A 144179-nucleotide genomic window follows, 5' to 3' on the forward strand; every position below is an offset into this window, starting at 1 on the left:
AGGACACCGGGTCTATCCTCAGCCCGCCACTCCAGGATGTCCCAGAGCATGTGATGAAGCAGTGAGCAGTGAAAGGGGGATTTTTCAATGAAAACAGAAGCTGGTGGGAAAAATTCCCAGATGAGGATTCCATTAGTATCTTAGTTGATTTGTCTGTGTGTCCATGGCAGGGGGGCATCCCCCTTACGGATATCGTGAATGCATTTACCAGAGATCTCAGGGTGCTGTAGCTCTCCTTTACACCCCTGACAGGCAGCATTTCCTCGCACCTCCCTCTGCATCGTGCTGGCAAAGCCGCCCAGCCATATCCCCTCTCACTGCAGAGCCGAGTTCCCCGAGACCCCAAGGCTGCCCCCATCCATCCCTTCCCGATTTCCCCGGTTCCTTCGCTGCCGGGCGCGGCTGGCCGGGAGGTGGCACTGTGTCCTCATGGCAGAGACAGCTGGCTGGCGCGGGGACCCCGGCTGTCCCCGCTGCCTTCCCTCCTCGGGAATACCGGCGGATCCGCTTCCCAGCCTGCGCAGGCATCACCCAAACCCTCTCCTATCCCTCCTGCCAGGCGATCACCGCTTCGGAGGAGCCGGGAGCAAACCACCCCCCACCCAAAAATTTCAGCTCTCCAAAAAGTGGCGCTGGGGGTATGCGGGAGGCCAGCCCGGTGTGATTTATCCCCCGGGGCTGTGACGGATGCACAACCCGTGGCCGCACAATGGGGCCACCGGCAGAGCCGGCAGCCAAGGGCTCCGCTCCGCGGGCGCGGAGGGAGCGGAGCAGCGCGGGCAGCGCCCGGCGGGAGCCGCGGAGGGCGGGCGGGACGCGGCCGAGCGGGGAAAGCCGCTTCGGCTGCTTTGGTTTGAGGTTTTTGGGTTTGGGTTTTTTTTTTCCTGTCTTGGTTTGTTTTTTTGTTTTTTGTTTTTTTCGGGTTTTTTTTTTTTTTTTTTTTTTTTTTTTTTTTTGGTTGGTTGGGGTTTTTTTGTTTTGTTTTTTTGTTTTGTTTTTTTTGTTTTGGTTTTGGTTTTTGGTTTTGTTTTTTTTTGTTGTTTTGGTTTGGGGTTTTTGTTTCGGGTTTTTTTTTTTTGCAGCCCTATATGCAAACTGTCACTTCAGGTTAGCACAAGACCTGATGTAGCTCATTAGCATGAGCTGTATCTAATATGCTTAAAGCCTCTAATTATTTATTATGCCCTAATTGGCAGCCCAAGAAATGTCTGCGAAGGGATGAGGGCTCATCCCGAGACGCCTTTCGAGGAGAATTCTGCAGCGTCCCTGGTCAAACGTCATTTTTAATTCTTCACTGGAGCACAGGCTTTATTCCTCTTGTAGACGATACAACACCAAGAAAACTCGAACTTACTACCCCAATAACCAGTCTTCTCCACCCTGGGCAGGATGGGCAGCAATTACTCAAGAATAAGGTTTCATGGTTAAGTTCTTATATCCATAAAGGAACGCTTAGGAAGAGGCATTAAACTCTACCAAGTATGCAAAAGTGCAAAAGCACGGTCCTTAAACATTACTGACTCAAAGGAACGTCTTGCTTTTCCAGGAGAAATTAATTTTCCTGACTTCTAAAAGCAGCAAATTTTGAAAATTATATTCACATAGAAACTGTTTCAAAATAAGTTTACCTCTCACGGATTGACCCCCCCACACACACTCCATTCTAAGTGCCTTTTTTTTTTTCCCTTCTAAGGCTGTATTATGTTTCTTCAGGCTGCACCAACTATTTATTTATCTTTATTCTTTCTCTCTTTCTTTTCATTCATTATTCTCTCTCCCTCTCTTTTTTCCCCCCTTCCTTGTGTGTGTGGCTTCTCAGTCTGATCTGTAGCTTGTTACCACCCACTGCACGCTCTCTCCTGCAGCCGAGGTGTTTCTATACAAACTTCAGCGTCCAGTTGTCATATTAATTATTACACTGAGTAATGACTGAAATAGTCAAAATAAGGGGAGACTCAAGAGAGCTTTTTCTTGCTGCTCAAAGATTCAGCAAAGAAGCCTTGCAACAAAGCACTAATTGGTCCCCAGAAATACTCTGACAAGGCATGGAAGATAGGTTTCATAAAGCCCAGCAATTGTGAAGGGGGAAAAGATCCTTGAATAGACCCCACGCTTCTTTTCTAAACTCTCTTGCTGAGCAAAAAATGGACTGCTTCTTGAATACTGGACTGATCTTGAATGCTATACCCAGCAGAGAAAAAAATGCACCATTTATTGTAAGTTTTTTTTTCCAGCTATTCATGTGTTCTATGTGGAGAATAAGCTGGTTTTGTTTACCATGAAAGACCTTTTACTTTATTTTCACTCTTGGGGGGGAAGCTGGAAAGGCGAGGGGGAGGGCGAGGGGAGGGAGAGAAACACATGTGCCCAAATCCAGACGAGCTGCCTACTGTAACAAAATGGAGTGTAACAAATCCTACAGAAGTCCCGAATGTATCGATTCTTTGAAGATCTATATAGATTAACGACTTTCGTTCTGCTTTTCCAAGACAGCATTTAATCATAACGTAAATGGCCTTTAAAAAAGAAAAGAAGTGGCAAGAAAAACAAAAACAACAAAAAAAAAAAAACAACAAAAAACAACAAAAAAAAGCATACTAGAGTTTTTTGGGGGGTTTTTTTGTTTGTTTTTTTTGTTTTTTTTTTTAAAGGGAAGGACTTCAAAAGACCTCATGAGTGTGGCTGCAATTTAGGCACACAAAAAAGTCACTAGAAAATAAAGTTCAAGATTTAAATAAATAAATAAATATATAAACTAAAGGAAAGTGCCAAATGAAAAGGGCAAGGGCTATTTATCATTATATTAGAATTAAGAATTTTAAGGCGCAGGTGCAGGATTGTGCATAGGAGTGGGTAGAGGCGGGGGGATCTTGGAACAATATTTATTATCTAGGAATCTGGTCTGCCCAGTGAGCAGAACCCCAGAGCCCTTACTCTGGACAGTGAGCACACAGAGGAGCTGGTGAGATTGGAATTACCTCAGATATGACAGATGGGTTCATTACCTGTGGCAGAGGGAGGAAAGAGGCAAGAGAGGAAAAGGCTTTGCCCCCCTTATCCATCCCCCACACAAACACACCACGACCCAGGGTAGCCAAATGGGTACAGGGCCACTGAGGCACAATTACATGAGTCACACTTGGTGACCTCTGGGACTCTCAGGTTGTGCCTTTTTAAGAGCCCTCTGAGACTGGAGAAGAAGGGAGCCAAAAACTTCAGACTCACTCTGCTGCCTCCAGGACAAAGGGCAGGAACATCCCTATATGGTGCTTCTACACCAGTTCTGGAAGTTGGCTGCTCCAGAAGAACTAGCATGTTTAAATTATATATATATATAGTTTACAGGGCTGCAATTACTTTGATATTTCTGTTAGGGCTTCCCAAAGTCACAATGCAGAGTTGGTGATGCAATAACTGCTTCCAGAGCAGTCTGTTCTAACATCCAACAAGGGACGTTGATCAAACCATCCAGAAGACCTGGAACAGAGGAAGGAGAGTTCCCCAAAGAGGAAATACAAGCAAACGTTTTATTCTGCTATGGTCTGGCTATTCTGCCCAAGAGTAGATAAAATAAGTTTAAAAATTTCCCACATGAGCTAGAAGTCAGACACTGGCCAATGATCAGTGAAGAGGCCACAAAATAAATATGACCACACAGAACTACTTCACATTTTTCATCACACGTGCGTTAAAAGCTGTCATGTTAAAAAATTATAGAAATACTAGTTAGCAGGTACACATTGAAGTTCTCCTGTGCTATGTTTCTGGTTAGCACTTTTTAAGCTCACACACACAGCCGGGGTCAGAGATCCAGTGGCAGATGAGAAGAAGTGATTTCTACAGCTCCAGGCTGCTGTAATTGAGGTCAACAACAGCACAGGGCTTACTTTTGCAGTAATTTCCAGTCCTTAACATGGACAGGGCAGGTCCACTCCTTCCATACTTTGGAGCTGGTGTGAGTCCCAGGGATTAAAGCCACCTGCCAGGGACTTCCTAGAGCCATAACATCACCGTGGCAAGGTTGTCATACCACGGCTCAACTTCTCAACGGGTTAGAGAGTGCACACGTCTGAGTTCACACAGTGGAAAGATGCAGAGAAAAGTGGAAATGAGACAAGAGTAGAAGGCAGAAAACATGTTAGAGATTTCAGAAATACATGGATATGTGAAAGGCAGGAAGGCAGGGAGAGAATGCCAAGACCAGCATTCTTCAGTGCAGAGCCTGGCCATGCCTCCCAGGCTGCCTACACCCCTGCAACCCCAAAGGTCAGTGTGACCCCCAAGGCACATCAGCCTCAAGCTCTCAGTACCTCAGTGCTGCTTTTCCTCATTTGGTCCTGAATCACAAGTGAGACTTCACCTGGGAGCAGTGATAAATTCCCCTGCATAGGCCAGGTCCATCCTGAGTCCCCAGCTACAGGCCAATGCCACCGCCTGCTCGGAAAGCTGGTGATCACTTTGCAGGGTGCCACGCGAGGAGCAGGGGCTCAGTGACTTCCCCGGCCTAGCAAGCAGACTGTGAGACCTGGGAAACGGGATCTGGCAGTGAAGGGTGCGCTCACTCCACACCTGCCAGCTCTGCCCAACACACCCTGAACTTTATGAGGCAAACCTCTTCCCTCCCCGTGCTGGACCGTCCGCGTGGGACGTGCCCAGGAGTGTTTTGTTCCCTCTGTCCCGACAGGCTCACCCCGTGGTGCTCAGCATTCCACAGGGGTAATTCGAGGTGACTTCTCCCAAGAAGTCTCTACCCTGCTCTGCTCCCAGCCGCCCTCCTCCTCTCACGCACCCGGCTCGCCCGCGGTTGTCGCTGGCTAATAGAGCCATCAGACCGTCCGCGGGGCCGGGCACACGCGGCTCCGGCCGCAGGCAGCGGCGGGGAGAGACAGCCACCGGCGGTGGGGCTCGGACACTCACGGAGCTCAGCCCGGCAGCGCTCGGCGAGCGATACCAGGCGGCCCGGTGCTCTCCAGGGACAAGGAGGAGCCGAGGTGCCGCACACCAAGTTTTCCCGACCGCGCCGCGTCCCGCGGCGGCAAGGGCGCTTCTCCCGCGGGCGCGCACCGCTCCGCCGGCCCAGGCCGCGGGACGCCTCCGAGCCTACACCGCGGCCCTCCCTGCCCTCCAAACCCCGGCAGGTGCCGCTGAGGTGGCCCCGGCACCGGGCCCCCCAGCACGGGGGATGCCCCGCCTCAGCCGGGTCCGCTCCCCGTCCCGGACACCCCTCGGCGAGCAGCGCTCCCCCCTTTCCCTCCCTCCCTCCCTCCCTCCCTCCCTCCCTCCCTCTCTCCCTCAGGCTTTCCCGCCCGCGCCCCCCCCGCGGCGCCCACGCGCGCGGCCCCGCCCCGCCCCCGGCCCGCGCGGCGCCCCGGCGCGGGTGTTTGCTCAGGGCCGGGAGCGCGGCACGCGCCGGGCGCACGCACTTGCGACAACAAACCCGCGAGCGGCGGGGGCGGCGCGCGGGGCGGGGGGGCGGGGGGAGGCGGGGCCGCGCGCCCGCCAGCGCGTGTGCGGCGGGGGGCGCGGGGGCTCGCGTGTGTCTGTCCGTCCGTCCGTCCGTCCGTCCGTCCGTCCGTGTGTCTCTGCGTGTGTGCGTGTGAGTGTGCGTCCCGCGCTGAAAAGGCGGCGGCGCTCCCCGCGTCGCGGCCGGCAAAGCCGGGGAGCGTGGAAGGCGCAAGGTGCAGGGTGTGCGTGTGTGTGAGCGCGGGGGGCGGCGGGGGAGGTTTGTCTGTCTGTGTGTCTGTGTGTGTGTGTGTGTGTGTGTGTGTGTGTGCGTGTGTGTAGGAGAAGAGGGGGGGGCGAGCCCCGTCCGCCCCTTATAAGAGACACAATCCTCAGCCACTTTTTTGCAAAAGGGGCTTTGCAAAGCAGCCTGCGCACACGCGAGCGCCACGAGCCTCCCCGCGGCCGCCGCACGGAGGGCAGAGGGAGGGGGGCGGGCAGAGCCGCCCGCCGGCTCCGCCGTCCGCTCCGTCGGTCGCCGCTCTCCCTTTCCCCTGCTGTCTGTCGCCCAGCTCTTTTTCTAATTTTTTTTTTAATTGAACATCGCAAGTATTTTTTTTCCCTTTTCTCTTTTTGATTTTTTTGGATTTTTTTCCTTTTTTTTTTTTTTTTTTTTTTTTTTTTTTTTGTGGTGGTGGTGAGGGGACGGGGACCGGCCGTCACTCGGGCGCCCCCGCCTCGCAGGACGCCCCCTCGTCCATGGCCAGCGGCAGCCCCGCCAGGATGTCCAGCGCCGCCGGGCAGCCGCCCTTCCTGCAGCCGGCGTGCTTCTTCGCCGCGGCGGTGGCCGCCGCTGCCGCCGCCGCCCCTCCGGGGCCGCCCCCGGGGGCGCCGCCGCCGCAGCTCAGCCCGGCGGGCGGGCAGCCCTCCCCGGGCGGCAAGCCCTCGGCGCCGCGGGCGGCCAAGCGGCAGCGCTCCGCCTCGCCGGAGTTGATGCGCTGCAAGAGGAGGCTCAACTTCAGCGGGTTCGGGTACAGCCTGCCGCAGCAGCAGCCGGCGGCCGTGGCGCGGCGCAACGAGCGGGAGCGCAACCGGGTGAAGCTGGTGAACCTGGGCTTCGCCACGCTGCGGGAGCACGTCCCCAACGGCGCTGCCAACAAGAAGATGAGCAAGGTGGAGACGCTCCGCTCCGCCGTCGAGTACATCCGCGCCCTGCAGCAGCTGCTCGACGAGCATGACGCCGTCAGCGCCGCCTTCCAGGCAGGCGTCCTCTCGCCCACCATCTCGCCCAGCTACTCCCACGACATGAACTCCATGGCGGGCTCCCCCGTCTCCTCCTACTCCTCCGACGAGGGCTCCTACGACCCGCTCAGCCCCGAGGAGCAGGAGCTTCTCGACTTCACAAGCTGGTTCTGAAGGCCGGCCGCCCTACCAGGTGGGTTGGTGCCCGCGGAGGGCCGGGGAGGCCGGGCGGAGAGCGGGAGACGGACGCGGGGCGGCGGGGCCGCAGCCCGGGGGAGGGAGCGCAGCCGGGGCTCCCCGCGGTACTTACGAGCGGCTCTGCGCCCCGGCGCTGCACTGGTCCCGGCGCGGCTCTGATCTCCTCTCTCTTTTATTGTTACAGGACAGTTGCAAAAGGGAAAAAAATCAACAAACAAAAGCCAAAAAAATAAAATCACCACACAAAAACAGATCACACACAGAGAGACAAAAATCCACGCGGAAAAAGAACCTGTTGCGTTTCCAGCTCCCCTGCCGTCGGAGGGCGGTGCGGGCACGTCTCTCGGCGGGCGGGCACAGCGCTGCGCGCCGTGGGGGCGGTCGGGGCGGCTCCGGAGACCGGCCGGCCTTTGCACTGCGCGGACCGCGCCCCGGCGGAGCGGGTCCGGCGGGGGAGCCCCGGGGAAGGCGCTGCGCTCCTCGGCCGGCGGAGGAGCTCTTCTTCCTCTGCCTCCTCCTCAGCAGAAAGGCGGCCCGTCTCCGCACCTCGCCGCCGCCGCGGCCCTTCAGAGACTGGCGTTCATCACCTGTGGACAAAGTTAGTTTCCCGATGTCTGTGGAGATGCTGAAGTTAAGCTATGCTGTACTCAAAGAAGTCCCTGGAGCCCCATCTACCCCGCATCTCCCCGTGCCTCTCACTCCCCTCGATCCAAGCTTTTCCTCTCGTTTCCATCATAGAATGCTTCCAATCTTTTTTTTTCTTTTTTTTTTTTTTCCGTGATTTTTTTTATGATAAGAAAATCTATTTGTATCTATCCTAACCCCGTTGGGGATATATTAAGCTATTTTTGTACATAAGAGAGAGAGAGATTTATAGAGGTTTTGTACAAATGGTTTAAATATGTATATCTTGATACTTTTTAAAATATGTAATGCTTATTACCTCTTCATGTTTAGACTCGTAGTCAACGTTACCTTACAACTGCCATTTTTGTATGTGGTTTTGTAAAGGACTTGGATTTCCTCCAGATGTACTTTAGCACCAATGTGTCTTACTTTATAGAAACTTTGTTAATGTATTAATAATGTCATTAAACAATGTTCAAAGTGAACAAAGTTTATGCAGCTATTGTCCAAATGCAAAACGGTAGCCATTTGTTTTCATATGCTGTTTTGGAAAAAAAAAAAAAAAAAAAGGGAAAAGAAAAAACTGACAAACAAACAACCCCACCACCACTGCCTTTTCTTACTGTTTTATTACAAACTTACAAAAGTCTTGTATAACCCTATTTTATACAAACTAGTTTCGTAATAAAACTTTTTTAAAATTAAAATTATCAACTGCCTACTGCATGCAATTTTTTTTCTTTCTGCCATTGACAACGATGAATGTAAGGACAGAATGCTAATCGATGTTATACCAGAGCTAAGTTGCATATGAAGTGTTCGTATCTGATGGATGTAACATATATATCTTTATCTATATAAATATGCAAAGATCTAGCGCTATCACCATTGTTTTCTTGCCCTTCTGTGTTGCAAATATGTATCCAAATCAAAAGGCGAGGGGATGATTAATGATTGCATTGTCCTTCCTGAAATCACTGCACATTACAGAATTCCCCCCAAACCCCAAGTCTTATAAAAAGAGGGCGCTCCATCCCGCGTTTCGGCGGTGTGACCCTGTCCTCCTCCGCGGCTCTGACCCAACGGGGCAGAAAAACTCGGGGGATGGCACAGCCGCCGCCACCCAAAACACGGGGCGCTGTGCAGCCTCTGCTAGACAGCGGCTGCGTAAATAAAACCTTCCCGGCGAAGACGGGAAGAGAGAGGAATAGGGAGATACAACTAAATAAATAAATAAAGCAGTAGAAATCGGTGGCATCGTAGAGATATTGGTCTTTCCAAACTTGCTATTCTGCCCAAATAGCGTGATCTGCCTGTAAAAGTACCCAATTACCAAGACTCAAAAAGAAATTGGACTCTTCCCCCCATTCCCCGCTTTCTTTTTTTTTTTTTTTTTTTTTTTTTTTTTGGCTAGCCTGCTTGTTGTCAGTTAGCAAGGACGTGACCAGAATTCGCCTTCTTTTCGCCTGGCTCCTGCATCACTTGCAAATTCAGTTTGCGTGCACCAAGCCAAGCGGAAAGCAAAGCTCAAAATGCATCTTACAAAAAAAAAAAAAAAAAAAAAAAAAAAAAAAAGGCCCCAAAACCCAACAAAATTGGAGAGAGTATGGAGCTATAAAAAAAGGCTAGCCCGCTCCGCTACAAAAGTGCCGTCGAGTTGCGAGGGATGCGCTATTTTTAAAAAACGAGAGGGGAAAGCTTTGGTGGAGGAGTGGAGGAGCCCGGAATTTTCCCTCTGTGAGTGTGCATGCAACTCTATATAAATATCTGTGTATATATATCTGTGTGTATATATATATACATACATATATATGTGCACGGACGCATATGCGCACATGGACGTTTATACGTGTGTATGTCAATGCACAGTCCTTCCTGCATTGCTGTAAAAGTATACACACGTTTGCCCCTTCGCCTCCTCCCCCCACGCCCTGAAATGATCAATACGTGATTTAATCGCGGGGGGGAGGGCGGAGGGAAGAGGAGGGGGAGGACGGGACGGGACACGGTGGGGTCACGAAATCCCTCATTACTTTAGCACAAACACTCATTGTTTTAGCCGCTCGTGGAACTAATGTTTAGTTATGAAAATAATAACCGTTATATGCCGCCATCCGCTCTCCCTTTACAGCATCTCCCTCTTTATTTACCCACTTTTGCAAGTGTACAGATAAGGTATGCAAAGAAAGTGTAGCGAGTAATTTATAGCTATGAATATAACATTAGGATAATGTTTCATTCTGTTACAAAGGCGAAATTTCTCTTCCTTGTGTAGACAGGTGTTCTTTTTTGCTCACTTCTGAATAGTAAATATCCAGACTCATTAAACTAAAGGCAAAGTTACGCTGTTGTTCGCTACAATGTATAAGACAGGCTCAGAAATTCACCACCTCCTCCCTCCCTTTTCCCCTCAGCCCCCTCCAGAAAGAAAGAAAGAAAGAAAGAAAACACACACACACAATTTTACTGAAGATAGGGAAAGGGCAAAGCAGGATTGGGGTAAATCTCATTACATCTGCTCTAATCGCTTAGCAACACAAAGCCTTTTCTTGTATTAGCGCGGAGAGCCTTTCAGCGCTGCCTGACAGACAGTATTCAGTTAGCATTAGTAAACTCCATAAATCAGGGACTTCTTTGGGCGCAGTATAAGTTTTAGAACTACTCAGGAATTGGTGGGGGTGGGGGGAAGAGGAGCGGAGAGGGGGATATGCGTGCAGATGAAGGTTGCTTAGCCACGGATTTATTAATTTATCTACCTGTGTGTTTATTTATCGTAATGCACAAAAGTGTCCCGCTAACAAATGCCTCTCGCAGAGCGTGTGCCCTCCCCCGAGCCCAGACCCTCGGGCAGCGGGCAGCACAGCGAGGCCCGTGGCGTGGGGACCCCCACGCCCGGCCTCGGGTCCCCGCGCCCCGGGGTGTACCCTCGCTCCCCATCCCTGCTCCGCCGCCGCCCCCTCCCCACGGCTCCCCCCGTGATTCCATCCTATGCACAAACTTTTTTCCGCACGCGGGAGCAGCGCCGGCCCCGCGGAGCCTCCGCGCCTCCACGGCTCCCGCACAGGTAAGAACGAAGGGGGAAGCCCCCAGGCCCTGTCCCCGGGAAGGGCTGTGGGCACCCCAGCCCTGCTCTCACCTTTCCCTCAGCGAGAGGCGCCGACCCGCACCCAGCCCCGCTAGCACTGGCTTTTGGGGAGCGCGGGGGTTCTTTCCCTGTTCTAAAGACCTTTTCTCCCACTTTCCTTTTTTTTTCTTCTTCTTTTTTAAATTTGTTTGTTTGTCCCCCCTCCTTCTTCCCTTTTTCTTCCCTGCCCCTCCCCGCGGCGCAGGTCCTGCCTTTTGTGCGGGCTGGCCGGGGCGGGCGGGGCCGGGCAGGCAGCGGGCAGCGCTGTCCCCGCGCGTGTCGTGCCTCAGCCTTTATCCCGGCGGCGGCGGCGCGGCGGGGGCCCGCCGGGCTCGGGGGCGGCGTGCGCCCTCCGCAGCTGCTGCCCGCTCCCCGCCCGCCCGCTCCGCTCCCCGCCCGCTCCGCTCTGCTCCGCTCCGCGCCGCCCGGGCCAGCGGCGGCCGGGGCCGGCAGCACGCGAGGGGAGCGGGCACCTGCCCAAGGAAAGGCGGGCGCGGCCGGGCGGGGGCGGCGGGGGCGCGCACGGGACGCTCCGGCTCGCCGCTCCATAATGCAGCGCGTATTACTCAGTGCATTCAGGGATTAGCTTGACGTGAAGTGTGGGGCGATTCTGCGTCTCCCTGCTCCTCGCCTCTTGGAAAGGGGAGAGGGGAGAAGCGCCCCCCCGGTCACCCCGCTCCCACCCCCTCTTCCCGGCGCGTCCCAGCGCGCAGCAACTTCGAGCTCCCAAGCGAGAGAGCTCTTAGCGTGTCAGGCCGCACAATGCGGGGCTAATTCCTGCTGCAAAAGGCAAGTGGTGAAGAATCAATCGCAGGCTTTATACAATCAAAAGGGATGATGGGCTTGGGGTTGCGAATTTTTTTTTTTTTTTTTAAGTTCCCTGCCCCAGTCTGAATTTCTCCTGCTCCTTACCCCTGTCCTATTAATAATCCCATGCAGGCGATTGCAGACTGAGGTAAAGCTATCATTTGTATGCGCCTGAAGATTAATTTCCCCCATGTACCAACTCAACGGCATAGTTATCTCTTTAACAGGGAAAACAGTTTGGCTCCATTGTCGGGTTGCCAAGACCGCCTTTTGAGAAAGGGAGCCCGGCTAGTCTCTGATCAAACTCAAAGGTTAGTTAAAAGACAAAAACAGCTGAAAATCTTCATGAATAATGCTGTTTCCCCGAGCCCAGTGTAGTGCAAGCGCACATTTCAATGCCAGAGCATTTTGTTATGCTGCTCGCCTAAGTCAGAATTTCACAGAAAAGGCAGAGAAGAAAAGCTCCAACAATTAGAGGGGGCCTGTCAGAAAACATTAACGCCTTCCTCGCCCAGCCTGTCAAGCGTGCTGGAAATAAAAAACGGGCATAGCGAATCGCACCTCCACCCTCTGGAGCTGCAGGAGGGAGAGGGAGGGGGGGTTAGGGACAGAGAAGGAAAGTGAGAGACACAAATGGACAGGCCCAGGCCGTTAACAGTCCCCTTCAGCTTTGCAGTTCATCCAAAAGCTGGAAAAAGAAGAGGAAAGGACCTGCAGCTGGATGTTCTCGCTTGATATTCATCCTTCTGCTTCACGCTTCAGAACTATATTTGTTCTCAGGACCATTGCACAAACACACACATGCACACACACACTCACAACACCCCTTCACACCTTCAACCCTTTCCTGCATCAGCAAAGCACACAAGGTACATGGTGAAACAGCAGCCCAGCAAAGCTATCACTGCTTTCTGCTTTCTTCTCCCTCCAGTGTCATTTCTAAGTTTCCATGTCTGTAACCATGCAGATGTCCAGTGTGGCCAACCTGCAGCTAGATTGAAGGACCTCATGTCAGAGAAGCTGTGCTTATGTATAGCATCGGAGCTATCTTATTCTTTGGAAAATCTGTTTCAAATGTACAGTTCTAACCAGCCAGATCAAGTACCTGTATGCTTGAGTCCTTTCCCTAGTTAAATACCTTCAGCAAGGACACTAAAATATTTAAAGCTTCCCCTGCACTGATGTTGATTTCTGTAAGTGAACATCTAGACTTTGACTTTCCTGGTCAAAGCACAGTTTTACCAGTCATTCAAATAACAAGAGAGCTCTGGTTCATCTCTTACTGTCAGCAAAACCTCAGACCATCACTTAAATTCTTTGTTTTCTTTTGCTCTTGTTGCCTTTGTTGTCTCATTGCAAATATATGTATATGTTAATAACTGATAAGGAGCGGATCAGCACTGAGCAGCTTCTGTATTCAGCCTTCTGCTGGATAGGAAAGAGGGGGAGATTACTGCTGTGCATTGTAGTGTTCATACAGGGGTTGGAAAAATGAAATTCCAGCAAAATACAAAGTGACTGAAGGAAAGGAGTACCTCCAACCCTCCAATTTGAGGTGTTCTGGGGGCTGTATCTGTAAAGGGATACACCACACAGTTCAGACAGCATGTGAAAGACATCAGACTGCCCATGGTTACAGATCCCTGCACATCCTGCGGGGAGGAAACTTTTACCTTGGGGACAGGAACCCCAGCCCTCTGTCCCATGCACACCCTGGAGCAGCACAGTACATCCAGGCAAAATGGTACTTGCTGCTCCCCTTCAGAGAAGGCAGGGATCTCACGTGGCTTTGGAGCCAGATATGGCCCTTGAAGGATGTACACAAAAGAAAAGCCTCATGGAGTGTTGGGACTTGCATTGGCTCTGACACTTCTGTCCTGAAGGAACACAAACAGCTGGTAGGAGAGGGGAGAAGTTTCAAGAGATAGTTTTTCTCCCTCTATCTGGCTACCTGGTACTTAGTATTCTAATTACAGAGGGGTAAGATGGATAAAAATGCAGGCATGGGAAACAAAGGGTGTTGATCATGGACTGAAGCTATGCAGATAAATTGCTAGCTATGACTTTGTTCTGACTTAATCCATTTTAGCCTGAGATCCACAAGTGCTAAACAGAGACCATAAGTAGTTCCTCATAGATGCCTGGGGATATGGATCATTGGGAGAACATGAAAAAAATTGGCAAGAGAGAGGGGGTCTCCCATCCAGACTCTGCTTTGTGAGAGGTGCTATGGGAAGACCCTGGGCATACTAATAGTCTGCCTTATTTTTCTGGGGGACAGATAACCCATGTTTCCTTTTGTCCCACTGCAAACAGGATCCAATCCAGTTTTTGGTCTCTACCTAACACCCAGAAAAGGACAGTTATGTATCCTAAAGCATCAGAGTAAGCATCTGTAAGTTGCTTAGGAGTAAAATTCCTTTGAAAATTTTACCCAACAAACCATGTATTCTTTTAGACCCTGTAAACTACTACAGCAGTCAGTTGCAAAGTTTTCTGCTGGTCATTCCTGCTTTGCACAAACACGTAGCTTTCTTGGTTTCGGCTTCTATATACTCCAAATAGCACTGGGGAAGGAAAGGTAAACTTCACAAAGACCCCTTGTGACCAGCCCCAGTGACATAACCCAGGCCTTTGCTATAGGGGAGGGGAATTGTCTTCCTAAATGGAGCCCAAACTCATTTGGTTTGATTTCATGCAAGCAGATCACAGAAAGAGCACAGGTTCCAGTTTTGGGATGGAGTCTCCTCTCTCCCCAGCAGTCACACCACTCTCTGCTCACTCTTCCCCTTCTGCTGCTGGCCACAGCCTGGAGCCATTTCAATTTACACTTTCTGGACTGTCAGGGCTATATTATTTTGGAAGAGGAAAGGAAAAGCCCCATATTGGTAAAGTGTGAAATGCAGTTTTGTCTGAAAAGGGAAGCCATTTCGACATGATTATACTGTGACAGTGGAGATTAAAACCCTGCCATATGGCCTAAGATAGGTTTGTTCTTACTTTCAGGTAACAACGCATTGCTAATTGGGTGGTGATGACATTTTCAAATGAAAAAGAAAAAAAGAAAACAAAAAAGGCACCTGTATGTGAAACAGACAGTCAAGAGAAGGGAAGACATCAATCGGTGCCCATAATAGTGGAAATCAGCTCCTTTTTATCATTGTGGTTTGCTCTGAATAGGAGGGAATTTGTTTGATTTGTTATTGAGTAAACAGTAATTCATGTGTGCACTTGTGGATGTGAACACAGTGCTCCTGAAAGGCACCTGACTGACAGTGAGGGAAAGCAAAGTCCTGCCTCCCATCCAGGACAAACACAGCCTGGGCAACAGCACAGAGAGGTTCCCCATCCTGCTTGCCAAGGGCCTGCAAGAGGGTGGTGGAGGTTTCCCTGAGCAGGGCAGGAAGCCAGCCTGCCTCCTAAATGGCAGTCACATTTAAGGACATGCTTTAGTGTCCCTGTACTGGAGATCTTTGCTTTTGTATCTCAGGGGATGCAGGGCAAATGATGGTAGAACCAGCTGGCACAAAACCCACAGTCCTGCTTACATCCACCACTGTGTCTCTGTGGGATGCAGTAGCTTTAAGACAATAAGAGGAACAGTATCAGACTGTTGGTTTACAAGCAAAGGGTCACTTTAACCACTAGCAACCAGCTATTTGAAACTTTCAGATGAAGGGCATTCCTTAAAGACTCAAGACTTTCACTGGGAGTTCTTTTAATTGCACTTACATGTGTGTATATATTCCTCCATGCCATACAGACTCCATTTGGAACAGCTGATCCAAAAATCTGAAAAACAGGCAGTGGGACAGACTTGGCTTCATCTTGTTTTAAGTTTCATAGCAAACCACATTTTAGGTTACTCTAAGGCACATTATATGGGCCTACCTAGTTATGAGCCCTGACTTAGCAAGGACAATTATGGTGCCAATGGAAAAAAAAAAAAAAAAAAAAAAGAGGCACAACTTCCATACTTCCAGAGTATCACTTCCACCTCTTCCTGATTTTGTTGGTGCTCAGATGAACTCCAGAGTCTCCTGTGGTTCTCATAGATTATGCATACTCAATGATTTGAAGTTGGAATTTACCAGCCAATTAAGGTTCTAGATGGGTGTATGTCCATGGATGAGCCTGGCAGCACCTTATACTTTCTGCTCTCATTTTTGCTTCCTTCTCTTCTTCCTCTTTGGCCTCCCACTTCTCATATCTGGGGCTGCACGATCTTGAGAGCTATGCCTGAATCAGCTTCCAGGGTAAATACCCATTTGCAAACATCTTCATGGAGACATTCTCACAACTCTCACTAGCAGAGTATGAGAACAAGTGTGGGTTGAAAGGAGACCAGGAGACCAAGAAGAAAGCACAGATGAAGACTTCAGAAATACCAAAAGCAGGCACTACCTACCTGAATCCCAAATCCCCTGGTCTTCACAAAGTTTTGGGTTCTGCCCCTTAGGGACTTGAGGATGGTGGCCAACTTCTGCCCCTGAGGCCAGCAAATCTGTAGAAAATAATGCTGGGTAAAGATGCTGGCAATTGTCTTTATATGTGAATAAAGGAGGATGGCATGGACCTGCAGTGTCAGAGGATGCAGTGCAAGATGCTGTGTGAGAGAAAAGCCACGACAGAGAGAGGGGGCCCTACCAAACAGCAGTAAAATAGGAACATACAGAAAGAGCAATGCTGAGCAGATTCTCCTGGCACCCAGGCAGTGCCAGCCCCAGGAGACAATCCCATAGCAGCCAGCAGTACCCCAGGGCTCTGCAGGTCCCTTTTCTTGTGTTCATGCATGCATCAGAAAGATGTGTTTGTCCAAGTAGAGAAGCTTGTAGAGAATACTGGGAGGAGCGTGAAGCAAACACAGAATAATGGCATTATCCTTAATTCAGCTACTTGGTCTCTATTTGAAGGCAGATGTATTTTTAGATATATTTCCACCTTCTCCAAGACCCCGTGGCAATCACTGTGAAGAGACTACAATCTACAGACAAACAGAAATAAAATAGCTGCTGGAGAAAGCAGTGAACAAACATCCTTCCCTCCTCCCCTGCTCCAAGTTAAGTGTCAGAAGACCACTGCAGCCACAGGGCAGGTGATGAGGACAATGACAGATCCAAGAGGGGCACTTTGCTCAGTTTGGATTGTCCCTTGGTTTCTTGGCATGGCCAACCCCCGTCTTCTTGGCACTTCACTTTTAGTTGCCACTACTCCTCTCTCTCTGTGTGGGGAACTGCTACTGACCAATGGAGCATTTATAAATAGAACAATGTTTAATTAACACAACAGTAGGACAGACTTGTTGAAATACTTCCCAGACAGCAGGCAAGAGTCCTGACAAGGAGACTATTATGGGAATTTTAATGAATCCTTCCAGAGTGGGACAGCTTCCATACACCTACATTGCAATGACTAATTTTGTTTGTGAAAATTGTATTGGTAAATGATGCAGAGTGACAATAATGTTGGGGACCAGCAAACTGAATAAAGTCACTGGGTGACTGTGTGAAATACTGCCTACAGACAGAGCAGAGTGCTTACTAAATGCAGTGCAGTCATGGGTCCGAGTGCCCAAAAGCCCAGCTACAAATGGAGTTTGCATAAGGCAGGCAAAGAAGCAATTAAATAACCCAAACAAGGATCTAGCTGTGCCAGATGACACCACAGCATGAAAAGAAGCAGGGGCTGAGCAACTACTTCTGTGAGACACAACCAGGAGCATGTGCCTTATTAACACCACTGTTAAATGCATGCCTGCTAGCTGCGGCTGCTGTAATTAAGACCACTCACAGATATTCTTGCCATCGCTCTTTCTAAGAGGAAATTAAAATTGACTGTCCCAGTGTTAGGCCTGTGTAAGGTTCCCACCTAAGATACAGCAGCCTACTTCTTCTAACAGGCATGTGAGAAATGTGAATCAGGAGGCACTGGAAGGACAAGGTGCATTCCCTTGAGCTCATCTCCTCTTAGCTCTGTAAACTTTTCTTACTCCTCTAGCAAAGACATTGTACACCATCAGTAACCCAGTGGATGGATTCAATAAGTAATAATGAGCTCAGAATTTCAGAAAAACCTTTTAACCTCAGAAATCTTAAGAAACAAAGCTCCCAGGAAAGCACTCTGCAATGACAAATGTGTTGTACTCAGATTGTCCAGTTCAGCTCTCCACTGATGACACTAGCCAGCAAGAGACTCTCTGCAGGCCCTGTTCTTCTGACTTCATTGTTACACATCTGAGGTTCTTTTTCCCCAAAGATCTAGATTCTAGTGAATGGATTCAAGATATGCCTTATCTATCCAGACAGTCTGGGCACCACCAGTTTTTTTCTCTGATTTTGCCATTTTCTCTTCCTAACAGGAATGTATTTTTTTTTTTTCTGGACTACAAATTCCATGAATGCACAAAACATGTTGCAACGCATTCCAAACAAAACAGAGCTTAGAATGGAAGTATATGTTAGAACAATAAGAAGAGCAGTAAAATAAAGATTATGGTCCATTACTTCAAAAATTCAGGACCAAAATAACTTCTGAATTGTTGGGCTTTACAATGATGTACACAAAGCTGACCAAGAAAGTCAACAAAATTGTTGCTGAAAACTTCAGTAACATATAGGGATTTCACAGAAGTGGAGTCAAACTTTGCAAACTGCTTGCCATAAGCTTTGGTTTGCTGACAAAAAGATACAAGGAAGCAGAGAATATATTCTTTCTACTGCTACAGATGCTGCATTCAGAGGTGCAGGTTGCAAAAACATTGATTAATTTTTATCCACACGCATCTGTTTCCTGTTGAATTCTTCCTTTCGCATAATGTGGAGTCCTGCCTGTCAGATTAACGCAATGCTTCACCCCCCAGACAAAAGTGCTGGCCTCTGACAAATCCATCTAGAGCACACCTAGCTCCATCGGTGGGCATATTATCAAAGGTAATGAGCTTGACACCCCCATCTCCAGCTGCTGCAGCAGCGTGTAATGAGCCCTGCTCTGTGGGCTCCACACTCGCACTGAAACGCCATTGAGAGCCGAGACAGCATGCCACTGAATTTAATTCACTGCTTAGCATCAGCTGGCTCCACATGATGGAAGGTCATCTGCATGGAGGGTCAAGTGGGATAAACGGCTCCAAATCTCCCTTCTGCCCAAGGGCTCAGAGCTGGTAAGCCCCAGGGCAGGCAGGCACAGACCTGGTGGGGGCATGTTGGCTGAGCAGGCTCCACAGGCAGATTCCTTTGGAGCATCTGCTCTCCCAGATGAGGAATCCCTCCCATTGATCATATCCCACCAGCATTTTCACAGACATTTTGAGAAAATCCAAGGCAACAGGCCAGATTCCTTGGAGGAGTTAGTCTGCCGTTGTAGGCATTTCTTTTCTGATGGAGTAACCTTCCAACCTTCATAACAGCACATCACACTGTATTTTGCTTGTAAGCCATCAAGTATTTTCACATAAAAAAATGTTATCATTCTGTTTCAAGAAAGCGAGGCTGGAAAGTTTGAGTAGCCCAGAAAGGGCCAATGCCAGAGGTAGAAGGAAAAAACAAACAAAAGGGTAGCACACAGTGATACTACCTTCAATGTCATATGGCTTAAGGATGTGAGGAGCCAAGGCAGTGATATTTTATGTAATTCCTCAGAGACATTTTTTTTCTGCCATGTCATAAATATGTTGCAAGTGACTCTAAGCTTTGGATGTATATAAAATTAAACCCAGTCAATGAGAAAATTTAAAAGATTCATTTGGTATGTTCAGCCTAAGGGTTGGACCTGCCTCTGCTGAGGGACTTACAAGTCACCCCATGCTCCAGATGATTATGATCCTGGGAGAGAAGTAGTGAGAAACACAGGTCTGGCAGGGAAGAGGGGCTATTTCCCACTGAGATGGGTAATGCTCTCTAAGGATGTCCCTTAAAGACTAAAACACAGAGATATGGCTATGCAGTAAGAAGCAGCACAGACAGATTCAGGCCTCTGAAAAGCATAAAGATGCTAATGGGGATGGGGCCTGGGGCATGGTGTGCTCCAGGCAATTTCTGCATCTGCTCTTCAAAGACACAGCCATTGAATCCAACCAGACCACCTGAGGAGTAGGAAACCTTCCTGAGAGAGCAACACAGGCAGAATCAGACCCCCAGGGAGTGTAATACAGGTCTTTAAAAATTTGCCTCGCTGTGTGGTGCAGGTCTGCACTGCACCGTGTGCTTGGCTAGATGCTGCCCTTATGTGTGCGTGTTCTGCTGCTGCTCACAGACACCAGGGGCTTGGCACAGCCCACAGACACACACGTGGGGCTGGCAGGGCTGCACAGCTGCCTCCAGGTGGGCAGGCTGTGCAGCAGGTACCATCTCTGTGCCAGCATATTGGTACTGCACAGACGAATTTATGCCCCAAATATTTCCCTTTCTTTAGATACTGCCACCTCTTCCAGTGCAGACAAAGACCTGTTGTGAGGCTATGCTCCTTCTCTGTGCAGATGACAGGTGGGAATGGAGGTTTGATATAAATATACCCTGGTCTGAAGTGGATCAGAAGCAAGACCTGGCCTAATTTTCTACCCTAAACAAACAATTTTGCTTAGCTCAAAACTTTTTCTAAAAAGAATAAGCTCAATTAAGAAAACCACAACAGCACAACTTTTAAAAAATACCATAGTTATTGTTCATGTGGGTTTTGGGTGGGCTGTGGAAATTGATTTACGAGTCAACCACTTTTCTCTTTTCTTGCCATCTCTCGCTTGAGTGGTTTGTAGGCCTTGGCCCTTTCTTTCACTCAAGGAGAATAAGGTTGTCTATGGAAGAGGTCAGCATTTCAAATTGGTGGAGTTCAACTGCACAAATGACATAGAACTGACAAGAAAAGACAGGGGGTTTGGAGGTCATAGACTGCATAGGTCCTGGTTAGGGTTTTTGCTTTGTGATGGGACCTGGCACCAAAATGAATTAAATAACAGGCTTAAGGACTATTGAGGGAGGGCTGAATGCAAATCAAAGATAAGTAGAAGTTTTCTTTCCTAAAAGGGGAATAATTTTTTTCCTTACCTCCCCCTTTCCATATCTGCACAGGCAAGATCTGCATGTTAAACATGATTTAGCAGGCATTATTCTGGAGCCTTTTCATCAGGTTTCTGCAGTGATTGCCTATCTTGGCCTATGATTAATGATCTGCTGTGCAATTTGGAGGCTATAATGACTCAACAATCCACACACAAACTATATAGTCACATTCCTTTTGCAGATTTGCCAAGCTGTTACCAAGGGGCCCACAACCAAGCAGGATTGTTAGAAAGATAGCTAAACATTTCTGCAAATGCCATTCTGCCCTTATCTTGCTGAGAAGTGCGTTGGGCAGCAGGCTCATTTACAAAATTCAAAGCCTAGATTTTAGCGGTTCCTTTAAAAAAAAAAAAAAAACCTGGACTGAAATAATCATTAAAAAGGCTGGTAAGAAAAGATCCTGGTATATGGCCTCTCAGTGATTATACAGACAAAATACTTTCTTTGTTTCCAAATTTTGAATCTGATTAATTGATGCCTAATGCTATTAATGCAGTTTGAAAATAAAAAGTTTATCTTTGGAAACCCATGCCATAAATGAAATCTGAAAATCCAAGCAGATTTTGAAGTGAAAGCTTTGTTTTCATTTCAGTTTTTACACAGAAATAGGCTATGGGATTTATTTATAGACTCCAACTGGATCTGTATCCAGCTAAAAACTGTCTGTAGAAAACTGCTTGACAAACTTTTTTTGAAAGCATAGACCTTGATAAGTGATTTTGGAAAATCCAGTTTCTGTTTATAAGGTTATTTTAAATAAAAGTAAATGTAAAAATGAAAAGTGAAGACAGCTACTGATGAAGTCCATCTTTCAAACATAAGTTATCTTCTGAAAAATTATTTTAGGATAATACAAATATGCTCCTGTTTCCATTGTTAGTTATTACATGAAGCCCAAATAATTATGCCACAACTGAAAAGAGTTCCCATATTAGCTGGGTTTATTCAGTTTAATAATTCAACTAGTTTTATTTTCTGTCTTTTTTATAGGCAACAGGGATTGCAAACTAGTGGGGCAATGTAGCATGTCCATGCACCCATGCCCATCCATGTCCATGTTATTGCTACTGTTGTTGTTCCTATTATTATTAAAGTGCTTGGGAGCTCCAAACACTGTGCTGATATTGAAGCCTCACAGCAATATTGAGTTCCTATGAAGAACTCTGTCTCCTAGTGTGGTACATAATGCCCTGAGACCCAGACTGCAGAGAGGCTTCATGGTCCCGGATTTAAGTATAAATGTAAGTGACTCTCTGCATCCAGGCTTAAGAAAATAAACCACAGTTTAGTTTATGTCCAGAATGAAGTCAGAGATGTCTCCAAGCCTTTGGGAAGAAGGCATTTCTGATTCCACTGTAGACAGCAACAAGCCTCAGATCCCAATGTGTTAGAGAATGCCTCTTTTAAGAAAAATTTTAACACTATAACACAAAAAGGAAAAATACAATATGTAACTTGAAGACTCAGAGCTACACTTTCCCACTCCTTTCCTACTGATAGGGGAAAAGAGTAGGAAACATTCAGCTACAAACACAAGCAAGCAAAACAGCATTTACCCTCTCTTTATCCAGGATAAATCCTTATGCCAAGAGAGAACCCACATTTATGCATTGTGGATGTCCTACTGTTTTATAGGTTTGAAACTAATCTTTGCCTCAAATATGTACATAAATAAATAAAATCATCTGTGAGCAGACTGCTGCACAGCCATGATAGTGTTACTGTGCATATAAGTCTATTAATCTCTGAGTGGCTGTGCAGCTGAAACTGCCTTCAGGGCAAAGGATTGAACTAGAAGAGGGTCAACAACCTTCCAGTGATGCTCTTCTAGCCTGTGGTTATCAGCCCCAAAGTAGGGGTTAGGCAGGACAGACAGAGACCATTGGTAGGGGGAATACACTGCCTCAGAGAGGTAAAAACCTGCTGCTGCAGTGGGACCATTGGCCTGTGTGAGACAATCACTCCCCTGACCCAGGAGATGAAGCAAAGCAGCAGCAGGGAGCCCCTTCTCTCTCTGCCATGGCCTCTGGCTCCCAGCCTTGCCTGTGCCTCTGAAAACCTGTGACTGTCCTCTCAGAGGGAGTCTCCAAGTCTTCTTGGGACTCTGACTTCACTGAAGCAACAAAAGTATGCACACAATAAAAACAGGGTCAGAGCAGGCCTATACAGAGGAAATATTTTGTCTGAGAGCCCAGAGGTGATTATGAGAAAGATTAAAAAATCAACAAAAAATTAATGCTTATTTGAAAGCTTCTTTGGTTGCTTCCTGTGTGTGAAAGTTCACATTTGCATCCATATAGATAATAACTTGGATTGGAACAAGGCAAGAGTCCCCACTGGCATCAGGCCTCCACCATCATCTGTATAAAATGGCACCAAGAGGGACACAGAGCCTCCCTGACAGCTGTGTCCTTGGCTTTTCTACTGGAACCAGCTGTTACAGATGTGGGACAGTTGGGAGACAGCCAACTGCCTGCTGGGTAGTATGATGAGCTCAACCTTATTTCACAACTGTTTCTTTAGTTACCTTAGTTTGAACTGTTGCTTACAGGTGAACTGGAGATTTCCAGAGATCTTGGGTGGCTGAAGACCGTGGTGTCTGAGTATGCAAGAGACACAGTTTATATTCCAAGAATACAAACTTGTAAATTTGTATATTACTTGTATACAGACACAGGAGAAGTAAGAATCACTCCAGCTTTGCTCATGGCATCTTTTTGTAGTCCAGGTGCTTCAGGAGGAAAGACTGTCGTCTTCAGTGATAGCTCAGTATTACTGGAGGACCAGAATTCAGCTGCTGAGATTCAAGTCCTAGGGAAGTTAGAGACTTTTACAGGTGTTGGCAAGGTGCAAAATAATGTGTTTTGAAATCTGAGACTTACTTAAGTCATATTTCTCCTTTGATTAAAGTAAAATATTGTATCCTCAATATTGTGGACAAGTGTGTAATTTTACGTGACAGTGAGACAAGAGAATTTGAGCACTGGCATATATATCAATGAGTATTTGCCAAACTAAGACACAGTGACTATCTCAGCTGGTAGATCATTTATTCAAAATGGGTGTAACAGACAATTGTGAAGGCTCTTGGCAAACATGGCTGACAATTGCAAACACCATTTTTATGGGTTGTTTTTAAAGTGAAAATTGTAGAATTTGAGACAGGCAAGCAGTGATGACCACAGCTATTCCTAGGTAAGCCTGTCCACAGAAGAACAGCTTGCCCAGAGTTGTTGTATCCCTCTGTTCACTCAGGAACCATCATTTTTGCCTAGCTTACAGAACCACATTTAGGATGCATGTCAGCCAGTTGCAAAGGCAGGAGCTAGAAGTTAACCCTTTTAAATAAATATAAAGTATTGAGTGATCAGTCCCTCTACAGAGAATCCCTTTCTCCATGCCTTTTTTAAAGTTATTTGAGCACCTTTATGTGCTAAAGATAGGTTAAATGGGGTCATAGGGCTAAAATAGCTAAGAACTTTGGAGACACTTGGGAAAGGAATGTGAATGGCTCTTTTCTACACTGTCTCTAGTCATGCAGGACAACAGTCAATGTTTCAGAAATAAAAATCTTAGCCTTCTGAAATATTTTGCTTTATAGTTGCTAACTAAACGCAAGGCAAGGCAGAAAACTCTATTATGTCTTGTGTACTCTACTGATTTTCATAGGAACTATGGGATTGACTTTCCACAGAGCAAGCTGGTAGGTTTTGATAAATTTGCTCAAAGACAAGTAGCATCATCTGGAGATATCAAAGGCTGAAACATAGTCTTTTTCAAAGCTAAGAGCAGTTGTGTTATGGGAGCTGAACCAGAAATCTAAGCTTCAGAATACCTAGCTAAGGGATCAGAAACACATAAAGGGTTAATATCTGCTCTTCCAGATGTGAACTTCATTAATTTAATCTAAAACATCTTGAGAGATAATAATACACATATTTTCAATTACAACAATTATTTAAACAGCCCTAATCTTGCACTTCACGAAACCATTTACATTCACTGTAATGTCAAGCTCTGCAGGGGAATATGCTAACAGGAAATCTAGCATCTCCTAATTATATTACTTCTATGAAACAGAAACAAAACTGAGTTTTGAAGATTGAGCTGCGAGCAGGAACTATTCCATGCAGAAGCACCAGGGCAGACAGATGGGTATACTATATTTATTTCACTTCTCTGTGGAGTCACTGGCACACACATCTGGGAAAAGATCATAAAACCCGCACGGAATTTTGGAGAAAGAATGCATTCTCATTGACTGAATAGCTTCCATAGTCATAGGTCATACAAGAGAACTACCATGCAGTATATGCTCGAATCTTTCCAAAAGCCTGACACAGCTCATCAGAGATTCACAACCCAAAATCATATACAGAAAGAGTCACATCTATGCAGCATTTTCAGATTCTTGCTCAGAACAAGAAAGGCAACTTTGACCTTGGCCATCTACTGGGGAGAGAGAGCAGCAAACAGTGTCACAGCATTTCCCTGTCAATCAGTCCCATTTCCCTCCTGGGGCTTTGCTTCAGCTGGGAAGGCCTCCACGGTGCTCCCATCACAGGCAGCTGCCCAGGCTGATCTCCTGCATGGCTCTGGGAAACTCAGATCTTGGGGCCACCCCAGCAGCATGGAGGGTGCAGCTAAGAAAAAATTCCCAGGGCAGGATGTCACATTAAGGTACTGAAGCTTTAAAGGACATGTCAGGAAACACAATGTGAATTTGGAGATGGGAAAAGTTCATATTATTACTCCAGACACGGTGCTGACACTGCACCAGCAGTGTGCTGTCCTCCATGGCACTGGGAATGCACTCACTGCTATCATGGATATATGGGTGGGTAGCTCAGAGGTGTTCATGGTCCACTAAAATTCAGGATGAGTTGGGTGGCACATTGCTTCAGCTGTCTTTGTAAATCTTGGCCTTAATTACGTTTTCTGATTATCTATAAGGTTTTCCCCAAAGTGACAATGACTAGTGCTTTTTAGCAGTAGCAATCTGCAAGTAATGATAGAAGCAAAGACACCAATTTACACTGGAACTCTTTGACATCACACAAAGAACAAAGACTATTTCTATCAAGCAAGACTTGCTGTAAAAAGCTTTTCTCTCACATCATTACACTTGATCACCAAAATATGAATGCAACTTTTTGGAGATGCAGCAGCTTGGTTCCCTCTTTCAACTTGACTGAACCACTGAATGTCTGTAGCTGACAAAATGATGGCAGAAATGCAAGCATAGGAATATGTAATTCCTGAAATAAATCCACAGGTGTGTGCATCCATCACATGGGATTACCTCAACCATTTGGTGATGTGACTTGTGGTGCCATGCCCATGCTGTACAGGTACATTGGTGGCCCCCTTCCCACCCTACATCCCCCTTGGTAATTGGTCATTTGCTGGTGGACAACACAAGAAGTATGGTGGTTCCTGTAAGGGCTCTGGCACACACAAAGAGATCAAAATCTGTCTTAAAATAATGAAGCAATTTTTTGTGCAAAAAGATTCAAAGTGTAGCAAAAGCTCATCCATCTAATAAATGATCCCCACCCACCTGCCAGTGGAAAGGCTCAGAAGTGCAGGGGACAGGGGCTGGGAGAAGGTGATGGGGAGGGATCTTTTTGTTTTCGATTTGTGATTGTTTGGGTTTCTGATCCAAGGTAAATGACAAGAAATCGAAAAACACCCCCAACACACATATTTCAGCTAAAGCAAGTGCTTGGGATTATTTTTCCCCCTCTGCGTCTGTTTGAAGGTATTCTCTAAAGTTGACAAGCACGTGTTTTGGAGACCATTGAAAAGTTTCTGCCATAAATAGAGGAGGCAGCTTGTCTTAAGTGTTGCTAGGGAATACCTGGCAACAGGCAACAATAGTCCTTTTAGAGAGCCCAGGGCAAACACTGACCGTGGTAATGGGGTGGGCTTAAGGGAGGCTCCTTGCCCAAAGCCCCTCCACTCACACTGTGCCTCCAGCCCTGGGCTGTGTTCCGGAAATTCCCTGCACAAAGCCCGCCATTCAATGGGAGGTGGGCCCGTGCGTGTGCTTTTCTGGCAGGGAGGGGGCTGCAGAGGGAGGGGGTCTGCTTGCCAAAAAAAAAAAAAAAAAAAATCCAAACCTTTTTTTTTTTTTTTTTTTCCTCCAAAGGCTAAGAGAAGCACAGAAAGTGCTAAGTTTGTAAAAGAAGCTGAAAAGGTTCAGAAAGGAGCATAATGGGGCCAGGGAATGCCCCATGAATTTTGAACAGAGAGCAGAAAAGAGACCCTAAAAAGCAATTAGTGATGCTGCTTGTCGCTGAAGAGGGAGCTTGAAGGAGGTGGGAAGGCGCAAAAGGAAGAGGGCAATTCCAATCACTTAGTAAAGTACGAGGGAAAGGGGGGCAGGCACAGAGAGAGAGAGACTGGCGCCTTCAGGAATTTTTATAGTAAAAATAGATGGAGGCACACGCAAGAGCAGCGTCCAAGGAGTGTCTAGAGCCGAAGGCACATGCCAAGATGCCTTTTGGCTTTGCCTCCCCTGCCCATTTCTGCAAAACCAGGCATCAGCAGGAGCTGGCTGCTGTCACTCTGCTAGCCCGATGTGTCACACAGGCTCTGCCGCAAATCCTCACCCATCCCTGCGAGGAGGATTCCTCAGCCAAGGATCTCTGCCTGACATGAAGGCGATGGAGATATTTCTAAAAGACCTCCAGTCTCTCTTCCTCTGCTTTCCTTACCTCATTCCAATTTCCAGAGCCATGCACAGACACCTATTTAGCCATACATTCCCCGCACAAAATAAAAGTAACGCTGTCTGCTCATTAGCTGGGAGTTGTTAGGGAGAAAAAAAAAGAAGGAAAAAAGGGCTGTCTGAACAGAGCTGAATAGCTATAACCTTAATGGGTTGTCAGAAGTCTGCAGGCAGCAGGGTGAGGGGAGCCAATCCCCCTCTAGTCTTTTGTCCTAGACATTGTTTAGGATCAGTGGTAGCTCATTAGGTCGGGACAGTAATATTCCTAACGATCCTGTGGGGCTGAGGCTTCAGAATGTGTCTTCAGCTGTTTTCCTGATGTCAATCTGATTCATGGAGAGGCATTTATCTCGACAGAGATCTTTGGTGGAAAGCGTTATTTACCTTTCATACCCTGATTACTAACCTTTGACAAAAGTTGCAGCTGGAAGGGGAAAAGGGGAAGCTAAGAGAGTCCTGTTGGCATAAACTGAGGTGTGTTATAGTGAAAGGCAATCTGGAAAAGCCAAGTAGATGGGACATTGGTCTACAATTTGACCCTACAGTTTGCCTCCTTGTATTTCAGATTCCATCGGTAAAGAAAGTATAATCACCCATTTTGAGTTCTGGTGGTGGTGAAGAAAACACTGGAGTGTGAGGTTTCTAGGCAATGGGCCAGACAAGTAGCTAAATTAGTACCTTTTCTGCATTCAGAGATCATAGAAGGGCTGGGATTATTTTTTGTTGTTGTTCTTTTGGGTTTTTTTTTTTTTCTGGTTTCTAACAAAAACAAAACCCAACCGAATTAAATTATAAATCAGAGTGGATTTTTCAGTTGTGTATTATTTCCTTACGTCCTATACTTGTTTTCAACCTAGAAACATGAATCTGCTGAGCAAGGGAGCAAAGTTAAACTCACACCTTGCCTCAGGCATTTCTGCAGGCATGGGGCTGAGCAGATGCAGTTCATTGACACAGGCCAAATCACCCTCATTGGTCATTTGTGCTGCCCAACAGTGTCACAAATCCCAGATGACATATTATTAGAGTGATGAAATTAAAGAATAATTGATCACATGGCAGATTTCCTTGTGATTAGGAAACACATTATACATCCATTTGCCAGTCCTGCCAAACACAGAGAGCAAAGTACATTGTCATTCTGTACCCTCTCCAAGACTTTGCTTCTTGTATTTAAGGCCTGGGGTTTTCTAAGGAAACTCTCAAAGCTCCGTGCAGCTGCCCTACATCCCTATTAAAAAACAGCCAAACTAACAAGTAATGATGAAATGATTTCCTTATTTATTTTGTGTTAGAAAACAGAGTGGACAATGAACTGCTCTCTGAAACAAAGGGGCAAGAACTACTCGTCCCTTTCACTCCAGTAAGAGGAGGGTAAGTACGCAAAGGTCAGCATACAGACACTGAAAGGTTCAAACCAAGAGCATGAGGCAATGGAAACAACATCCCCAGATCCCCAGTGAGTGCAAAGCAGCTGCCTCTGTGATGCTCCAGAGCTGGCCAGAGCTGGAGCAGCTGCTCTGGGCATCCTGTGAGCCAAAATAGCCCCCAGTGGCTCTTCCACATTCCCTATGCTAAGATCCTGGGAAAGGATTTGGTATCTCATAGGACACTATCAAAATACATGGAGAGACACACAGAATAAGGCTTTGGACTTCTCCATTGAGGCTTAGCTGTGATTGCATTTGGGTAACTCTGCTACCTGGGGCAAAAGAACATTATCAATCATGAGGTCTGCACAAAGAACCATCCCACCACCCCAAGGAGGGATGGAATTTCAGACCAACATTTGTATATTCTAACAGTGGGGAGCATTATTCTGGTGCCAGTGAAAAGCCTGCTGGGCCAAATGTTATTCTTCACAGGTTACCTACTTATAAGAGAGCATGAGCATCAGGAGTTACCTGCCACCAGCAGAACATGACAGAATAAGCAGGTCATGCCTCTTGAATAGGTCCAGAATACTTTTCTAGCTAATGAGCAGCAAAAGAAATGGTGCTCAGAAATGCAATGGAGCATATCTCATCATCTGCAAGACAGCTTTTGCCCAACAATCCTACTGGTTTGTCTGGTACCATGGAAATATTAAATATCAATTTCCACATCTGGGCTGCAACTGGCAGAGGTGTTTGTGCCCATAATTGCATGAATGAATCAAACTTGGCAGACTGTAGCAAAAAGGGTGTTTTTCTTCAGTGAGTTTTAAAATAACCATCAGCAATACTATGATGTGACAGAAATACTTCACTAACTAATGGGACGTGTCCTGCTCTCTACCAGAATCAAGCGGAGAAGAAAATAATCAGCAGAATCACTCAAAGGTTTCAGAAATATTTTAATCTCTTTTAAAAGTGTCTGTGTGGTATTTCTAGCATGAGAAGTAAAGGGATATGAAGACATACTAATTTTCACTGTTTTCCCTGGCCCATGCTGATTTATCTGTCTTGTGAAAGATTTGAAAACTGGAGGCCTGTAAGAAAATTGTGAGAGTTGCACTGAGATCCTGACCGTGTGTAATTATATCAAAATGATACAGTTTGGTGAGGCACTGGACCATGTTTCCTAAAGAAGTCGTGGATGCTCCATCCCTGGCAGTGTCCAAGGCCAGGATGGACCGACCTTGGAACAATCTGGTCTAGCGGGAGGTATCCCTGCCCACGGCAGGGGGTTTGGAGCTGTGATTCCATGATGCACCTAACACATCACAGCCGCGGGAGCCGTCGGCACACTCGCACCGGCAGCACCACGGACAGCGCCCGGCCCGGCCCGGCCCGCTCCCCGCAGGGCTGCCCGCCGCGCTCGGCAAGCACCGAAATCCCTCGGGAGAGACAGGGAAACCGCGCCGGAAACGCGTCCAGTTCCCGCAAGATGCGCGAGCCAAAATCCCTGACGGTTTGGTTTCAAAAGGAATTTTTAGAGTCACCTGGTTTAAACGCTGAGGAAACTTGTCTACTCGGAAAACATTCCTGCGGCTGAGCACATCAAGGATTTCCACACTTTCCACATTTTATTTCCACACTGCTCCTCAGGGCAGCAAAGGCACAAGCATTTTGCCCGAGATGCCCATGTGTTCTCAGGCACATTTCTAACACTTTGTATGCAGCATGGTGATATGAACCTTAACAAATTCACCTCCTCATGCTCCAGCATGAACCCACAAAACAACTTTACCCTCACCAGTGGTGACTTCAGAAATGATGGCTTGGCTGAGATGACATGCCTAGCTTTGAGGTGAATGTGGCTGTTGTTCTTGCTGAACATGCAATGGTTAAAGCACGCTTGGTGTTACTGGGACACATCAGCTGGAGTTCTCCAGGCTCAGTGCTCACTACTTGGGCACAAAAGGGGCTGATTCAGCAGCAAGATTGAGCGGGCTGAGCCTTCTGGTGATGTTCAAGAAAGCAGATTAATAAACGGATGACATACAGTCTATGTGCAGAATTAACTCTGTGGCTGGCAGGAAGGTCTGAGTGACATCAGCACTCTGAGAGCCACTGGCTGTAGCCTCTGCTCATACTGCATTGGTTTAGTACTGCAAGGTTCTCAAAGCTCAGGTGAAAGGCCTAATCTAACATCTTCAGCCTCAAGTATCAATCAATATCTTTTTTGATCAACTTGCACAAACATTTTTTGCTGTATTAACACCTCCTTTCATGATACCAGAAGAAATAGATTTTGGGTGCTACACAGCAGTATTCACTCAGCCAAGCCTTGAGCTTTGTATAATTGGGGATGTGGGACTAAAGGCAAAGTTGAACTGTGATTCTCAGATACCATGTGGCCATTCCTCTAGGATTTTTAAAACACCTCTAATAGAAAGGGTGGTCTGAGTTTCTGTGAATGTGCTGTGCAGAACATGGACTTTGTCCAATGACCATTGACCCTTCAGAGCTCTGTGATGTTCAGCCATCCATAAACACCTCCAGAATCTCTTGAATTAGCAATGCTTATGAGAAATAAAGGTGCAGATATGCCAGACACAACCCCTTCAGAGCTACAATAGATGTGACAGTGTAAATGGGTACTAGGTGGGAGAAAGCAAGCTGCAAAGCTTTTACACCTTTTTACAGCAAGCAAATTGTCCATTTCCCAAATCAGTTTGAAGTGGGGCAGAGCCCAGCAGAGCACAGTGCTCTGGGAGTGGAGAGCATGCTGCCATGCAGACACACTTGCAGCAGGATGAGCAGCTTTATCAGCCTGACACACACACATGGGCTTTTCCTCTCAGCCAGGAGTATTCTCTTGGGCTCAGCTCAGCACTCTGACAACACATGCATGGCCTTGAACTAGCAAATTCAGAGCCAACAGGGTGTCTTTTCACTGAACTCCCTGACAATGCAGCCATGATCTCTCTCACCCTGTCTGAGGCTCAGCCAAGCATGCAGAGTAAAAGACCCTCCACTGTCCCTCCCCTTCATGCTTTCTGGTCATTTTGTGAGGTATGATATGAGACAGAGAAAGACATTCTTGTCATTTATTACCAATCCTAACTTCTTAGATTTCTTTGCAATCATCCTCCACAAACACAGTACCAGATACTATGTAAAGTGCTGTAACAAAGTACTGGCTTCATTACTGCATTTTTATTTTCAGCCTTGTGGCTGTCAAACAGCATTTGAGTCTGATTCATGGCATCACCACAGAGGCTGAATGCAGGCAATACAGATCTGGGCAGCAAGAGACGCTTGAAAAGCCCAAGTTGGCCTTTGCTCAAAGAGGAAGCAAGTTTGCTTCTGCCCAATCCCTTAAACAGCTTATTTCCTCCTCCCTACTGCAGCACAGGGATCAATGGTGCAGTAGGGACTCCAGCCCCTGCACGCTGATGCATACTTTGGGCAAGTTAGGATGTTCAGCAGAAACCTAAGAAACTGAAGAGGAAAATCTCTGATCTGCATTCTCTGAGAGAATTGAACACACATCTTTCAAAGGCAGAGGACCAGATGCATGAGCACAGCTGCAGGTGAGCATCAATTTAGTCTGCAGAGTAGCTGCTTAGTGATGCAGACTCTGACATATCCCAGAATGAGTACAGATCCTATGCAGCCTGGAAAACAAGGCACCTAGTTACAGTTTGACCTTCCTGGCTGGAACTGAACAACCTGAATATTGCAGCCTGAAGAATGGAAAAAGCCTTCAGTGATGTGAGTCAAACTATTCCAACCTAGATAATCATCTGGCAATTAAAACAATCAAAAACCCTCTTAAAGGAGGGTGGGCAGTTGTGATTTTTGGAGCCCATTGAAAGGAAAACAGTGAGATGAAGAAGTATGAAGGCCTTAAAAGACAAATTATCATCTTCCAGCCCAAATCATTAGTCAAGAAACTTCCCACAAAAGGACTAGGCATAGAAAAGCATTTTCAGAATTATTGAGGGGAAAAGGCAAACATCTAGTAATGTGTTAGGAATACTTTTCCGAAAGTAACATATGAAGTGAGCATAAAAGAGGAAATGGAATTTTAGGTAGAGCTGTCTGAAACTAATCTGAGAAGAGGACAAGGTAAAATTGCTTGTTTATAATGTATGAAAAGGTGTTCATCACTCTAGCTGTGATGGTGGCATGTGATGCTCCCTTGCCTTATTCCCACAGGGATTCATGGTTCCTGCACAGAGCCAGGCAAATGTGAGAGAGCCAGAGCCAGCTCCTCAGAACTCCCACCTAGCCAAGACCTGCCACACATCTACTCAGGTATGTGGTCTGTCAGACCTGGAGAATGTTCATGTGGAAACCCCTGAAGCAGAGTGGACCTAACCACAGAATGTTCCAGAACTTCCCACTGGCTCTGACAATACTGGGCCATGCCCTGAAACACACCAGCAACTAAAACACAGCATCCCCTCAGTGGCTGCTTTGTGTCATGAGACACTGTGTGAACACATCAGTGCAGAAAAGGAAAATCTTGTCCTTGATTCTAAATAGCCACAAGGATATAGATTACAGCAGCAGCAGCATCCAGCTAACAGTCTCTCTCAACTAGGAAAAAAAGCTGTCTTTGCCCAGGCAGAAATGTCAACTTGTTTTTTTTTTTCTTTAAGCCCTTTGATCAAGAAATCTTTTCAGACTAGGACTATTACCCTCTGAAATAATGAATTCTTGAAGGGAGAGTAGGGACAGACATCCTCCTCACTGAGGTAACTTGGTTCAAAGGTAGGTCTTTTCTTGTGGGCTTACTATTTATTAAGAAATGTTGTCATTTCCCCTTGATCCTGGGGGCCAAAGCTGAATCCATCTTTTTTGTTTCCATGCCAGTTTAGAAAAAATTATTTGTCCAAACAACACTTTTTTGTCCCTTCAATTCTCCTGCAGAGAAACTTCTTCATTGATGACCCATCACTATGGGGCAAAAATTCCATCTCTAGTTCTTGAAAAGATACTCATTTCACTAGCACTGGAAGAGAAATTGAGGACTCACATATTTTAGAGAATAGAAACAAGAAATCACTGTTCAAGATTTTTTTTTTTAGGAAACATATAAAACAGTCTTTAGTGAAAAAAAGGATCAATGCTTGCTGAAAATTGAGCTTAAAATTTTCATGAGCTGTTTTCAGCACTGTTACCAAGTTTTGCTTTTTTCTCAGAAATGTAGTTCTTTTCTCTCTGTCTCTCTCTCCTTTTCTTAAAAAAAAAAAATAAACCATAGATTTTTTAGTAAAGACAATCAGTGAAACTTGAATTCAGAACAATCATGACAGCCAAGGATGCTGTCCATCTCTTCCAAACAGAAATTGTGGCTTCACTTTGTTGCCCTCATCCCTCCCAAGACTGACTTTACCACATGAAACCTCCTCTTTTTGAAGTTTCTCTTGTCTACAAGAGCAGAACATCCTTTCTCCTCCATCCCTTGTAGTTCTGGCTCCTTCCTGTGAGAGATCACTTTGAGTAATTAATTTCTAAAAAGCCCGTGCCTGTATTTGCACAGTAAACACACACATTGAATCAGAAATCTTTCAGTACATTCTGCTAAGCTTAAACAAAATTCTTGATTTTGGAACCACTAGACAGGACATTGTAAATCACCACGTATGAAGGCATAAGTCAATGCCTTCCTTTTGCTAAGTACACTTGTAAAAGTGCACACAGACATTTTCCAGAACTTTGAACAATTTGTTCTCCCAGTTAGACGAAAAATGGTTTGCATACACCTGTATGGAAAGTGATATCTAATCTTTTATGTTTGCGATTGGAGAGTGCTCAGGTCAATCAACATGCAATAGAAGGTAGTGGTAACTCTTATTTTCTATTTAATTTTACAGTCAAGGTTGAGTATTTGTTTTTGAAAGATTGGTGGAGTTGGTTGGCAGTGCCAGGGAATCGGACTCTTTTTATCTTTAGTGTGCTTGTTATGAGGAGGAGGCAGGTGCAAAGCAAGTGTTCTAACACCGTCAGCAGCAATAATCCCCACCTGAGCACTGCCTGGCCACCTGCTCTGCAGGCTCAGAGATAACCCAGGCTCTAAGTTAGTGCACTTCTAAGTCTTTGCTAAGTAAAGACTCATAAAAGACTCAAATTACGGTAACATCAGTGGCTATGACAACATATCAATATTTGATCACTGACAGTGATTTCTTCCGGATTCACCCCAAGGCATGCAGCCCAATCTGAAATGGCTTAACACAACATAATGCACCTGTGGTTTATGGAGAGCCTGTTCAAAGCCTTGCTGAAGATGGCATCTAACTTCCTGATGACCCTCATGCCACCAGCCACACAGTTTGTTATTAGAGACAAGGCATCCTCAAAGCTACTGAATGCTGCGCTGCTCTTGGAGTCAGTAGTTAAAATCCATAAGCTTCTCATGCAGAGATTGCCCCTCAATTTACAGTAGGACTTACCTTTGTTATGGGAAATTACTTTCCCCTGCTTAGTGACACATCCATCCTAAAACACACTTTAGGTGGCTGCCAAGAGGTGCAGCAGACAGGAAAAAGTAGATATGTGCAGAAGCAAGTTTGTTAGGAGGTAATGCAACTTCTCCTATGTTGAAAAGGAAAAGAAAAGAAAAGAAAAGAAAAGAAAAGAAAAGAAAAGAAAAGAAAAGAAAAGAAAAGAAAAGAAAAGAAAAGAAAAGAAAAGAAAAGAAAAGAAAAGAAAAGAAAAGAAAAGAAAAGAAAAGAAAAGAAAAGAAAAGAAAAGAAAAGAAAAGAAAAGAAAAGAAAAGAAAAGAAGGAAAAGAAAGAAACATGAGGCTTGGCTTCATTTTTCTGTTATCTAAAATAGATTCATTTATAGCCTGTAAATTACAACTGTCTGCATGACAAACATTCCTTGCTCCCCAGTCCTGATACAAAGATGTCCCACTGATTGAACCACCAGGTTTTGCTCTCCCGAGAGATTTCAAAGCCGCACATTACAGAGGTGCCACAAAACAGACCAAGGAAACCATCTGCAGCAGGGAAGCCCTGCAGAAACAGAGCTTAACCAGCTGATTTGTTTGTTCCTTTCAAAGAAATATGGTACATGCCATTAAAAGATCTGTCAGCTAAAAATCCCTGTTTACATCACTCTTGCTTTCCTGCAGGGCAGATGTTCCCGGGCTAAGGGGAGATGGCAATGGATGAGCAGTGCCAGATCTCAATTGAGAAGACTGGAGGAAGATGTGTGAAGTAATAAATGCTCAATAAAAAACCTCATTAGCACATAATTAAGAAGCAAATAAAGTTGTTTGAGGCTGATTTTATGCCAGGGAAAATAAAATAAAAACATTGGCTTCTCCAAGTTTGCAAGGGAGAAAATTGTCCATCACGTGATGGGCACGATAAAAATGAGACAGTAAAGGAACTAGTCATTGCTGACTCCTCACAGGGACCCAGCTTAACAAACCCACAGCAACAATCTAGTCCAAACCATCAAATTTTTCCTCACCCACTCTCCAACTTTATGAAACTGCTAAAATTCACAGCCTGTTCTCTGAACTGCAGATGAAGCAGGGAGTTACCAGTGCCACCTTTCCATTTGGCTTCTTCTTTGATATGGTCCAGGATGAGATGCAGGTGTCATTGTCACCACAGTGCACATAGATAGGGAATGGAGTGGTTGGATGAAATGGAGAAAAAATGGAAGGGAGAAAATGAAGCTACCTGGAGAAAATTAATAACAGGTATGTTCTGCTGATGAAAGATGGACTAGCACCAAATTGTGAAGATTTTTAAAACTCTTTCACTCCAGATTATGCAAAAATGTTCTTAACTTTTAAATGTTTTGGGGTTTTTTTTTTAAATAAAAGCATTATTTATTCCACTCTTTCAAGCATGGGGAAAAAGTCAAATAAATTTAAAAATTAAAGCCAAAGAAATCAGCAACTCTTCTGCTAACAAGGTTTGAGGCTGCTATCCTCACTACCTATGAGCCCTTCAAACCCAACAAAAGTTTAAAAAATGTCTTAACAAGTCCACTTGAAAAGCCCCATCAAGAAAACAAAGTCATGGTCCCATGTAGTCCAGGAGCTCTAGAAACTATAATTTGTAAACTCTGCAAACGTTGTTGTTCAGATTACTACCTGTCCTCAGTTTATTGACTTTGTGTTCCTTTTTTTCAGGTGTTGTCTTTCATTTTGTTCACACATGACACCTTTTCAAAACAAGTGTTGCCAATGGCTGACTGACAATATGCAGACAATAAGAGTATAGGAAACTGCAACAACACTGTAACTTTCATCGTTCCTTAATGTGGAATAAGGCCAAGAATATTTTAGCATGTACAGGAAGAAGAAAATAGAAAACAGCACTCAGAGGACCATTCTACACTCTGAATGAAGAGAGTTCAGTTACTTCATGCTGGATTTATTTCAGCACAGCATAACAGCTTTCCACAAAGTGGTTTAGATGGAATTCCCAGGTGACTTGTTGTGTATTTAAATACTGCCTGCCTAGGATTTAAATAAACAGCTTTTATATTAATTAGAAACAAATCCTCTCCATTGGAAGGTATTAACTGTTTCTAAATTGCACACACAACACTTACTCAGACTTTGATTCAGTTACATGCTTTTAAACTTGCCAGCCACTCGTAGTCTATTATGCTATAACCACAGTTTACAGCAGTGCAATAAAATATTGATTCAACTGTTTTAACCTTTCATCGATCGGCGTAACACGTAATTAAGTCCTAGGAGCAAGTGAGCAGCTCATTGCTCAGCCTAGGTACATATTTACAGCCTAAGCCTAGCAGAACTGTTTTATGCATGTTTTGCAGCAATGCACATGCCAATTATCTCTTTGCTGGTTTCTGATTACAGTTTAATCAAAGACACTTCACACCATGCAAGAAAGACCTGAATATAGACTGCCAGGCTCTTCATTTGACCAAGCACATTGATTTCACCAGCTGAGAACCTGACTCAGATACTTTGTACTACACTCATTGCAAAATCCCTGTAAATGGGCCTCTGGCTCCCAGAAAACACAGGAGTTGTTAGTTCCACCTGATACTGGGAGTGAAGGCAGAGCTTAAATTCACTGGGTTAGTTAGTAGCTTCTAAATTTTTAGAGACTCAGAATCATCCTCTCCATAAGATAACTGCCTTGTCTGGCTTCTGGGAACAATGTTCTGCTTTTTCTCAGCTTTGACCCCATTAGGTAAATCCATGTGGATTTTTTTTTTTCTGGCTGACTAGCTGAAAAAAGATGTTTTTTCTCTTGGTTTACCACACACCATTCAAAAAAGCTAAACAGATTCTCAAAATGTTTGTGATCAGATTGAATAGGCCACATTAATCCTTTGTGCTTGCAGCCTGTTTTTCATTAATTAGTGGAAACCCAACCTGACAATATTCAATATCACAGTTTCCAGACTAAGAGTGCATTGCTGAGATAAATGGAGTAGAAGGAAAATGTCAGTTCCTGGCATTATCATCTTCCTGTACAATAGCATCTTGTTTGTTTGTTTGAATATATATCTGATAGTAGCAGAAAATACTTTTTGTCCCCAGAGCCTAGGACATTTCAATAAATTAATGTAAATAAATTAATGCAAATAAAATGTACAGGCAAAGAAAAATGGTGGTTATTCAGTTATTTTGGAAATCCCCATAATCTTGTACAAATCTCCTCTCTTTTGGGTGCCCTCATAGACAAGTTGAACTCTGCTCCAATCAGCTGTGAGAGGTAAAGGTGACCATGGTGAGAATATTACTCTTCTAGATTTTGTCCTTTCAAAAATAAACACACTGGTAAGAAATGTTTGAATTCTTGAAAATGGCTCCAGGAAAAAACAAACAAACAAACAAACAATCCACCAAAAAAAAAAAACAAAAAACAAGCAGCAACTTTCAAGTGAGGAGCAGGTATTAAAAGCCCCCAAACAAACAAACAAACAAACATCCAACAAAACAAAGCTGAAGTCAGCCTGTCTCCTTTGTAACCTTCCTCCCTTGCTATGGAAGAGTGAAAGTTTAACTTGAAAACCAAATACCTGTAGGTTTGTAGCTAATTCCCTGTACATAGATCCAAGGCTGTGGTTCTGAGCAGACCACAGAAATGATATCCAGGGGCTTTGGTCTGTCAGCAAGGCTGATGCCCTGCCCTGGCAGAGATGCACAAAAATACCTCCAGAGCTTCAGGAATACCTGACTTCTTGTGCCACACAAGTCAGCCTGACAGCCAGCACTTTTCTCATCCTGTTTATTCCCAACTGGAAAATAAGCCCCTGTTTCTCTTTTGCAGGAATCCATTTCTCTATTAGCCATACTTTCCTGGGCTCTTGCACAACTTCTGGACACAGTTTGGTTCACTGCTGTGACAAGTGCTGTGCTCTGTACTCCGTATTTATTCCTGTCATACAGCTCTTCTATAAAGCAGAATTTACCTGATTTTTTTACAAGCTCTATAGGGGGTATGTCCCAGCCCACCTGACCAAGTAATCTCAATTTATTTAAGAAAAAAATCTCCACAGTCTAAATGGATCATTTTGCAGTCAATGTGTCTGAAGTTCCATTACAACTTAAATGTTTGACAGCTGTAAGGGGGTTGCCTTTGGAAACCTTCTCGAGTCTTTACTCTCCTAGTTTTGTTCAATGAGTCCTATGAACACACTAATCCAAACTCTAGGCAAGTTCTGTGGCCAGACCCCATTGCTAATGGAAAACTGGAATCATCCATGGAGAACCACTCATTTGTGTTCACTAGCAGTCTGGCTTATATGAAATGAGATAAAACAGTTGCTTTTAAAGCTACTGCAGAAAACACTAGGAGTGAATTCCTCAGGCTGACAACAAACTCCATTTTGCTCTCATCCTTCTTAGTGGAACATTCTTGAAAGACATGATGCCCCACAAAAGGTCAAAGGAACCTGGTGCTGTCCCAACAGGCCAGCAGGAGACTTGCATCTGCATTTCCTTATCCCTCTTTAGATCTTCTGCTAGTAATAGTACTGAGATTAGGTTTCAGGCTTTATACCAGTAAGAAAGATTCATCTGGCTGTTTCTCTTCTAGCCAAGTAGACAAGTTCAAAAAAATTGAGGCCTGGAGCCAGCTTAATCATGCATTGCTTCCTAGGGAGCAGGGCTAAAAAGGAGGAATATAAAAGAACCCCACCATACCCATATCCATGGATCAAACTTCAGGCAAACCACCAAGGCAGAAATACTTTGCTTGGCAAGCTTTGCTCTCAGCCATATCTAATGAAATGATGTCTTATCTTGTACACTTCTGCTGATCCCAGCTACTGCATTATCACACAGGAGGCACAAATTTTCATGCAGAGCTTGACCTTTAGGATCATGAAATATTGACCCACTGTAGAAACTGTCCTGAGAGCCATGTTACTAGACTTACCCTGCATTTTCAAACTAAATACTTTGTTATTAGGCAATACAGACCCTGTAAACAAAACCGAGTTTGCTGATTTTTTTACTAAGAAAAAGAAAAAAATCATTTTGGCAATGACAAAACTTTGTTTCAGTAAAATTGTTCCAAAACATAAAGACGTGTTATTTTTTTCACATGTATACAGAGAAATGAAGAAGTAACTCAAAGGGAATGAATTTCATTTTTGTGAGTTCCTCTAGACCTAGGCATGATCTCAGATGTCCCCTCTTGGCTGTGTTATGGCACAGACAAAGTAAGACAACGATGTTTAGTTACTGTAATCAAGTCAACATCACTGCTTTAAATTCAGACAGAAACTGAATCAAACTGACCACAAAGTCTATTGTGTGTTGTCTCAGGGCTCTTTCTGGGACAGGGAAGTGTCAGTCCTGCACAGCCCTGGCTGCAGGACTCGGAGCATGTCTCTGAGGAGTGGGATCAAAACGACAATCAGAAGGGTGACGGGTCTTGCTGGGCTGACAGGCAGGGCGTGCCTGTGCACTGAGCACATACATGTGTACTCTGCTGCCCCTAAACTCCCTGCTGGCCCTTTTCTTGTGAGCCAGCGGGGCACCAAGCCCGCTGAGAGGACTGACTTGTGCAATTTCAATGCCCTTTAGTGATGCACAAGAACAGAGACGACAGGAAAACAGAGGGGACGGGGCATGGCAAGGCTGCTGTTTATTTGCATAGCCGTGAAGCCTGTGATTTGCCCCCACCACGTGATTCAGGGACCAGCAATTACAGACACTTATACTGATAATTCTTTATAGCAAATATTCTAAGGAGACCTCCTTTCAGAGACTGCCACATTCTAATTAAAAAACAAAGCCATAGATGCCTTCAAAGTCTTGCTTAGAATCATAGAAATCTCACTGTAGGCACTAGTCGGGGGGGAACAACAATATGTCATCCCAGAACTGTTACCCCTATCCCTCTATTACTCTTACAGGTCTTTGTGGGGACCAAAGTGGTAGTAACAAGCCTATAGTTACCTGGAGGTTTACCTCAAAAGCAGGGCAATCAGTAAGCTGGAATATTCCCCTGTTCTCAGTGACAGCCAGCAGGCAGAGGTAACACAGAAATCTGAGATGGGCCACTTTCCCCAGTGACCCAAATTCCTGAAGTATTGCTTCTTTCCACCACAAAATATTCCCAAGGCTACCATTTGAGAGACAGTGGGATACTAAATGTCCTGTTCTCTCCCTCCCCAGATTATTCTAGATGTCCGTATGCAAAACCTTAACAGCTTTGTTTGTAGTAATTAACAGTAAATACTGAAATACATCTCTTGATACATTTCATACTCAAAAGTGGCACCAAAAACTTTCTCCAAGTTTAATCTAGCAAAGAGACTGTGTAAAAGTATATCATTACTTCCTGAAGAGCTGAAGAAATACCCATCTTGCTCTAATGTACACAAATAAATCAACATACAAATATACGCAAAAAAGTGACCCCAAAATAGAATGAGCATGTGCTTGTGTTGATTGTTTTGATTGTAAAATATTTTAACTTCACTTAGAAATGCCTTCCTCTCTGTTTATGGATACACACAGGTGGGATGTTCAAAAAGAAATCCCAGTTTGCAGCACCCAGTTTGCAAAGGGAGTTCTTGGGAAGTAAATTTCAGAGTCCATATTCTTCTTATGAGTCATTTTATCCACTGCAAAATTATTGCAATGAAAAGATTTTTTTTTTTTAGATAAAGCACAATTAAAGTGACCTCCTTTGCTTAAGTTAAAACAGGAGTGAAATGAAGAATCTGACCCATTACTCTAATTTTACAGGCTCAATAGTAATCTGGCTTTGCTATTCACTTAGAGTAACCATTAATTTTGCTATGTGGCTGAAATTAGGAGGCTTCAGCTTTCTTTCTCTCACTTTCCTCCCCTCCTTTTGCTCTTTGTCTATGCACCTGTTTGCACCACTTTACCATCCCATTTGAAAAACTTTGGGTAATCCTCTGGCACTAACCCTGGTGTGATAATACTCCTGTTATTCAGCAGCATAATTACAAAGGGCAACACAGATAAAACATGTCTTTCACTTCTGCTGTGAATATGCCAGTTTTGCTAGTCTTCAAGGTGAATGATTTCTAAAACCTTCTGTATTTAATGTTAATCTAAATTCTTTGCACAATGAAACTTCCAAGACTTTGGGGAAAAATGGTTACTTTTGATACATCAAAGTGAATGCTAATGGTCAAAACTTTTACAGCAGCTTTTTTAGCAGCGGTCCCTTCTCCAAAACACTTCAACAACCTTGAACAGATCTGGTGAGGGACAGTTCAGTAGTAGATTTTGCTTTGACAAAGGAAGCTGCAGCAGAGGGAAGTGAAATGCAGAAACCAGTGACATAGGCAGAAATAATTCCTTTGGCTGCTGCATCATAGCCCTTTGGATCTGGGTAACATCACTAAGAATTATGAATAGGGTGGCTTTGCTTTCTTTGGATATTTGGGACAACTTTAACTAACTTATCTGTCACCTGCAAGAAAGTTTGCTACCCAATTAAAAGCTCAACAACACAAATAAATTTTGCCTAGTTTCCTAATTCCTATTAGGGAAAGTAATTCAGCATATTCACATCCCTTTTTCCCTTCTGTTTTGTCCCTCAATGGGGAAGGCAAAGCTTTTCTTTATTCTGGGTTTCTTAGCAAGTTTGGACTCATTTGGGCTGGAATCAAGTGGGAAGAGTCCTGGTGACTTGGGCCTCTCCTCATGGATTTCAGACTGACAGCCACTCTTGTTAAACCCACAGGAGCATTTTCCTGAATGTTTTATGAAACATGACCCAAGAAGAAACTTTACTCAAACAGGCAGGCAACAGGGAGCACGTGGAGAGCTATAAATTACCTTCTACTCTCTTTTCAGTAGCCTACACAAATCATCAAAGTTTAGAAACAGCTTTTCTCCATCATAGGATAGATAAATATTGTTCCCTTATGTACCTCAGGCATGCTGCAGTTTTTTCAGACTGCTGAGCTCTTTGGGGCAGGACAGCTGTTCCTGAGCCATGCTCAACTCTGGGTCCACATCTGGGCATGGTGATGATACAGTGATGATACAGTAGCAAATTTGACAGATAAGAGGAATAGCAGGTGAGTACACATCCACCATGAATCTTTAAAATATTTGTAATTTTTTTCTGGAACCTTTGCACAGCCAGAGAGAGTCCCCAAGGACAGTGCTTGCCACACAGGAGCCAGTCTAGCACAACCTCCTGTGATGTCAGAGAAGAATAAAATTAATTATCAGTACCTAGAAGAAAGTCAACCACGATATGTGGGCCAAGTCAGCAGGAAGAGCTTTGGGTACTCTCAAGGTCCTCTCCAAACTACTGGATTTTACCTTGCCCCCTCAAAAACTGAATAAGGCCTAAGGAAAAGAGGGACATCTTCAGTTGGTTCTTCATAAATTTATCAACAAACTTTTTATCCAAACTAGGAAAATTGTCACGCAGGAACAATAACTAGCCACAATGGCAGCAAAAGATAAGCTAAAACAGAGGGAAAGATTAGTCTCTCCTTCTCTAGGTTTTGCTCCTCACAGCCTGTCCCAGCATCTCAGATTGCTCTGTAACAACATCCAGCCTAAATCAAACCACGTGCAATGGTGAACAGACCTCCATATATTCTTTCTAGCACTTGCAGAAAGGCAGGGATTGTTTCCAAATCCTGTCATTTTCTGCTCAAAGAAGCCACGGGATTGAAAAGGTGTTTCAGTATCTGAATCAAAACAGAAACTATCTGGGTTTCCATCCTAGTGTCCATGAAAACTTGAAATTAATAAAAAAAAATATCCCAAAAAGAGCACAAATAGCCTGTGTACCTATCAAGTCCACGAGGAGCCTTCCCAGGTCAAGAAAAAGTAGTATTTTCTGCACAAAAAGGCAAAAAAGAAACCTGATGAGTTAATTCTCTGTACACAGGTTCATCAGGTGAAGGATGTAAGTTATTTTGTGGATGGGCATATTTTCAAAGTTTCAATTTAATTAGGATAATTTTCTGATGAACAGTTTGGCTGTTCATCAGAACCTCATCAGGACAGAAATTGGGCAGAAACCCTTCTAGAACAGACCTGATTGTGAGAGATCTTTCATTTCATGGTCCTAGCCAGCTGGAAACACTGTGAATAGCCTCTTCAATGATATTTCAGTCTCCTGCTTTTGGACCCAGATGAAACCAGGAAGTGCTGTGAAACCAGAAATACCATTAAAAGACAGAGAGGGAGAAAGATTAACCAGATTTTGGCCAAGCTCCAAAACTCTGCATTTCAGTTTGGGGCAAAGGTTCAGGCTGGTTTTCACAGATTAGTTTGTCCACCTCAGTTATTTCCCACTCTTACACCACATAAAGTGCCTTTGTTTATCTTTTACTGCCTTATACACTAAGTGCTGGTCATGTTCCTTATACATCAGGCACTGCATGTGCAGAAAGAGAAAGAGGACTGAAAGCATGGCAAGACTCCACAGCTAATTTCGGATCAGAAATAGTGGGCGGGAGAAGCTGTTTCCAGCTGCAATGGGTTATATGGAAATATCCCTCTCAATTTTTCAAAGGCTTGCCCCATGTAGCACTGTTGGTCATTAGCTAGAAATAATAATATGAATAGAGAAATTCATAGCATAGGTCAGCAGAGACCAAAAAAAAAAAAAAAAAAAAAGGTTTTGTTCTGGAGGAGTCCATTCCCCCTTACCTGGACCTGCGTCCCAAGTCAGATCCATGGTAGGAGTTGGTAGGAGAAAGGAAGGAGGGCTGCTGACCCCTTAACCTCCTGGGTTTTAAAATAGCTACTCAAATGCCATTAAGCACAAATGTAAGTGGTGTCCTAAGCAGAGATTGGTGCATTCTCTTACATTTGGAAACACTCTTCTCAGCTGGTAAGCAGCTCCTGCACCCACAGGGTACCTTCAGCACTCAGCCTCAAACTGCAGTGTGGGGTCCTGCCTCAGGATTAGAAATTGTATTGTAGGATCATCTGAATGGGATAAACTGACTGCTTTAGCGCCCAGAGGGCTCCTGAAAGCACAGCCACAGATCCTGAACATAGCACTTGACACTGCTGAAACAATAGAGAGAGCACAGACACATCTGGAGCAGAGCGAGGTAACAGTAACAAAAATGGCAGGTAGAAAGCAGCATATGATTTTCCAGAAATTATTTTCAGGCAAATATATTTACTTTTCCTTTGGGGGAAAGCAAGGGAAAGGGAGCTGCACGTCCTTTACAAACAGTGCTGGTATTATTCACACTGCCAACCAAACCACTTAAGCTAAAGAACCTTTGCAGTACCACAAGTGTAATACAAAAAAACAACCAAAAACCACTTACTTCCTTTTTTTCCCCCCTGAGTATTGACATTCTTGTGCAGTATTAGGAGAGCTAATTTAGCTTCCAGTTCTAAGAATTTTTGAATCTATAGCCAGTAATTATTTGCATTCAGGGGTACAAAAGAGGAAAACAAAGCCCACAAATTCTAGCACATTCATGTGGGATTGGGAGTTGAATTAGGATCCTCACACCCCATTGAATTATCGGCCCCCCTATTAGAGCCTTATTAAAATGGTAATGATTATAATGCCAGTCATAGGCAGGCTGTCGCACCTGTCAAAAAAAATACCCCGATTATCCTGTTCATTCAACTGTCTGGCATTCGAATCCGTGTCTCAGGTTTACTGTTCTGTGAAGTTTTTCTTTTTCTTTCTTTCTTTCTGGTTTGTTTTTTTTTTTTTTTTTTTTTTTTTTTTTGGTCCTTTTTATGAAGTAAAATAAAAGATACGAGAACAAACATTTCTACAAAGGTGATAAAAAAAATCCCCTCTAATTTCGCACGTTTACTACCCATGTGGTGTTAAGGTATCTAGGACAACAGTCTGAGGAAATAGATACAATTTCACTGGATTTCTCTATAATGAGGAAGAATACTGAGGGCTACAGTAAAATCTCTTTGTAAAAAGCAGCACTGGTTTTTAAGAACAAAAAGAACAATTGGCCTTCCTCTTTACACACACACACATACACACACCCCCCATTTCTACTCACAGCCAGGATGATGATTCTCAGGGCTGTAAAGTCTTTCTTCATACACAAAATAAACACCTCAGATGGTTTAAAGGGACAGTCCTGAAAAGACCAACATTAGTCCACAGGCTTTGCTAAGGAAGAAATTGAATTAATTAATTTTCTCCTTTAAAAGTAGTGAAAATAGAGTTCAAAATAAACAGCACAAATCTAGGGTCTAATCCTGAACACATTTAGTAAAAGGACACTGGTGCTTGAAGAATTCAGCCAGCTTTCAAATTAAAACCCTACAGGGATTTTTCCAATAACCTGTTGTTAATAGCAAAAACAACATTAATTTTAATAAAGATCTATGGATACTTTGCTTTCCCTAAAGTAGAAAAACAGCACAGAGAAGTTCCTGAGAATTTAAGAGATAAATCAGGTGGAGAGAAGATTAAATATTTTCCACCCTATTCAAAAGATGCCTTTTTCCTTTCCTCCAGCTCTGCTGTATGAGTTTTTCAAATACCACAGCATAAAAGAACGTCAGTGGAAGGGCATTTAGACTCTGAATGCTTTCAATAGCATCTAAGACAGATGCTGTGTCACTGAGTGCCCTGGACCCTTTTGGGAAGTGCAGCAACCAACAAAAGACTGGTTGGGTTTTGTTTGTTTTGGTTTGTTCCAGAAAAACATTTTTGATGAAACATGAAAAAAAAAAAAAAACAAAAAAAAGAAAAAAGCTAGGGTTTTCTTAGCACTGGAAATAAAGAAATGTATAAGAACTACACTTAGTATCAGTTCCTGAGTGCATAAAGTACTAAATTAGTTTTTGTTTTCACAGAAAATAACTAGGGAAAAAAATCCCTTTATTTTAGAAACCCACATATAAACTTGCATTGATTCCCATTCTAGGATGATAGAGGCTGCATCTAAATGCTATTTAAGTCATTAATTGTGTTTCTAAATACAATTTTTCTGAGCTCACAAAGACAAAAGAGTATTTTTAAGAAGAAAGGGAACAGAATTTGAAGGATGTTGCAGTGAGAAACAAGAAGTAACCACAGAATTGTAGCAAAATAAATGAGTGAGCAAACAGCAAGCAGCTGCTGCCTCCCTGGTATGAACACATACATATTTTTATTTTTGGACTTGATGCTCCTCGATATTCTGCTTTCTGCTTTTTTAGATGGTAAATACTTAACAGTAGGGATGGATGCTGCTTGTTTACTGCCTGCAAAGAAACACTTAAAGAGGGCCTTAAAGAGGACTTTGGAATGATGCAGTGATTCCTTTCTTTAAAACCCCAGTTATCTCCACACAAGTAGAGCTGGGACAAACTCAGAAATCCTGTCTATAAATAATCTCTATCACTTAACCCAATCACTCACACAATCAGAGACATTTGAACAATGTTTTTGAACAGTGAGAAATAAGTATAACCTCCATTCTCCACTCCTAAATTGAAAGGGTGACCAGAAGGCTGAAGCATCAAATTTAAGAAGTTTGAAGGTCAGCTGAGCTTTAGCAAAGGGTTAAGGATGCCCTGAGACTACACCACTAACCTCATAGTGTGTGTTGCCCCAACTCTGCTGGCTACTCACTTTTTCTTGCCTTAATTTGTCCCTGCCAGCTCAGAGCTCCTCAACCCCCATCCCTGTCTCCTTACTGTCTGAATTGCTGGAATAAAGATCCTCACTTTTGCACGCTCAGGAGAGCTGCAGCACTCAAAGTGACAACAGGGAGCTGCAAGTTCTTGAAGGAATGAGAGAAACTACAGAAGATGGAGAGACTGGGACAGGATAGATGCAGGTGCTGCCTGAATATGTTTCTGCAGGTGGCACATTGCTGGGATCAGGTGAAGAGCAGCTGGAGCAGTGGGACCACAGACTGTTTCCCACCATCTTAATGCACCTCATCTTAGATGCTTCAATCAAACAGCTGCAAGAAAATTCAGCAATCTGTCTTCTGGGAGCATTACAGAGTGAAAGCTGGAACTGATTAAATGCTGCCATAGCAATGGTTACAAATGGCTTCACCAAGAAAGGTCTCAAGATCACTTCACCAATGACTGAGTTGCCCAGAATTTTCCTGCCAGAGTCCAGAATGCAAATATTTGAGGTGGTGCCCCAGGTTGCATCCTCTTCTTTGAGGCATTCTTCTGCTTCAATTTCACCAACACTCATGTGGTTCTGTAGCTTTTAATCTTGAGGGAATGAGTATTGGCACCCTTGTTGATGTGGTAGCTAGAGAAACTATCCATTCCTTAAAAAAAATCCTCACCCAGAAACAGACCACCTACCCATTATTAGCCAGGGTTACCAGTTAAAAACCTATGAAGGAGGGCACATGAATGGAGAGCAGTGTGCATGTTTTATTAGTTTGAACAACAAGGGAATAGATGGATGAAAGATAAGGTAATGATTTGTGACAGGAGCCCAAAATTTGATTTCAACAATTAAATTACCCTTCTAAGAGATCCCCAAGGAAATCTATTAAAATACCATCTTCCCCTAGCCCCAAAGTATACAAAAGCTGCCTAGTAACTGTCCAGTATCACTGCCTTTGTGACTTGTTGGATGATTCCCAAGACAAAAACCATATGCTGTTCAATGAATGGTAGAGCTATCAACAAGGAAAGGCTATTCTTTAAGTTACTTGTCCTAAGAAGGAGAAAAAAAAAAAGAGAAACTAACAACTACACCACAAAGTTTGCACTAAAACATGAGGCTCGGCTTTGCTCACTTGGTTTTTCACCAGATAATCAGAACTACTCTCATCACAAAATCACATCCCTAGAAAGTGTGAAAGGACTTTCACTTTTGAAGGTGTAGAACTCTGCACAAATGGCAATCCCCCACGTTCAGAGGAGCATGCAGCAGTGAAAAGTGAGTTGCCTAATCATTATATTAACCCTTTCATCAGTTCCTTGGGACTGTTATTGAAGCCTAGGCTTGCCCTCTCACAACCAGCCTTCAGCTACCTTGTACTATTGTTATATCTAAGGTTACCCCACTGCATAAATATTACTATTTAAACTCAGAAGTTTCAGATGTGAAGTAGAGAAATAAAAGAACACATGATAAACTTCTACAGAGCTGAGAGATCCTTGATTTGACTCTAGATATAACTTTTTGGCCTAAAAATAACACTTTCAGGCAAATAAAGAATGCAAAGTAAGACTGGGCAACACAGGACTTGGGTTCTTACCTGTGTCACATATCAGGTGTTCAATTTGCTTACTCACCACTGAAAAATGTACCTGCTGATGATAAGAAGCCACAGTTCAGATGTGGCATTTTGAAATACCAGTGTGGTATCTGGTGCAAGAAATCAATATCATTCACTGATGTGGTCGATATCAGGGACAAAGCCTGCTCCTAGCCAGTTGTTCAATATAGTTCAGAATACTTCCCTCCAATCTACTTTCATTATAAATTATATTTTAAAAAAAAACAGCTTCCAATTGTCATCTCTCTATGCAGTGAAACACATTTTTTGAGGCAAGCATATATTTCAGTTTACTGCTTTGTCTGCACACATGCTCCAAATCCACAAATTCAGGCGTTCACATAAACTGCACTGAATTTCTCATTCAGAACAACAAAACCTCATCAAAACATGCAGAATTTTAAGCAAAGGAGCAGTTTATGTTTAGGCAGATGCATAGAGTTAAGTGTTTGCAGAACTAGGAATTAAGAGGTTTGCTTTCTAGCTGTAAAGGGCTATATGCATCTCAGGGAGGAGCTTTGTGAAGAGCACCAGAATGCTTTACCTACCCAGCCTGGAACATTTTCAATTCCAAAGCCTTGAAGTCCATTCAACTAATCGACAATCTAATAAAATTGCTCCAAAATTCAACAACAACAACAGAAAAAAGTTTTAAAGAAGTAATTTTTTTTTTCATAGCATGATTTTTCTTCTCTTAGAGAAAACTTCAGACTCTTAGGATAACTATAGAAACTTCCAAGTATGATATTTATAAATTTTCCTGATACACTTTCCCCTCTATAGTATTACTTGTGATCCTGAAGCCAGAAACCCAGATCTGAAACCCTTCTTCAGTCTGGCCCCAAGTCTAGTTAACATTCTGTTCAGAATATCCTGCTTTGACTGTGAAAAGGAGCAGTTACCTCTTTCCTAAGCCGCTTTAGAGAGGGAAAAAAAAAAAAAAGAAAAGAAAGAAAGAAAAGAAAAAGAAAAATTCTGTCCTTGAAAAGCTTGAATAGATGCATACCATTATGAGTCTGGTAGGAGTGACTGGGACAAGTACCTGAAAACACACTGAGGCCAAAACCCCCTCTGATTTACTACATTTTTACTACAGGGTTTTACTCCATTGCTCCACTACACACATCCAGCAACAACCTGTAAAGCTGCTGCCTAACCCCATGGGCAGGTGGGGTCCCTGTTCTAGTATTTCCAAGGTTCCCTAAAGATATTGTGCTGACATGGATACGCCCATTAAAGTTCTGATGTCTGGAATGCACTTAGACTACATCTGAACCTGATGAGATTCTTTGTGGCAATGTCCTCCTGCTTGTCTTGCCTGCAAGACGTGACAATCAGTGATCCCTGTGTCCACCAACAACATGCAAAATGCAGCAAGGCAAGAAGAATCACCTGCCCTGCTGCAGTGTCAGTTTTCTGTAACTCTCCAAGAGATGACTATTAATCTCATGTACAGCCCACTTTCCAAAGCCAGTCCTTTGTGATTGCAGATCTTAAGGTGATAACAGGAAACACAGTACTTACACCATCAGTAGTTACTGTTTTTGAATGGCAACGATCACACAAAACACAGTGTAAAATTGTTCATAGTGTTTTCCATTACCTTTGATGTTGCAGACCACTACAGCTTTACCCCCAAAACTTTTGCCAGGAAATGTGTTTGATACATATGCAATGCTTCTTGGCACTTTTATAATAATCTGGGCCATAAAGTGGATACTGACCTGTTAGGAAAAAAGAGTAAAAGTAGTCAATTTTTTTTCCTTTCTGATTATTGCAATAGGAAAAAAGAGAAGCCTCTAGTTCATATACAGTGTAAAATGGAATAGGAGACCATTTCTCAGTGCCTGCACTGAAAAGTATCTTCGGCTATGATTGTGTTTTATGAAAAACTTAATTTTTCAGTGACAGACCAAAAAAATCACCTTTGCTTTTCTTATGACCACTTTTGAACTTCCTTATAACTTTCTGGCATGTTAAAATGACTGGGAAGAGACTGAAGCATACTCACAGAGATTTCCAAATGTTTCCAAAAATTCCAAATCAAATTCTTTCAACTGGAATTTAGCCATTAATCCTGACTCAGGAAAAATCAACACACTGTGAACTGCCTGAAAGAGTGCATGGTAAGGAAGAGGTGGAAGGGTGCAGCAAGCTCTGTGCCATCTGCCCAGCCAACATCTAACAGCACTGTTTAACACCATGGCCACAGTGCACTCTTTCTGGATCATCCCAAGTGGATCATTTGGAGGATGCTTGGGATGTGGATCATTTGGGGTAGTTGACAGTCAGTACATGATAAATTAATGTCTGATTTGCCTAGTAGTCAAGCAGATGGGGCTCAGCCAACCACTGGAGAAGTAGGGAAGAACATGACATCATAGAAGTAATACATAAAATAATCTCACACACACACATGCATGCATGTTTTAGCTTTGATTCTCATCTCTGAGTTTACCAGTATGACCCTGGTAAAGCTGCTACATCTTCAAATCTCACCTTACCATGTGTGAAACATCCATTCATTCTCCATTTAGCACAACAAGGGCTAAATGCTAATCTACAAATAACAAGCATCAGGTGTGTGCTTCCAGGGAGGGTTTTGTCAGTCATGTTTATAGTAACCAGGAAAAATGCTGGTTATCCTCACAAATGGAAGGAGGGGAGCTCACCCAGGGGCACCATCTCCCTACACTCCCTGGATCCCAGCAACACAAGAGCTGCCCATGTCTCCTTGCCAAAGCCAAGGGATTGTTTCCAAATCTGTGAGCCAAAAGTGGGATCATACTTTTTTTGGACACACCTCCATTTCCCTGGTTGCTCCTTTCTACACCTCTCGTTCCAGCAGAAATCTCATTGTCTCTTATCTTGCCTCCACAGGATCTTGTCCATTTTTAGCCAGAGCAACGCTGGATTTTATTTCCTCTTCTTTCCCTCCATCCAGTCCCCTCACCACAGCACCCCCATCACCACCCTATGCATTTGCAACAAAAGTGTAAACTTCAGAAACTATTTGTATTTGATGGGCATTCACACACTCTGCCAAAACGATGGCCCAAAAGTTTGGCGGGTAATCTCAACCCCAGAATTCGTGAGCTGATGATGAATGGCTGTGAAGCCTTTGTGATTGCTCAGGCTCCATTGTGGCTGGAACAATGGAGGAGGACACAAGTCTGGCTCAGGAGAGCAACGGATAAAACTGTTGGGGAGAATGGCGGGCTCCTGCCGACATGACCACTTGTTGACATTGAAAGGATTCAAAAACAAGTGAGCAGAAACAGAAACGATTCTGTTCGGCGAGGCTATTAGCTGCAACGTGTGGCAGTGGAGCGGTCACTCCTGATGTGTTTCCTCACTAATGAGCCCTGAATGCCCTATTAAACTGGGATGCTATAGGCCCAGCGCCACTGGGACAATGCTATGCATGAACAACTCCCCCAGCACCTATTGGCTGCCCGCATGAAGGAAGCAACTGGCAACACTCAGATTTAAACAGGGCTGACAGTACAGTTAAATGATCGTTAATTAGAGTTGCTGAACAGATAGGGACTCAAAGCAATTCTTAATGACGAGATAACAGTCTAGTATTACTCAGCTTTAAGCAAGTTCAAGCTTGGACCCCATCTCGGTCTTTGTACTGTACATGATGGGTGTCAAGTTGATTTTGGTTTAGTTCCTATATTCACAAATCATAAGAAATCCTAACTGGGTGTTGAGGTAGTAATAGAGATCTTTTATACATAAGGATGAAAATAAACCTGTATTAAGAATAGGTTTTGTGCAGAGAAATTCACATGAGAAAATGGAAAAGAGAACAGTATAAAGAATCACTCTTCTATTAATGGGTTTGTAAATGAATCCATAAGGAAACCACCACTCACTCATTTTCTGTGCTCCTTCATCAGCCTCTCTCCACAGTACTTAACATGATCTATTAGTCCAGCTTCACTCCAGCCATGCTCAAACCCCCTTGTTCAATTGGTCACTCAATACTAATGTGGGAAGAGAGCACAGAATCAAACTATCGAGCATTAGAAGCAAAAAATCAAAATGAGACATGAACTCTGGCTTGAGAGCATCATCCCCTTCCATGGGTTTGGGAAGAGCCTTTCCCCAAGATTACATTATATCCTAATCAGCAGCTCCTGGGCTGCCTGCACCATTCAGTGAAACGAGATATATGGTCCCTCCTTGCATCAGAATATTGAAGTAGCACAAGTCTGATTTCCTACTAGAAATCCTGCTCACTGAAGACTATTAAAGACTATACACAGTATAGTACAAACTGGTTCAAAAATACACAGCATGGCTCTTAAAGGCTGACAGGCCCAAGGTACTTGTGCAAGTTCTCCCACCAGGCAGTGAAGTGGTGAGACAAGCCATGTGTGTTTGTGATTAGAATACTGAAGACCAGTATTTGGCATTTGTACTTTCATATGGCATTGTGGGTTTTGTTGGAATGTCTTCTTAAGCTGTGAAAAGTATACTGCAATAGACATTTTAGTTCTACAATAGGTTATGTAGGAACACACTGCAAACTAAGAATAAGTTTCTTTATTGAAACATAAGATTATATAAAGTCTTAGTAGCACATTACTCTGAAAATTTTATAACTTTTTTTGCACATTTTAACAGAGATACTGTAGATAGAAGTGGTAGATCATGGCTATGACAAGATTGTTGAAGATTGTTGAGCAACTGACTTTAGCAATTATTCGTATTTCTTATGGAATTCTCTGATATGATGGATACAATATAAAACCAGTGCATTCTATGAATCTTAAAACACCTCCATATAGCCCTTAATACAAGAAGTCCCTGGCCCAGAGTATTTCTGAGGCAGCAGTGAATGCAACTGCCAAGTGAACTACTGTTTTTCTTTCATCTCTTCCCTCCTCAACTCTGTTGAAAGGATTATCCCAGTTTCTCTAAAATGACAGTCAAGACTGGGATTGTGGCAGGAATATGGTTCTCCCTTTAGAAGCAGGGCAGCAAGCATTGTTCTACAATCACTACTGAGGTGCAAAACAACTTGTGGAATGACATTCTGATTTCTAAGTGTAAAATTTTCCCAGCTAAAGAAAGATCTTAATACAAAGAATAGTATTACTTTTCAGGTGGTATGAGTGTTGCTTCACTGATCAACAGGCCAAGTGGAGAGAAGGATGAGGTTGCCTCCCTTCCTCCCTTTTTATCTCCCCTTTCTCCCTCCACAGTGATGCTCCCATCCTTAGAGCACATACAGACTCAGCAGCAGAGGGTGATGGACTTACACATTTTGATCCATTAAATGCTAGGCCAGGACATGGCAAAACTCACTCTGACATGATGAGGTTGGGGGTCTATTTTACAGAGGCAGCAGGTGGTCGAGCTCTTTGTCTGGCAGGAAAGGCAGCCTATCTATATCAAATTCCAGCACTGAGGCTCTCAACCACATCTGAATTTTCAGATGTCCCAAGAAAATCTGTTCTTTAATTTCTGACTTCTAGGCATTAAACATAGTCTCAGACAGTAAATCTCTAGATTTGTTGAGCCTGTCATAATGTTTTTATTTCTTTTAATGAATGAATTTTAGGCACTTCCCTAGAACTGTGAAATAACAGAATTGATTGACAAAGTGAAAACAGAGCCTAAAATCTTGTATTCTTCTGAAGACATTCACTGATTTTATAATTCTCTGGAGCTTCACATGGCATATTCTGTGGGACTTTAACAAAGGAGGTAAAAACATGAGGGGACACTAAGAGAGTGACATAGATATGGATTTGACTGGTTGGGGGTTTATTTCTATTTTAAGTTTTACAGAAACTGGGAGACAACTGCACCATTGAGTACTTGCCTCAGAGAATTTGTAAATCAGCTTGTTGTAGTAATATTTGTAAAATAATCCCCATTTTACTTTTCCAGTTCAGGCCTCTGTCATGCATGTGGTGGCTGCAATGTCCAGAGGTCCCAGGAGAGAGGGGCCCCAGGATGAACATATAGGCTTTATTATGTTAAAACCCACACAATAATTACATCCTCCTCTTGGTAAAGGGATCACTGAGGAGGAGTATTGTGCATTTGCTATTGTCTCTTCCTCCTTTGATGCCTGGGCTGAGCTCTCATTAGGCCTAATTGGACATTTGCAACATGCCCTCAGTGGAGGATATACCTGTGTGTTCTCCATCCACAATGACTGACTGGAAAATGGGATGGCTCCTCCTCTGAGGCCATGTTGTGCTGGCCACATGAAGATCTCTGAGGGCCAGCACTGCCAGAGCAGGCTGACAGGTCCCATGAGCAGTGACTGGGGTTGAGACCTCAGCAACAGCAAGGCAGAGAACTGCAGCATCCCAGAAACTCCCTTGCCATATCTGGAGAAGGAGAGGGATGTCTGATCTATGCACAGTTTGTCCCAGTGGGTTTAATTTCTTCATTTTTTCTGAAGTCTTAAAGCTTTCAGGTCAGACTGTGTTTCCTCCATGGCACTCAGGCAGTCTGTTAGACTGAGATTATTTATGACAAAAACAAGCAAACTGTGCTCTTTTGCATATGCTGGACTCTCTTTTAGTTGTTAAGATCAGGAAAAATAACATTTCATTTAAGGTAAGCTGGGAGGAAATATGTAGCCAGCCTTCCTGCACACCTGATATATCTGTTACAAATCTTGTCTGTTGATTTAAACCTCGGTATTCACTTTTACTCTGAGATGAAAACCAACACCAAAACAAACCCCACTTTTGTCAAGGAATATTCAAAGGAATGTCATGTCAGCAAAACTTCAATGAAAGCAAGGAGCATTGAGATGCACAAAACTATAATGTCTCCAGTCCCACGTAGCTCTGTACCATATGGCCAGAGAGAAGCAGATGGGCCAGGTCACAGCAGGGGAAGAGAGGCAGAGACTCGGGATTGTTTATCTGACCCACTGGGCCAACACTAACAGACTGTCCCCAGTGACCAGGCTATTATTAACAGAAAGAGTTGATAAGAATGTGATTTTTTTTTTTTTCTTTGCCCTCAGGTAGTTTTCACATGTGACACCCAATCAAAATGACCTTTTTGTTTTTTTGCAGATATTTATTTTGGGGCTGGAAGATTTGACTCACAAAGAAGTCATGAATTGCACTGCACTTTTCTTTTATTGATTTTAGATGCCAGCTATTTCTATCTGCTTACTTGACTAAAGTTCAGAAACTTTTTTGTCTAAACAAGACAGTCAACAATAAATAATGCAAAAATGTTTATTATTATTATTATTATTATTATTATTATTATTACTATTACTATTATTACTATTACTATTATTACTATTATTATTGCTGTTATATGGCTATGTAAACATCAGCCCAGCAAAAATAAAGCAGAATAGCATGGGTACTGTCAGAGAAATCCTGGGATGTCTGATATGATTTCAGCAGGAGAGTTCTACCTTAGTCTGTTTCCCAGTGAGCTGCCCAGTATTAGGAATAAGAGAAGTTCCCCAAACTATCAAAGTCCAAGATATAGTTACCTAAACTTTACATGGAAAGATTTCTGGAGACATTACTGCAATTAAAAAACACAAAACAACAACAAAAAGGTAATAATATGAACAATACTTGCATGGAAAAGCTGAAGACAGAAGTCAGCTATTTCTGGTTGTGATTCAAAAATGCCAACTATTTCACCAGAGATGCAGGATGGACCCATCCTTAAGGGGTGGTAACACTGCAGGTTTTACTCACAAGCTTATTTCTGCTGGATTTTATGCCCTTTCCATTCAAATACCTCCCAGCTCCCAGCTGACATGTTCCTGAAGGACTAAATACCACAACTCTCAACCCTGCATCTAAGAGACCTCACCAGAGGAGAGATCAGCATCTGCCCCATGGTGGGAGCAGAGCTCCTGACCTCCTGGATCCTGCCCTCTCAAATCACAGCCAACCTGTTCCTGCTGCTGAAGGAGGGACTCCAGCCATGAACATGAGGGACCAATGCTCTTGCTAGAGCCAGGTCCCCTGTGCTTGCAATAGTGGGGATTGTGTCACTGCTTGCTATCTCCAACCAGCCAGAACATTTACCAAGGTTTCTTTTTGCCCAAGAGTGGATGCTGGTGCTTCTTTTGGGGGAGTTATTTCTTAGCAGTGACACTTGGATAATGGAGAAGCCAATTTTACAACAATGATACATTTGCTCATCCCATTCTAAGTTTTTTTGTATAATGAAGACTTTACTGACCAGATATTGTTTGACCTTACACACAACTAACTAGTTATTATGGCCTGCAAAAGCAGGAAAGTTCTGTGTCCAGAATCTCTAAACCTTATTAAAATGGCCATTTGGGACAGTGTCACTCTAATTAAACCAGATACTTATTGCTGCTAAATGACATTACTAGAGCTCATATAATTTAGGCAGATCGTTACCTCTTGCTGAGCTTGGAGCCTCTGGCTGACCTCTATGCCTCCCCTCCTTGATCCACCATCCTTGGGAAACTCAGCACTTGCACAGAGATTTGGCATGGGGAGGGGTGATTTTCTGTGTCCCAAAGGTTTAGTGGAAGGTGTCTTAGGCCTCCCTGTATTACACACTTACTCAAGGTTGGAGGTGTGCTAAGGGAAGGGGGGTGTGTCTGCATGTGTGCACCTGGTAGGGGCAGTGGAGAAGGGGTAATCAAGTCCTTCAAAGAGAATTTTGTCCCTAAAGGATAGCCTACACCACTTACCAGTGTCTGGGGCTGTGAACTAGCCCTGGACTAGGATCCAATGCAAACTGTGGCTGAGCACACATTTTGCTGAGTGATATATTACATACAGAACATAACTGCTCTTTCCAGTCTTTGCAGGCTGGAACTAAACTTTTCCACTGTTGACTTCCAATGGGACAGGTATTCCTAAACTACAGGAGCATGTAAGAAAAGCCCATTCCTCATCTGTAGGGGTTTCAGAGCTCATCTAAGAGAGGAAAGGGGAGATATTTGTTGGCTTGCTGCTCCTGGATTTTCCTCTCTGTTGAAAATGGTAAGGTTCCTATTAAAAATTAAGGTTATTCTAGGTAAATCAAACATTTCTGGGTAAAAAAATCCTGGAGTCCCTGCTGTGAGCATGGGTGTGAGGACACAGTATCTCTGGATGTGCCCCAGTGGAGCTGTTGTGGAAAACACACAGCACCTACCTCAGCCATACACTCCAGATTACGCAGTGACATAGAGATACAGCAAAGTCACAACAGACTACCTTTGGTTTCAGTTCCATGGAGGGTCATTTGACCTCATCCCTACTTTCATAGAGTACTTTTGCTCTTGTGCCTCTGAAGTAACTTCATCCAGTTATTTTTTATTTAGTCTAATCTTAAAAATACTATAAACCAGCGTTGGTTTGAATACCTGACTGATTAGCTTTGAAGATGCTCTTTCAAGAAAGGACTTGAAAGAAGTTCTTTCTGCACTGATTGTCTTTTCTCCCCATTTCCCCTACTTTAAGAAAAAGCTTCCATTGACTAGTCAGACACAGGAATGTTTCTGAAAGGCAAGCAGCTAGACTTCTGGGAAAGGGAATGATATATTCAGAAACTTCCTAGAAATGACAAAAAGCTATATGAGGGTGCCAAAACTCTGGTCACTTACAAGAACTCTTTCAATATACATACTGAAGCAAGAATGACAAAGAACAAAGAAAACAGAAGATGTAAAGAGGGCAAGAAAACTAATTCCCCAAGTATTAAATGCTTAGAGACAAAATATTGGTCATTTAGTGCAAGTGATTTCCCCTGCTCACCAGGAATGCGATAGAAACAAAAATCAAAATACAACCCTGCTCAATATACATTGTCCCAGTTTGATGCTGCAAAGTACATTTCATTACAAGCCAAAAGAACAGCCCTCACTGATGCTTGCTCGAATGTCTCAATTTCTGGATTAAGCTGTCCCATTGTTTTGAAGCATAGTTATGGTTTAGAGATCAATGGGACATAGACTATCCTAATCTACTATGAACAGCCCATAGCAGAGAAGGGATACTCTACACTAGAGAGCCATCTAAGTCTTCTAATTACTTTCGCTACTGATAGATTGGCTCTTACCCCCTTGAATTCCTTTGTCACTGAGGAGTTAAAATTCATGAGCGTCTATGCTGCTGAATGCTTACTCCAGTGCTGCTATTTTCTGCGCCAAGCTAGCCATCACCGCAAAGAGTCGGAGGTCTGTCAGGCCATCTGTTACATAATAGTCAACAATCTCTAAAATCTGGGGAAACTGAGATGGAGAGAGCAAAGATGATGAAGGGTTTAAAAAGAACAGATTGCTGCCTTGCTTGGAAGGGAGGGAGGCAGGGGGAAGGGGGGAAGGCTGGATGAAAAGCCCTGATGGAAGCAGAGACAAACCCGATTAGCACAGCCAGCAAAACAATCCCCCCCAAATATTAATGCTTTCTCCAAAGAAGTTGACAAGGACACCAGATTGGTGGGGAAAAAAATGCTTTAGGGTAGGAAAGCTGAAGGAGGCCGTGAAAAATTACAGCTGTAGTTTAGGCATTGCCTTACACAAGTAGACATTGAAGACAATTAAAGAACATCCTCTAAATCAGTAAAGAAGACCACCACAAATATTTTTGTCTCTATATACAACACACTCTGTAGTACAGTAGTACCACAGGTAAGTGTGATATTTTCATAACACTCTTTTCCTGTCCTTCTTTCCCCCTCCCTCTGCAAAGGAGGTGTTTGCTGATTTTGAGGCATCAGAATGGTGATGACATGCAAGTAGGGCTCAGCCACCTCATATTTGCCTTGCTTTGTGTCTACATTTTAAAAAAAGACTGACAATATCTGGTGCAAAATGGTCTCAGGAGACATCCATTTAACTGCTCCTGCAGCCACTGAAATTTTACCAGCAGTAATAGTGGCTGAGTGAGCCACCCAGCCACATTTTAACTCTCCTAACATGAGGTGACTTTTAGTCTGCTCTGTCCGGTTCTGTCTGTTCTTATCCTTGCTGCCCTGGCTAAAAGCTTGCAGAGTTTACCAGCAATAACCCTAATGTTGGTGTTTTCTCCGTTTCCTTGTCATGGGGATGTGCCAGACTAAGCACACTGAAGGTCTCACCACCAGACTCCTTGGAGCTTACTCCAAACGGATGCCCCTTCTACATCAAGGTACAAATTTTACACCCAGGCTCTCCTGACATGAAAAACCACTGGGAATCAGAAGTCTCATGGATGTTTCAGGACATCATTTCTGTTTGAAGAGAAATAGGGAGCAACAGGCAGCCTTTAGGTTTTGCTTCTGTCAATCCTCTGCCTTTCAGGGACTAGTTTCTGTCCACAAGACTAAGAAGCCTCTCACAACATGAAAACACATGATCTTCACTCCTGTAAAGTTCAGGTGCTTCAGAGCATTTCCTCAGACTTTATTGGAGTTGTATGTGCTGTCTTGCTCAAGTGCTTTGCTTTATTACCCCTTTGAGCAAATAATTTTGAAACTACAGAAGAAAACATAAAACATGACAGTTGAGGAAGGGAGAGGAAAGGAATATTTTCTGAATACACCCATACAAACAACTAAAGAAGCAGGGATAACTTTGCTGGTTAACTTTCTCTATGACAGTAACCACTTCCAAAGCAAACACATCATAATGAAGCAATTAAAATCTGTGTTCATTCACTCATTGTTGTTACTATAGGTAAAGGTGGTTTATTAACAGATATGCAAGTGCATCTCTCTTATCTGGATCTCTTAATGGATCACATAAGATAATGCTGACAGACAGAAAAGATAAGCTTTAGCAGTCTGATAAAAATAAACAATAAATGCAGGCAGTGCTGAACTGGATTATCATAGTGCCACATGAGTTGTGTAATGATGTTAGCACTGGCGCCTGCCTTAGAGCTGATGCCTCAGAATACTAACATTGAGCCACTTGATACGTGTTTGATGTCTAAACAAGTCACATCCTCTGCTGAGAGGAACAAATTATGATGGAGACTGGCTGCAGGGCTTCAAGTTTCAGATAAAAATCTGTCCAGAAGAATTCCATACAAATAATTATCCAAAAGACTTTCTACTTTTAATCATACGAAATATGTGGTTGGACCCTTTTTACTTCTCTTGCTGTTTTGCTTTTTTAACATCCAAATAACTTGGTCCCTGCTCTAGTGCTAAAGCCTTGTCTAACATTTCGTGCTGGGAATGCAAAGCAGGGCACCAAGTACAGTAGTACAAATAACACTTTATTTACAGTTTCATGGCTTTCAGATTTCCTGTCTCCATAATCACTTCCTACTAATTTCCTTCTGTTTTGTTTGAAATGGTAGTCTTTTCAAAGAAAGTGCTCAAAGAAACAACGCCTTTGTAAGGTTTGGATTAAATCATGGAGGTTTTTATACTTCTTTTTCTGTATTTCCCAGTACTGCTTTTCTGCATTAACAGAGTTTGTGCTGTATGTCTGGATGGTTCAAACAGGATCGTGATAAGAGAGCTGCAAAAAGGCCAGCACTGAAGGGCCAAAGTCTCAGCTGGAGGAAGCTGGCACAGCTCCACTGATGTGCATCAGCTACAAACCAGCATCATTTGAAGAGCCAAATAAATGTTTTAATGCTGGACATGAAAAACTTTCAAGCATTACTATGACACTTGGAAAAATTACTAATACTTGAGAACATACAAAACGTTTAGATAAAATCAAATATTGTTGTGTTGTAGGAAGTAAATAAAAGCAAATACCACAGAAGTGGAGTTTCTATACAGGGAGACTAGCTCAATCTGAAATTAAATCTACAGAGTATTTGACATATTTTTATCTTGTCTAGTAGTTTCAGTTGCCTAATAAGCAACATTTCCTACAGCTATATTTAGACTTCTCTACATTATGCCAAGTTGGCTGACCAAAATGGGACAGGTCCCAAATTCTCTGTCACTTTTCAAAATGTAACTAACAATTGAAAAAAAAAATAAATAATCTGTGCAAAGACATAACATTGAGCAGCATGAGTAGACTGTACACTCAGTGTTATCTTCTTGTTCTATCCCAACTACCTGGCCATAATTACCTGTCTAAAAATGAAGGCATACACCCCATTTCCACTGCTGACCTCTTACCTTCTTCCTCCAGAGCTCTGATTTCTCTGCAGGCCTTTCAGACCTTGAACACCTCTTACTTCCAAAAACTGACAGAAAAGGAACATGTATTATTTAATTTATTAGTGTGTTATGCATAGAATTGTTTAATAAAAAAATACCTCACACATGTGCCAATGTTGCTGGTGAGGCTGCTTTCCTTTATGTAAGGGGAGTGTCAACTAGACAAATATCACAACAAACAATGAAGGTATGAATATTAGAAATGTTTGCCACTCTCCTCACACTTTTCCGGGAATGGATCTGTTGACTTTGCTTACACTGTAAGTCAATAAGAGGCAACTTCTTTCAAGGCCATCAAAACTTTCTAAGGGTTCAAGTACCCATCTCATCAGTATCCTTCTGCAAGAACACTCACAATATTGGTTTTCAGAAAATTAGACAGTCCCCTCTGGGCAGAACTCCAGTGTCTCAGAGTGTGGCTTTTACAATGCATAGTTAAACTCTGCTTTCATTTTTCAAGTTGAGGGAAACCCTCAGAAGCTCTTACTCTTTCCCTTCACTGAACAAAAAAGCACAGTTTTTTGGCTTCTTTTGGCTCCAAATCACCTTCTTCACCAATTAGTCAAAACATAATACAACAGTAGTAATAGTAGTAGAAGAAGAACTTTGAAAATTCAAAAATGTTATGAATATAAAAAAATTCTGAAAGAAAGGACGGATTTTAAGTCTGTCTATGGCTTTCCATTATACTGAGCTAAAACACATTATAGTCTTTCTATAGATCCTAATATTTATTATTTTTCTCAGTGAAAACATCAGATATTTACAAGTACTGCACAATCTATATGTCTTTATGATCTTCTGGAGGGGACATAGAGACAGGGAAGAAAATATTTGAACAGGTAAGAATTGATGATAGAAGTTATTCACATACAAGACTACTACTTTTTTTTTTTTACCCCAGCTGTCTCTCATGGAGCTTCAGTGCTTACCTGGCTAATTTTAAGGAGCACCCAGCTTTTGACTGGAAAAGTCCTTACCATAATCTATAGCACATTTACTGGATTTGAAGGATCCAAGCCATATGTGCACTTTCTAACACAGCTGCTGGGTGTCTGGGCCTGCTTTGCCTCACAACCAGCTAGGCTGGCTCCCTCTAGAACATAGATCCTTACACATCCACTTTGAGGTTTAAGGAGATCAATGGAGAAAATCTGGCCATGTAGTTCTCTTATTACACGAAGTTTCATCAGTACCCCCTGTCTTAGTCAGACTGCCCTACTGAAAATGCATTTTCCTCAAAGGATAATTATAAAACATTCCCTCTTCAAATTCAACAGTCCACGTAGGACAGGGTGTAAGATTATGAGCTTTCTTAAAAGTTTTTATTAAATCTTCTCTTTACTGTCTCCAGGAGCTAGAGCAGAAGCAAAATCAATTCTCTCACACTGTAGTGATTGACAGAAAGACTTTTATGGAGAAGAGCTTAAATAGTGGGAGCACTGCACTCTTTGAGACATTTATCAGCCTCTGTTGATGCCTAGAACCTCCAAAAAATTAGTAATGGCAATTCTAAAAGCACAAACAATACCTACTCCATGCTAAAGTAGGTCTTGATTCCAAACCAGGAATGTCTTTTTAGGAAAAGGACACAAAAACTTAAGTAGTAATGCAGACACTGGGAAAAAAAAAAAAAAAAAAAAAAAAAAAGAATAGCTGGTGTTTTATGGGGACAGAGAGCAAACATGGAGGCATTCCATGCTTCTTATAACCACAAAGTTGTGGATTCCCTCCCCTGCTCTCAAGTTCACCAGCTGCACTGGTTTATACTTGCCATTCAATCAAGATGATAATGCAGTAATAGCATTCAGGGAATGACACACAGAAAGGAAGAATCAAGTGAAAAAGCAGTATCAGGCATAACCTGAAACTTGAGCATCCTACTTCAATCAACTTTATATCCCAAGTAAGGGTGAGAGCTTAGCCAAGTTCTTTAAGTATGCCTTTGATCTGTTCAGATGCTCAAGAGAGAGTCCAAGACCAAAAATCTGGCACCCAGTGGAGCTTTTGTCAGGAGAAAGGTGCTCTTCAGGTCCCCACTGATTGAGGAGAGGGGCAGAAGCTGTGTGGGAGGTGTTCTCCAGCAGTGGAGAGATGCAAACACTTTGCTGCTGTCCTAATATTTCACACCCCAGACCAGGCCACAAGACAAACAAGCCGGGTGTTGTTTCAACAGTCTCATTTGACATGGTCTAACACTACAAGAAGTGAAAGAAAACCTTAGCACCCCTCCCACCCCTCTCCTTGGACCAATTGAGCTGTCACTGTCTGCACAGAAAGTGATTGTTCAGTCGAAAACACATTTTGGCCTGATACAAACAGAACAGTCCTGAAAAGTGGAGTTTCCTTTGTGCCTCCCTTCCAAGGGGAGTGAAAGGCAGCAAGAAGAGAGGCAGGAGGGAGGGAGGTGACCACAGTGCACCATCAGCACTCCATGCTGCCTGCTCTGCAGCCCACCCTCAGAGGCAGCCCCAAAGGGAGCCAGCTCTGGCCTTGCAGTGGGGTGAACAGGCTTGTTCAGGCAGTGACAGGTATTTTCAGGGGAGAGTGCTCAGAGGGAGCTGGAAAAAAGTGTTGGGGTGATGGAGTTTCAAAACCAGAGCTTGGCTAAGCAGCAGGTTCCACCATTTGGTTAAAGTTTATCTTGCAGAGGTTGGTGCTGTAGCAACCAGGAGATGTTTTGGTTGTTTTGTGTAGACAGAAGAAGCAGCATCAGGCATGTCAAAGTACAGATGTGTCAAGGCATCAGTTAATCCCTGGGGAGCAGTGATTTGCAGCAGGGATGAGCAGGGATACCCACCTCCAGCAACATGGGACTCCTCTTCACACATGAGAATGAGATGGTCAGGACACAGAAAGGATTTTCAAGATCCCATCCAGAGTAAAGTCACTCCCAATCAACTTTACTTACATATGCTAGGAGTCTATTTTCAGTTTTAAAGGTGTCCATGAAGGAAATATCAAGGAGTTGACTTTCTGTTTTGAAGAGCATCTGTGACTACTAAAGTTCACTTTAATTTGGGTGCAGAATAATGTAATACATGAGGGGGAAAAAAAGAAAAAAATAAGAAAAAAAAAGGAAGCCATATATGTAAGTAGCAAATATCTGGTCTGTCATCAAGCAAACTGTGAATTTGTATTTTGGGGAGTTTTTGCAGGCTAACTGGACTATTGATATCTGTCCCCATTCAGCATCTTTCAGTAGTTTTCACTTTTGGCTCAGTACTGAAAGACAACAATGAAGAAGCTGACACATCCCACCACATCACATCCTTCATCCACTCCCTTGAGAACCTGCATACACAGTCAGTCTCTCTTTCTGTTCAAATCAGTAAATATTTTGATGGCTAATATCAGTGCATTTCACAAACTCTCAAGAGAGAAAGTAGAGCAGCAGAAAGGAAAAGATGTCCTAATTACTCACAGGTAATGATCTCAGGTTCTCACTAAACATTTATATCCCTACCCTCCACTAATGAATTCATTACATAATAAGAGTTGAGCAACAGCAGAAATCATGTTACACAGACAGTTTGATGTACAGCTCTGACGCACAGCATAGGCGACCTTCTGCTCTGGAAGTTTTCACCTTTAAAAGGTAAGAAGGCAAATTTTACCAGAGCTTTCCATTCAGCAGAACTCAAGGCAAGCAAAGCAGGAGTGCCCTACACCAGCAGGTGCCTGGGGGACCACTCTGTGCCCCCATGGGACCCTGCTTGCTCTCCATGTACCTGCCAGACAGGCAGTGAACAAGGCAGGGCTCCAAAAGAAGAGGGGAGCTTTTGCCATTAACACAAGGATATTCCTCTTAGACACTTTTAAAGGGAAGCAAAGTGTGCAGAAATGCCCTTTGCAGCTAGACAGATTTGTGCAAACAGCCCTCAGACCACAGGCTGACACAGGTCCTACTGACACTGGTAGCACCACAGATGGCCTGGCCTGGCAGCACATTAAGGACTAAGGCTTTTGTTACACTCTGCCACAAAGCTCTAGTTGTTTGAAAGTCTGCTTGAGCAAGCTCAGTTATCAATGTGAAAACTGAATGTAACTGAGTGACTAGAAAACTTCGTTCCTTCATCCTAACCAGCCACTAAACTCCCTTTCACTCTCTCAGAAAATACTGGTTTTTCTGCAAAAGATTGTGGAAAGAAAGTAAAGTGGACTTAGGACACCACTAGGATCAGCTTGCCAACTCATAACATTCAAACATCTTGAAATGGAGCCTTCTATTCCAGAAGTCTGGTGAACATGTTATGGGTTTATAGTCCTGGGGGGCGGGGAAAGGTAAAATGTTGGTGTATTTCTGGGTTTAGTCTTATGTATACAACTTTTCTCTCTTTTAAACACACACAAATACATACCTTTCACTATTTATGTGATAACAACATTAATTTTGACAGGTTGCACAAACGCTTATCCTAAGAAACCAAGGATTTCTGCTACTTGCTACTTTTCCCAATAAACAAAAGGTTCCAGCAGATCAACAGTGGCACCTTACCTGAAAGATTTCATTGTCCAACTTTATCTCACCCAAAGCTTTCAAAGGATCAGCAACATGGAAGCAAATGTTCTCACCTTAAGAATTCCATTGGATTTAAAACTGCCAACTCACCAGATGAAAACTTTCCATAGCAATGATCCATGCCATCAACAGCTGAAATTTTAGGACCAGCCTTGTTTCCTTGAAAGGAAATCTTGTTTTCTTGTACCCATTTGTCATTGTTTTGCAGATCTACAGGTCTTCCACTTCTGCAGCAGGGCCAAAACACCTTCATTATGCAAAGCACAATCCAATATAGTGTCCCTACCATGATGTGAGAGAGAGAACTCTCATTAACCAGCACATATTCTGAAAAACACAGCACAAATTACACAAACTGAAATCTAAATGCAATTCTGGACTCAATATTTGGAACTGAAAGTGACTCCTGCAATTGTAACAATTCTGTATTTAAAAGGATAAGTTGAGTCAACAAGAGAAAAGAAGGGCATGGAATGAAACAGAAACAGAAGGGCCTCTGCATCATGGTGAGTCACAGATTTGTCAAATTCAGTAATATTCACAGTATGAAGGAATCATTCCTCTTCCTGACCAGAAGAATTAAGCTCAGGTGAGCAAATACCTAACAGGAGAAGCAGTTGTTCAATTAGCAAAAGTTTAAAAAGAAGAGAAGAATCAGTGTCTCTCATAGAATTGGAAGTTAGGGAGGACTGGAGGGGCAAAGTTCAGGTCAATGTCCAAAGGCTCATAATTCAGGATTAAGAACAGGGTTTTCTGTTGTTAGACAGGGATGTGACAAATGACAGAGGAGATAAAGTTCATGCGAGATTGGGCAAGCAAGAGAGAAATTTGAGTTAGAATTATGATGCAGATGTGAGAAATGTGATGTCAGGTCTGTTGAGGAGGATATTTTCAGTAGAGAATTCCCAGTAAGTAGCAGTGGAAAGACTTTTTTGTGCTGATGGCTGCAGGTCTACTTGCCCCCTTTCAGACTGCCAGAGAGCCCCCTCTGATCACCCCAAAAGGCTCTGCTGCTGTTTCCCTGCTCCTGGGGCTGGGCTGCAGGGTCAGCCCTGACATGGCACCACTGGCCAACCTGCCTGATTGGACACATGGAGCCTCCCTGGGGCCTCGAGCAGGAGCTCAGGAGTTGTGTTTAAGCTCCTACACTTGCCCTTGGACCTCACATGAGCAGCTTTGTTGACCCTGACCTGTGGTCTGACTTACTGGCTTGACCTCAGACCTGCCTCATTGCTGTGGATGTGTCTAGAGCCATTAGGCTGCATTTGACCCTGGTGACAGCCAGTGGATGTGTCCTGCTCTCCTCTCTTCAGCTCTGTGAGGCTGGCAGCCCATTGCCCTGCTGCACTCTTGATTCCAGCCCTCCTGCCCTTGCTGTGCCCAGATGCAGGAGGAGAGAGTCAACCTGGAGCAGGTTCAGGGTGACAAGGTGACAAGGGAGACTGACAGGGCCTGCTTTGGTCAGCCTGGCAATACCACAACTGCTCACTAAATATCTCCAGGGTAAGCAGGCGGAAAAAAGAACAAGCTAAAAAATCTGGCAGCGTTAGCATGAAAACCAATGTCTTTTGGAAACCAGACAGAGATTTCTTACCACCAGAGCAGCCTGCATCTTGAAAGGCCTGCTGATCAGTGCAGAGGGAGTAGGAATGACAGCCTTTAGATGGAGTTTGAGCAGCTCACAGAAGAGATTATATGACAGGGAGAGCAAGGGCCAGATCCAAACTCCTCTTTGTGCAATGAACACAGCAATGCTCAGCACATCCCTAGGGCTGGAAGCAGACTGGGGAATGGGGGATACCTGAGGAAGCCAAACTTTTTTTTCTCAGTTGTCTTTTCACTACAACCTTTGTGCCTTGTTTCCCTGCTTCCTTCTCTGCACTGCATATTCCCAGCATTGTAACTCCACCACAGCTGGCTAAGGGGAAGGTGACAGAAGTCCTCATTTATCTTTTTTGTAAATTCCCCCTTGTTTTAAGCAATTAATTTATTATTTTTTTAATATCAGTATTACCATGCTCATTTTGGGCGTGCCTGATTAATTCCTTGGTGTTTTACCTGGTGAATACTGAAGTTAATTACAGTCAGTGTGCTCACTGCAATGGACCCTTTTCTCTGCACTGTTCTCTCACAGTGAGCTAAAGAGAAAGCCTGAGCCTATATCTGAAATCCTCATTCAAATACTGCATTCAGTCAAGCAGTTTAAAATTGCTTTTAGGGAGGGAGGGAGGAGAGAGGGAGGAGGCTTGGGGGGAGTGTGGTCTTGTACTTGGTGACTGCTGCAGGCTGGAACAGCACAGAGAAGGAAGGGCCTGTTTTTTGATATTCATAGCAGGGAATTTAATTTAAGGCTGATGTGTTGCTGGTTGGAAATATGTATTAAATACCCAGATGCAAGAGAAATGGGTACAGAAAACAGCAAAATAAATACAGGATATTGGCTCATCTATGCAGAGCGCTGATTTCCTAAACCTGGCACATTGGGGATTCACTGCTTGCCCTGATTTTGTGTGTCACTGATTTGGCTAGGCTCTAAACACAGAGCTTCACAGTTACTGAACCACTGTCCCAGACCCAGCCAAGGCTGAGCACAAAGCAGGCCTGAACAAACCAGCAGGCAGACTACAAAGGGAAAGCAATTGTTCTGCTTAGCAGCAGCACTGTTTCTGCTATGCTTAGCATTAGGAACAAGTTAATTTGGGAGCACAATCTTCTTAAAAGGAAGAGTTCCTCAGCCCAGCATCCCCAGGTTTCATGCAGTGTGCTGCCCTTTATACCATGCATGAGCCATGGATGCTACTTACAATGTATTTTTTTACTACTCAAGTAGTATAAAAGCTTCTGATAAAAATCAGCTCTCTTAAACCTCTGGCTGGCATCTTGTTAAAAATTGACATCACGTTTGCCTGTCATCCTTGGTTCATGAGGAAGTTTCTGCCATGATTTAATAAGCAAGAAGAAGGATTTTACTGTTAAGACAAAGCAATAAACTGCAATATCAAAACATTCATATGATTTTTCACAGGCAAAGAAGTAAAGACAGACTGTGAGTAAAAAACATGCCTAAAAAATACAGAGCAGAGCCTCTAAATGCACACAGGTTATCCTCAGCTCTGTCCATATTAACAGAGGTGTAGAGAACATCAGTGTCCAGAAATATGCCCCAAGAGAGTTACACAGGCTAGGAGCTGAGAGCAGAGCAAGGAGGGGGCACCTGAGCACACAGACTCACCATGCTGACACTGCAGTGTTCAGTGTGGCCAGAGCAGCCTCAGGGTGAGCAAACTCCCTGGGCACAGGGGATGGAGGGATTTGTCCTGCCAGCAGCAGCACAGCACAGGCACACACGTTCTCTCCCCAGGATGCACGGGCAGTTCTGTCAGGAAGGAATCAATACAACCTTGTCTCTTCCTTTCTGTAAAAGCCACCTTCAAATACTTTCACATTTCCTGGGGGAAGCTAATATGAATTAGAGCAAATTTCAGCCCCCTCTAAGACAGTCAGGGCACCCAGCACTGGGTGCCAAAGATGCAGCCTGCTTTTTTCTCTCACTGCTGGCTTAAGCAGTGCTCTCCTCAGCTGCATGAGCTACTCCTTTGCTACCCATGGCAAACTATCCCATGGCTGGGAACTACCATACTTTGTTCTCCTACATTTTTGTGCAACTGCCTGCAAAATGCCACAAAAGGAGGGGAAGCACCCCTGGGACCCCCTGTTTCTCACCTGCCAGGGTGCAGGGGACACTGTGGGGAACATGGAGCAAGAGGGAGAGAGCTCCTTCCCTCCTCTGCGCAGCAGCAGAGCTCTAAATTCCACTCTGGCCTCATTCACCAGAGCCAGCAGCTGCACAAGGGCTGAATGAAGACCCAGAGGCCCAGCCCTACACTTGGAGTTGTGCAGGCAGTGGGGCAGTGCTGGGGCAATTGCCAGGGGCAATTCCAGAGCCATCAGCTGCCCTGGATGGAACAGAGGCACCGAGCCCTGCTTGGGCACTCAGGGCATGAACAAAATGAGTGCTAGATATAGCACCCTCATTCAAATAGCACAGCATTTTAGCACCAGAAATAGTATCTTTCTCTTTTTCTTTTCTTTTTTTTTTTTTTTTTCAGTGAAACTACTGGCAGAGAAAGATACAACTTAGCATAAAAATAAGTATCAGAATAAGGCCCTAGCTGAATAGTCAGTACTCTGCATAATTCTCTCTTTTCATCCCCTCAGCCTAGATCCTCTCCAAATATTCAGATCAAAATTTGCAAAGTAGTTCCAGCATTTTGGCCATCAAAGTAAAAGCTGGAAAATTTAGATTCTGCCTCCATCATATCCCTCTATTTGAATAAAATCAGCCATCAGGCTAATTACGAAGTCTCTGTCCCTTTCTTTCTGTCCTTCTCTGTCAAAGATCAAAGAGCCAAAAGAGATATACTCACTAGTAAAAAAGAAAAGAAACATACCGTTTTAAGGAATGCATTCAATTCCCCTCTCTATTAATATTTTTTACATGCAACACTTTCACCTTCAGCATATGAAAAGGCATGTAAGGGAAAGGACAGAGAGAAAACCACAAGCCAGGATAAACTGTGGAATGGTATTCCTGCCACTTCAACAGGCAGAAGTCCCTTTCAAAGATCCCTGCATGCTTTACAGAGTCTACATTTGAATGATGCATTGTTAGACAATAGAGAAGACCAGCAGAGGGAAGTAGTCTAAAATTATAAGTGAAAATTAAAAATTACAAGCAAAAATACAGAACAGGGACAAATCCAACCACACAATTTTCATTTTAGCTCCCTGGGCAGTACAGTGAAAAGGCCAGCACACACTCCTATCAAAAGCAGCAGGAATAGCCCTTAGAGCCATCTTTCTCAAATCACAGATGAATTCAAATGGGAAGAGGCACGCAACAACAAAAAAAATAGTTGTTAATGCATAAAACTACTGTATGACTTCCAATAGCTGGACTCAAGAACCCTGGTTAAATACTGACTTTCTTTCAGAGTCAATCAGATAATAAGACCCCTTTAGAAGCACAGAATAGTTAAATTCATCACCATAATTTAATTGTAGAAGGTTATTAAAGAGCACTTCGACTCCCCTCCTGCTTCGGCGCTGCTTTTGTGTATTAAACTCAGACTAATCAAATTGCAGATTCCAAGAGTACTGTATTAGTCATCCCCATCCCTTTTAATTTGTTTAATGGCCTCCTTTTTTCTCCCCCCTCTTGTGTGTGTGTTCTGACTGGCTGTGCAGCGCTTAGGCTCACGACATGTAAATAAAGAATGGATAGGGGAACAGTTCGTCGAAAAGAATAAAGCGTGCCTCCATTCTAAAGTTACATTTGATGTCAGCGTAATTCATGGGACGTGTACTGCAAGCAATGGTGCTTATTATTTCTGCTTAGCTGTCTACAGACACAGGAGGAGAGGGAGAGGGGAAAAAAAAGGAAGAAAGGAAAAGAAAAGAAGTCTGAATTTACACTTACTGCTTCAAAAGCCCTTTTGTGCATCGCCAACTTCTCCTGGCTGAAGATGCAGTATTTTGCCAAAAAGTCGACTGCAAGAGCAGACAAAAAAAGGAAAAAAGGATAAAATCTACCATAAAAGAACTCCTTTCCCCACTTTTCCTTAAGAATTTCTGTGAATTGCCATAAAGAGAACTATGTTTTTAGATGCACAACAATACTGATCACAGACACCTCCTCTTGCAGGAACTTCAATTTATGGTTTGCTTCTTGTGTTTTGGTTGTTTTTTCTTTTTCTTTTTTTTCTTTTTTTTTTTGTTTTCACACTTCTCTATCTTATTTGGAAATGTCTTTTCACCTGGCCCAGGGCACAAAGTCAAAGTTAGCTGTGAATAGGAGATGTTTAACATGTATAAAGCATAAGAGTTCCATCCTGGTCAGGCAGTAGTCTGGGAGTGTGGTAGGGTTTGTTGTTATTTGTTTTAAATGCTAAAGAAAAGAACCTCTGCAGACTCATCTGCAGAGCAGTATTCTCCATAAGTTCTACCAAAGATACCACTAGAAATTAAACTCCTTTTCCTTGTTCCAGTCAGAAAAGACTGGTATACAAAAAGCTTCTGTCTTTCAGTATTAGACAGCTGTATCACAGAAAAGACACACTTCTTCCTATTTCTCTCTCTTATTGAGATCAAGTAGGATGTATTAAACAATTAAAAAACACCATATGGGATTCTCTACCCTCAAATTTTTTCACTTGTTTCTAGGCCTGTCATCCAGGAAGACAAAGTATGAAGCTGGCCCTGCTTCCTCACACCTAACACAGCATGAAAAACTGCTGGGTGCAGGATGAGAAATCAGAGGAGAAAGTCAGGTCATGCCATAAGCACAGGCTGAGCTCATGAGTTCTATGGATGGTACCAACTACTTACTTCTGCATTCAAACTCCTCCTAATACTTACTAGTTCCTTTCCATCCTCTTTCTCTGTGACCCTAGCCTGCCATTTCTCTCACCTCATCACCATGTTCATAACAAAGAAACCCTACTTTCACATCAAGGGAAACTGCTAGGAAGTTCAGGACCTGATGGGGAAAAAGTGTTGGATCTCAGCTCTTCTAATTTTTTGTTCATTGAGAATGAGAACTGGGAAACAGAGATAATAATTTGTAAAATTATGCCAGAAAACTATCTGAATTATTATCATCATCATTATCAGTAAAATTATTTTACTGTAAAGAGAAAAGGAGTGATTCACAATGCGGTGGCAATGTGGTATTCTGGCTGGTATCTAAATAAGCTTGCAACAAGATTTCTTGTTTCTTTTTAAAAGAGTACATTTGTCTTCAGGTTGTGTTTTGGGGCATGTGCAAGAAATGTTCCTATTGGGAGGGAATGTTCATTGTTTGTTTATTGCTGTGTCCTAAAGGGTACAAAAAGACAAATAATGATGCCTGAATGCCATTGTTTCTTATCCTATATACTCCAGATGCATCAAATCTGCGTGATAAAAACAACAAAAATGTCTTGGCTTTCTATGTCAAAACATCAACAGAGATTTCTATTTCAAGCACAAATTGACAGATGCTCCAAGATTGTTGTTATCACATGGTGTTTTTTCCTAATTCCAAACTTAACTATGATGCTAAAAGGAATGAGAAAACTAATTTCTGGTCAAACTGGTTTTGCACAGGCCTATCTTACTGTCAGTATCTAAGAAATATTTAAGTCAAAGACAACCAATGCACTAATGGCATAGGTTCCAGAAAAGATTTGTACTCTGCTTAGTATTGAGCACTTCCAGGGCCTAATACCTGTTTTCACCACAAAAATTTTCAGAAGTTGCCTTTTTTGTGTTTGCACACCGACATGGGGTTGGGAGATGTAGATGTCCCAACCTTCTGGGAAGCATCACTTCTGAGAAGATCTGCATTGGCGCCCTCTGGTGATTCTGGAAAACAGCAAACCATGAAAGAAAACCTGTCATTTTACTCGTAATAAAACCACGTTTCTTCTCATCAGGTGTTTCATAGCATTGCAACTTCCCTTGCAAGCAAATGGGCCTGTAACAATTTCAGGAAGGGGAAGATGCTGGGTTGTGTCTGCCAGGAATGGAGGACTGGGAAAGAAAACTTCAGTTCTTATTTAAGCAACTTTTAAGGTCAGATTAGGCTCTTAAAGCATCTACTCTGCTTTGGTGACACACAAAGGCCAAAAGATGTCATATATTCCTGTGTAACTAGTCCAACTATTTGTACCTAGCCAAAGAACAGCTTTCAGGAAGACTTTCCTGTGTTGATCTGAAGCTAGCTGAATATGGAGAGTTCCATGTGGATGTAGGGTACACTGTTTCTAAGACCAATGTTTGGCTTACAGGACATGTGAACTTGCTTTAAATCTCAACAAAATCAGTTTTTGAGAGGTTGAAGAACCTTTATGTCCTTATATCCTTCCTGTAAAATTACTTACTTGCTGGAGTAAAAATTATGCTCAGAGGAAATTAAATTATTTCTGTCAGACATTTTTACGATTCCTTAAAAGAGTTTTTTCAGGGGTTCTTGTGCACCCTAAAAAGACTGGCAGTTTTTTAAAACATGAACACCAAAACTGTATGGACAGCCTCACCAGCACCATTAGCTCCTCTTACTTATTCTTTTCCTCCAGTAAGAGGCAAAGAGGCAAACAGATAGCAGTTTTCCATTCCAATCTTGGGCAAAAATTTTGACTTAGGAAATGGATTTTCTCCAGCCATGTTCTTCATGCATCTGTTTCTCTCTCCTTGTTTATTCTCCCCATCCCCAGGAAGTTTTAAAATCGTTGATCAATTTTGACCAAGTGAGGCAGAGGTTTAGAGGGCTGACAGGAATTAAGTACCTACAAGTTTCATGAAAATAGACAGCAGAGTAGAAAGAGGGAGGGAGGCCCTATTAATTCCCTCATTGAGGGAAAGACCTCAGCATGAGCTCAACCTTTGTTACAGCCTGGAAATCCACACGAGAGAGAAATCCTGGAAAGCAGCCATCATTAGTAGCACCGCTCATGGAACCACCTGTTTAATTAATTATTCTCTGCTGTAAAGAACCATTTAAAAACAGCTCCATAGCTTTCAATATAAGCTTGCTTGCAGTGCCCCCAGTAGGAGTCACAGAGACTGAGGTCAGGGGGAACTGGGCCCCATGTGCATTGTACCTTTCATAATATATACCCTAAAAGGCTGCTAGAAGTTTTTGGGCTCGGGCAGACCCACGTTTGGGTCTGCCATATCTTCCTGCTGCTGCTCAGTGCTTTACAGCCAGGAACACTCTTCTGCCCTCCCACCAGCAGGATCTGTCTCCTCTGGCTGCCTTTACCAGGGAGGGAGCCTGGGGTGACTGCATGCAAAGTCATGCTCAGGCCCTCACACTGTAGCTCACAATTTGCACAGAGGAAGAAAGCCTAAGAAAAACCAGCTGCCAAACTCTAAATAAATCCATCTGAGGATGTCTGTACTGAAACAGCCTCATGAACAGGTGAGATTTACGGGATAGAGAGAGAGAGTGCTGAGAGTTCCTCAGGCTGGGCTAATTAGTCACCCTGTACCAAATGTGAAGGCACAGGACCATAGAGCATCCTGAGTTGAAAGGAATCCACAGGGACCATCGAGTCCAACTCCTTGTGCCCCTGCACAAGACAAGCCCAAGCCTTGACTCCAAAGCAGGTAAATATTCCAGCTTTGCAGAGACACTGTAGCAGGGCTATTAGTTCCTTAGGTACAGGAAGAATAATGTACTTTCGCCCAATGCTGATAATTAACAACCTTTTTAATTCTTAAGTAAAAGTTAAGTATTTAAAGGTCAGGAAATTATGGAAAATACTACAGTATTACGTGCTTAAAGGCCACATCATGGTGCAAGAAGGGGAGTAGAAGTCAAAGTACACAGGAAACTTTAGCCTTGTAATTTCAAAAACATTTCAAAACAAGAGAAAAACTGAGGTAACCATATCATGAAATCAGTACCAACCTCCATTCCTACCCACTCCATAACTTTCAGTTAGTTTTTTTATTACATTTGATGTCTGTTCTTAAAACTATAAAGAAGATCTTGTAACATTTTATGAACGTCAAAAGATTAACCCTCTTAACCTTCCCTGAATAACACATTTTCCCCATTTTACAGATAGGGAAACCAAAATATTAAGTAACATTTCCAAAGTCAGTAAACACAGTGGTAGCAGACACAGAAATCACTGCTGTTCAGGACTGTGCTTTAACTGGAGACAATGGTTTCCCATGGGATATCTGTGTCAGAGCTTTGAAGGACATCAAAGTACACCAGGCTGTCAATAGAGATAATGGAATAATTGGCAACTGTGTCCAGGATGCTCTTCCTTTCAGGAAAGCTGGATTAGGATCTTCAGCCAATTAAGTAATGCTGTTGACTGGTCAATCTTGAATATTTATAGACAGATAGAAAGGAAACTACAAGGGAAAGAATAACTAGGGTCTCAATTAAATTCTAAAAATAGTGTACTACTTACAGAAGCTGAAGAAACTTTGCTGGAGTAGAAACTAACATGTTGGGACTTGACCATTAAAACATCAGGGCTGGGAACACAAACTTTCACATTCCTAGCAATAATTCTGAATTAACACACTTGCTTTTCAGAGCCAACCATTTCATATGAAATGAAATTACTCTGGCTAATACTGCATAAAAGATATAAACTGAATGTCAAAATTATATGCACAGGCACACACCTCTCTTTCCAAAAGTCAGCACCTTTTAAAGTCCATCAATATTTTGTAAATGCAACAGGATTCCTTTCTTATCTGCATTTGAATGACTTTAAAATTTCATGTTTTTAAGCAAAATAAATCCTTTTTATGTACTCTATTGCAAGAAAAATATGACAATACATTCAATAAAAATGTTTTCTAAATGGGGTTGTCCAACACTTTTACAGGCTTTCAATGTTTGCATGAACTATGGGCAGAGATAGATTTAGCACACCATCACTGGTAGATAAAAGCACAGAATAGGTTCAAGAGTCTGTAAAGTTTGTACTCCTGTGTTAAACAAGAAAAAGTAAATTGAAGCACACACAGCACTTTCATATGAAAGTGGAGACCTCTTTTCTAGGTTAAGGGGGTCCAAAGGGCACCTCATTTTACAGGCTTCCCCAACACGCAGTCTTGTAACTTCCAGGTGTGGAATCCAAGAGGCATTGTAAATAACTCACTTTATTCCCCCTTAAAAAGAAATACATCTTATAAATTTAAGATTCGGACTTTGATCTGAAACTAGTTTCTCCACTCTTCTCCCCCCTCATTCTTTCTCTCACACATACACATAAACATAGAAATCCTAATATTTTGGATACCTCTCACTAGGTTACACAAATGTTACTTAGTCTTTGCAAATAAGGGTGTGGACACCATTGTAATAGCAAGGGACAATCAGTCATCCATTCCCAAAGCTCTGCCATGAAATGGGAAAGGCCAGGAGCAGAAAAATTCAACTGTATATCATCAAACTCAGCTTCCCTGGGCAATAAATACATAAGTACAATCTCTTCAATAATGATTGCACAGGCAAGTGAAGATTCTCAGTAAAGTGTGATGGAACTGAAGAAGGTCTGTGTGTACCCCTCCCACAATCCCCACAGATGGGCAGGACAATCTATTTCACAGCACCTTGATAAAATTTGCACATTACCAAATTGTGTAGCTCAAAAATGGTATCTGTTAGAAATGTATTTCTCTCAAGACCACACTATTTTGGACAGCTTTAATTTTTAGCACCAGTTTTTCCTTTGCTAGCCCAGCTGCCAAGGCCAGTCATGCTTTCCTTTTATACTTTGTCTTCATTTCTGCCAAAGTAGAAGTAGACCTGTACCTTTCTATGCCCTCCTGAAGACTTTCTGCTGACTTTTGAAATGTCTGGCTCTATAATATCAGGCAGGCATTCTGATTCATTCTACCCCTGTCTCATGCTTCCCTGGTTAGGCTCAAGTTCAAGAAGGATTTACAGAAAGTTATTATGTTTTACCTCATTAGGTCTTACCCTTTCAGAGTGCATTAAAGTTCAATAGCATTGTAGCTTGATGTCTGGCTTTGCAGCTAAGGTTTCTTTCAAGATGCTCTGTCCACAGAGCTGTGGGTCATTAGACGTTTTTTCAGTTTCTTACCATCAAAAACACATCAGCAGGAAAAGCCTGAATGATCCTACTTTATAAAAACAAACAGGCAACCAAACTCACAACAGATACTCTCATCCTTGGCACTGATGTGAAGGTTTACTAGAGAGTGAGAGAGAGCTTGGGGACTTAATTCTTCACTGGTATGAACTTTTGGGGTCAGCTGGCAAAATCTTGGTCAAATCAAATCAATTCCAAGGGAGCGCCTGTCTTGTCAGGACAAAATGGGAAGCCTTTTGTTTCTGTGGGACTCAGGCCTTATCAGCTCATTCTGTCACTCATACTTCCTTAACCCACTTGCAAATCCTCCTGGATTTACTGCAGATGTATGAAGCTTGCTGGAAATAATAGTACAAGCAAAGAGGCTAGTCCAGCTATCGACTCCAAGCTCTGGGTAATACCAATGGGAAATTATTCACACAAAAGGTGCGCTGGGGTGACAAATGAAGGGTGTGCTTTGGCCCTTTGGAGATGCTGGGAGCTTGGACAAAGCCACCACACTAATGCCAAGCAGCTCTCTTTATCTGATTACATACTGAGCACTCCCCTCCCCGATACCAGCACCCTGCCCACCCCTCACACCAGCCTTTCATGCACACAGGTTGATTTCTTCTATGCAGTCTAGCATGAAATGGAAATCTACAGCAAGAACCTGTCTAAAAAAAGCATTATCTTCTCTCTGCTTTTCCCAATAGACATCTTTAATGCTTAAGTGCAGCAAAACTGAATATTCCTCAACAAAACAGGAGGAATGTGAGGAGAGATTCATGCCGTATTTTCTCACATCTGCCACCCACACCACTGAGAGAAGGAAATAATTCTTTTGCTCTCTTTTTAATATCTGAGTTTCTTCTACCTCATTACTGTATTCCCCTGGTTTTTTGGGGTTTTTTTTTGTTTTTTGTTTTTTGGTTTTTTTTTTTTTAATGTGATAAATGTATTTCTTATAGGTGTCCTGCAGGTACTGCAGGGAAAGACCAATTTGGTCTTTGGGTCAGTTAGGAAGCAGTACAGTCCACCAACTACCCCCACTACCACAGTTTACCTCCAGGAAAAGAGGCACAATGAAACCAGCATGGGCTGAGCCTCCACAGGCCTGGCTGCTCTGGCTCATCTGTGTAAATCACACATTAGTCCATTGGGCACCACAGCAACATCCAGGTGTGCTGTAAAGGAGTCTGGAAACTTGCTGGCCTTCATGAGGCTGAGATCATTAGTCAAACTGTGGATAATTTCAGTACTTTCAGTATTGCAAGGAGTCTTATAAAAAAATTGGTAAGTGACTTTTACATGGGCAAATACCGATAGGACAAGGGGGAATTATTTTAAACTAAAAGAGGGGAGGTTTAGGTTAGATGTTGGGATGAATTTCTTTACTTGGAAGTGATGAAGCATTGGAATAGGCCCAGGGAAGCTGTAGATATTCACTCCCTGGAAGTGTTCAAGGCCAGATCAAATGGGGCTCTAACCTCATCTAGCAGGCAGCATCCCTGTCTATGGCATGGGAGTGGAACTAGATAATATTTAAGGACCCTTCCAACCCAACCTAAACCAAACCATTTCTATTCTATTCTATTCTATTCTATTCTATTCTATTCTATTCTATTCTATTCTATTCTATTCTATTCTATTCTATTCTATTCTATTCTATTCTAACTTTGGAAATCTGTTCATCTGAAGCTCATAAAGTGCTTTGAGGTAAATTCCCATATTGGAAGACTTAAACTGTATCAAAAGCAAAAGCACCTAACAATGGTTTTACATTACTGATTTTAAAAAGAAGGGACACAAACACCAGTAACAACAATAAGGAAAAAGCAGACATGCTTAATGTACAGTCCTTTGGTGTAGTTAGGAAAACCCATCAAATTGCTATACTGAGCTCTTACTTAATTTACTGATGCAAACAAAATCAGAGGATGATTATAACATGCCTCCCACTACAATAACAGCTTATAAAGGTATTAAAAGCATGCACAAAAGTTAGACATCAGCCAACCTGGAAAATTATTTCCAAGAGTTTTAACAGAAATTGAAGCAGTTCTTTGGCTCCTCATTTCCCAAACACTGAGGAAGCACCAGAGCTGGGTGGAAAGCTAATATTGTGCCACTGTTTAAAAAGGGTAAATGGCACGACCCAGGTAATTATAGACCTGTCAGCTTGACATCAAACCCAGGCAAAACAGTGCAGCAGCTGATAAGGGATTTGATTAATAAAGAATGGAAGGAGGGAAATATAATTAATGCCAGTCAACACGGGGTTATGAAAATAGATCTTGTCAAAATAACTTGATTTGTTTTGTGGATAAGATTACTGGTTTGGTTGATATAGGTAATCAACTTAGGACTTCTACTGTGTATTTCACTTGGTATCACATGAAACTTTGATTAAGACACTGGAATAGCACCAAACTATCATGCTACCTATTCAGTGGGTTAAAAACCGGCTGACAGGTCTAAAAATCTCATTACAAATTAACAACAGTTATTAAGATGTATTTTGGTTCACTCCTATTTAACATCTTTGTCAATAATGCAGAAGGAAAACTCATGTCTAAAGACCTCTGAGGGTCAGTTGATCAGGAGGATGATGCATTTTTAGGCAGCTTTGCTGCTGATCCAGAGTAATTAGGATCATTTAGCTAAAATGTACTGAACAGACTCAAGCACTATCCCTCAATGTCCTGTCAGTACCCAGACAGTCTGAAAGGCTGGGCTACAAGGATGATGTCTCTTCCTTATTGCATTATTCAACACATCTACTCAGCAAGGATTTCTTACATCTAAAGCTGCCCAAATTAGCTAAAACACCTACCCCATGGCCAACTCGCTTCGACTGATATTGCTCCACAGCTTGTGAAGTTTTCCATGAACACAAACCTGGTTTTATTAGACCCTTTGCTGAGTTTTTTATCAGTCCATAGTCTGGTTTGCCTCCTGCTCCCAAAAGGAGGCCCATGACTTTTTCTCTGTCTGGATGAGGTACAGTATCAACATATGGCATTATGGATTTGTCAAGGTCTTGCAAAATCAGAACCTGCATGGGCACCTTGCTACCTGGCTGGTGCAACAGGGATGGTGGCCTGGAGCAGTCTGAGGCACATTAAGGTCTTTTATGTGGATGATAGCTCAGGTGATGACATGCTCACAGAGGCTGACCTCAGAAGGGAGCAGTTCCCACATATCATTAATGTGATATTGATGTTAAGGTCACAGAAAACCTGTCCAAGTCCATCTCCACAGCCCACTTAAGAGGGAACCAGAGAAAAGCCATGCCATGCTCAGCAGAGCAATTCTCATAACTACACAATTGCTAGAATCTCTCTTTGTGACACTGAGTGATGATTACATGAGACATGCTCTGAGAAGCAAAGGAGCATCACATCACCCTCTGAGCAGGAAGTGAGGAAGCTGCTCCAAGGGCCTTCATTTAGTGATATTTTTCACTAGGGCAAGGATTAGAACAGAGCATTCACTGACCTTCACAATTCCCAGAAAGACAATGGAATTTGCCCATCAAATTGAATTCCTTTCAGTTCTGTATAAGGCAAAAATGGGCTCATGACAGCATAGAAGTAAAGATTAACTCTAAGTGTTGTAAATTCTGTATGGCACCCCACAGAGGTGTCTCATGGTGGAAACAGATTTATAGGCAGTTGCTAAATTTCTGGTTTGGACTTCATGCAGGAAAAAAAAAAATAACAAACCAAAAAAAAGTAACTTTTCTGGTTTATTTTAGGATTCTGTTAGGTACAGTTCTATTTTAGACTTAATGCAAAAATTTCTTTCTATCAACACTTTTGGCACTGAACAGAACCTCAGCCTTTGTTATATTTTTATTGGGCCTGTTGTTCTTTCAGAGGTATTTTAATGCATATTGTTGTTTCTGTTTTAGCGAGTGTTGCTCATTTTGTCAGAAGCAGATGGTGTTTACTGAATTTTGTTTGTTCCAAAAATAAGCAACGTCCAACTGTTCACTGTGGAGGTGTGAAAGAGGAAAGGCCTGATGCATAAACACAGCTTCTCCCTCTTACTTCCCTTTTTTTTCTTCTGGTGAAAGGAGCTGCCAGCATCTCCTTACAAGCCTCTAAGACAGAGGAGCTTGTGCTGTCACTCTACCAGAAAGGACCCACAGCTCCAACCAGCTTTGCTGCCAAAGCAAAGCAGTAGCTAACAGCTCCTGGGGTGCCAGCTCAGAGGGCTTTTAACAGCTTCTTTGCAGCCCACCAAAGGAGGAAAACACTTCTTACTAGCTGCTGTGAGGACACATCAGGTTCCCTCTCCAGCCAGTAGAGAGAAACAGGTTTTCCTTTTGAGTAGCACAAGTAAAATGTCTCTGCTGAATAAAGACACAACCTGTAAAGACCCACTTACAACTTAGAGTTCCACAGGCAAATGAGGTCTCCACTCTGCTGACCTCCCACCGTGTGTACCTGGGCAGGAACAGCAGTGCAGAGGCTGCACAAAGTCCCAAGGGATGGATGCTTCTGTGCATCTTCAGATTGCTCAGAACACAGAGCAACCACTGCTTCTGAGGACTGGGCTCTACCAGAGAGAGGGACATGTGTCAGGGGTGAGAGAATAGATGTATTCTGACTCTCATCTAGAAACTTGGAACAGCACACAGGAGCCACAAGGAGACTTCTAGAGTCAGCATCATAAAAGTTATCTCTAACAACCTGAGCAGGGACAGAAATTTGCCAGGATCCCAGACACCAGCTCCACACCTGAGGTTTACTGCAGGGTCAGGCACAGAGGTACAGGAGTGAACTTCTTAATGGGGCATGGAGCTGCACTGTGCTATCCACACACACCTGCAAACACCAGTGTCAAGCCCTCCCTTGGCATTTGCACCTCTGCTGTGGGCTCCACCTTTTTAATTCTCCTCCTGACCCGAATGAGTCAAGGCCAGTTGCTTTGCTTTGATTAGACAATTTTGCCAAACTGTCTGGCAGCACTTTGCTAGATAAAGCTTCTTAATGACTTCTGAGGGCAGCTGCTGGCACACAAGGCTGAAAAAGGATCTAGAAACACCAGCAATTAAACACTGTCAGACAGGAGAACCTGTGGCATCTCTGAGTATCTTCTCTGAATAAAATATTTAACAAGAGAACCACTGCAGGGTGCCTTATTGTGTTTTAAAACACTCCAAGTTTGCTTAGTATTTCTACAAAAAAGCTAATTATACTTGCTGCTTAATATAAATTGCTCGATAAATAAACACAGAAATAGGAGCTTAATGACTGCTATGCTTTCTTTTAAATGTTGTCTTGAAGGTTCATTATGCTAAACACAAAAGAGAAGGGAATTTCTTGCAATGCACTTATTAAAGGCACATTTTCTACAGAAACGATTATAGCAAGATTGCACAATAGCATATAATTTGCTTTGTTGGCATTTTCAGTGGGAATTTTGCTGACAGCAAGTGTGGATGGGAAGAGTGTCTGCAGGGCCAGCACTTGTGTTGTTAGGAGATGTCAGCAGTGATTCAGGAGGAGGATGCCCCAGCCCAGAAGAGGAGCGCTGGCACAATGAGCACAGCTGACAATGGGACAATAAACCCCTCAGCTCATTTGAGCTCACACACCCATCCTTGTGGTAATGGAAAAGTTCAAATTCCTGCTGGCATCTCAGAAGATTTACATGGCACTGTTTTGGTCACCAACAGCAGAACATCCTGTAGTAGATCCCCAGGTCTACAAATGGGATCCAAACCAGGCATGTCTACAAAGTTGTATTTTTTCAAGGTATCCAGAAAGGTGCAACATGGAGTTATGTGATGCTAATGTCTTCATGCTCTCTTGATGCCACAAAAAAAAAAGAGTGTAAAGCAGACCTGATACAGGGGGGGAGAAAAGGTGGCTCACATGATAATAGCTTTGCATGACATAAAACTGGCAAGTACAAAACCAACCCATTTAAAACAGATCATGATTTTGCATTACAGGCATGGTACTTCTGCACAGCAGGAGGAGGCCTGAAGTCAGGGATGCCTTGTCAACCACCCAGCACCTTGGGAGAGAGTTTGCAGAGAAGCCACAGAGAACACATCACAGTGTGGTTTGAGCTGCAGGTTTTTTCTTAGAGATGCAACCAACAAAAGGAGCAGCTACCAAAAGAGGCAAACATAAGAATGGTAAAATTGAGATTGACCCTAAAATACCTATTAACTCTAAAGAACAGAAAGCTGGATATGAGCTTGTCCCCGCTTAAGTTAAGCATCTACAGGACACAGATGCAATTTTCCCTGCAAGGCACCAAAACAGCTCCAGAGTCATCCAGGCCTTGGCATACATAGCAAGGAAATGGGGCTGCTGAGGTCAGGAGCTGCTCTGGGCAGGCTGAGCTTTTCATGCCTGGCCATGGCCAGGCTGCAGGTCACTGGGTAGACCGAAACACTAACAAAAGAAATTTGTCATTCACCTTTCTAGTCTTTTGAGAGACTTTCATTTGCCACCAATTTCAGTCTGATGGATGTTTTAACTTTGTCAAACTGTTCCTAGGAATTGTGTATTAGTTTGCACTGCCTTTGAAACTCAGTAGTTATCCTGAAAGGGCAGGAAGTGGGGATTAAGTCCATTAGATGTTGTTTGAACAACTTTCTTTTCACTCAGTGCTGTGACTCTGCAGCTTGCCAGCACATTTCAGGCTCTTTCCAGGAACTGGCACTGCAAGATGAAGCATGGTTGTCTGAAGACCTGGTATCCGTGCTGACTTCCACAGGTACCACACTGGAAGAATTTGAGAAGAAAACCCAGTGGCAGAGGAGAAAGAAACATCTCTGGCACCACCTTTTACAAGAGGAACATGGAAGACCTGGGTTTCAAAGAAGCCCTCTGCTGCTTGTGGGATTCAAGAGCAAAGTACATTATTCAACTGGAAAATGTGACAACCTAATCATCCTGAAGGGTACTATTATTGTGTGCTTAATATGCTTTACAGTCCCAATGAACAGGAAAGGCTGGCTGACAAGTGTAGGATGATGTATCTAATGGCTCCATACTACCGTGATGGATCCGTAAAAGGAATCTAATTTCACAGTTTGGGGAAAATATAGACCATACAGTTGGCTCTTTAGGGCCACAGATTTCAGCAACCTGAGCAAATAATTCCAGTATAGGATATTCTGATTATTCAGTGGTTTGCTTTACTTGTTGCTGCCTAATTTAAAATCTGGGACCTACTTCCAGAATCTGTGAAGATTTACACATTAAAAAATGTAAATCATGTTTGCCAACCACAGAGTAAAATCAACAAAAAGTGTTTAGTTCTAATCAGATGAAACAGTGCATTTGAAAATTCCTTGGGTCAGGATTATACAGCAAACCAGTTTAAACTGCACATGCAAAAATATTATAACTCTCATGCGTGTCACTGGTGCAGAATCTGAATTTCTTCTGGGCAATTGCATGTGACAAACTAATTATTTCATAGACACAAATAGATTCAATTGTGTAAAAGGAAGGCTTGCTCAGGTTTTGAGTGTATTATTTAGTCTTGAAAATAGACCCCCTGTCTCTTCTGCTATCATAAAAGGTATCACTTTACAGAGGACACTTTTTCAGAAATGTATTTGGGATGATTAAGGGTTATTTGGTAATCACAATCATGTCTGAAATATGGAACAGAATAGGAAATGGTGCAGACAGGAGTTTGATTCAAGTGGTGCAGCTACCTCCTTCTCCTTTGATCTGGGGAATCAAATACAAGCCTAAAATTAAAAGGTCCCCATCTTGAAAGTGGGAGTTGGTCTGAGTCTTCTTGACTTATGAATTAATATGAATCATAGAATATGCTGAGTTGGAAGGGACCCATCAAGATCACTGAGTTCAACTCCTGCCCCCACAAAGGACAATGAAAGACTTGTGCTTTTTCTTCCTCTCACTGCTCTGCACATTGAAGGTTTCTGCAATCCAGGTTGGCAACCCTACCAAAGTCCACACAAGTCTCACAAAGGCCTTCTGCAGAGTTCAGAAATTCTACCTGCAACAAAAAACTATCTTTCTCTTCATGTGAGTCTTAACTGTTTCTTTTACCACTAGGTAACAAAAGGTAAATCATACATAAAGATACAGAATTTTTTCAAATCAGGAAAAAAAATTGTTAAGAGACTAGGGGTGCGTGTCTTTTGGCCCTTCCCTGGTTAACAGCTAAGAAAACCAAGATATTAATAGTTCAAAGTGCTGAGTGTTCATACTTTTCTAGTTAAGTAAAGAAATCACCTGCCTCACATTCCCAGCATTGTGACTACTCTCATTTCAGTTGTCTTTCCAGAAATTTTGTACAATTATCTTGATATGTGTTATTGGAGTAATGAATGCTCCTATTCAAAAAAGTCTAGAAGATTCATCCTAGAAGCTAAACTGGCTACTAGAAAAAAAAAAAAACAAACCAACAATAAATATGTCTAGAGTTCAGTTCTCATTAAAAGATGCATTTATCCAATTAATTTCATTTAGTACTTCAGCTTGATGACTATTCTTGGGTGGGGATGGAAGGACCCCTGAAAACCCCTGGGCTCCATACATGCAGAGAGTCAGTCCAATGTAGCTGTCCTTTTTGGAAAACCAAAGATTTTTTTCAGGGGGAATTAAAAAACTGAGCCACACAATGAAGGCTGTTGGTTGGCTTGCTAGGAGCTCAAAGAAATACATCAATACAAGGGCCACGATGATATTTTCCCCTCCAACTACAGCCAAGTGCAATGGCTGTAACAGTGTGGGAATCATGGGCTTTGCTGAATGATTTCAAGAAGTTAAGCACAGAATGCCATTGGACATCTAATCCTTCTAATCCAAAATTTATGCAATTATTTATTTCAGTGGATGATTCCTGTGAATGTGAGCAGGATTTGGCTCTGGTTATGGATAAGTGAAGAGGACACCAAAGCATAAAATGGCAGCTTAGAATGACAGAGGAGCTCCTAACCCTGGGGAGCCCATTTAAGCCAGCCAGCCTGGTTCAGACAAAGCACTAAGAGGGGACACGGTCCCTTTCTGAAAAGAAAGAAAGGAAATTGCCCCTAAAAGAAAAATCCATAATCAGGATGACCATCAATAGAGGAGATTCCCTGTTGGTGAGGTACCTTCTTTCGACTGAGAAAATTCCCCACATTTGTTGATTCTGATCCAGCTGGCCTGACTTGGATTTGTAGCCACCAGATGCATTGCAAGCAACTAGGGATATTCTAAAGAAAATCAAATAAAGGCTTTTTTTTGGACCAATAAGTAGCATTCTTGCAGATGGATGCAAAAGACAATCAGTCCCAAAATGGATAAAATTGCTGCCCCCCTTCCAAAATATTTAAGATGCCTGTATCAAGCTGCCTTTGGTTTGTATACATATCAGATTATAGAAAATCTGCCTCTTTATAATTTTTCTTAAAAAGGATGGCAGCCTTAGCTCAATAGAGTTAGTGAGACAATCCTTTAAGCTGTGTCAAAATGCCAGTTATCCTAAGATGCCACCCAGATTTGAATAATTTAGAAAGAGACAAAACCACAGAAAGAAGGAATCATCCTTTGACTACTTCTGCTTTTGACACGGCTGCCTCCCTCTCCTTTTTAACCAAAGCATCTTCGTCTCTCTATCAGTCATGACAAGTGCCAATCAAAACTTCTGTTTCTAAGGTTCTGGGGGAAAGTGAAACATGAAACATTTTCTAACAATCAGTGACCAAAAGTCCACTATCAGTGTGTGGTCTGAGAGAAACCAGCCTTTTCCTTTTTCACTTCTAATCTCTGACCCACTATTTACCTCTTCTATTTTATATACTTTAATCTCTTTGTTGAGCCAAAGGATCCTAAACAAATTGTAGGTCAGTGTGGATTAGGCTGCTTTGTTACCAATGATTAGTACATTTACTTTTGCTTTAACATCTTCAGCAACAGCTGAATGTCAAAAAGATCCAGCAAGAGTTTGTTTAATCACAACAAAAACTATACCCACATAGTCTTACAATTGCATTGTCAGTCAGGGATACAATAGGAGACAGTGACCGTGGACCTGCATTGTTAGCATGTGTTTTCAGAGGTGCTGTTCCAGTAATTCAGTATTACTGCAACCAGATTCACAGTAACCTTCAGCAGATCAGGATAAAAATTAAGCTTCGGATATTTGCCTAAGACTCTGAATTCTTCTCCCATTTGCACAGTAGTGGCACTAGATTCAGAAACAGTTTATGGAGCTTGGAGCTGTAGAAATATATTCAGTAGAAAAGTTCTATAGAGTAGCTCAACAATCATGCAAATATGTGGATCAGAAATAAAGAAGGGAATTATCAAACACTGGGCTAGTTTCAAAAGGATGTACAGGGATCAGATCTCTTAGAGCAACTAGATTCAGATAAGCTTTCTTAAACCAGCATTGCATCTGCCCAGCCTGTGTGCAATGGAGTGTATATTGCTGTGATTTACATGCAGTAGGCCATAAAAAAACCAAAAATGGGCAGAAGAGGAGAGGAATTTCATTTGAAGTTCTTTGATGCTGAAATTGCACCTACATTAGTAATCACCTTATAAATTATCAAGGCCAGGGTCAGAAAGCTTTGTATGATGGCCAGAAAATATAAGGTCATCTTTTTACCCTGTTGCCCCAGCTTATCTTTCCACATCAAATTCAAGGTTTTTGCCATCAATTTCAAAGTGGCATTTCCAATCATGACAATGTTTTTCTTCTAACTGACATTGTTTCCCATCCTCCAAGCACCACCAGAAATATCAGACCTAGCTCCTCTTGGTTCATGTTGCTGACAACTACTGCCATTGCCTTCTCACATTTATATCATGTAGGAAGTGACAGTCTCAGTCTGGATTATCAAATCACTGCCTTCCTTTGCTCCTACCTTCTATCACCATGCAGAAACCCTTCTCATTCAATATTCTGTGGGAAATTTCCCAGAAAAAGCAATGCTAGTGTGAGAAGCTGGTGGAAGTAGCTGATATAACTGACAGCTTAGTAAAGTTTCCAGTTGCTTTTAATTTCAGAGCTTTAGTTGTTTTAGAGATTTTGCCAATGGTGGCAATGTGGTGATATGAAGGTTCATAAATCAGCAGTTATCCCTATGTTTCTTTTCACTCACAGAAAAATAAAACTCATGGCCAGGAAACTTTTAGAAATGTTTGAGTGATTTGTAAATTGTAAAAATACACACAAATACACAGAGCCATGTCCATTATCTTATAAGAGTCATCCAAATTTGCCCATTATAGCATTTATGAAGTATACTATCTGTATAAATACATCACTATATGTAAGGCCAGAGAAAGAATGAACACAAATGCGTGCAATATTGGAGAAAATAAAAACACAATCACTGGATTATAAACCATCCACAAGCTGCAAGGTCCCCAAACCAAGCAATTAAACCTTCAAAAGCACATGCTATTTGAGAGCAGCCTTCATTCAGCAACCCATAAGATGTATAATAGAGATAAACTGAGAGATCAGATGAATAAAACCCAACAGCAAGCATGAGCAGAGATCAGATAAGAAATGGGACTAGAACCCAGGGGTAAACCTGGAATTAATCAAGGGAATCAGAACTAGTTATTATTAGATGTCCAGGCTGGTGCACTTTAACAGGAATGGGAACACAGTATATAAAAGTTAAGAAGACCTTAAGGAAACAATCCTCAGCTCACCTGTACCATCCTGAGTCTTAGGCAGCTGTGCAGTAAAGTGACTGTCTCAGCTCTCCAGTGTGGATTCAGTCTCGTAAAAGCCTGTCAAAAAATGTTACAATAAATGAAACTGAGCAAGAAAGAAGATATTTTAATCATTTTCTGAATATTAACAAGTTGATCAGCAAAAGTACCCAAGCCCTTATTTTAGCATAATGGTCTTTACTTTTCACATTATTCCAATCAAAGATATATGAAGAAAAATTTGACAATAACAGAATTAGAAGATTTTAAGATTGGTAGAATAACTGGGTTTTCCTTTAAAACCATGTTTAACATTTAAAAAGTCTTTTAAGAAGTCTATTTTTAATTTATATATACATATCTATATCTAGATATATATCTTTGAGAAAGGAAAATGAAACCATATTAAAAAAAAAACATAACCTGGATGCTTTGCCAGTTTTTGCACATTACAAGAGTTTCTCTAATGAAGTGATGGACACAGTGCAATTTTAGGTCAGAAAAGGTTTGCCACCCTCTGCCCAGTGAGCCATGGGGAGGCAGATCCAAGATCAAGGACCAAGTGCATGTTGCCTGAGTGGCTCCAGGGCCACTTTTCTCACCAGCCACTGCAAGAGCTGTGCAAGCCATTTGAAGGCAGCTTGCCAGTAGCTGCAATAAGAACCACTTCCTTAGCACAGTGGGAAGCTGATTTTAGAAGCTATTCCTGCAGATTGCCATCACCTGCCATAAATTTGTGTGTGATTCTCTGTTGGTTTAATCCCACGATGGGAGCCAATCTGCCTCTCCCTCCTGCAAAGCCCTCAAATCTGAGATATGGAACACAACAGTCTGGCTGTGAGGGAGTAGCTGGGTAGACAAACCACAAGTTACATCATAAATTTGGGGTTGAGCCTGAAACAAGGGCACTCTCACTCTGTAACACCTCCTTGCAGGCTGCATCATTTGACACCTCACTTCACATTACTTCTCTTCCCCCAGTTTGGTCAGCTTTTGCAGCATATTTTGCCCTGCTGCTGCCAGAAGAAATGAAAATATTACATTTGGGGGTCTTGGCTTCTACACAAAATCCTTTAGATTAAAAAAAAAAAATTGAGACTGAGAGAAAGGGTCTTTACCTGCCAACAGTAAAAGATATTGAGAATAAATAACTATGACTATTTGATGACTCTAAAAAGCCTAAAGAAATATTTAAAAATCGCATTGATAAACAGCAGCACGTACCATCATTTGCAAGCTATACCTTCAAGTCATTTTATGCAGGTGAAAATGTAGGGCGCTGAAAGTGCTGTACTTTTGAATGTGAGAACTCACAAGGGATCTCAGGGGAAAAAATTATAATCTCCATATTTTTCTGCTGCTGAGGCATTTTAAAAGACCTCATGTTCAGGTTGCAGTTGACTGTTTGGTCTTCAGACAGGCAAAGCTTCCCAAAGAATCACAAAGTATAAAGACATTGTCTATGAAGACTGAGAAAAGCCAAGTGACCTGTTTGCTGAAGTGAGTGTACACTCCCTTGCTCCAAGGCAAACCAGAAGAAAAAATGCTAATTTAATAATTTTAGGTGAGGCTTTAAGCCTGTTTTGAGGCTAAGACCTTTGAGATGTCTGAAGAACATCATCCTCTCTATATGAGTTCTCTGAGCATGTCCTATGCAAGACATAGGGAGGATTTTAAAAGTTCTTAAAGCAAGTATATACATAAACACTGGTTTAGCTGCAAAACATTTACAGATCAGACTTTCCTGAGTCACTGTCTGTGGTAATTAATTTTTTGAGACTATTTTCTGCCAACTACAGCTCATAAATTATTGTGGTTAGATTGGCCTAATTATAGAATGCGTACAGACCTTTTATAAATAAAATACCACTGATGTCTTCTCTCTAATTGTTGTGTAACTCTAGCCTCACACTAAAACACTGTAAATCAGTTTAGCAGTTCCATTCACACATTGACAGACACTGTGACAAACAGGATCACATTTCCTGCCTAGACAGCCTCTGCTAAGCAGTCAGTTTTAAAAAGAATAATTTGAACAGGGTCACATACAGAAATATACGATACCATACAGAGGAAACTGTCATGCTGTTATTTCTGCCCCCATCACCACAACAATGTATTATTCTGCTACATAGCTAAATGTTCTTTTTGTGGTCTAATTCACTGTAAAACCTCAAGAAACAAAAGGAAAACATTAGGCAACTAACAAAGATAATTTGAGGACTTTTAAACAGAGGACTTCAAAATGTAGTTCAGTGTAATGACGTGAAAAAAAGTTCAATGCTGGGCAATTCTGTGAGAAAGGGTGAAGACTGAAGACTGTTCGTGATGATAGCACTGATTATTTGGTTACTAAATTTTGCTTTCAGTGACATTCTAGAGATATGAGCTACAGACACTTTCCTTTGCTTCCATTCCTGTATTGCCTGTCAGAGCAGCACTGGTCTAGCTCACTCTAGAGCCCAGGGCTGGCTGTGGACTGCACAAAGCTGGGTGGGACTGGGTGACCTCAGCTCTGCTGCAGGCAGGTGGACAACAGCACAGCTCTGTGTGTGTCAGTGTAGCAGGAAATACCAGGGATAGGAAATGCATATGCACTTTACTGAAGCATAAACGTTCAAGACCAGCTGAAGCAAAATTATTTGACTGGTGGGGCTCCACAAAATGTTCAGTGTCTGATGGATAGGAACTGCCACAGCACTTTAAAAGAAACCCTAAGATTCCACATGAGGGGAAGGTGACTCCTTACAGAGCTTTAAATGAGCACCCCAAGAACCCTGCACAGAGCCATCCTGCAACAGAACTGTCACTTCTCTCACAGTGTAAATTATTCCTGATCCCAAACCTGCTCTGTTTGTGGGTTCTCCGTCATAACAAAGTGGCCAAGCCTTCAAATAGTGCTTTTTTGGCTGTATACATACTTAATAGGGAATTAAGTGCACATAATTATTTGCCCATCATGTCACAGCTGCTTACTTTATGTCTGATTCTTCAAAATCTAAACATCTAATTTAACACATTCAAATATCTTCTCAAAGAGGGAAAATTCCATACTTACATTAACTATTTAACATTAAAATGGACTTTGAATTTATAATACCTCAATATTCTGTGGAACAGTACGGTACTTGTTGAAGGGAATATGCCAGCTAAAATACTTTGAAGACCTCACAAACAGATTCTTACAAGGTGACATATTTTGTTATTGGCTCATTGTGGAGTTTTGTTTTTTGCCTGTTTGCTTTGTTTTTGTTTGGGTGGTTTTTTGTTTCTTTTTAAATGCAGTTCAGGAAAACAGCTGTTTCTGTCTTTTCCCATATAATTGCAAAATTCATCTCTTCTTCAGTATGCAGTTGTATGTATGTAATTAGCTGTATACCTGATTCTGCTTCCTACTTACTCAGTAAATGGGTTGGTCAGCAGCAACCTCTAAACAAAGCAGACTCTGATATTTTTATTCCCAACCAGTCTTTTTGATGCATTTCAGGAGCAAAGAAAGCATTTTTGAGGGTACTTGGTGTTTTTATTCCAGAAGGCTGGAAATAAAAACACAATGAGGAGTAATTTTCCTTTAGAAGCACACTAAATCTTGTAATTATCTCCTGTACTGAAGAATACTCAAAGCTGTGTTAGACAGTCCCAGCCTAATGTAGAAACCAGGACCTTTTACACTGATTTCAGTACTATAAATCAGACACACCATGCCCATAATCACACCTTAGTGGTTATATAAGGCTGTGGGGTGCAGACACTGCACTGCACAGGACTCTCAAAGTGAAAATTTAGTTGCACCAAGTGCTGGGTGCCCTGTTGTGGACTGTCACCTGAGTGCCCACGCTGGGAATGATCCATGAGCCAGCAGTGTGCACATGGTAAAACACTCAGCACAGGAGGGCCAGGCTGCAAGGACACTTCAGGACTCTGCTCCAGCTCAGGGGACAGTCATCAGGCAGACCAACCATGTTCAAAGGCAGAAGGAAGGAGTGGGCTTCAAAAGTGCAGCTGGCTTATGCCCACACAGTGCCAGGGAGTGCCAGAAGAGACTGCATTAGCACTCCTGGGGGATCAGCCTTGTGCTCACAGCCACATATGAGCAGGAGGAAAAAGACTGCAATGCTTCCTCTTCACTTATTCCCACAAATCCTAAGCAAAATGATAAATTGTACAGGTTCTCCTGCAATGTCTGTGCCTCACATGTGTGCTAGGTATCAGACTGCTTCACTGAGAAGTACTAACCCTAACATAGTGTTTATATAAATCCTCTGGGAGTTCTGATTTTGGAAACCAAGTTGGCTGTAACTACATTTTGTTACCATGAATAGGAAACATATAGACTCAATATTGAGTCTTATTTTCTAGCCATGATACACACAATTTGACGTGACATTTCCCCCCCCCCCCCCCTCATTATAGCTCATAAAACGCTTCAATTATGAAGTATAAATGTATTTTTAAGAACTTACAAAAACCAGAGAACCATCAGAGCCCCAGTTCACAGTCACACTGCCCCAGGGGCAGTCATTCCCTTCAGTGTCAAAGCACAGTTATCAGTAGTTATTTGCTTTGCACAGTTGTGAGGTCTCCCGGCATGGAGTGGGACATTTACACCTGGGAAAAAAATAACCTGGAGTTTGCTCTGCTTGTGTTAAACTCCCTTCATGCTCAGGTAGCATGTGTAGCACACAACACTGGGAATTCAGGGAATCTCTTTTTCTACCTGTGCTTAATTTATTTAGGTTTGGTGCTTTTCTTGATTTTGATGTGGAAATTTTCACAACAATCAGATACAGAATGACAGAAGTATTATTAATTTAGGTATATCTTTAAAATAGCTTGCAATTAATAAATTAACTAGAATAAAGCTTTTTATCAGCTGAATTTTTTAGCATTAGAAGGAATCTGACTTAACTGGAGAGGTGTATTTTGACCACCAGAGAGCTCCTGCAATTTTTTCTACTCCTAAATGAAACACTTAACAACTTAACAGTTGCTAGCTTCATTTAAAATTTCTGAAAGAATAATCTGCAGTTAGCAATATATTTGATTCGTTTTACCTGTATTTTTACCTGGATTACTATGGGCAGAATGAGAAAGTACATAACCTATAAATTATTCAAATATAATCACAAATGCCATCACCACATATTTTCAGATTTCAAAGTTGTTCATATGTTGATATTACAGTTGAATATCTGTTTTTTTATTTGCATGGTTACTTCAGATATTAGTGAAATAAAGCCAATCTAAACTTTATATTCATTTTTATGACTCATTTAATTTGTCTATCACTTGCCAAAAGCACAAATGGCCAGATAAAAGTCTACTGAAGATAAAGGAAAAATTGCTGAGGTGCATTGCTTCTAGATGAGACCGAACTTGCATATTGCACATTTCTCCTGAAATCCCATCAGCGAGAAACAGAAAAAATACCACTACACTGTCCTTAACCAAATAAACCAGCCAAAATTTGCAACATTTATATCTCAACACACAGAGGAATCACTCTTTTAAAGGACTGCTTCTGATTTGTAAGCCTGTTCAGGATAGGAAGCACTCTCTCAGATATTTCTGGAAAAGAAGCAAGTAGCTCTTTTCAGAGTCCTGATGAAACATGTTGCTCTCATGCCACTGACCCTCACCTGATATGGACATGACAGACTAATTCACAAATCCTCCTGTTTCATGATAACAGATTGTTTGGCATGTTCCATGGAGCTCTGCTGATTGAGATGTGCTGTTTCTATTTATGGTTTTACCCAGTTTCTTCCTGTTTCAGACACCCAGTGCCTTCCAGGCTGATGGGGCCAGCTGATACTGCCTGAAATGTCTCACAGGGTTTTCTCTTGGGCTACATTTGAACCTTTGTGTGAAAGACAGCATAGCCCTGAATCTGAGTATTTTCCTTTTCCAGTGGGTAAAGGCTATCAGTCCTTTGACATCTGCCCAGACACACATATTTCTCTGCCCTTGGGCTGGTGCTGCTCATATTACTGGGAGAGAAGCTTTGCTGGGATCTCAAGAGGGGACCACACCATTTTTCCTCTTCCCCTTGCAAGCATAAAGTTCTTTATAAGTACATCTTGGCTTTGCTCAATACTTAAATCATAGAACATCCTGAGTTGAAGGGACCCTCAAGGATCTTTGAGTCAACTCCTGCCCTTGCAAAGAACACTCATGGAACAGAACTTTGGCAGGCATTTTCCAACTGAGTGCTCTGTGGTTGGCTTTATTCATATGACAGAGCCAAGTTAAATATGTCAGTTTGACAAAAATGTCCTACTACAAATTAACAAACCACTTTATGCACTCCTGAAGAAAGATGAATTTTCCATACATCCTGAAATAAGGGGTTGCTGGGAGCCTGAGGAGCTAAGCCCCTTAAATTCTCTGATTTTTGATAAAACACTGATATTAATCAAAATTATAGGTCCAGCCCATAATGCAACTGAAGTAATAGAATATGTTCTTCTGGAGAAGATCAGTAGGATAGGGACAAAGTAATTCTCATGAATAATTTTTAAAATTTATTATGGATCTTTAACATTTTTAAACATTACGAAGAAACACAGTACAAGGCTTTTGTCCTCCTTAGGCTTTAATTCAGAATTGCTCCAAGGGGTCCAAGACTGTTTCCATCATCATCATTATCACACTCTTTCCAGAGGCTCTGACCTTAGTGACAATTATGTGTAGGAGCCAAACACAACACAAATGTCTGCAGTGACATCTGGCAGAGAACACTGTCGCATGCAGTCAAAAAGTTCACACAACAGCAGCTCAGGTGTCAGGATAATTGTTGGAAGGCCTGAGCCTATAACTCCTTCATGGGCTGTTTTGATCCCATCTCATCCCATCTTTTTGGTGTTAGCAGTCCCATTGCATGTAATGCACTCCTATTTTGTTCCTCTTTTTAATTATGGCAGTAAAGGTTTACCCCTGAATTAAATGTAGTTAAGAAAGCTTCCCATCGTTGTGAAAAATAACCCTCCAAGTTTTGTATTTTTAATATGGTTGATTTGCAGGGTCCTTTAGGAGCAGCTGCCAGTTTCATGTGTCAAACAACTGCCACACAAAAGAGAATGTGGCAGCGAGCTGTGGATTTTGCTGACACAGCACACTGTTCCAATTGAAAACAAGAAATAAAAGGAGAAACCTGACACTAGCTGTTACCTTTAGAAATCAAAACAAAATGAAGGTGAGCATACGTATCACCTTTTTTTAAAAAAATGAAATATTGTTAGATGCTGTTGGAGGTACAGGTGATAAGCAAGTCCTTCTGAGGGAAACATCTGTGACAAAGGAGAAGAGGGAGATGGAGAAGGTGCCGTTTTTCTGTCACTGTAGTAAACACCTAATGCACCATAAACAGAGCAAGTCATGCGGTAAAACATGAAGAAGCTCTTTTTTAATCATCTAAATAGAAATTTAATATCTTTGCATTTGCTAAGCAAGACAACTTGCCCAAGGAACCAGATACACAAAGCCTTGTGCATTTATTCTGCCTTTGTGGCTACTGAACAAAGCTTCTAAGTCACAAGCATTAAGGTTGGTATTTGCTAAGCAGTTGCACACGAGGACTCATTAGGAATATTAGGGCATCCAAACACATAAGGAAACTTGAGAAATCAAATAGCCACATATACAGTATGACACACAAAAAAGAATCCATGTGCATTCCCACTATTTTCCACCTCGATTCTGATGTCCAACAACCAGAATCACCCCCAGCCCCAGCTGTGGAGTGCTGAGCAAGAGCAGCAGCACAGCCCTAGGTCACGCTGTGAGGAGTGGAGAACATTTCTATATGTGGGTGCAAATACATATATAAATATACGTGACAGATGTATGCATCATATGGAGCAACTGCAAATGAACATGCAGTTTTGATTTTTCTCCCACTTTGTTTTCCAATAGAGAATTACTGAGACATAGCAGTTTCATGACTTGAAAGATGAGATCATGATACTGCTATTTCTGCACTTACAAGGAGAGTGCAGGTGTTTCAAAGCATTTATGAAATTGCATGATTGACTCATATAGAAATCTATTGACAATAAGTTGAACCTTTGCAGCTAGGCTGTAAAAGATTTGATTATAGTAACAATAGTCACCGTCATGAATGTCATAAATCTTAAGAGAAAGGACACATATGTCACATATAATGCATGAAAAAGTTGTCCTTTTATCATGGATAACTTACCATTGTGTAGATACTCTGCTGATCAGCTACTGCATTATTTGAATAAGTATCTGATGTCTTGTTTTCTTTCAAGGAGGCAGGTGCAGGATGAAGCAGGGAAGCCTGCCAAGATAGATGATAAATTGCCACTTGGTGCTGGGGACCAGTGCTTAACATTAATGCAATGCTGCCAGGAATTAAGCAGTAGAGTAATAAGAAACCAGGAAGAAAGTAACTTCTCATCCCCGTTAAACAGATCAGCTCCATTTTCTTTCTTGATTAAAATTTCTAGTACATCTAAAAAACACCATTGCCATTGTCTTGTTGCAATGAATTAGAAAACATCCTATGATTGACAAGCCATAGAACTACATAATCATGATACCAGTTGCTTTTCTTCGGGGGGAGTAATCGTGAAGCTAAAAAGTTCAAATAAAGTTATAAAGAAAAATAATTGTAAAGAAGTATGGCCTAGATTTTGAAACCCTTGCCCACTTAGGTAAGTGGTGTTACTTCCTGAATGAACTGGCTCATTCAGTTAATGGACCATGGTATAGTCAAAAGTGACAGAGGGTCCAGGATGTCCCAAGTTTCCTTGTCTACTGTTTATCCCTTATTGCACTGAATTTGCACTACTGTGAGACAAATTTAAAAATAATTTCATGTGATTAGTTATGTGAGAAACTAAGAGAAGCCTTGTAGCAAAATTTAAATTAGTTACCTACAGGTGAGTAAAATATTGCACAAAATTCAGATTGAGTGAGAAGCTTGTCATTCATGCTCACCAAAATTTGAGAGAATGTTTAATGCAAAATGGGTTCTTAGACACATTAGACTTTCCACTTTCTCAAGCCAGCAAATAAAAACAAAAAGAAATACATGTTTTATTTCTCCTTTGTGTGTGCAATAGAATATCTGGGGAGTATCTATGTCCTAAAAACTATTACTTCTGAGGCAGCTAAGGGCAATTGACAGTCAAAGAGAGGCACTGATGATGTTCTGGCATTTTCCTTCCCAGGAACAAAAATCTGGTAGGAGCAAGGGAGATCCTTGCAGGTTGAAGCAACCCTTTTATTTTGGTGACATAGTTATTCTGAAAGATAGCTGGAAGACTTGGCCTTGGAAAGATGCCTGGTTTATTTCATTTGGGCAGTGGTGCAGGATCCAGCACACACATATAACCAGAGACACTTTTCAGATAGTAAAATAGGGTTAAATACACTAAACATGCTATGCTGCATTGTCCCCCATGATCTGGGAACAAAATTAGTCCTGCTCATGTAGAGCCAGTTCAAGAATAAACCCTGTTCAAACCAGGTGTTTAAAAAATAATCTGTTCTTTGCCAGCTATGGAAAATACAGGTCTTGGATTCTCTTCCTCCCTTGCATATCATCAAAAAATAAATATAGATATCACTTTGGGACATCCAATCCCAACTTTATCCAAGTCATAGGTACCAGAGAAACCCACATCAGCATTTTACTGAAATGCTGATACATAAAAATTAACTAAGGGTTTTTTTAACATTCATCCATCAGAAAAAAATAAAACTAAATTGAACAACAGATGATAAATGTCTTTCCTCTTCCTGCACCACAACAATTTACAGTAATCTCTATATTTTGAAATTGGGCCAAAAGTCAATTATTTCATCATCAGGATTCTTCATCTTGATAGAGAAAACCTACCTACCTACAACTATCAGGGTGAAAACCATTTAAGAAACTTTTTTTTTTCAAAGCTTGCACTAGATCTATATTCTCATCTGTATTATGTCCAGGAAAGTGCATCGTGTTCAGAATGGAAGCTGAAAAGCTATGTGCTATTTAATCTCATCTACATTTCCTCCAGGAATATGCATCATTCCAGCAAAGCAATGCTGGGAGAGAGAAAGACAGCTCACCCCTTAGGTGTTCATTTTTCAGGTTGTACATCCCTATGAAACAATTCATTAGCAAATGTAGATTATGTCCCAGTTTTACTTGCTACACATGCTGTGTGTCTGTGTCTCAGTTTATTTTACCAAGTAAATTTCCTCTTTGCAGATGTGACTATGTCATGATTAGTTCAGTTTCTCCCACAGTGTACATAATAGGAAATCAAAGGCAGCAAAAGCTCTCAAATTACATCTCAAGACAACATGATACAATTTACAGAAGGGAAAGGCTGTAGCAAATCTGAAGACAATTGTGTCTGTGCCCAAAATTAATGCCATTAACTAATCCTGGGAGCTGTGATGAGACCACAAAAGAGCTCACTCATCACCACAGGAAAAGCACAAGTGCTAAGTTAATAACCAAATTCCTTTCTCATTTCCACTCAAACACCTTCATGATGCCATGACTGTACACATAACCAAGGACAGCACAGGTTCTTGAGAACATGACCTGCAGGTTGGCTTTCCAGTGCTTCTGGAGGAAGCAGTTCCCAGGCTCAGAATTTCCAATTTATGAGCCTTGCCAATAAGCTCATGATAGCTAGAATGAATACAAATATGTATTCCTAAATAGCATTAATGATTTTGCATGCCCAGCCACTGAGGTGCTACCCTTGACCAGAGGGACTGCGTAAGGGAACAACAGGGTATCCTTCAGGACTGGCTTTGTAAGAGCTTCACTAAAAGGAAGATAAATCTGAGCTCAGTGAAAACATTCTTGGCCTCTGTAGATTGGTACAGTTCACACATGTGACTTCCTTGCCAGATAATTGGATTTAGCATATTTACAGGCAAATGTTTTAATTGCTGTCCAGCTGAAGATTAGATTTACTTCAAAGTAACATCCCATTGATGTGTTTTCCTACCTTTTATGTTCAACAATAGATTGCTGGTAGTAGGTTCAATAACATTTGGCCTCTTATATCCTGCAAGCTCTTTGGATATTTCCTTTCATCTTAAATCATTTTAATGATACTTTTGTGGTGTATCTTTTCCTATTTTTGGTGCTACAGTAGAGAAAGTTGATGCTATCCATTAATGCATTCATTGTTGCATACATAACCAATACTCAAAATTCAGTTCATAAAGGGAAAACCATGCTATGAGTTATGCTGACATTTTCTGAAGGGCTAAAGTGGTTTGCTGGGTCTTTTTTGTGAAGGTAAGAGAATTCCTAAGAAGTATCCCTTCTGTTCTGACTTCTTAAGAGAGAAGGAAAGAAAAAAATGTCACAATATTAAATTACAGTAAACCAGGCATTAAAGCAAGAATATAAAATATTTATAAACATAAAATGCAGCATCCAGATTTCCCAGTGCCTTTTTGCATGTGTATTTCTATTTTTTTTTTAGCAATTGCAATATTCCTTTAAAATATTCCTAAAAATATTTCTTTTGCAACACAGTACTAAAATGCCTTCTGTGATCCTTTTCTCTGCAATCAACATCAACAAATGAATTTCAGTTGAAGTCTGAAATGTTTTTATACTGCTGTATTACTATAGATAATAATAGCCAAACAATATATATAAACACCAGTGATTTAGTGTTATTTCACTCTAGTCTTCCCCAAGGGTATCTATTGATAAGAACCTCAGCCCCTTCTCCTTCAAAGCCAGGGCATAACAGCCATGTTCAAAGATGAGGCAACCCAGACTAGCATTCATTTAAATGATTGGCATTATTAACATAAGTCTCAGTTAAATAATAAAAACTTTATTCCTTCAATTTACCTATCCATTACCCTACTAATACTGGGGGTCACCCTCAAGACTTCAAACAGGCAGATTAAAGCCAAGCCAAGTGATTGGTCTCAATTCTCAATCAAGCAAGACCAAAAAATTCCTGAAACAGCAATCTGTACATAAACTAAACTCAGTGGAAAGAGAAAGTAGCAGCTGCTTTCTTGGTTTTCATATCCAAGTCTGGGAATTCTGAAAAGAAACACATACAGGAAAAGTGATTCACCTATTGTGGATCTAACTTCAACTATGTTATGTTGATATTTCCCATGGAAGTAGAATAAAAAAATTTTACTGGAAAGATCCATGCAATGATGGACCTCATTTTGACATCATCAAATATGTCATGGTGATATTTCATATCTCCTTTTTTCTTATCTTGCATCATAAAATAAATTTTAAAATAAAGAGAAGTAAGAAAACACAGAATAAATAATTTGAAATTGAAAAGAGAAAAGAAAAGAAAAGAAAAGAAAAGAAAAGAAAAGAAAAGAAAAGAAAAGAAAAGAAAAGAAAAGAAAAGAAAAGAAAAGAAAAGAAAAGAAAAGAAAAGAAAAGAAAAGAAAAGAAAAGAAAAGAAAAGAAAAGAAAAGAAAAGAAAAGAAAAGAAAAGAAATCGCTTTGGAATTTTTGTTAAATATTGTGATATAATCAGTATGATTTTGGGAAACATACTGTTTTTCTAAAATCAATATTTTGTAAAAGGAAAATACATCAAAGCAGGAAACATTCAGCCCAAACAAAAAGGGCAAAGTCATTCAGAAGCTTTTCAGAAACCATTTAAATCCTACATAAAATATATTTCAGTAGGAATCAAAGCAACCTTGAGTAGCCTCCATGCATCATCTCTTTCAATTCATCTTTCAATTCCTACATGAGAGAAATCCCCTATAAATTGAAAACCTCAGTGGTTAAACATCATCATTATGAATGGTTAAACATCATCATTATGACAGAATAGAATAGAATAGAATAGAATAGAATAGAATAGAATAGAATAGAATAGAATAGAATAGAATAGAATAGAATAGAATAGAATAGAATAGAATAGAATAGAATAGAATAGAATAGAATAGAATAGATGAAAGGGACTTACAATTATCATCAACTGCCTGACTCACTAGTAGATTCTTTCCCATCCCATAAACCTAGAATGGTTCCTGAACATCAAACAGGGAAAAAGTGCTATTTCTCACATTCTGTCTCTCTAAGAAAGCTGCATCAATCTATTGTTATTGTGCCAGACAGGTGAAATGATTCTGCAACATATGCAAGCCCAACATGGCCTTCTTGCTGACTGGGTGATCCAAATTTTAGCAAATTGGTGAAAAGATTCAGAGTTGTTGTTAAATGTCTTTTCATCAGTGGACTCCTCACAGATTATTCCACACTCAACACTTCTAGGATAGTGGAAAATGCTCTCAGGTGGCAGGTGCACCTTTAAGTGAGGAGTCAGGAGTCCAGTAGATTACCTGGAGAGAAACCTCAGCTTTTCTCAATGGTGGGAACACACGGCTTGGCCCTAGCCAGCCTTGGGGTGAGCGCCTTGTTCATCTTGCACTCTCTCACAGGATTAACGTGGGAATTAGCACAGTCAGCTCCCATATGAGCAGCATTATGTTTTCCAATTTGCATAGTGTCCCCATGCTCACAACACGATACCAGCCCTGACAGTAGGAGCCAATGTGTTTGGAGCAGAAGGTACAGCGCTCTATCTCCAGTGACAACCATGACGTCTATATGGCAAGGGCAAGCAGAACACTTGACAACCATGAAGTTTGTATAGCCTGTGAATTGTTACAGTGGACATATTTTGAGACATCAGCAGCCTGTGAGAACTCTTTGCATATTTCCCTACTAGACCTGATCAAAAGAGCAATCACCTTCATTTTATTTATGAGAACCCTATAGAAATTTCAGATACTGATCAAGTAATAAATACCCATCTCACTGATGAGCATAACAAGGACTCTGCCATGCTTACACTAGACTCCTGTGAAAAAGGCGTGGGTTCCCCTTCAATCTATTCATCTATGCAATGTCCTCAAACAGTGAAAGGAAAACCATAAAACTGAATGTGATGCACATCATCCCAAGAAATTCATGCCTTGTGAGTCCCTTGGCAAAATTCTCCCAGCTTCAGAAATGCTCTACTTTGCAAAAGAGCCTGAAGCAATTTAACGTTGGATCTGCTTGGTTCTTCCTGGAACAATGTCAGATCTCCTGAGACAAGAGCTTCCCATGACACACTCCAATTAGAGCTGGTGTCAGTAAATAGGCCTCTTGTTAAGACCATCCAACAATCTTCATGAGAACCTGTTCTTAGCTGCCTACAGATAGATACAATAGATACCTACAAAAATCAGTTTAGAAATTTCTGGTGGTGTGAATATATTTTTGACTGTTTAGACATAAGAAGTTTCAACTGTTATCAGTCTGATAAATAAAGAAATCTGCAACCAGAGACTATGGTAAGAGATGAGCACAGAACAGAGATGGCAAAAATACTGTGTTTTCAGATAAGAAGGATAGGCAATAAAACACATTTTGTATCTTGTTTGTATGACTGATTTACAAAAGTAAGCATTGTAATGTAAACAGGAATTACTTGAAGAAAAGGTAACCGTGGAGATTGAAAATTTCAGTCATCCCAAAAAAGTACTTTTACAGTCAAGTGTAACAATTACTAGCACCCTTCTGTGGCAGAAGACTGAATTTCAAACAGTGTTTTAGCCACATGTTTCAGATCCATGATCTCAAAAGCTTAAGTACTGCTATAGAAGTCTTTGCAGTACTAGTAGAGGCATCTACTAATAAAGAGACAAATATAGCTATTTACTGTTTGGCCTATCATAAGCACCATTCAAAACCTTCCCATAAATGTCATTATTTAGAAGAAGTAATTATACTTTTTTTTCAATTCAAGATTACCCACTATATACCATAACACACAATTTTAAAATTGCCTTGCAGGCTAAAATGTTAGATTGAGACACTGTCACTCTGAAAAATACAGTTTGATGGGTTCCTGCAATTCTTAGAAATCAGGCCACCAGATCAGCCAACTATAGTTTACAGAGAGTTAGCTGCTAGTCCCTGATTAAAAAAAAAATTAATAGAAGTATTTTAAATGCCTATTCCATGAGCTATTAAGCTGACTTCTCAGATATTCTGCAAGTATTCATAAAGTAGAACTTTCCAAGTCACCTCTCCCTGTTACAGTAAATTATGTTGTCCATTCCTCTGTTTGATTGGCAGCCTTTAAATATCTCTGCCCCATTGAGTTTGTGCCATGTGAAGCAATTGCAAAAGAAGATCTTGTTTTCAATTTTTCAGGGTCAGATTGTCTTTCAGTAACACGGATGTCATTCATGACACAATGAATGAGAGTCATACCCAGGCCACGAAAAGAAGGGATGTTAACTGTGAAAATAAAAAGAAAACATCAAAGGTAATAGTAAAAAACTCTGTTTAAGTCAAAAACAGGCAGGAAGGCAGCAGGCAGAAGCAGGGACTGATGCAGAAAGATAGCATCAGGCAGAAATCCCAATATGTTCTCTGCATGACCAGTTTACCAGTGCAGCTATTTACAACACAATAATTCATAGCAGGACTAAAAACCCCAGAGCTGGCACTTCAAAAACATTGGCTACAAACATAAAATATGCTCTGATACTCAAAATAAATTAATCTACCTGCTTGAGAAAAAATTTTATCAGTAAGAGTATTATGAAAGAAATAAAGGATCTTTACTAAAAGCAAGACAAAATGTAAGTATTAAAACTTTAGCTTGGAGTTCTTCTTTTCCTCTAAACCTGTTTTGATCATATGATAGGACTACAATTTGTTTTCACCTAGCCCACGGTCAGATGAACAAAGCTCTTACTCTGAAGTGAGAGCTCAGAAACCATGTTTTTCACCCAAGCATAATTCACTGCAGTCAGAGATGAGATTTTAACACTATTTTATTTGAGGTTGTGCTTTTGTGCATCTTTGCGAGCTCTATCTCTATTACCATTATAATTTCCAGAATTTTAAGTGTCAGTTATCACGATCAAAAGTTTGGAGAGAGAGGTTTAAGTCATGGACACTCTTCTTTCCCATCTGGGTCAGCTACATATATGCAAAGACCCATTAAAAATTTTAGAGAGGGAGAGAGAAAAGGAGGATGGAAGGCTTCACCACACTAAATGAAAAGCAAACAATATGCATATCAGCATCCTAAGGAGATGTACCACTCTGCTGGGAAAAACCAAGACAAAAGAATTATCTGACACAACAGTTCAAAGCATATTGCACCTGTCAAAACGTCTGTCATCTTCTATAGAAATGCACCATTCTAAAAGAAAAAAGGGAAACTCTAGCAAAGTCACTCAGAAACAACAGACCACTTTGTCTCCTTCCTTCCAGCCAACTCCTCCATCTGAAAGCCATTTAACTCAGTGCTAAAGATTGCCTGGAAGGACCAGACAATAGGAAGGTCTCTTTCATTGTCAAGGACAGTTACACTTTGAAGATGATGCTCAAAAGGGGTTAAAATGGGTCAACAAGCAATTGTTGGATCTATCCAAGGAAAAGTGAACAGAACATTGTTAAAGTCACACACACAAAAAAATCTAAAAGAGCACATCTTTAAGCTGGGGAAGTATGGGAGGCACACTGATGTAAAAATGCTGATGTAATGTCATAGTGAAATGGAGATTAAAAAAACCCTATCAGTACAAATGGTAAAACTGAATTTTAGTAGATCTGTCAGTTCTGAGCAACATACATCCAAAGCTCAGTAAAGGCAAGAGATATAGAAATTCACTAAAAAAGGGATAAACAACAGCAATTCTGACATAATTAGATGCCATTTCCCCATAACTTTTCATTTGTCTGCTTCCAATTCTCACAGCCTTTGGGAATCGCTGTGTGTTGCATAGCCAGATGCAATGGGTACATCTTAGATACTCCTTTGTATATAACAGCTGTTTTAAAGGAGAAAAGGTGGAAAATATTTTGCTCTCATGCAGTCAATATCCAAGTCAATACTTATACAGCCTACTGAGAGCTCTTTGAGTGTGCATATTCTCTCCATGCTTACATGAAACACAGAAGCTGCCTTTTATACAAGCTTCTAGACTTAATTTTCACAAATCTAATTCCTAAGGTAAATCTTCCATGAAATAAAGGATTCATCTAAAGCCATTTATTTATCCAAATCCAATTGTCAGATTTATTATTAGAAGTCTAATTTCTCTGTTAATCAAATTTTGACTTGTTTTTGATTCTTAAATGCAGCATTGCATAGGAATATAGTCATCATGTCTGAAAAAGCCCCAGTTCAGCAGAGCTAACTATAAGGCATATTCATTTGCATTTGCATTTGTAGCAAAGGGCCATTCCATTATGAGCAGCTTCAGACATGAAAAATGCCAGAAAGTTCAGTTCTGTTGAAGGTAGTGGAAAATAACTCCACAGCAGGCAAGGAGTCATTCTGTTTTCACAAACTCACACCTTTGAGCTAGGTCAGTGACTACAGAATCCCAGAATAGCATGAGTCCCAAAGGACCACAAGGATCATTGGGTCCAGCCCTGTACAGAACCAGAATTCCCATCCCATGTGCCTGAAAGTATTGTCCAAGTGTTGCTTGAACTCTGTCAGACTTGGTGCTGTGCTCACTTCTCTGCAGAACCTGTTCCAGTGCCCAATCAATCACTCACTGAATTTAGAAACTTTTCCTAATATCCAAACCTCTCCTGACACAACTTCACAACCTGAGTTTCCCCAGGTCCTGCCACTGGTCACCAAGGAGAAGAAATCAGAGTCTGCCCCTCCTCTCTCCCTCATGAGGAAGCTGCAGACTGCAGTGGAGTCCCCCCTCAGTGTCCTCTTCTCCAGGCTGAACAGACCAAGTGACATCAGCCACTCTTCATATGGTTTCCCCTCTAGACACCTCACCATCTCCATGGCACCACCATGGACACTTTCTAAGAACTTTAGATCTCCATTTTATTCTGGCATCCAAAACTGCCCCCAGAACTCAAGGTGAGGCCACCCCAGTGCAGAGCAGAGCTGGACAATCCCCTCCCTTGACTGGCTGGTGATGCTGTATCTGATGCACTCCAGGGCCATTTCTTCAAGTCTGCAAAATAATGGACACAACACTATTTACCATTATTATCCCTCCCATTAAAAAAGAAAATTCAAACACCTATAGCTTCTATAATATAATGTTTTTCCCCTTGGAAAGTCAGATATTTCTAAAATGCTAATCAAAGCTCAACATTTTCAGGAGTTTGTAAAGCCATTTTTTCAGTATAAAATCACTTTCAGCTGTCTTTTTGATAAAGAATTTAATCTCAAATAACATTAGAAATCTGTCTTGTAACAAGCCCTGGTCAGTTTTTAGAGATATGATGAAATCCCTTTTTTATCAGTTTGTTTTCTATACTTCACATCCATGTACTAGGTTGCAAGAGAAAAAATTAAATACTCAAAAATATTGACATCTCAGTGTTCAACCAGCACCAAACCTTTTATTAATATAAGCTAAGTTGAAAGCCCCATAGACTTATTCTTGACATTCATGGCTTTTTTTCTCTGAATTTCAAATTTGTTTTTCCAGGAGCCTTTTATAACCCTATGGAAATGATTACCCAAAACTAAAATGTAATGGGAGCCACAGTACTGTTATCAGTGCCTCTTTCAAAATCAACTATTTACAAGATTTTTAGGCTTGCTGCAAACGCTGTCTTGAACCAGATCACTCGAAACAGTGATGAAAATGATCACTATACAGCCAATGGCACATGCTGTGCAATTTTGACATATATGGCTAAACCAGCTCCATGAGAAATGCCTGGCAGCAGTCAAAGTACAAAACTCCCCCTACCAGCAGTGTAGGGCAACTCAGGTTATGTCATCATTCTGTTTTCCTCCTCCATCCTGAATTTCCTCTCATATTCTTCCACTATCCTCCACAACACCATGCTCCCCACTCACTGTATTTCCTGCAGGTTACATCTCCCCCTACTCAGCTCCTGAGTCCCAGAAGACTGTGTCCCAGAGAATAAGGGAATCATTGTCCCCTAGATGGGTTGTGATGTTGGGCATGAGAGCAGGCTGCTGTACCAAAGGCAAAAGAGAAGGAAATCAATGTTTGAGATCATTAAATGGGAATGCTACGTTAGGAGTTGTCTTCTCAGGATATGTGAAATCTTTGTGCTCAGGGTCAGCCACAGCTCAGGAGAATGAAATGTTAAACTCTTAACAGAGCTATAGTACACATGGGAAAATCCTACTTACATAACCTTAAGACTGAAACTAAACTCATATTCTGTATTAAGTTCCAACTATAAACGCAGACAATCTTTTTGTTCCCTTTTTTTGCTTACTAGCATCATCACATACATTTTTCTCACTGAAAAAAAAAACCAAGCCAAAACCCAATATCCTGCCCATATCTATTTCTATTGGAGTACATTGGCAAATAATGCCTGCTGAAATTTTCCAAAATGCTTTATCCTAACACTGACACCTGGCAAAAGAAAAATCAGCTTAATATTAGCTTGGCTAAGTGGTGCAAATGAAAAAAAAAAGATGATGAGTACGGATAGACATCAGTAATAGCACCATAAACTGAATAAACTGAAAACTCAGTATCAAGTACAAAGGCTTTTCTTGACAAATGTAGGTTTCAGTTTATGGGTTTTTTTCTAATTAAAATATAATTAGGATTTATATTTCCCTGTGATTGATAGCACTCTGTAGATAACACAAAAATGCTGGGTCAATTTTTCTGCAGGTGTATCTTTGTGAAAGGCAGCTGACAAGCAGAAAATTTGTATTTTTTTTTTTCCTACTTGGCTACAACCACGTGTTTGTCATGTATGTCTGTACAGTGTTCAGGCAGACATATTCTCCAATACTGACCATTCTCTTGTACTCATGTATGAACATGTGACCAAAACCAAGCTTTAATCACATATCATTACTCTTCTTTATAGAAAGACTAATCTTTACATCAGGGGAAGGAGAAAATACTGTAACTTTAGAGAAGCAATTATAGTCCATGGATAATAAATAGCTGAGGATCAGAAGGAACAGTTCACAAAAAATACAGGTGTTAGTTTTCTGAAACAAACTTGCAATTTTTGCAGGTAGTAAATATATTCAAAAATCCAAAGTCTTATAACTAATGACTAAAGAGCAAAAGTGCTAAGTCCATCTGATAATGTAATTACAATGAATCATTTAGCCAATGAGTCCAGTTCAGACACACTTCTGCAGATGAGAAATAGAAAATCCCCTTTGAATAGTTTTTTCAGTGTTTTCATAAGTGATCTGGGGTTTTCCTCACTAAAAAAGTCTGTTTCATCTGATCTCAGGAGTGTATACCTGACTGTCACAATGAAATTCAATTCTGTCACTAGAAGAACAAATACAATTTCATTCTTCTTTTATGTGTCACCATTAATTCGACTAGATTAATTAATATTTCAGGGTTTTTTACGGATTTTGTTACTTCTGTCTACCAAAGAGAACAAGGAATCACATACAGTCTCCTCCTTGCCTTTCCAAATAATTCCCTAGGTCCAAAAGGCAGCAGGGCCAGGTGCACACATCTAAGTCCTGCCAGCCAAGCCCAGCAGCAGGAGCACGAGAAGCACACAGCCAAGAGCAGATGCAGAACACCAGCCAAGCCCCTGGCTGAGATTCATGTAGGTCCTGTTCTGCTGCCAGAGGAGAGCTCTGGCCACCTGCCTGGCCAGCTCAGGACCAGCCAGCCCCACACCACTGGAGCCCCAGCAGCACCTCCTCAGGGCTCTGCTGGCAAGCGATGCATTCACAGTGACAGTGACTAAATGTGAACTCAGGAAAGAACAGCTGTTAGCCATGCAACTAACTGAGCAAGAAAGCAGCAGAGACTTAAGGTACCTTGGGGATTAATGACTGAGCACAGAGACCCACTGTGCCAGTATAGCCACCTCAAGAACCAACAAAACACCTCTTCAGCGTGCCCAAACACTTACTGGGACCCATTTTACAGCACATTTCTGGAGCTGACTACATTAAAGCAAGCTCATACCCACCCATCCTCTGTGCCTCCAGGTGAATTGTGGTCAAATCTCTCCTTGCTCTTGAGAGCAGGGACATCAGCAGGACGCAGCCCCTGCCTCTGTGTGGGAAAGGCAGACACTGGATCATGTCTGCCCTCTGCTATCAACGCTCCCACCCAACACAGTGTCACCTGCAAACTGACTAAGGTATGTGGGATCCCCTCATGCAGATCATTGATCATTAAACAGTTCCCTAGTCCTGGGGCCCAGAACACCACTACTCACCAGTCACCAGCTGGATCTAACTCCAGTTACCACCTCCCTCTGGGCATGGCCATTCAGACTGTTTTCTACACACTGAGCAGTGAATCCATGCAAGCCATGAGCACCCAGTTTCTTTGGGATACTGCAATAGGAAACAGTGTCAAGATGGACTAAAGTCCAGGCAGACAAACATCCACAGCCTTTCCCTATCCACTAAGTGGGTCACCAGCCATAGAAGGAGATCAGGTTGATCAAGCAGGACTTGCCTTTCACAAACCCATGCTGGCTGGCCTGACTGTCTGGTTTGTCCTATATATGCTGTCTAATGGCACTCAAGATGATCTGCTCCAGGAAATTTCCTGGCACCAAACTCAGGCTGACAGGCCTGTAGTTCCCCAGATCTTCCTTCCAGATTTTCTTGCAGGTTGACATCACATCAGGTAACCTCCAGTCATCTGGGATCTCCACAGTTAGTCAGGACTGCTGTAAATGATGGAAAATGGCTTGGTGGTCTCTTCTGCAAGCTCCCTTAGTACCCTGGGGGGGATTCTACCTGACCCTAAAGGCTTGTGTGTGTCTAAGTGGTTTAGAAGGTCACTGACCATTTCCCCTTCCTAGAATCATAGACTATGCTGGATTGGAAGGGACCCACAAGAATCACTGAGTCCAACTCCTGGCCCTGCACAGAACATGCCAAGAGTCACACCATGTGCCTGAGAGCTCTGTCCAAATGCTTCTGTCACTCTGTCAGGCTTGGTGCTGTGACCATTTCCGAGGGGAGCTGCTCCAGTGCCCAAACACCCTCTGCATGCAGAACCTTTTCCTGATATCCAACCTAAACCTCCTCTGACACAACTTCAGGTCAGTCCCTTGAGTCCTGTCACTGGTCACAAGAGTGAAGAAATTGGTACCTGCCCCTCCTCTTCCTCTCACAAGAAAGTTGTAGGTTATGATGAGGTCTCCTCTCAGTCTCCTCCAGGCTGAACAGACCAAGTGTCCACAGCCACTTCTCATACAGCTTCTCCTCCAGACCCTTCACCATCCTCATGGCATTCCTTTGGACACTCTTTAAGAGCTCAATGCTTTTTTTATATTGTGGTGCCCAAAACTGCACACAAAGCTCAAGGCAGGAGCACACCAGTGTGATCAGAGCAGGAAAATCATCTCCTTTGCCTGGTGATTGATTGTAGGGGTTTCATTCTGCTCCCTGTCCCTGCCTTTCAGTTCAGGGGCTTGGTATCTAAAGAACAACCCATCTTACCATTGAAGGCTGAGGCAAAGAAAGCACTGAGTACCTCCAGTTCCCCATCCTTTGTCACTGTATCTTCTTCCTCACCTGCCTGTCTTCCAGCATATGGGGACAAACTGCTTCCATACCTTTAAGATCTCCTTCTTGGAGAAGGTCCATCTTTCCTGACTCCTTTGCTCTTCAGGGCCACCTCCCAATGGACTCTGCCAGGGATGCTCCTAAGCAGGCCACACTCTGCCCTCTGCAAGTCCAAGGTAGCTATTTTGCTAACATCAGCTGTTAAGAAATAAACACAGATCTAAATCCACTGAACTGCCACTGGGAGTATTAGAAGCTGGATTTATCAAGCCCCAAGTGTGTTTCATACTCTATTACAATGACAAAAGTAAAAATTTTTTACACCCATGTAACACCACAAATAAGCAGTTACAACGTAGATCTAACACTTATTTCAACCATAGTTTAAAAAAAAGAACTTAGTGTTTCTTTCCTCTCTAAGGTGAAATGAGATAACTAAATAAAACCCCACAGTAAAATAGTTATTTGAACACAGATAGCACCCAACAGCTTTGGTGCCACAGAGAAAATAAATGCAGAGAATTGTGGGTTTGACATTTTTCCCCAGAGCCCAATTAAAATAAGCAAAGTAAAGTGCACAGAAATAAAGTATGTCTGGCAAATATGTTTCTCCTAGACTGATTTGCTACACACTACTGCACCACTGAAATGGGAATATTATCCACAAATTATACTTCATATTAAGGACAGATGAAATTGCTAATATGTGCTATGTAAGGCATAATGAATCACAGACAGTCTCCAATTAGAGTTTTTCCCAGAATAAATAGTCATTATGGTCTAGATTAATAGATATTACAGCCAGAGGGGACTACTGTGATCATCTTTGGCCATTGTCATCATTGCTTTTCAGTGCATAAATCAATCGTTAAAACCTTACTTTAGATATAATTTAATTATGAGTTATGCAACAAAACACAAAGGAGGTTCACTGAAATAGCCTATAATTAAGTTCAATGATTTGCTACCCTCCCCTTCATTCCATCATTATTAAAGTTCTTCCTTTGGTTCCTGAAATTTAGTAGCATTTATAGCACTGAAGTTACAAGTGGTATGGTTTTTCAAGAAAAGACAACATTTATATAAAGAATTAGGGATGTCTGCTCAGGAAAGAAGGGTTCACATCTTAAAATAAATTAAAAAAAAAAAAAAGAAAAGGCGGCACGCGATATACCAGATTCCTATTGTGAGGCACAAATTCTTCACAACACTGGGAGACATTGCAGAACAAAAATACTATTAGAACTGTTTCAAAGGGAACATTTTTGGCTAGGATAGAGACTTTTGACATTATTTATTAGGTTCAAAAATGCCTAACAAAGGCCTAACAATAGTCCTGTGGAAACCACTACATCTGAGGCACTTTCTGTTGTTATGTGTAGGCATTGATTTGAAGATGGCCAGCATTAGTAGAACAATTCCCTCACAGCAGTCAATGCAAGTGAGCATTCATACACACACAAGCAAAAGCCTGTGAACAAACCATATGGAAACAAGAAAAAAAGTAAACATTTATTAACCTCTTTGTGGGAAGATGGGTGGAAGAACAGGCAAGCAGCGAAGGAGACGGTCATGCCAAATTTCTGCGAAAGAAGGTGTTTGCTCTGAGCTTTTTTTTTTTTTTTTTTTTTTTTTGTGCAATATGAAAAAGGCTGGAGAATGTCTTCAGTGCCATGGAAACTGGGGCTTCTGGGGCTGCCAGCAGTGCCACCACCCTTGGCCACCCAGACACACAGACTGCATGACACTCAGGTTGTCAGGTTTGAACACTGCTCCTGTCCCCTTCCTCACCCGTGGCTGAGAGGCCACTGGAAAATGTGGAAAAAACTATGCAAATTTATGGGAAAATAAACATAACTGAGGATTTAGCTCAGCAACTATGACATATGACACACACAATGAAACAGAAAGACTTCTTATTCGTACTGCAGGGATAGAGAAACACATAAAACCTGTGCAGCTGGTGCAGGCAGGAGGTTTGTGAGTGGTGAAATGGTGCCTGACACAAAGGAAGGCCATCTTCCTACCACAGTGAGGCCAGAAAGTCACCTCCATCTTCACCTGAAGGTGGACATACTGATACAGTGACCAAAACCTCATTTGACACATAAGGTCACTGGGACCTGAACATTTTATGCCATTGAACAGCCAGAGCAACATCTCACAATTAAACTGCTGAGGGTTACAGCTCAGCTCCTCTTCCTTTGCATTAACCTCAATATAAGCTTCCTTATATAGAAATTATCATTTTCCAGTATAATCAGCATTTAAATTGATGTTGGAGGAAAGGGAGAGGAGCCCCAAGCTTTGGAAAATGCACTCTAAAGATAGGTCTTTCATTTGCATTTATAATGTGATGAATGGGGTTACTGGTTTCTAAAATATGCTACAGAATATTAACTGATATAAAGACATCTCAAGCAGGCTTGGTTTGGTGCTGTTGAAGATGAATGAACAAATGAGTCCATTCAAGGAAGGAGGAGAGAGCTAACACAGAACCAATTTGTCCCTGGCCCAGCAGATGCTCTCTCACGGCTGATTAGCCTGGGCAGTGCCCCACCACAGCCCAGGGAGCAGCTCACCTCTGCTCTCAACAAGCCACAGCCTCCCAAACTTTGCTATTGCACTGAATGCAGCAGCATTTTCATCCAGTGCCAGTGTTGACACAGGGTATAAGGAGATTTGGGTCCTTCCTTGTCCTCAGCCTGGTAGGGAGGACCCCTGTGTGGGGGTGACTTGGAAATGTTATGATCACAATGGCACAACCCATTTGTCATCTCCCCTAAAACAGACCAAAATAGATGGAGAAAAAAACCCAAGCACTATGCAGCAGAGCAGCAACCACCAATCTGAAGTTAGTGACTATCTTTCCTTTTACATGAAAGCACTCCCTTTCCAGTATTTATAGATGAAAGAACCTGAATTTCTAAATGCCAAGAGGGGATTTCTGAGTGCTGGGAGACAGAAATGTTGCCTGCTTCAATCCAGCAGCTCATAATGTTTAAGATTAGCCCATATATGCACACAGCTACTCTTACTTAAAAATCAGGTTGTATGCAGAAAGAAGAACCTGAAGATCCAGATAGAATTATAGATTACACGTGTTCTTAATGTCATTTTCCTTCTCCTCATTTAGACCATTTGCTGCCAACAGTTTATCTCCCCATCCAGTCTGTCTCTTCTTCTGTTTGCCTTTAATTTTGGGTGAGTTCAGTTTCAAGCCTGATCAAAACAAGGGGTTTGTATGGCTTACTTCAATTCATTTCTGAAAATGGGAAGATTCCTAGCAGTGAACCCTCCTGTTTCCTGTGCACTAGACCTTGACAAGCAACGGCTGAATATTTTCCCACACCTCCTCTAGCCTGACTGGAGGGACATGCTTTTGTATGGACAGTTTATTATGTTCAACATACATTATATTACTAGGGGGTTAGGCTACAAACAGGGCTTTATAAAAAATAAACAAAACATGCAATTTATATTAATTGCTATATGCACTTGGAACTGCACAAAAGTTCCTGCGTGCATTCAACAGTTCCATATTTTCTGGGCATATCTCACTGCTTTGCCTTCAAATACATTGAAGAATGGTCTTAAGAATTCCCATTTCTGTAGTAAGCAATCTCTTAATCATGAAAATATTGCCTCTGAAGACAGTTCAAACACATGCTTTTAACTTCATTTAAAGTCAAGCCCAAGATTAGAATTAAAGAATCTTTTCTTTGAATGATGGCTTATTTTAGCAGACCACCTGAAGATATTAGTGTGATTATTATGTTACAAAGCATATAAGAATAGTAAACTACAATATTCTAGCTGTCGAATCATATCCTGAGTTGGAAGGAACTCACAAGGATTACTGAAGCTCACCTCCTGGCACAGGACAATCCCAGGAACCACTCCATGCTGGGTATGATATAATATGATATGATATTATATTACAACACTATAAAATATACTACTACATATTACATTAAGTAGTAGTATACTACTACTTATATACATAAGATGCTACTACTACATATTACATTAAAATATGCATAAATTAATAAATTTAAATATTAAATAAATTTATTGATTATTAAATATTAATAAAATTATTTAAATAATTGGAATTAAACTATTCAAATGCTGTTTCAGTGATTTTAATTATAACAAGAGGCAATGTATTATGGTTCTTGCTCTATATTTCAGCTTAAGGTAAATTTTGAAGTTTCCAACATTTTCATAAATTGTTTACTGCCTGTACAAATTAGTTTTATTACTAAAGATAATGATAACTTTTAAAAATAATTTTAAAAGAGAAGTTATTTAAGTACTCTAGGTGGCTTTAGCCACGTGGTATATGTAAAAAAGAAAAAAAAAAATCCTAACCAGCAAACATTTATTATTAAAACAATAATCTTAATGTAGAGATACCAGAATTTAGAAAACAGTAGGACAGTGGGTCCAAAGAATCAGAGTTTTGGTCACAGATTGAAGTTTTCAGTTTATGTGTCATTCAAGAGGCAATTGTGGTAAGAGCATTTCCCAAGAGCTTGCACAAGATTGTAGTAGAAACTTTGAGAAAAAAAAAACAAAACAGTAATAACAGGTTTTATAAGGAACTTCTTATCCACACATCTCTTGAGAGGAACATATACAATTGATTTGACATTAAAATTATGCCATTAGCTGCTCCATCACTCATTGACTTCAGTCAGGTTTAAAATAGTGTTCTGATGATGTCAAACAAAAAAGAAAATGAAATGTCGTAGCCCAAGACGTGCACAAACAGAAAAATGGAAATACTCAGGAGGTTTTGAAACATATTAAGTGTTAGGAGAAGGCCAGGAGCTGTCTTAAATCTGTTGTTTGAGGATTGCTGTGGAAATCTATGTTCAAACTCCATTTTTGCCAACAAGCACCTGGGAAGTGGTCAGCAAAATAAATGTGACAGCCCTATTCTTGTCCCAAAATGAAGCAGTATGTAAGGAGTGAAAATAACCATCTATGCTTGATTAATTAGGTTTGTAAGTATTCTTCAAGAACTAAACAATATTTCTAAAGATTTCAATAGTTCAAAGATTGCCCTATGGCCGCCTGGCCAATACATCTTCCAGCACACACGGTTTACAAGCATTTTTCTTCCCAATATGTTGTCTTCGTTTGGTGTGACATTGTTTGAGCACAGGTCTGTTTGGGTCAGCGTGGTTTTCTTCACATCACAGCAGTGGTGCTGAGGACAGCACTCAGACCATACATCTTCCATGTCATTTCAGTCAAAGGCACATGATGCTTCCCGGTGCCCAATCAGGAAGGGTCCGGCGCTGGGACAGGGGCATATTGGCAAACTCAGCTCTCTTCATGACAGCCATTGTTGCAGACACACAAAAGCACGGCTCTGAATATTAGCGTGCGGCTGTGTGTTAAGGTCATCTGTATGGCACATCCATCATCCCCCAAAACGGGGGGAAAAATGCTTTAAAAGTCTGTCAAAACATGGTATTTTCAGAATATGCCTCAAAGCTGGTAACCTGTGCAAGTGCAGTGGTCACTTTGAGCAGTTCTTCCTCCTCAGCAATTCTGCACAGGGGCAGTGAAGAAAGAACACAAGATAACAGATATTGTCTTCTAACTGCAAGTAGGGGGGCTACTTTAATTAGGCTACTCAATTAAAAAAATTAATCTAACAATCTGTAATAGGTTGAACAGCAGTTCTTCCTATAAGTTAGAGCTCCATAATTGCACTCATATTGACTTTCTACTAATGGGTAGTCAGCAACGCTCCCATTTGGAGGCTCATTCCTGAAAGCATCTGAAAATTGAAATAAAAAGGATATACTTCAGCCAGTTAAAATCTTTGACTGATCGTTCAGTAGTCATGTAAATAATGCCAGTGAGGTGACACCAATTGAATGTCAGTCATATTACTTATATCAGCAACTGTTTCTCAGTATATGACATTCACAGTCTGACCCTTAGATGGCATGGAAGGGACAAAACTGTTACAATTACTTTTAGAGGTCTCTTTAGTAAAATTAATACAAGAATGACAGGAAAATTCCATTATCAGTGTTCATTCATTTAGGCAAATTAAATAGTTTAACTCCTTTGTTCACTGAACAAATGCTGGCTTCCAAATCATTTTCTGCCCCACTAAACAGTTAGGAGCCAGAAACATTATTTATTGGTCCTTTTGGTTTTAATAACTGCTCGAGGTACAACAGAATTGTACAGATACATATACAAAAGCAAAATCTGAATATTAGATTTCTGTAAAATTTCCTTTTTTTAATTAGGGAAGACTATTTATTTAACAGTGGAACAATGAAGAGAAACACTAGAATACTCACAAGCATTTTGTGTGAGCAAGGCTGAACCTGGCTGATGCCCCAAGCCCCTCCAGCAACAGGGCTGCAGCAGTGGGGCTCCTGGAGGCTTCCCCAATAGTGCTGATGTGGCAGCAGATAAGTGCTACCACTTTGTCACAAAGCCCCTGGATGCATGGCTGAGCTCCCTGAGTCCAGAAAGCTTCCAAGAGACTTTTCCTATGGCTTGCTGTTTCCAAAAGTTCTCTCCTAAAAGCCACAACAGATATGTTGCTCCTGGTCATTATTGTTCTTACCTCCCTGGGTTCCTGCCAGGAACAGAGGACAGGTTTGGTCACTACCTTCTCAATCCACCCCAAGGTGACAGCTCATCCCACATTCCATGGCTGCCAGCAGAGGTCAGGCCACCACTAACAAGGCTCTCACCACCTACATTTCAGGTGGCACCCACCTGCCAGTCAAATAACACAACCATACAAGAGGCCTTCACTCAGGTCACATTAATAAAACCCAAACTTCCCATGCAAAAAACATTTCCAATATTATTAGAACGATGGGGTCAGATTCTCCATGGATTGCAAAACAGCACTTGTTCAAAGACTGAAGGAGCAGCTAAGTACACAAATGTGCATGGAAAACAAATCTAGGCATAAGTTACTTCCCTGCTTGAGCCACAGAACTGATTTTATTTTAAAAGCTGTAATTTGCTTTGGCACTAGGTCCTTTGCTGAATTACTGAGTGCCTGACTTTAAGTAACATTCTCAGAACAAAAATTAGATAACTACAGAGAAGAGCCACTTCATCCACACATGCCAGCTGTTAACAGACATCCCCTTATTTTTTGAGAAAGGCCAATTTTTTCCTCCAAAAAAGTAATATATTTTGAAAAAACCCAAAAGCATGCAAAGTTTTAATTAGTAGGATAAGGAAAAAGTATTTGCTGCCTTCAAAATCAGTTTTCTTCAAGTTTTTGGCTTGTTTGATTTTTTTTCCTTACAGTATAGTTCATGAGGATTTCCAAAAAGATGGTAAGTGCCAGAAATAACATCTGGATTATGAAAAGTTGTCAACTGCACTAAGTGACCAGAAAAAAATAGGTTCCTGTCTTGCAACTTCAACCATAGCAAGCGGTGTTACCAATAAGCTCAGAATTTATTGATACTGAAATCAAGTGTATGTGTCTGTCCATACATGTAAAGTTTGTAGGACTGAGTGTTGTAAGTGGGCATGAGAACTAAACTACACAGAGAAAAGAAAAAAGAAGATATTTTTTGGCTGAACCATGATGGGCCAAAACTGAGGCTTTTTATACATAGTATGCGGAGCACAAATACTTAGATTCTCATTCTGATGGGCCACATGGGTACCACTGTCATTTAGACCATTAGGAAATTTAAAACACTTCTGCTTTTGTCACTGCGATCACTTCTGTCATTTTTGTCAATCCCAGTGTCCAACACGTGTTTAGAAATTTTGTCTACACAATAAATAAAATCAACATACTATAAGCATTTCTTCTATTTAATTGATGGGTATATATATATATATATATATATATATATATATATATATATATATAGTCTCAAGCTACCTATGAAACCATATGACATTTTTTCTGACATCCCTTATCATCCTCTTATCATACTAAATCTGCTCCCCAATCTTTGTGCTTGTGTTTTTATCAGCTTTCAGCAACACTGAAGCACACGATCATGAAGAGTCATAGAGCATAAGTTGGTGCCATATCCATAGCTAATTAATCATCTAGTCTTTGCAAAATGCAGAGAATGTTACTGTAAATGGAATGGTATTGCCCACTCCCCGGCAAATAGAAGAAAACCACAAGACCTGTTAATCATCGATCTTCTTTAGGTACACTTGACAAAATGACACAAAAAGCTGACACAGACATCAAATGAAATATGTGTAGGGGTGACCAGTTCAAATAACAAGCAAGAGATTTGGTGTGGCATTAGAGAAAGCATAGGTTTATGAGACCACAGAGGTACTGACAGCACAGTAATGGGATTAACCTTGAGTAGAAGAAACATCCCTACTTCAGCTCATCTGAAGCAGTGTGCTCTGAGCTCTGACTTCCAGACTCTGCTGCCTGCAACACAAAAGTCTTGCAGGGCTCCAAGCTAAATCACCTCCAAGAGCAGCAGCAAACCCATCAAAGTCCCATTCAAGAAGGATATGGGGAAATGGGGCTACACTGTCTGAGGGGGTTGCAGAGACCCCACCACTGCAGGCCTCCACAAGCCCATAAAACAGATTAATCAGGACTAATATACAAGTACATAAATGATATGAAACATCATATATTATGTATAAAATTATATATTATGTGTATATAATATATACATACATATATGGGCAATATAGTATAATTAATATAATATAATGCAGTACAATGTAATGTAATATAATATAATATAATATAATATAATATAATATAATATAATATAATATAATATAATATAATATAATATAATATAATATAATATAATATAATATAATATAATATAATATAATATAATATAATATATATAATAGACATGACATGACATGACATGACATGACATGACATGACATATATAATATCTTGTATACAACTATGGCTTCACTGGGGGCTCCCAGACACCCTGAGGTCTTTTCTGACCATCTTAAGTTCAGTGGTTAGTGTTAGTTTTGTGATAAATTTTCTTCTGAAAAAAATGATAACCAACAGCAGGAAGGTTTTCTACCCAACCCCAAACAAATTAAAATAAATTCAGATTTAATTTCTTCCTGAGAGATGAACATAAGTTTTGCCTGAGATTCACAAAGAAAGAGGCTGAAAATTCCTTGTTTAATTTCCCATTTAAACCACCTGCTGGAACATAACTGCTGGAGAAAAATATTTACAGAGTTAATAAAATAGACGGAAATACAGAAATAAAAAGTTTCTTTTTTTGTCTTTTCATTTTTTATAACCCTGAAACTGCTAATGTATGACAGGAGAATGGAAGTGGGTATTTCTCAAACTGTATGAAGTTAATGGCCCACTTCAGTATGTTGGAGATGGCAGCAAAGCCAAAACATCTAATAAACATTTGTCATGATCCAGCAAACAAGGCTGACAAAGCTGCAACAAGCCTAATTCAAAAAGTATTTATTGTGCTTTTCTTGGTAAAAAATCCCTATATTTTGAGCAAGGACTTCTTATTACTCTCTATGTAAATCAACTTACAAAAAATATACACAGCAAGGTTTAAAATATACAACCTAACACTTATTGGCACAAATAATCACCACACATCTCTATTAAATCTCCCATTTAAGCCAATTTGGTTCACATAATCTACATAAGATGTGTATTAAACAAGGATGAGAGCAACACAATTCAGCTTTTCTTAAAGTAAGCAGCATTTTACCCTAACAACAGAATAAACAGAACATCCGATCCAAAAGTGTGAATCCGTCAGCTTAGCAAAGGACTGTGCCATGGTTTAAGAGAACTGGATGAAGTGGAAATATCTGGGCTCCAGGGCACAGCCAGAAATGGCTGCATTGCTCTGCAACCATAATTTTTGACATTTTATAGAGACTTTTTTTCTTGCCAGGCAAGTATTCACCAATTCTCAGCACGCAGGTCATGGCCGACCTTGAGCCTTGACTGAAGAGAAAGCTTTTCATTCCATCTGGGGCTTCAAAGGTCTTCTCTTGCTGGTTGCATAAGAGGGAGCTAATCAAAAGCTAAATTTAAACCCTTCAATGTCTGTGTGTTTGTAATTTAGTTCAACAAAGAGAACCCTCAAAACCTTTCCCTACAACTCATCTTCATTCATAAACCAAAACATTATGCTCATCTATCATCATCTGAACACTTTGATAAGGTTCTTGTGAAACATGGTTTAAGCCCAAGAGTGTACCGTGAACAGTAGAAGTATCAAAGCACAGAAAAAAAAATAAATTTTCAAACCAGGAAATGTTGTACAACCATTCTCTAGTTCATGTAGGAACCTGAACAATCAACAGCATATTTTGATTTGAGGACTATTTTTGCTAAATTCCAGTTTTCTGAGCAGTTCAAGCAAAGGAGCCAAAATATTAAATCCTGTCTTACTTTGTGTAGTATTCCAGCTGATCACAAAAGAAAAAATGTTTCATTTGAAATCTCATTAACACAGAGATGAACTAATTCATATCTTTTGCAACTGGAACATAATCTAGGACACTGATACTTGGGCTGTTTACCTCATTCATTTAAAACCATTTTTGAGATTTTAAAGTGTAAAGATTGCCTTGCATGCTTAATGTATTTCAAAAGCAGATGAGGAACAGATTACAATTTATTAAATGCACTGTAAAAAAAAAAAGAAAGAATAAAACCTACTTTTAATAAAATATTCATAAAAGAATTTAAGCACAGACAAAGAGATGAGTAGTTGTGAATGGAGAAATCACTTCAAAATAATGTTTTGAATTAGAAGCACTTTATGAAGAAATTGGTTTGCAATGTTTCTTCATCATTGTCTTAGGACAACATCTGTTGTTCTAAAAAAGGACTGCTCTTACACTCAGGTTCCTTATCTTTTCTCTTTGTTACACAATGTTGTTAATATGTACCTCTTATTTTTAAAATAAATTCTTGCATATCTTCATGTCTGGAAAATGGCATGGCAGTGTTTATGCATGTATATTGCATCTTTAAGTGTAAATGTGTATACAGACATGTTTTCATGCCACCTTCTCCTGTCTCCAATTTTGCAAAATGCCTTTAACACCTCACCTGAGGCTTTAGGAATTCTGATGAAGTTTCCTAATAACCATTCATCTGCTCATGGATTTTTTCATGGAAAAAAAGACTGTTGGCTGTTATGTCTGGCAGGTATTTAAGAATTAGAATTCTATATTAGAATTATTTTCAAATCTCTACCCAAAGTGTGAAGGATATTTTCCAGCCAGGTGAGCAGAGAACTCTGCAGCCTCAGATGCACAGCAGGTGAAGCACACATGGAGGAACACCTGAAGAAGCACTGGGGATTTGGAATTCCCTCCAAAGGCTAAGGAGAAGTAGTGAACTGAAAATCCAGCCCTCTGTCTGGCAGAGTACACTGGCAGTAGACTGAGACATCGATGTTCTGCAGCATCTGCTGGACACTGGTTCTAATCTGCTGACTTCTTGCTGAAAACAGAAGTATTCCTTGTCTTTAACACAGCTAGGGAAATCACTGAGGAGCAGGGGGATATGCACTGACTGAGCAAAAGAGAGCTGTCATGAGCCAAGAGATCCTAAGAGGCCAGAAATGCAGGCAATGCAGACAGGACCAAGGGGAATGTAGCACATCCTCACAATGTGCTTCTTCAGACTGCTGCAGGGCAAAAAAAGCTGATTAGGAGGTTCATCACATAAAACACACTGGCTTAGTCCCTTCTCCAGAAGAAATAATCACTGCTGGCCTCATATTATGGGGTAGTGAACTTCCTCCTCACAAAGGAGATAGAGATAATAAAATGTGTTTTCCTGCTCACCTATGGAAAAGTATCATGCCCTAATGAAAAATAGTGCCATTTACCTCTTCACTTGCAGAAAATAGCAACAGGATAATTCAAGATAAAAACCCATTATTTTCTTTTTGTTCAGTCCCCTCTGTGTGTACTTGCACAACTGCATCAAACATCAACCTGCACAGAGGCTCCCTGTGAGCAGCACTGCAAGGCAGCAGATCCAACCTCTGGAATCAACAGGCCTGGTTTTGATATGTAAAAACAAAAAATAGGACTTGATATAAGGACCCTGGAAGCGACATGGTTGGTGTTCACTTGACAGCCTGCCCAGCAATGCCAAGGTCATGAGTTTGCCATATGGGCTGTTCACTTCAGGGTCCCCTCCAACTCAGAATATTCTGTGATTCTGTGTCATCATGCCATCTCTATGGCACACAGATGCAGAAAGGACAGTACTCTTGTGAACAGACAAGAGTGTAATGCCACAACAAGGCAGATGCACCTTTCTGCTAATAAAGAGAAATTTCAAGCCCAGTGAATTGTATGATATCGCTTGAAGTTGGCTTTGCAAGATATCTTCATTTCTTTCTGCTTTTATTTTTGGAGAGAGGGGGAAGAGCATAGGGAGAGGTGGTCCTGTGTATGTTTATGGAAAATATGATAGTGATGAATGCTTACATAACAATAATCCTGGATCAAGACCTCACATATCACACTTCACCTGAGAAACTTTGAATGCTGTTCCTGACAAATCTCAAATGACCTGCAAGCTCTCCCTCATGCTGGGCAGTCTTTCACTTCACTTTTCCTTTCCCATCCTCCATGTTCTGCAACCAATATTACCAGCATCCCTCTGGGAAGGCTGTGCAGCTTCAGAAAAAATCTGGCAGCACCTTTATTTCTTGTCAACTCTTCTTCCTAACTCCTGTGAAAGACATGGGAAAATTCTCAACTGACACAATTTGCTGTAATCAATTAAAATTTAATTTGCAAATAGTTCAAACCCACCCAATTTAATTTTGAATTACACTAAAGCTCAAAAATCTCTGCATGGAAACTTTCAGTGCCTTCCCCATTCAGGCACTATCTGGATGATATGAAATCCAGAAAGCACACAAGTTTCAAAGGCAGCATGCTCAAATTAATCTTACCCTCCCGTACTAAGCTCCTCTGGAAAAAAACACTAACTCATTTCAGGTTTGAGTATTCTGAATCTAAAACAGCTCTTATCTAAACTTGCCTATGTGAGATTTACAAATGAGAAAAGAACAAATAAGGAGTAATTTAAATTTTAATTTAAAACCCCTCCATTTTCTTATCCCTTATCAAACTGCCAGCATTTTTCCTGCTAACAATGAGCTGAGTGTCATGGGCACAGCACAGCCCCTACCACAAACCAAGTAATCTCTTTCATCTAAAACCCTGATCCCTTTAATAAACAAAATACGAAAAGGCAGTCAAAATTACGCTCTGGCTTTATGAAAGAAGCAGGGAAATCCTTAGAGCACAATCCCCTACTTGTTATTTTCACAGCCCATGTGACCCAAAGTCATTCTGAAGGATAAAAAGACAGAGGCTGCCACCAGATCTCTGCCATGATTTTTCCACAGTTCCCAGCCTCAGCCCATCTGTTATGCAGCGGCCACATGAATGGCATGTGTCAAGAGAGTCATCACTGTGCAAACTGTCCAAAGAAATCAACCAGCCAACTTCCTTTTGCTTCCATGGCTTCAGCAATTGTTGCTGAGCCGGCCACCATATGGTGAATAATTAGTTTTTCGACCCCACTCTAGAAAAATGTTCGCTCCTTTGCCAGGCATTAGCAATATGTGTGTAAATGAACAGCAGATGATGAATGCCTATACATTAACAAAAGTTGAGATTTTCTGGCAGCAAGCTGCACTCACTGCACAAATCCCAGTTACTCTTAAGGAACTGAGAGATGGATGGCAGCAAGTCCTGGCTGAAAAGTGCAATTCATCCAAATTTCTCCATTTCTCAAACACTAAAGGAACTTTGCAATAAACCATCCCACTCCTCTCATCTTGCCGCTCCCTTTCTTAAGATGATCAATTCCAGCCACGTAAAGGATTGGCAATGCAAAGCTCTCAAACAGACGTCCTCTGTTCTTGGGCAATTGCGGTGCATTGTGCAAATTCCCAGGACACAGGTTCCTCCACACTTCTTTTTGTCTGAGGGCTTGATGCATATGAATTTATAGTGAGTACCTGCAGTGTGCAAGCCCCTTGAGCAGTCAGTCCCAGACCTCTGAGCAAACACTCACCTCCAAGGACCAAGGCTGGTAAATATGTCTGATGGTTCCATCAAATGGATTTAAAAGCTCAGCTAAGGCCTCTAAGTACACTTTCCTCCATGAAGTGATTTTTTTCCAAGCCCTCTAATTAAAAAGAGATCTTCCCTACATTCTTGTGTAGGATGAAATATCCCCATCTGGTGCAGGCATCATAAACTAATGATCACATTCAGGAAAGCTGATGGCTTTGACTCCAGCCTGTCATTCCAAATGCAGCCCAGAGACATTTTAAAATAGAAGCTACTATTTACAAACCGACTTGTTTGGAAACAACTACTTGTCTTGGGGACAACTACAACTTTAGCACATACATTGTGTGTAGAGACATTTTACCATGCATCACAATTATGGCACCTTAGATGAAAGCCATTCTTCAGAAGACAGGGAACAGTACAGGTTTCCAAGACACCTCAGTTTCCTTCATGTAGATTCAGTGGTGAAAGGAACAAAGGCAGGTGTAGAGCATGATCCCTGATCAAATCCTGCTGCTGTCACTGGCAAAAATTTGGGCAAGTCATTCACGTTTCTGCACCACATGGCCCAGCTACACCACTGTACCAGTGGTGCCTAACTCTTTCCCAAAGAGAGAGCACACCTTTTTGACTATACAAATAATTTAGAAGCAGGATGAAGTCAATTGGACCTCAAAAGGCAGCTGTACACATTTATTACTTCACTTTCCAAATCCAATTAGCAGGCAGATCTTGAAATCTGTATCTCCACTTGTTATTATATCATGTGTTAAGCCTGTACATTTGCCATTTTTTTCCCCAGTCTATCCCAAATTTTGGACACAGCTAACATGCACAGGCAGTGCTGATGGGTTTGGGTTTTTCTTATTATCAGAAGGTCGTTGCAGATTTAACTGCATTTGGTGCAATCTCAAGCACTGAGTGTCCCATTTAATTTGTGTGAGAGTATTGAAATAAGAAATTATCATCTGACAGCCAAATGTTTCACCAAATCTTACTGACAACAGTAATCACAGGCAAGAGTACCCCCTACCTTAGTTCAAATATGGTATTGTCTATTGAAAAGTAAAATTTACTACCAGTTCCATGACTCTTAAACTTGCAGGCAAAACTGATTTAAGACATTCTTGCTCTCTGTGTTTATCTGTGCTACTGCCTTCAGACTGCTTCTACCACATCCTCCCCTATGCCTGATCATAGAAATGTTGTATTAAAAGAAAGTAACTAAAAAAAAAATACCTTGGAACCTCACTTCAATCAGTAATTACCTGGGGGACTCGGTGTTGTCAAAATTCCCAGCATTCAAAACAAAGGTTTGTTGTACCAATAGACATGCATAATAGCAACGTTTGGCCAAAGCCTTAGGGAATGATTCAATTCTTTACATTTACAGGATTTACTGCAGTAAGATTTTTACCTACACAAAATACATTGAGAAACCACATCAACAATTGTGTTTCAGGTCTGAGAAATTCTGTATTTTATTAAAATCAAATTCTGATTCTTTGTAATCAAAATTATGCCATTTGTACTCAAGCTACTACCTAATTCCCTGTAAAATCATTTGCCTGGAAAGGAAATATCCATTTAAAAACACATTATGATTTAAAGGTGTACCTTCAAAGAGTTTATGATCTGCCAGCTTTTTGTATGAGATAATACTTGCAGACAAATTCTTCTGTTGTGCAGGCAAAAGTATGATTCTTAGAGTTACAAGATTTCAAATAGCACAACAAAAGTTTTCAGCCTCTTTTAAATCATTCAATGACACATATCCATCACCTTGTGCATGTAACATTTGCTGGCTGTGACTGGTCACAACGGGTATTTCAGTGTTCCTAAAAAGTTGATATGTTTACCTCTTCACTTTATGAACAGATAAACAACCAATTTTCCAGCACAAGTAAAACAGCACAAGTAAAACTACTTCCTGCCCACCATCATTGAAATGTTTCTAAAAATCCAACCACCTAAAGCATACAGTCAGGAGACCAGCTCTAGCAGCTGTGAAAGCTGCATAAAAAGCTATGCATTCCTATATTACTTTCAAAATTTCAATCTATCCCCAAAGAATAACTATATAATTCTTCTATCACCCAGGACAATCTCAAGGTTGACCAGGTGCTTTCACTCCTGTGTGGAGAGAGGGCTCTCCATGGCTGACCAGGGAGTAAGAAACTACAGAGACCCAGAGAAGGCCACAGAATAAAAAAAAAATTAAATTATTTTCATTGTTTATCTTTGAGAGGAGGTAACAACAGATATGATCAAAGTGCATAAAACAATAGATGGCCTAAAAATCAGGAGCTTTGGTAAAGGTTTGCTCAACACCTGCAGGAACAAGGAGAGTCAGTTGCAAAGTTCCTCCAGTTACTAGAGTGCAAATATGGTGATATTTTTCTAAATACTAGCCATAGAAAACACACTTCAGTTATTACAAACAGCCTGGGATTGTATCATCTTGCATGTCAACAGTAATAAGAAAAAGAAAACTCTCATTCCAATGATAAACAGAATCTTTAGATGGTGGTTTTGATAATAACTATGGAAGTCCACAGTGCCTTAGAGGATTTGTGGACATGAGAATACCAGGTAAAAATAACACTTTTGCACAAGTGGAACCACAGATCTGTCTTCCTCCTGCAAGAACTCTACTTCTATTGGTGATATAGGACAAACACATCTTGAATCTCAATAGCCAAAAAACTATATGGCAGTGATATCTGGAAAAGATAAATCTCATTTGCTACCTAATTAAATTCAAAGCCAGTGTTACACCATGAACCCAGAACCCTTTATGCTGTTTTACTGTCACTGTTCAGGTAGAACTAGAATTTAAATAATGTTTTCCTGGGAAATATATGAAATGTGGTTCTTGTGAAAAGAATAGAAGGAGGAAGAATTAAATGACCTTATTATCTCTACTGGGAAAAATTAAGTCTGATTTTAAGAATAGCATATATCCAGAACAAAACAAAAAACTGTGAGAGTATTTACAATGATGTTAAAGGTAAAAATATTCTCAGAATAATTGTAGGACACACAAAACCACAAAATCATTGTGCAAAGTAAAAAGTTTAACTTTTCAAAACAATTTGAGGGATGGAATTAAGATATTGCATTGAAAATCTGTGGAATACCTTTTTTCAGTTACACTTTGAAAAAAAAGCCCTTCTATTTCAAAAAGAATATCTTTAAAAGTCATTATGTAGTTAAATGATCTTAAAAGGCCGTATAGAGGCAGTCAAGGAAAATTCCTGACATGCATTTTAATGGCACTGGTGCAGTGGCATTTATAGCAATGTTCAAGATAAGCTGTAAAAATGTATACCATTATTTTAGTTATTTGTGGTTTATCCAACGATCTTTAGGACTGTTCTAGTGGTAAAGAATGCATCTGGCTAAAAGATCGAGTTTTTTTAAGTATTTGCTTTTAAAATAGTGAAATATCTGCCTAAACAAAGGCCTTTAAAGCAAAAAGGCTAATACCCTTCTACTGATGAATCCAAATTTTGCCAAAGAGGGCTATGCTGGCGACCTGCCAGGAGCTTTAAGGCTGAAGCTAATTTGCATGAAATGGAGGAAATTGCAGCTGCCCTGAGAATTAATATGGAGACACAGACAGCCCCAATTGAGACAGAACATTGCACAACGGGATTTGTGAATACAAACATGCCACACTTCCTTATTTAAGATGAAAGTAGCTATAGGCAACAGAGTAAGTCTCCATGAAAGCTACTTAGATACCTTTACCCCCACCTTTCAGGCCAAATGACCTCATTTCAAACCCAGGTGGGGGCTGTCATTAAACCACAAATGGAAATGAAAGTTGATTCCAGAAGACAACCACTTTCAGAAAAAGTGCTTGAGTATAGGATTAAATCCCATTCAAATGCCCTCCTGGAAAAGAATACAACTCAACGCATCCTTAAAAGCACTTAAAAATTCTTTAATCAGGGCCTGAAAAAGCTCCTCCTAATCATTACTTGCTGCCACCATCAACACATGGTTGAATGGCTCAGGACCACATTAATCACTGAAGCTGGATACAGGATGCTTGCACATTTGCTCTGAACAACTCTTGAAAACTTGTGTCAGTTTATTATTAGTTGGATCATATGGACAGAATTTCATGCTTTTCATATAAAATGCGATCTTGATGTTATCAAGATTTCTACAAGTTGTCTAAAAGATGTGTTTGTGTAATATCTCAATTTAATATGGACTATTGTTACTACTTGCAAGGGAAGAAAAACACATTGCATTAGGTTTTCATCATACTCCTCATCCTACACAATGGTGGGCTGACTCTCAAAAATATAAAAACCTGTGAAAGTACATCACAAGAAGTTAAATACACAAAGACAATCTGAATTCTCAGTAACCAGACCTGGTATTGTCAGTCAGTTCTCATTAATCTGTTTGAACTTCCTACATCTCTTCAGGAGGTTGGCTTGGTTCCTTACTCCTGTAACACACATTGTCTCAGTACAAAGTCCCAGCAATATCACACTCTTCCCTTCCTTTCCTGGCTTATCAAGTAGCTTTTCTAGTGCTGGTTGCTGCACTGGAAACAATCACTGCTCCAGCAAGAGGGGCCATTTACAGTGCAGTCAATTGTACACTTTTGCCACGTGTTACAGAGGCTGTGAGGCTTCTTCTTTACTAAAGGAACATTCCTCTTACCTATGACTTAGATTCAGGCTTTTCACTCCCCTCTATCTTCTTATCTCTTTTCCATATCCCAGTCTACCATAGCTGTAGTCCACCCCAACCAGATACCCAAATCTTGTTTGACCTTGCAATAAGTCATTGCTACTTCTCTGCAATTTCTGAACCCACCTGAAGACACAGGACAAGATAGCCATGCAGGGTCACTGGGCAGAGCCCTGTACTCCTGCTTTTAAGGTAGATATCTAAAAAACAGACGGCTGAGATCACCTGAGAAGATGTTTGTCATTCTCTCCTGCATATAAAAAAAATTTGGACAAGTACATTAGTTTGGATGGGTTGCCCAACTTCTAGATAGCTAAAATCCAAGAAGTCAAAACAACACACCTAGAGAAAATAATGGAGCAAGACAGAGCAACTCCTGATTTCCACTTTCCTGTTTTCTAATGGGCCTCCTCAAGGAATAGGCACAAACCCACACTGGCATCCTGTAGCTGTTCCATACCTCTCTACAGACTGGCAGCTACGTTTTTTTTTTACCTCCCCGTGCTGAACTGGTGTTTCTGGCCTGTTTTCTGCAGTGCAGAGCTTGGGCCAGGGCTGCTGCAGGGTTCTTGAGGGGCTCTCCCTCTGCTGGCCCACCAAGTGCCTTGGAGCACCTCCCCCTCTGTCTCAAAACACTGCACAAATCCTCCACAGCCAAAGTAAAAAGCACATATTATTTTATCCTTTCATTTGCAATAACCAGGATAGCTGATTGTAGTAATTTTGTACAAAATCCACAGACTGTTCTTTACAGGCACTAAAATGCACAAATAAACACACACTTACTGGCCTGGACGAGCAGAAAAATGTGTTGTAGCACAAAAAAAACCCCAGACCTAATATTCAGAAGGTGATACATCTGGGAATGAGGAAATAATTTGGGAACCTGTGAAGCCAGCTTTAACTGACTGTCCTTTCAATTTCAGATGAGACAGACCTAAACTGACTTACATTGTTTCTTCTGTGCTTAAGTACATTAACTATTAATTTTAAGCAGCAAGAACAAAGAAAACCACTGCAAGAATGAACTGGGACAATGATTTTGCTATGGTCCCTTTCAGCTACAGTGATGCAACAAATTAGCATTAAAAAATATATATGTATATCACTACTCCCCTGCCAGCTTACCCAGAAATGTATTTGGTGTGTTAGAACAAAACATTCATGTCTTTTGTAAACTGATAAACACTCAACAGGTGTGAAAGATGTCTTAGTCAGATGATGAAATATGTATTTAGAACCTAACCCAAGGTGGTCAGTTAAGAAAATAACTTTATTTAGACCCCATGTCTTTAAAGAAGTTCTGTTTCAGCAAAACATGAAAATTTGGGTTTATGAGGCTTTGCCTGATGACAGGCAGAATGCCTCTATTCCTGGTGGGAAATGTGATTACAACAACAAGAGAAACACTTCTAAATGGATCTGCACAGGATCACAGGAGGTCAGACTTCATCTGTTCCATCCCCTGTTCCAAGGCAGGATCAGCATTATGTGTCCTAGCCCTGATCTCTACCAAAATTATTCTGAGAAATTACAAACTCTCAAAGTATATAGCCTTGTTCTTAAAAAAAAAAAAAATCCAAACTAATTTCTGAGGCTGCATTTAAAGTACTATGTCTTGCCCTAACAGTCATGAAAAGGAAGAAAAACATTACTCCTTTCTTCTTTTCAACAACCTTTCATGCTTTTAAAGACTCTTCCCTGGTTTGGCAAGAGTCTTACCATCTTTTCTGTTCCAAAATAGACACTGCATGTCTCCAGCAATCTGCACCCCAAGTGAACAAAGCACTCAGTGACCAGGCCTGAGGAGTGCAGGCAGTCTTTGTACAGTGTTTGACAGGGCATCCCACACTTATCACCACCACTGCAAACTGTAGCTGTTCATCAGCTTGAATACCTGAGCAGTCAGTTTTGCACAAAATCCCTTCTAGTATAACCTAGGCTGTAATTCTCTGGTTGCTTAGGGGGTGTTGCCACATCAACTGCTCTCAAAAGCTCAAAACTTCTCATCTAGCAACAAAAAGGAATAAACATTTATGACTCAAACACTTGTGGGAGGGAATTTATTTTTTTTCAGTTTTGTGGATAAGAAATGCCTTTGAACAAAGAAACATTACTGCAGTACTCAGCAGTCATGGGTTCCACTTTAAGAAATGCAACTGTACAATGCAATGTAGCCACTCATGTTGGCAGTAGCAGCAATCTATACTCAGATAATTATATTCATATATATTCATAATATAATGATAATCACGTATTATATTCATATCTCATATTCATATGATGTATCACACATCATACGTGATTTCCTTATAACACATCAGTTATATCAGTAGCCTTAACATTTTATCAGGGACATTGCTTCTCACCACAGGATTTTGGTCAGCACCTAAGAGGTGAAGGGGAAGATGTAAAAGGTTTTATAGCGGATACTTATGTGACACCAGTCTGTAGGGGACTGTGTTTCTACAGTCATCATTAATGAATGGCACTTACCACAGAGTGGAAGATCCTATGCCCTATCTGTTTAAAATTCTGTTTATTGAGCAATGCTACCCATGTTGTTACCATTTTTGCTTTTAGAATTTCTATAGAAAATGATGCTGCACAACCCTGCACAACTCATCACCAATAGTCTCAAACAATATTTTAACATTATTGGCTGCAAAATACAAAAGCAGAAGAAGGTGTTCAGCATAATTAAAATTGCAGAATAAAGTGCCACAATTTCTGCAATCCATGGTAGAAAAACGATTATGTAGTATGAATCAATTGTACAACATGATTCTTAGGAGAATTTCTAAAACTCAAAGAATAAAGCAGGCTATGAAAAAGGGAATCCTGAGCAAATCAGATATACTATGAAAGCGAAGGAGGAGCTCACTGCAGGATGTCCTGCTGCTTGAAATTGGCCTTATCAACCTGAAAGAGATTGATTTTCAGAGCAGCATTTGAAAAGAAAAAGTCAGGCCACTGCTGGTTTGAGGCTACAGTCAATCAAGTTCCTATCTCTGGCAGAGGGAAGGAGAACTGATTTAGCAGAAGTAAACAGTGGCACAGAGAGAAAAGGAGCCTGCAGGCCTCTGTCCTGTGAGAGTCAGGGGATGCTGTGGGACTGAAACCAGGGGGGCTGGACCCTGGAGCATTCTGTAGATGGTGGGTGCAATATGACAGACACCCAGCACTGCAGCAACGGGTTTGTAAATGGGAGGCTGCAGTACAGGTTGGGGCAAAGGCAGGAAGGTGGAACAGAAAGGATTTAGGAAGCCTGAGAAACAAGAGGAATAGAGACAGAAAGATGTTTTCCTGGCCCTGTGAAAAAATGCCCATCTCCAAGAGGATATAAAAACTCACTGTTTGAGAAAAGTACTCTGCTGGACTGATTTGCTATGGCACCTACATCCTTTAGAACAGATCTTCCAGAAGGCCTAGGATAGAGGATATCAGTTCATATGCATGTTAAGTTTTTGTAAGAGACCATGACACTGTAATTTGTTAGGTTCAATGTAATCCAGGTGTCCTGAAAGGCAGAATGGCTGTGAGACTGAACTAACAGACAAAGGCCAGAATCTCTAATTACGGTGGATAACAATAAACACAGGCTGTATTTAGATAAAACATGGACATGCAAGTCATGAGCAGAATATTTTAGAAAGCCTTCAAGGTATTTTTTTAGGGTTTTGGTTTTTTTTGTTTTTGGTTTTTTTGTTTTTTTTTTATGTATACCCAACCCACTGATTGATAAACACATGAAAAATCTTCAAGAATATTCTACTAACAAAAAATAATTTTGCATCTTTGAAATCATTTCCATTAGGGTCATCCAGGGACCACAATATGACCTCTTTTGAAGGGTTAACTCTTCAAATTTAGCTCTGCTAAACCCTGAAATTTTAGACCTTTAACCTATATATACCACAAGATTGATTACTACTCATCCTACGTTCTGCACTGATGAAAAGGAGTGAGGGCCTACAGCACAGGAAGGGGGTCAGCCTTCATCTATGAAGCAGAAAAGAATGATTTTTGGAAAGCAGAGGTCATTTCAAAAATACAGAGAGCTGGAACAGTGTACAGACAGAGAGTTTAATAGTCAGGTGCCGGATGCTGGCAGCTTATCAGGCAGCTTCCCAAAGGCTAACATTAGCATGCATTTTCATGTGTGAGTATATATTAATGAAAATGTGACTCTCTACTTCCTGAGTCACTTCTGTGCATGAAAACTGCTAGAATTCTGTGCTTCTCCAAAGCTGCCCTGGCCCACCAGCTCCATTCTCCAGCCAGTGACTGAAATGATACACGAAAGTATTTTCTCCACAAAAGCAGCTAGATGAGAGCATTCCACATGTGCTCCCTGCCACACTCTGCAGAACTAAACAAAAACACAATGAAAGAAAAAACACTGGGTTTAAACTGAGTGTATTTCAGGCAGATAGGGATACTAGCACAAGGTTTAGTATGCAGACAAATCTGCAGTGTGTGATCCACGGGGAAAGATTCAAGAAGCATACCTTATAGAGGGAGAGGTTTATAGAATTCCCAGTGCCTATAGTACTCGTATAAACATGCCGTCTTTTGTTCCTGCAGGGCTCCAAAGAATAATAAAAGAAAACACAAAGCAGAAGAGGCACCACTGAGTGAGTGCAACAGTGTTTTATTAATCCATGTGATTAATCCAGCATGCTGAGGAAGATTCTTTACAGAATCAAAACGTTCATGTTTTTTGATCCACATGGATTAAGGGAACACTGTGGCATTTGCTCAGTGGTGCTGCCTTCGCTTTGTGTTTTGGTTTTATTCTTTAGAGTCCAGCAGCAACAAAAGAGGGAGCATTTATATGAGTACAGCAGCATGGAGAGTTGGATAACCTCCCCTCCCTTCCTGAAGGATGCTGCATGAATGTTTCTGAGGGCTATGTCTCTTGTTTGTGTCTACACCCTGCCCTTCAGAAACCAAACCACTACCAAATAATAGAAGGCTGTTTCTGCAAATCCTGAATGACAGTCATGCTGCTAAGTGAGCTTTCTATAAATCAGGCACATACCTGTGTAAAGTAACCAGGCAATCATTAGAAACACTGGCTACATTCAAAATTTATGTTGGAGGGGAGGAAAAAACGACAACACAATTCAGCTGACTTCTTTTTTGGCAAGGCAAAGGATTCAGGCATCATACATGGGACCTGACAAAATACTTAAGTCTATGCTTAGGGTTAAAGCCAGACTGCTTTGCATTTAAGTTTTTTTTGTGCTCAAATGCTTTCCTGTAGAGAGCCTGAATTTACACTTACTGAGACAACCTACAACAGCAAGTTTGCTTGTAACTAAATCAGGTGTAAGGGACAACCCTTCAGCCTGACAAAAAATTCAGCGTCTGATTTCCAGTGAGCCATTCCAATTACATTTAGAGGACCACTTATTTGCTAAGTACCTAGGGAAAAGCATAAAAGAGTTTATAAACTCCTCCAGTATTGTATCAGCTCATTTTCTATGGTAGTGTCTAAACTCTGCATTGCCATGCTCTGACCATCAGCAGTCTCTGCATCTATTTCTGAGTTTTACCTTCAGGCGTCTTTGTAAACATTTATTTTGCTTGTGAATTAGTTCTTGCCTACCTCTTGGATCTAGCTTCTCCCTAGGACTCCCCAGTCTTGCTGGGTTTAAGCAAAGTGAACTTTTTCTTGGGAAATTGTCTCACTGTCATCCTTCTTATGCTTAGAACAATGGAAAAATCTCCACATGCTATCAAATACAAAGGTTAACTTGACCAACTACACCAAGAAGAGCATTTCTGTTAAGGCAGCTCTAAATAATAGCATATAAATAATCATGCTCTTTGTAAAGCTCAAGTCTCTGGCAAAAAGCAAAACCTGGATAGAGGCATAAATCCTGCTTGAATCTAGTCCCTGCTCCCAAGGAGCTCCAGTGTTTCTCAAATAAATCCTCACACTCTTCCCCCCAAAAGCCAAGCAAAGTTTTCCCTGACACTACTCAGAAGCAGCATGAGTGTTTTCAACTGAAAATGTTAAAAAGACAAGACTAAGGTTGACAGATTAAAAAAAATTACACCTGAGAAGTTAAAATTTGATAATGTGTCCTTTTTGCCTTCAACCACTGATAAAACAAAACTTAAAGAGAAGGGTGTCCATATCTTACAATAACAAATAAAGATTACAAACTGTAGCAGCAATGTCCAGTAATCAATATATAAGAAAACATTTTTGCTCTTATTCTATTACAGCTTATTTACCCACTCACATAGATTGAAGTTAATTCATATAAAAAATTGAATACCACTCAGAATGCTCCAGCTTGTCTGTCTTCCCAATATTCTCCTTGATCACCATGCATCAACTATTTTTCTGAGAGTTTTCTCCTTATGTTAGATATTCAACTTGCAATTCATACATAGAGGCAGTCTGAGTACACTTTAATACATTGTAAATTAATGTTAAATAGCCTTGCAGACTAACACAAAACATGCTTTCATTTTGGCCTTTATATTACTGGAAACTGTATGCATAGGTGACACTTGCTCTGTCACTTTCAAAATGCACTTCAGAAGATTCTCACAGCTGTCAGTCTAGAAGACATAAAAATCCAAATTTATCTTAAGGAAAGCAGGCTTGCTAAATCAAGGAGGTCCTCTCCTGTTCTCAGCATATGTTTCCAAACACCTTACTGCTAGGGATTTGACTCAGTCCCTAAATTTGAGTTTCCTATCACAACTTCCCTTATGAATCTCTGCCCTCTCTTGGCAATAATTTGAGATAGCCCTTAGTCTACCAAGACAAATTTCTAAAGCACTTGGCATTTGGCCTCACACCAATTCTCCTTTGAAGCTGGAGACCATACAGAAAACCTCTTGCTCCCTGCAGAGCAAACATTTGACCTTAGACTACTGGGCAGAAACAAACTGGACCTTCTGCTTTTCAGGGTAAGCTAAAAGGTTACACAGTCCCTCCTGCTGAGTCCTAACAACTCAAGGCAATATTCCTAAGTAGGTTTTGCATGCCAAGGTGTCGTCATGGCTCTTTCCAAGACACATAATAAGGTGTTCATAGAAATCAATATGAAATTATTCTGGTCCACCTCCAGCCCATCTTGGACAAAAATGCAATTTTGTGTCAGAGTCGTACAAAAAGATGGAGAACAGAAACCACAATGAATGGACTGCACCATGGCAGGAGAAAAAGGCCAACATTTTTGCTTGCAAAAATTACCTAGAAGGTGATTATCTTTAAGAGATCAATAAATACACAGTGTTATCCAAAAGGTGCAAAGGTGCTGATGAGGATGTAGCTGTTGGGAGACTTGATCTGGGAGAAATAGAGCATCCTCTTCACTCCTGGGAACCCTAAAAATGGGCATTGAACTGCTCTATTTTAATGCTACTGCCATCCACCAGGTGATCTGCTCTGGACTATGAGGAAGATTAAGCCAGATAATTGAAATAGTTCTTGCTAGCATGAAAATAACTACTGATATCTTCAGGGAAATTATAACTATCATTTTTTTAAAAGACAAGGGCTGAAAGAAAACAGTGCAATAAGTAACACATGATGCCTTTATACTGCTAATAACAAGCAAGAACTAGGAATTCATTGTTAAAGATTATTTAGCCATTTGCAATTGTTGAAATTTTTTAAATTACTCTAAAGATTGCATGTGATCTGATTCTATTGTACATCTATCACAAGATGATGCTGCCACACAATGAAAGAATAATATTTTCACACAACTATAGTTACAGTAAATAATTCCTTTCCACTTTGAGTCCTATTGGACGCTAATCCCTGAAGGGTTTTGTATACAACAAGCTTATGTGCTCACACATATTTTTATGAGAAGGGGAAGCTCCCTCAGGTTTGACACCCATGTTTAGCCAGATTGCCTTGGAACTTGGTGCTGAGCCCAGGACCACACAACACCCTCAGCAGAACCATGAATCCAGAGCCAGGCAGGGAAGACTTCTCCTCTACAAGGGCTCTGTAAAGTGAAACACCAGTGGAATTACACACATCTCTCTGAGCATTGCATTCTCACTCTGCTTCTATCCTGGACAAAGTAGAATTTTCCAGCAAATTCTGCCTTTTTAAAATTCCAGGCATAAGAAGAGTTTATAAAGAGAAAGAAGATATATATATATATATATATATAGATAGATAGATAGATAGATAGATACATATATAGATATATAGATATATAGATATATAGATATATATATACATAGTTTTGATACAATTTGAAAATTAGACAGGTTTTTCCAGTCATCTTCACTTCTTGTTATCTCACATTCATTTTCAAAAAAATAACTTCAATTTCATATTGTAAGATGAGCTTTTTAAGTCTAAGCATCAGTAGTTGGGAAAGACAAGGCCCACAGATTTGCAGGAACTACACAGAGACCAATTAAACATCACAGCATGTTGACTAGTGGAGAAACTGTTTTGGTTTATGCAGTGCTAATGTTTATCAAATGCACAGTAACCTATGCATTTAACTTGGCATGGCAGCCCTGTTTGCAGCAGCCCTCTGCTGTTTGCAGCTCTCACTGTGTCCTTCCCTCACAACTTTAGAGCCTGAGTGAGCATCCATGACCTTGATCAGTCCCCTGAGCATCCCAGACCTTCCACCTCCCCTCCACATCCCCACATTTCTCAACCCTCTGGATTTCAAGAGAGATGTCAATGACTGAAATACATTTTTGTCTATATTATATATGCCAGCCCTACAGTTTACATCCAGGGCATTTAACCCCAAAGCAGAGACCCTGGAAAATGCAAGGGAGGAGATTTTGGCAGTAACAGGAGAAAAGGCTCATGGGGAATTATTGGGAAGAAGTAGCTCAGGGAGACATCCTTCCACCAGCCTCCAAAGCCAAGCCTTGGTCTTTGAGCCAGGCTCAGGACTTCAACTTCCTGCCACTTCCAAGCTCCCAAAAGACTGAACATCCACCTTTAGTACTCTTCTCTGCAGGCTGTCATTCTCAGTGCATAACATGTTCAAAAATATTTCCATCATTTATCTGCACACATATTCCCTCTTCCCCTCTGGACTCCCAAATCCTAGAAGATGGCAAAAAGCAAGTACATTGAATAGCAGCAAGGGAACTTTAGAACCCTTAAACCCATCACCACTCCAGTTCTCCATTAAAGAAGCATTCTGACACAGCCAAGAGCCTTGCACAGGATCAGGAGTTTTACAGAGTAGAGGTTTATGCTTCTGCATAACTGAAACTCATAATCATTTGAAGTGTGGTGTTGTAAATAGTGTCTACCTAATAAACCATGGAAGAAGAGAGAGAAGAGCAAATCTGAGCAGTGAAAAGAGCAATCATTTTGATTCCATGAGTGCCTTCTCATTTCACCAAACTGCCCTGCAAACTTCTATAGCTTCCCTACACCTGTTTGCAGCATCTCTTTTCTCAGTCATGTTCCACCACTGCAGACTGAAAAATTATCAATGAAAGGCTCAGTGCTGGAAAAGGTCACATGAGAATTATTCCAGTGGATTATATTGTCTTTTTATAAAGCAGGTGAGGGAGGGGGAAATCAATGCAAAACAAAGATCCAAGACTCTCCAGCAAAATGCAATCTCAGAAAATAAACCTTTATTACTGAGAAACCCATTCCTGAAATTTCTTAGTTGTCTTATTCAATACGAACGTTTCCTTGAGAGGAAATGTTTATTTCCCCAAGTAGTGCATGGAGCTGTATTTCTCCACACAGAGAAATGCAGATTTGATGTCTCCCCCACCAGCCCTCACTACAATCACTGCTTGGAGATGCAAACCACAAGGAGGCAGTGGCCCGAGGGTCTCTGCTGGGGGCTGGGGACTCACTCTGCTGCTGAACAAATTACTGCTTTTACTGTTCTTATTAATCATACTGATGATGTCCAAACAAATACTTTAAGGATGAGAATGACTGCAAGCACCTCTCAGTCTAACCATTCAGCTGATTTTGGTTTGTGTAATAAATGAACAGACTAGAGCTGTAGGACATGGAGGGTTAAGTGTGACTCATTTCAGAGAACATGCCCTTTTCAATAACACCCCTCTTCTGGTCAGCTAAAAGCAAGGCCTTATATATTATACACAATCCACTTTTTAAACAAGGCAAACTCTCACACTGCAAAGATACTAGAACAGTAAATATTGATTTTCTTGGCTGATGGTACACCTCATGCCACACAGCCCACTCAAGCATCTGCTTGTTACCAAAAGCTATTCCCTTTGTAAAGGAAGAAAGGAAAGTGGTATTATGTACTATCAGCTGTGGATTGCAAATATTTAAAAGAAATAAATTTCTCAGAATGAAAGGTTCCTTTTTTTGATTAAAAAAAAAAAACAACTAACTATTTACTTTAGGTCTATACCCACTCCTAGCACCTGTATTTTTCAATTGTTGGCTTGCCAAGAACACTGCAGTTTTCTTCCTGGCTTTTCCTTTAAATAACTATTTATTATGCACAAAATATCTATTAAAGATGAATAATATTTTACTAGAAAAAGAAGATAGCTTGAAAATGCTGCAGAAAACTCCAACTATTCCTATAAGTTTATATTTGTCCTGGTACATTAACAAGAGCTACACATATATATGCCATGAAACAAAAAGCATTTACTAAGTAAATCATTTATGTGCCCTTAATTTTCTGCTTTTTTGGTAGGCTTAAAGCTATATTTTTCTAAAGTTACACTTTACTACAACAGCTACAATAAAAGTATATTTGCAATTATATCAGAGTGGAGTTAGAAAGATCAGGTAGCATAAGATAATATTTCTGGCTTTCTATAGAGAATAAATCTTATCACTGCAAATTAGGATTGTATATAGTGGTGGAAAAGGGTCTTCCAGGCCTCGAAACAAATAAAAAGAGCCAAATACAATTATTTCCCCTGTTATACATTAAAAAAAAAGGAAAAAAAAAAAAAAAAGAAAAAAAAAAGGCTTCTAGTGCATTAAAAGTTCAGAAACTTGGAGCCAGTAAATACAGAGGATTAGGGGGGAAAAAAGACAAATTAAAGTCTCTAGTGTTTGGAAAGGCAGAAACAGGCATTTGCCAAATGTATCTTAGAAGAAAGTCCTACATACAAAGAACAAGGCTAGAGAACAATGGGTCATTACTTGGCCTAAAATATGGTATAGGACTTCCTATGGGTCTCTTTTTCTGCTTTATTAATTGGATAAAAGAATCATAATTCAATTACTTAATGATTTATTACAAAATACTTTGCCCACACAAGATTTTTCAGCATGTAAACACTGCACTATTAGACTATCTACTATTACAGGCCCAGCATTTCAGATTTCATTAGTAAATAAAGCCAGGTTTATTTGTAATAAAGTTAAGCCCTTCCAACCACTGACCATGGAAACCAGATTTTGAAATAATTCAGATTTGTGTTTCTGTTCTTTCTAATTAAGGGTAATATCGGGAAGGACAGACAGTGGGTAGCATTGTTCAAGCACCATGGATTTAAGCAAGAAAATCTGATTATCAGCTCATGTCAGAAGCCAAGCGATAATGCAGCTTAGCATTCGTTTGGGCTTTTGCTTTAGCCAAAAGATAATTACTGTTCGTTAAGTCTTACGTAAGTGTATCTAATATCTATGGTCCTAAAAATTATGAATAGTAAAAGCACACAATAGGCAAAGAAGAGTTATTGTATCTATTATTTACTTGGGCTGTTTCATCACGATAATTTTATTAGCCAGGAAAGTTAAAATTCATGTCAAACTATAATTTCTTAAAGGCCAAAAAGTTAAACATCAACTCTCATGCAAGTAACACCAGAAGTTACATTTTTTAATGAAGACACAAAAGCCACATTAAAATGACTTCAGGCCCATTGCTGCAGGATCTGCTCTTTGGGCTGACTGTCTGCAGGGTGCCCAAAACTCTATGCTTACACTGAAGTCAGCCTGGCTAACTTTTAAGTGTTGGAGCACTCTGACAAAATTCTGATATTTCACCACAAAAGCTTGTGCTTTCCTGACTATCACTTCACTGACATGGTGTGTGAAACGAGCTCTGTGTCCTGATAACTCCTCATTGTACCAGGCAGCAGATCTCACCTGAAGGAAGGAGCTGAACTGACACAAAAAGTTGTCTCTCAACAAGTTGGAAGAGACGGGGGGGGAAGAAAAAGCCCCTTGGCCAGGAGGGGCTGGCAGCATGGTGGGCACAGGCAGTGCAGGCAGCAGGGCACCCAGGGAGGGAGCTGGAACCCTCACCATCCCTGCTGGAGTCCCACAACAGGGGTCTATCTTTGACACAGACCTCAGGAAATTAAGCAGCAAGTAGATATTTAGATGCCTAAATAAGAAGACTCAGCTGCCTAAACCCTATGATATAAGGCAAATTGTCTCTGGCAGACAATCCAGAGCAGGGACCTGACTTAGACACTTGAAATTGCAGCAGCTGCTTCCTTAAACCCATGCTCTGCTGAGCACCTCTTGGGCAGGAGCCCCAGGAGCCTCAGGGGTGACATTGTGAGGAAGCAGCAGCAAGGACACCTATCCCACCAGGAAAGAACAGGCCAGCTACTGATGCTGAAGTCTGCAGGAATATGCTCTTTGAGACTTCAAATTGCCACTGAAAAATAGAAGAAAATTCAGTGAAAAGCACAGACTGTCAAACCCCAAGGAGCAGTCACCTGAAGAGCCAGGAGGTAGGTGCCTTGGACAAAATCATTACTGATCTCCTGTACT

General features: G+C 41.4%; 1 protein-coding gene and 1 long non-coding RNA gene across 2 annotated transcripts; one reads left to right on the forward strand and one right to left on the reverse strand.

The window, feature by feature from the left end:
- The first annotated feature begins 6086 nt into the window (after positions 1 to 6086).
- ASCL1 (achaete-scute family bHLH transcription factor 1) lies at positions 6087 to 6869 on the forward strand. Its single transcript, XM_079304463.1, has one exon. It carries the CDS (start codon positions 6202 to 6204, stop codon positions 6856 to 6858), a length of 657 nt encoding a protein of 218 aa, XP_079160589.1. The 5' UTR covers positions 6087 to 6201; the 3' UTR covers positions 6859 to 6869.
- A 401-nt stretch (positions 6870 to 7270) lies between these two features.
- LOC306801331 lies at positions 7271 to 98527 on the reverse strand. The gene is made up of 3 exons (XR_013774061.1): positions 98362 to 98527; positions 90159 to 90239; positions 7271 to 7469 (listed from the first exon to the last, which is right to left on the reverse strand). It is a non-coding gene; the product is annotated as an uncharacterized lncRNA (long non-coding RNA).
- Between the last annotated feature and the right edge of the window lie 45652 nt (positions 98528 to 144179).

The sequence above is a fragment of the Erithacus rubecula genome (assembly GCF_903797595.1).
Source record: "Erithacus rubecula genome assembly, chromosome: 4".
NCBI lineage: Eukaryota > Metazoa > Chordata > Aves > Passeriformes > Muscicapidae > Erithacus > Erithacus rubecula.

Coding starts and splice junctions, on each gene's coding strand:
- ASCL1 (XM_079304463.1), top strand. CDS start 6,202: ATGGCCAGCGGCAGCCCCGCCAGGATGTCCAGCGCCGCCGGGCAGCCG.